Here is a 144,179-nt window from a genome sequence, read left to right as displayed (position 1 = left end):
GTTAAGACCTGAGGCATAGGTAGGGCTGAGCGTGGCATCTACATTATGGTGTGTGATCTGTCAGATAGGAGGAAAAAACACTACGGATAATTGTCATTTGTTGCAGAAGTATAGACAGACGTCCCAACAATTTTTTTGTAATTTCTATAGGTCGGTAGGCCATGATGAACGCACCTATAGAAGCTACGAACTAATGATGGACTAGACTCCTACTTATAGGGTACAAACTGAAATGCGAGCCCTCGACCCAAACATAGGGATGGCGCGCACTGGATTTTAGGGGTGTGGTTGAGGTCGAGGTAGAATGGGAATAGGAAGGGGTCACGGACAACTAATTTGTTACAATTACGGAGGGCCAGGGAACTATTCCTGCGATTGTACAAACCCGACAAGGACATCATGTTGGTACTGTACTCAACTTGATCATGAGGCAGAAGACTACACTGCACTGATAGCAAGGATGTGCGAAAATGGGGTACTCCAGCCCCCTCTGACTCAGAATTTGCAGATGAAGAGGTTTGAGCCACACGATGAAGACCTGAATGTAAACATGATGCTCAAGAGTAGTATGACCATGAGAGATGATAAAGGGAAGCAGCCAGAAGAGAGTGCATGGGTTCACAAGGCTCCTACAAAGGAACACGAATTTGATATAGAACGCATGAAGGAGACATTCATGGAAGCTAAGAAGAGCTTCACGGAGGCCTGCACTTCAGGTAGTAAGGATCAACTGGAACCAGGGATGGATCCTTCAGTGCTCACTACCTTTCTGGAGACATACATGAAACTTCTGCGTGACAACAAGGAAATCAAATGAATACAAGAACTTAGCACTAGGTGCGCGGGGTCAGGAGAACCATGCGTGGTCCGGAAACTTGGAAAGCATGCATTGCGCACAGGAAGGGAAATGACGTTGACTATGCAAATCGACGAGTATGAAATGGATCAGGTAATCCTGGATTTGGGTTCAGACGTGAATGTACTACCAAAGAAAACATGGGAACGCATGGGTAGACCCGCGTTATAATGGTCCCTTATTTAGTTATGAATGGCGAACCAACAGAAGATTTTTCCCATGGGAATATTGCAAGAGGTAACAATCGATATTGAAGGCACAAGCGCGCAGGAAGATTTTGAAGTGATAGAGATTGTTGATGACAGTAATCCCTATCATGCACTACTAGGAATAGACTGGGTCACCAATATGAATGGAGTCATAAATATGAAGAAGCGCAAAATGATCTTTGAGAAAAAGTCACTACGTGTAGTAGTACCGCTAGATCCAGCCGAAGGAGCACAATACACTGAACTGGTGCATGAAAATGATAGTGATGATGATCTCGATTGTATTTACAAGATAACTGCACGAGAACAGGATTGGGTGAATCCAACTGTAGATGGAAGAATTTCGTGGGAGCATGAAATCTCCTGCACTTCAGATTCAGACAAAGAAGTAGAATGATGGAACAATCGGCTGCACGAAGTAATAATGCTGAATTGCAACATGATGATTAGATCATTGTGTTGCGTGACAACAGAAGCAAGGGAGCTGCCGACATATGATGGATTAACAACGGTGGATGAATGTCTGAGAAAATTTGAAAGTGCAGTACTAGAACAACAACAATTCGATGCTCTAAAATGGGTGTTGTGCGCAACACCCGCATGATGGTGGGGTACGCATCAAGGAAATTTTGAGGACTGGCGCGGATGTAGAAGGATGATGCACCTACATTTTGGAAAAACCTAGCTTTGAACGAAAGCCAATCGGCAGGGGTGGAACAACTTGCGCGCCCACCTTTCTCGATGGGTACAGGCATATGCTCTATAGCCCGCACAAGTGCACATCACCCCCAGAATAGAGAATTGGAACAAACCACAACAATAGGAAAGGTGTTGCATGCTACCAATTCTCCATGACGAAGCATTCGATAGGGTGTGCGGAGTACTAAACAATGTTCACCAGGTGAGACGAATTGATTGGGACTTGTGCGTGCCAGCGATTCGATGGGCCTATAGGACCATGTGCAAAACCCTAAATGCAGAGAAGATTCCAAAGGTGTGTAACAGAGTACAGACAATAAGTTCTAAAGAGAATACAAAATGGAATCCACACATAATAACTCCAGCATTTGTGACAGTGCGCAATGACCAGGAGGAAGAAATCACACATCTACGCGAGGTCAAAAATATAAGGATTCAGGAAGCCATTCAGTGAGGGAACCTTAGACTTCATGAATGCGAAAAGGATTGGGTATGATTGAGGAAGAAAAGAATTTTGTTGGACGCTGAGATCAAGAGGCTGGAAAATGAGATCACACAAGCATGTCTCGTCGATAAACCAAGGGTGACAAAGCAAGATAGAGATGATCATACCACTACATTAGAAGATTGTTGCTGAGAATTTATGACTTTGCTGTCATGGCTACAACTGCACCTCACCAAAAACAGTAATCAGGGGAGCGCACTACATATAGTAGAATGCGTGGTGCCGGCTATTGCGAAGGCGATGGAGGAATTTCTGTGGACTATGCCAAAAGTCGAGTTGAAGTCTCACATTGGTGGTACGACCACCTAATTAGCTATAGGGAGCACAGTCTCAGTGCTCCAGGCAGTTGAAAGAGAGCACGGGACTATAAAAGAGTTTGTGTGGGAGGTGCACAATGAGGGAAGTGTGCACAGAATCAGCATGTCACAATGGTCACGACTGTGCACGGGAGGCTGTGTTACCGCGCGGGTAGGCTGGGAAGTGACCATTGGTGTCACTATTCATGAAAAGATGTCTGATTTAAGGAAAAAGGGAGTGGGCAACGAGCATTTAAGACACGAATTAAGGGCAAGATTTGTGGAAATCTGGCACCAAGAAAGCATTGATTCCCTAGAACTGGGGGGAACGGTCAAATTTGAATTCAAAAGGCACTATAAAACTCTAGGGGATAACCATGAGACAACACTTGTTCATTTGAGATTTGAGCAATTGATTAGAGCATAGAGTGTTGAGCGCCAAGCAAGATTTGAGCCCCGAAGTTCATGAATGACCAGAGATAGCTCAAACAGGATGACGACTACCAAGAGAGGTTTGGGCTCTATAGAAGGAACCACCGACGAGGCCGCGCAGAACCCCATGGTACATGATATTCCCAAAGACACTGGGGTCATGCTGGAAATACCGAAATTGCCTCAGATGCCAAGGCCCAAGAAAGATAAGCAGGCAACAGGACCAGTTTGCATGTCCCCGAGGAATCCAGGGTTCAGTAAACTCTTAATGGAAGAAAAGGGCAAGGCTGTCACCATTGAGATAGATGATGAGAAGGAGGACCTGTAGGCTCTCATCAATGAGAGAGAGGAAGTAGAAGACATGGAAGAGGACATCCATCCGGTGCGCTCTGCAAAAAAATTGCCTGAGTACGTTCCTCCTTGGAAAGGGAAAACTAAGATACCTAAGGACCTGGATGCCACTAAGAGCGCACTCTAGACCCTGCTCCTCCCCAATGGAATTTTGTTTGAGGGCTCACACCTGGGGCACGTGCCCACAATGAAGTTTGAAAATTGGGACCTCGGGGACAGCGAAAATTTCCCATACTTAGAGATGGAGAGCCCCATGAAGCAGAGCACGGAGGGGTTAGTCACAACACTAGAGTCGCAAAAATGGCTGCGCGGTGTGGAGAAGGCTAGATTACTTCATCTGTTGTGGATTCCACACTTTCACCATGCACTTATCACTATTTTTGTCATTAGGTAGCTACTTTGCCAGGTGCATGATAGGTACTTATGGCTGGAGGAGCCTATTCCCATCACAACAGATCTCATCCATAGGATTTCCTGGCTCCCCTGTAAGGGAAAGGATCCCATGGCAATAGTAGGAAAAAGCAGAGATTTGGTGCCTGCAGAGGCCATGAGGAAAAAACACAAACTTGAGAAGAAAAAGAGGGGTTATACAATCAACAACATCAAAGATAAATGGGTGCGCATAGCCACCCAACTCCTAGCTGGGAAGGTAATGAGAAAATGACGCGGCAATGAGGTAGCAGTGCTGGTAGTTGCACTAGCTGAACAATGTGTAGAGGGGTCCAATTCAACTGGGCCAAGTTTCTCTACGAGGAGTTCCTGACCAACTGCAAGGAATCCCAGGAGCAGGGCAAGACCTTCCACTACGTGTGGTTGCTCTTGTCCATTTTATTGGTAACAATGGAACTACCCGAGGATAGTCAGTTCCCCAGCACTGAACAGGACTTACCAGAGGCCACAAAGTACGCGTCGCTCTGGGCCACCAAGAACACAAAGAGGATTCGCGAGACAAGGATCTTCTAGGTGCTCATGGAGGCGAGCATCTAGATGTGGATCAATAAACGACCACACCTATCTACCACAGTGCACAATAGCCCGTGGAGCTTTGCAGACTTGAAGGAGGACATGCATAATGTTTACATCAAGGCACGTAAGGATCCCACATAGCAATGGACCAAGCTCCCCTTCATCGCCACTGATGACACAATCTTTTCAATGTTAGAATCATGTCCCCCCGAGTGGCACACCCCAGATCTGGCGGAGTTGGATAGAACAGTAGCACAAAAACAAAAGGATACAACCAAGTTACATGTCACAAAGTTGGCCAAGAAAAGGCGCAATGAAAAAGTGGCCACGGAAGTAAGGGCTGTTCGCGAGGCAACAAGGGCAGCTGTGGAGCAGGCAAAGGCTGCTGAAGAAGTTGCAGCAACATAGGCAACAGGGGCCACCACAACGCAATACGTGGAGGGCTAAGCCTTGTCTACAGGGAAGGAAGCAGAGGACACAGAAGAAGTCACAAACTCAGGCACAAATTCCACCCAGCTGAAAAGGCTACACATCACAGAGAGATCAGGTCCACGAAAGAAGGTCAAGGCATCCAAATTGGCCATCAACCTGATCACGTTAATAGAAGGAGACCTCTATGACATTGACGACACGGTTCACGAGGTCACGAAGGAAGCACTCCAGGAAGCCATGTCAGAGCAACAGATTGTGTTGAGGGCCCTAAGGGAACAATAGCAGGAACTACAGGTGCGGCCCCCATAGGAAGGAACCATAGCCATCTACGATGCAACAGGAACATCAGCAGTGGAGCAGCTGCTACGCTTAAAGATGGCCAATACCATAGTGCTACCGGAAGGAGTGATAACAACAGAGAATGAGGACAATAGAGCCGCAGTGAGTAGGATAAAGGGACTTAGCCTTAATTTGGCTGCCCTTTTGTGAGACACAACCAACTGCAGGATGGCATAACAGTAGAGCTCAGCGCTAGGGAGGGCCGCATGATTCAAGTGATGAGTGAGTAAAAGATCAACGTCCAATAGCTTAGCCTGCAGCGTGACGAACTGGTGTCACAGAACAAGCAGATCATGTAGACAGTTGATGAAGCATGCCCATGAGTCCTAGAGTTGTCCATTACCGTAGATCTACCAACAGAGATCTGGATCCACTATCTGGCAAGTGGAGTCCAAAGCGCACGTGAGGAAACAATGTGAGTGCAGCTGGAGCTGAACCTGCAAATTGCTGAGCTGCAGCTAAAGGCTCAACCTTCCACTCCTTCAAAAGTTAGAGAGTAGCACGTTAGCGGGATTCAAACAGGATTGGAAGAAATTGGATGGGCAGTGCAGGATTGTACTGGTATGTTGGACTAAGCCTTTGACGTCCTCACATCCTTGCAGGAGGACCCCAACATACAGTGCCTGGAAATAGAGGCGTGTGAGCTACAGGAGCATTATGATAATGTAAGGGGAATTGCGTAGACAGTCATCCCCACCCAATGATTGGGAAAGATGCAGCAAGCAAGGGAACTGAAAGAGCAGGTGGATGTTGCCAAAAAGAAAGAGGCACTTCTCAAAGCACGCGTCCAACCATGGATTGATGAGGCCTTCACCATTATGGCAGATATTGAGGGCAAGCTCGCACAAATGTAGGGACTCTACGTGCTAAGGCAGGCAGCTGATCCACACAAAGAAGCATCGAAAGAGTGCATACAGTAGGTCCAGCAGACCACAAAGCAGTGCGCTACAGACCTTCGAGCAATATGGGACCAGTTGGAGGGGCTCCGTGCCAAGATAGCCACACCAGCAGAGTGACTCGGGACGAGTCATGTGTTAGAAAATTATATACTACGGAGCAATGGAACACATAAAATATTGTAGAAATATAAACACAGAAAACACATAAAACAAGAGAGACACAGATATACATGGTTCACCCAATTTGAGCTACATCCACGGAGAAACAACCACTCCTTCTTTTATTATATTATCCAGCAAACTGAAGAGATAAAACCTATAGTAGATCCGCTGTAACACCCTCTTCACTCTCAATCCCCTCTCTCTTCCTCACTTAGAATACAAATATCCATAGACATAATACAATTCCCTCATATATAGTGAGGGGTTGCCTTCTAGGGCAAAAAACCCTAAATTAAACACAACTTCTACTGTCAAATCATCTGCCTAATGAATGACCTAGATTGACTAGAAATTACTAGACTTTTACAAGGCAATTTTACATCTATTTTTAGCTTTGGGGGCGCTGCCCCCGAAGCCCCGCCAGGGGACCATTGGCCCCTAGACACCCCAGTCGGGGGGGACAAATCTTCCTAGGGTATACATCCATCTGAAACCTTTGAATAGAAAAGATAATCAGGCTCCACACCCAACATCACGATGATTATGATAGGGGCTTGTTGGGCATGGAATCCCCTCACAGCATGTTTTGGGGCTTAAAGCCCAAGTTTTGGTCAGAGGTTTTGTAAGACTCCGCGAATTGCAGTCGTGGAGTGCGAAGTATAGGATGAGTCATAGGGCTGTCTACCCTAAAGTGTTGTAATGTAATGTAAAGTCATGTCTGCCTACCCATGGTCCGTAGACCATGGGATTGTATAAATAGAGTGAGGCTCTAAGTGTAAAGATATCGAATTAGAGAGAAGAATATGAATTGTTCGAGCATAGAGTAGGAGTCTAAGTCTATTGGGTCATAGTAGTAGGAAGAGGCTCTACAGCTGAGTGTGCAGAGGCCTAGTAGAGTCTGTAGCTAAGTGCGCAGACCCCTATAGTTGAGTGCGCAGGGCGGTGTTGAGTGTGTAATCTTGATCGAAGAATAATAAAGAGAAGTTGATTCCTATTTCTATGTATCTGCTTGTGCATTGCCTTCTTTACATTTATACTGGTATATTTATTGCGCACACTGATATGATTGCTGAATACACTGTAATAATCATTAGTCTTACACAAATAAGTTAAGTAATCAGGTAACAACAGATTGAATAACAGGGCACTTGGGTATTATATGGGTTGTGCCTCGAGTAGGGTGTGCGGAAGAAACATCGTAGGTTGCGAAGGGATAGCAAGTGCGTGTAGCGATGAGCATGTGGGGTCAAACCACGAACCTCTAGAAGCTCATTAGACATCCCCAGGGTGGGGAAACATGGTTGTAGCACCCTCCCATACTACTTCTGGTGAGACCTCAGTCCGCGCTCCATGGACTGTTGCTGAAAGGGCTAGTAGTACTGGGATTTACTTGGCTAAATCACCTCCGAACTTGGGTTAGGCCCATACAAGCCAACAAGCCCAATGTTTTCCATTCCAATGGGTGGTGCTGATGTTGTACTAGGACTCCAATGGCTACAATCCTTGGGTACAATAGCTTTTAATTTTCAAGAAATTTTCATGAAATTTTGTGTGGAAGGTAAGGAAGTTGAATTAAGGAGTATTGCAGGGAAACCAAGAAAGATAATCAGCTCTAACGATATGACAAAGCTTCTAAAGAAGGCACAACGAGGCATAATTACACAATTGTATTCCCTAGAGGTTCCCACATCGAAATCATCTATTTCTCTAGATCTCCAAAAAGTCTTAGACAATCATTCCAAGGTATTTGAGACTCCCAAAGGCCTCCCACCTATTTGTGATCATGTTCATGCTATTCATTTGATTCCAAGAAGTGTTCCTCCAAACATCAGGCTGCACAGATATCCCTATGCCCAAAAGAGTGAAATTGAACGTATGGCTGCATAAATACTAGAGGCTGGTATAATTCAACCTAGTCAAAGTTCTTTCTCTACTCTAGTAGTATTGGTGCACAAGAAGGATGGATCATGGCACATGTGTTCGGATTATAGGGAGCTCAACAAGCTCACTATTAAAGATAAATTTCCATTCCTATCATTGATGAATTGCATGGATCAATTTACTTCACCAATTTGGATCTTTGTTTAGGATATCATCAAATTAGAATGAAGACTGAAGACATTCTGAAAACATCATTTAGAACTCATGAGGGTCATTATGAATTTTTGGTCATGCCTTTTGGCCTTACTAATGCACCTTCTACATTTCAAGGTTTGATGAATTCCATTTTCAAACCCTTCCTTAGAAAAATTGTGTTAGTATTTTTTGATGATATACTAATCTACAACAAGTCTTGGAAGGATCATGTTCAACATGTTGACAAGGTGCTAAAACTATTGGAGGAGAAACAATTATATGAAAAAATCTCCAAATGTTTCTTTGGAGTACAAGAGGTGGAATATCTAGGTCATATTGTATCTCATGAATGCATTAAGGTAGACCCTAGCAAAATTAAAGCCATTAAGGAATGGAAAATCCCCACATCCATGAATCATTTGCTAGGATTTCTCGAGTTGACAGGGTATTATCCCAAGTTTGTTAAGAATTGTAGGATAATAGCAGCACCTCTAACAACATTATTGAAGAAAGATGCATTTCCATGGACTCCAGAAGCAACAAAGGCATTCAAACATCTTAAAGAGGCAATGTGCCAAGCACTGGTCTTAGCTACGTAGGACTTCACAAAAACCTTTAGTGTGGAATGTGATGCTTCAGGAAATGGAATTGGTGTTGTTTTAATGCAAGAGGAAAGACCCATTGCTTTTGAAAGTCATCCAATCAAAGGAAAGTATTTACACAAACATATTTATGAGAAGTAAATGTTGGCAATACTACATGTACTTAAGAAATGGCGACCCTACCTAATGGGAAGACACTTCAAGGTAAAAGCAGATCATGATAGTCTTAAATACTTTTCATAACAAAGATAATACTCTGAAGAGCAACAAAAATGGGTCACAAGGATGTTGGGTTATGACTTTGAAATCATCTATAGAAAAGGGAAGCAAAATGTTGTGGTAGATACACTCTCAAGAAAGGATGAGGATGTGGAAGCATTGTTGTGCGCCATTTCTATTATCCAACCAAATTAGATAAATGAAGCAAGGGATGAATGGAAGAAGGACAAAGAAGTGTGGCCACTCATTCAAAAGTTGCAGAAGATCCTAGTTCAAACAATATTGCCAGAAATTGACGAGGAAGGAAAAATCATATTGGAACTTGAATCAGTCACAGAAACAAGAACTTGACAGCTATGAAATTGATAAATTTCAGAGTATCTCATTGAGTGGAAGAACTTACTTGCTGAAGATTCCACATCAGAGGACAATAATTTTATACAGAAGCATCAAGAACTACTCAAGCATTGAGGACAACACTTTTTGAAGGAGAGGGGCATGTTAGGTCCCTATACTACTAGTGTAACCCCTTATTGTTATTAATACAACCCCCTTATTATATTGTTGTGCCCATGTAGTCCCCATATTATTATTATTTTTCCCCATAGAATCCCACTATTGTTATTATTGTGCCCTTACATTATTATTGTTATGTCAGCTCTGATTATATTATGACCCCTTAGATTCCTATATATAGAAAGGAGGTATTGTCATTTGTATCATGCAAGAATTGTTCATTTGTGTAATTTAAATGAGGTTGCCCCCTCGAAGAGGCTTATTTCTAAGGTGTTTATTTATCTTTTCTATTTTTTTGTGAGCTGGTTTCATAACAGGCTATGTGGGAGGAGCCAAGGTGAAAATTCATTTTCTCATACAATGAGGGGGTATATATAACCAAGGGGAATGCTTGACCCTTGTGACTCTTGGACTTCCCTCATGATCGTTCAACTTCCAATGACTTTTCAATTGATGTGACTCTTCAACTTCATATGTGCATCTCTTAGAATTTCACATTACATTACATTTGATTACAACACGTATGGCCCATAGTTGTGATGTGGCCGAGACAACTCATGACACAACTAGAGATTACACTGTTGACATGTACAAGTCAACTGTGGTGTCCATGTCAAGTTTCTATGTTGCTGAGTGATAGATGTGATCTTGGTGGGTTGTATCTTCACGTCTGCATGGCAAAGTGTTACGGGATCTTCGATGGTCTTGGTCTTTGCTTGATGGTTCAGAAACATGTATCCCTTTTGCTTACTACTCCATGTGCTTTGTACGTTCGTTCAACTGGAAGCAAGTCTTCTAGCATGCACTCCTTCTTCATCTTGTTCATTGTCACGCCATGTTTCATCAATGTACCTGTTCCTGCAATCACTCATGACGAGACGAAATCAAATCCAAAAATATCCTAGTCTAGCATGATGCATTGTTTTCTGTTTCGGATGCAGGTGACTGGGAGGGAGAACAAGGCTCTAAAAATGTGCAGAGCACAAATCTGTCCAGGATGAGAGGCTCTAGAGAACTGTCAGGAAAAATTGCACAGATGTCACTGGGAGGAAAATTTGTGCAATCTGGGACAACAGTGACAACTGCAAGGTAGAACCCAGCTAGGAAGAATTGCGCAGTTCCTAGGAGGAAGACAAGGCAGGGTGTCAGGAGGAACTACTGGGTAATTCTGTGTAGCTTTTAAGGATGAGGACTGGGCAGGTCATTTGGGGGTCCAATTGGGAATCTGCATAGTTTCTCCGAGGAATATAGAGTGGGCAACGAGAGGCATTAGCAGATATTATTGTGCATTTTTCCAGAGCAAGGTTGGATCGGGCTGCGGGGAGCTGCTAGCCACAACTGCGCAGTTTTGAGTTGTCAGATAGGCAGGAGGGGCCTTCTCAACACAAGTGCATATTTTTTGGGATGAGTACAGGGTGGGGCAACAGGGAGAGTGACAGTCAAAACTACGTAATTTTCAAGAACAGAGTAGATAAAGGTAGCAAGGGGGCTTCCAGTCAGATTTGCACACTTTCTTGGAATAGTGCAGTGCTAGGCAATAAAGGCCTGATTCACATGGTTGTGCAATTTTTGCAGGTAGAGCAGGGAAGACAATTGGGCATGTCTACGTAGTTTTGGAGAGCAGTGCATGCTAGAGTCACAATGCAGTTCAGGTTTTGAGTAGACTAGAGGGAGGCTTGATGAGTGATCTTGCGGGAAGCACATATTAGACTGGACTAGGGGACAAATTCTGTGCAATTCTGGGAGATAGTCAGCTTAATCACTTTTAGGATTACGCAGTGCAGGCTACCCCAAAGGACAACCTCAAGCTCTGTGCACATCTAGGCAGTAGTGTAGTGTCACTGAGAGATGAGACTGCACAGTGTAGTTTAGAAGGGGTCCAGTTGAAGGAGGGTTGTCTGGTTGATATATTTTTAGGAAAAATGGCTAAGTGTGAGAGAAAGTGAACTTGTGGATACATGACATTGTGATCAAACACTTAGCATGACTCAACAACAAGACACCTCAAACCAACAAGACAAACATGTGCTCAGTGAGACTGTCTTAAAGGTTAAGAGTGACAAGTGCGACACTTGAGATAAATCTTTGAATGACTGTGACAACACTTGCACGATAGTGTTTGCAACTTTGGGTGTGAGTATGACCAATGTTCACACAAAAAAACAAATCATGCACACAAAGACAAAACTTCAAAATTGCCAAAACAAGATCGCAAGCATGACATAGCAATCAACATGCCAAAAGACGACTGGTGGTCGATCAAGAAAAAAGGGTGTAAAGACTCAACAAGAGCTCATGGAATGAGCCTGAGTGTTTGCAACCATTAGGGCAAAAACCAAGGAAGGCTCCGAAATTTGGATGCAGGCAAAAATTTTGGAGGGTGTTGCAGCTGCTACAACACATTCTACGGAAAAAAACCCTAAATCAACATAACTTCTATCATTTGATCATCCACCTAATGAATGACCCATATTAACAATGAAATTACAATATTTTACAAGGATTGTTTTTTCAAAAATTTTCTTTGAAGAGCATTGGCCCTTGACCCCCCCACCAGGGGGTGGGGCTTATAAAATCATCATCTCCCCCCTAATGGAAATCCTACGGGCAATGTTGTCACCCCATTAGGAATAGGGATCCAACATGGCTAAAATGAGACCTTTGAATCAACAAGATAATCATGCTCCACATCGAATAAAGAAAGACTAAAAGAAGAGAGAAAGTCAAAGGAGAGAGAGTGAGAGTCAAAGGAGAAGGAATTTCTATCACACATGTGAAAATAAACCCTAGTTTCTCTCACATGTGTGAAACTACAGGAGTTGCAGGGGGCAAAAATTATAGACCTAATTGCAAGGCCAAAAATCTTTTGTCATTGCCAAAAATGAAAGATTTGACTAGATTTGGAAGGCTTTGACTTAATTTGACTTTGACTTGTTGGAATAGCTTGGAAGGAGGGTTGAATTGTGTCTTGTGGGAGCTCTTGGTCTTAAATTTTGGTCTTAGATTTCTCACTTTGATTTGATTCTATACGAAGAGAAGAATTTACTGGGTTTTCCCCATGGAGAGGTTTTTCCCTGGCCTGGAGCCTACATCTTGTGTTCATTGTATCTTTGTGATATTCATGGTTGTAACAACCCCTAGTTCATTTTATATGTAAAAATAATAAAACAAAAGTCATGGGACACTTATTCCAAGTTGAATGTTGGGAAGAGCATAGTGATGTGTATCACTTATGATTAATTAATGGCTATGGAAATTGGAAAAGGAAAAGTGGCATTAATTGGCATTTTAATTATGCAAACAAATGAAAAAGAAGAAAAGGGATATGAAAGGTGTTGTATCCTCCTCATCCTCCCTTTCCTTTTTTACATATAGCAGAGGAGATTGGCTTTGGTAGGTCAGGAGGAATTCAACAATCCAAAAAGCCTAAGTATTGCAAAACTAAAGATTTAAATGAGCCTTTGGCATGTAGCTAAAGTTGGCTCAGGTACCAAATTTGGCAGAAAGTGTAGAAATTAATGTGTAGATTCAGTATTGCTCATGAAATTTACTAAATCACAAGACTTGAAGCTACTCTACTGATCTACGCAAGTTAATGCATCATCTAGAAAAAGAATCATAGACATGCAAAAGGAAACATCACACATGCACAAAGATTTATCTAGGGGAAAGAAATTTCTCAAAACCCCTTACTATCCATATTGTATTACTTAGAGAATATAGATGTAATACATATGCTTTCTCAAGTCTGGGCACACTATGAAAGTGTATAGTTTATCCCTCTGCTCGACTGACTGACTCTGGCCAATACTTAGCCAATTTTCAAGTCCTCAAAGCTCCTATTTCCTTGTGTTGTTCCCTTTGGAAATTGGCCCCTAATATTTATAAATTTCCCACTATTAAATTGCACAATTCCCTAGGGTCCTTTCTTTGATTGCATGCACCACTTGTACACATTGGAATATGCTACAACTGATAGTACACTTCCTTGGAATCTCCATATCAACTAGGTAACTCGAATTATCTACATGAAATAATTATTTTGGTCTGATTGATTAGTTAACTAGTTTATCACTAAGTGTGGTTGAAATTCCACTTCCACAACTTGACATTCGTTGGTTCCTCTGACAGTTAGAACTAGTTAAATTGACAATAACTCAAATTAACTGAAAAAACATTTATGCAAATTAGCAATCAAACATAATGAACTGAACTCAAGCTTCCCCAACTCACATTAATTGAGTTAACTAAGTGAAAAGTGCCATGTCACCTCAATTAACTACCTCCAAGTATTATTTTGAAATAGAAATTTGAGTTTTCTCTAGTTTGACCAAGGTGAAGTCAAACTAAGATTTTCTTGTTGCATTTTCAACACCCCCTCTCAGAAATAAAGGGATTATCAACCACCCCTATCCTGGACATGTGGAACTCAAACTTCCCTCTTGACAAGTTCTTTGTCCAAATATCATCATCTTGTTCCCATATCAAAATGTACTGCAACAACATAATCCGCCTCTACACAAAATTGCATAGATGGTGATAACAAATATCAATATGCTTGGATTGATCATGAAAATAGGATTCTTAGAGGGCTTGATGCAACTCTAATTGTCACAGTAAATCACAATATGATCCATCATCTAACCAAACAAGCCAACATGTATCTTTCTCATCTAGATCACCTCACATGTTGCTTGACTTGCAACCATGTATTCTTCTTTTGCAAAGCTGAGTGCCACATATCATTTTTTCCTGCCGTACCAAGAAATTGTTGTGGACCCAACACTGAAGATTCCACCTGATGTACTCTTATGATCTGGTGGAATTCCTTCCTAATCTACATCTTTGAAGCCACACAACTTCACTCCCTCTATCTGTTTGTACCATAGTACAAATTGGGTAGTTCCTCTAAGGTACAATAGAACATGCTTAGCTACCCTCATAAACAGTTTGGTTGGCCTAACCATAGCTTGACTCAGCTGGTTGACTGCAAAGCACATGTTTGGTCATGTGTTAACAAGATACATGAGTAAACCCACCAACTATCAGTAAACAGTCGCATCTACTTCCTCACCTGAAGTATCATCCTCTTTCCTCTAGTTGGTCTCTAGAGGAGTCTCCATGGGTTTACACTTGTCCACATGGAACCTTTGAAGTATCTCGTTGACATACTTCCCCTAAAAGATAAATAGTTCCCCATCACCTTTCCATACTTCCAATCCAAGGAAGTATTGCATGAGACCCATGTCCTTCATCTCGAACTCTCTTGCAAGGTTCTCCTTGGAAGATCTGATCAACTGCTCATCATTAGTCAAGATCAAGTTATCAACATATAAAACGATAATCAATAATTTACCTTCTACCAAACTATGCTAGAGGTTTGCATCCACTTCACTTTTGGTGAAGCCCAAACTGATGAGATAGATATCAATCTTGGTGTAACAAGCACAGGGTACTTGCTTGAGACCATACAATGCTCACTTGAGTCTTCACACATGAGAATATCGATCAAAAGTCTTGAAGCCTTCTAGTTTCTCAATACACATCCATCTAGTGGATCTTCCACCCCATCTATGCAACGAAAGCAAGGATTGATATGATGGATGAGTACCTTACTATAGGAGAAAAGGTCTCCTCATAGTCAATCCCCTCCATATGACAATACCCCTTGGAAAAAAATATGGCCTTGTACTTTTATATGCTTATGTCTGTTGCCTACTTCACCTTGAAGATACATATCGAACCTACAACTAATTTTTTTATTGGTCTCGGGACCACTTCCCAAACACTTTTCTTAATAATTGATTTGCACTCCTCCACCATTGCATCAACCCATACAGGTTTCTCTACTACTTCCTCAAAAGAGGATGGCTCAGTATCTACTAGATTAGTCATTAGAGCCATGTAGCTAGTGTACCGATCTGGTGACCTTCTCTGCCTACGCTGATTTGAAGGAGAACCCACATTGTCCCTCACATCCTGCACAAGTATCTCAGCTGCTATAGTTCCCTTCCTACCTTCTCTAGATAGTTATGCTTGAGTGGTTGTCTCCACTCTCTCCTCCTCAACTTGTGGCTACTACATAACATCTTGAGGATCCTCCTTCAGAGCTAAAAGCTCCCCCTCTAGTGGGATATGAAGCTCCCTCTCAAGAGACCACCGCATGGCTTTTTCTTCATTAAATTTGACATCCCTTCGCACGAATGTCATTTTGAGGGATGGAAAATACACACTGTAGTCATGGGGAGTTTTTTTGTAGCACAAAATTACCCCCAACTTTGTTGTTATATCTAGCTTCTTGATTATTTGGAGACATGGAAATAGACAGAGGCTCCAAATATCCTAAAGTGCGACACATCTAGATTCCTTCCCGAGAAAGCCTCGACAAGTTTGATCATGCCAAGAATCTGATGAGGACTCCTATTCTAAAAATAGACCATTGTGTTGCATGCTTAAACTCATGAGTGCAGAGCTAGGCTTTAGTCATACCACATCTCCCGTGATGCTCCCACAATGCTTCATTTCTTCCTCTTAGCCACCCCATTCTGGTGTCGGTTTTGGGGTGTTGTTAACTCTCATCAAATTCCTTCTTTTTCATAGATTTTTTTGAACTCATTCGACATGTACTCACCTCCATTAGTTCTCTTGAGAGCCTTCAGCTTCTTGCCTATTTATTTCTCAACCAGTGCCTTGAACTATAAGAACTTGGAGAAAGTCTTATCCTTCTTCCACATGAAGAATATCCAACACTTTTGCGAGTAGTAATAAATAAATATGACAAAAGAAAAGTCCACAGACATCAGAGTGGATCCTTTCAAGGACTGCATGTGCTTCGCTGTCCTGATCATGGAAAGTGGCTTTTATGTACTTCCCTAAGGTACACCCTTTGCATTTTTCCTACTACTCTAGTGCCACTTTGGGGAGGCCTGTGGTAATTTGCTACATGATCTTCAAAGCACTCAGATGAAAATGGCCAAATCTTTTATGCTAAATTTCAGTGACATCATAGCTCTACACCTTCTCTTCCTTTGTTCTTAATGCAACACAATTTTCCACATCTAGATTGTATATGTTCTTCACACGAACACCGATTTACTTCACCTGTCTTGTGACTATGTGTCTCAAGAATTCCTTCCCTTTGCTGAAGATCACATCATAACCACGGTCTTCCGAAACTACACCAAAGACAAGATTCTCCTTTAGACCCAGAATAAAAATCAAACCCCTGAGCCTGAGAAGGGAGTCTGACTCCCTCTGAAAGGTGACTTTACCAATCCCAATCGCATTTTACCTTCCATCATCTCCCATCTTGATGTGCATCTAGAGATCCTTATCCTCCAATCACTAAAAAAATATATATTCCCCATCATATGGAACGAGGCACCACTGTCGAGGTAGCACATGCTTCCCATCATTGTTCTGGCCATGCATGTAAGAAGAGTAAAATCAGGCTCGAACTGTGAAGCCAAACCTTCACCTGTTGATCCTCTTAAGATCTTCTTACTTGTCTTCTTGTGTGGACACTTCATGGCATAGCGCATGAATTCATGGTAGTGAAAGCACTTAATTCTGGATAAGTATTTCTTCTTGCCCCCTTGACTAGATTCTGCTTTAGATTGGGATTTATTCCCTTTTTATTTCTTTGTCTTCCCAACCAAGGCACATTTTTTCTCATCCCAGCCCTTGGATAAATTCCCATCTCTAGTATTTTGGCTTATTTCCTCTTGTACCAGGTCAGACCATCAGCTCTCCCAACTTGGTAGTTTCTCTCTACCTTACCAAATATTGATAGTTATGCTAGCTCTTGGGAAGGCCCAAAAGGGCTAGAGCTACCAAGTCTTCTTCAGGGACATTAACACTGACCTCGCTAAGTTTATCACGTAACTATGTAAAACTATTTAGATACTGTGGAATTTTTTCATTCTTATGCATATTGATACTTCGAATCTTGTACTTGAGAGCCAGCTTCCTATGGTCACTATTATTCTTGAATCTTTTTGTCAGTGTTTTCCACATCGTGAATGAAGTCTCTTTTCTGTGGAGATTCGAGATAATATGATCTCATACTCCCTCCAATATGATTTTCCTTGCTTTGGCCACATATTTCTTCCACTGAGCAAGATTCTAGGCATCATATGCTTGGGGTTTTGCTACATCTGTCAATGCATTCTAGCAATAGAGTTTGAGGTGCCTTCCAAGGCATAATCAAGTATGAATCCATTGACAACCTTCTTCTCAACCTTGAAGAAAACTTGCAACACTGATATTCAAATTTGAACCTCCCGTAATGTTATGAAACCAACTCACAAAAAGATAGAAAAGATAGATAAATGCCTTCAAAACAATCCTCTTCGAGGGGGGAACCTCATTTACATTACACAAATGAATTCTTGGATGATACAAATGACAATACCTCCTTTCTATATATAGGAGTCTAATGGGTCATAATATAATCAGAGCCGACATAACAATAATAATGTAAGGGCACAATGATAACAATAGTGGGCTTCTATGGGGCACAATAATAACAATATGGGGACTACACGGGCACAACAATATAATAAGGGGGTTTTACTAATAACAATAAGGGGTTACACTAGTAGTATAAGGACCTAACATCCCCCTCTCCTTCAAAAAGCGTTGTCCTCAACACTTGAGTAGTTCTTGATGCTTCTGTATAAAATTATTGTCCTCCCATGTGTAATCTTCAGTGGGTAAGTTCTTCCACTTGATGAGATACTCTAAAATTGATCGATTTCGTAGCTGTCAGGTTCTTGTTTCTTTGACTGGTCGAGGTTCCAATATGATTTTTCCTTCCCCGTCAAGTTCTGGCAATATTGTTTGAACTGGGATCTTCTGCAACTTTTGAATGAGTGGCCACAATTCTTCATCCTTCTTACATTCATCCCTTGCTTCATTTATCCAATCTGGTTGGATAATAGAAATAGCATAAAACAATGCTTCCACATCCTCATCCTTTCTTGAGAGTGTGTGAGCAACAACATGTTGGCATTATGACACAAGTTTCACGCTATGACATAGGTGTTGTCCTTGATGGCAACTCACTCAGATGACAGATTACAGTTCAGGCTCTCAGAATGAAGGAAAAGAGATACACACAGGTTCCCCTTGACCAAGCTGTGTATACACGCAGGTTCACAATCCAGAAGGCACATATGTGTATACATGCACTTTCATGCAAGGAAAAGTGCATACATGTGGGAAAACTTGTTTTTGGTCCGTGGTATTTGGTCCCTAGTATTTTGACCCATGGTATTGATCCAAGGTATCTTGACTGAAGTGTTGACCCCAGGTATTTGGTCCAAGGTATTGCTTCTAAGTGGTTTTGGACCATGGTATTGAGTAAGGCCTAAGACTATAAAAGGAGGAGGAGATCATTAGGCAAAGGAACTCAAGTATTGAATATCTAATGAAGAGCAAGATCTAGAATACTGGTGATTGAGTTATGGTGCATAGCTAGATCTGAATCAAGGAGGAAATTGAGTGCTTGAAGAAGGATAAGTTCTATTGATGGGTCAAGATCTTAAGGCTTGAAGAGAAGTATCTTTGTGTGGTTTTTGATCTTTTATACTTAGCACATGTATTGATCTGTAAATCTAATGATATGGGTATAACTGATGTCTGAATAGTTGAAAAGGGTAAATCATCTTTTACATATCTATACGCAGGTTCAGTATAGCAAAGGCGCGTATACACGTTGGTTTGACAGGTCAAAACAACGTATATGTGGGTTTGCCTTCATATAGCAGCGTATGCACACAGGTTTGACACATCGAAGTAGTGTACGTCTCATAAAATAAGTTTTAACTACTTCTGTTTACTGATTGCAGTGTTCTGGGTTTTGGTACTATTACTATATTCTGGTTACAACATTCAGAGAAGTGATTGTTTGATTCAAATTTGGCTAGTGCAAGGGAGATTGATTGATGCAGGATATATTTTGATGTTTGATTGATGCTATTGATAGATCCAGTCTGAAAAATTATGAAATGTGGTCCCTGGAAGAAAAGAGAAGGTTGTAGCCTTCTGTAGGTCAGCACCTATGTACTAGTACATCAGCTAGTACAAGAGCTAAGGGGGTTGTAGCTCCCTTCCAGGAGAAGCTGGAGAATGAGAGAAGGTTGTAGCCTTCTACAGGTAGAAGCCTGTGTACTGGTATAAGACTGCAACAGTACAGAAATATTGTAAAAAGAAGTTTTTTATTAAAAGAAGATAGAGATGAATTGTAGTAGGTGGTTCTCACCCACATTGAGTTTCCACCTTATATCTTGTGTTCTTATGTGTGATTTTCTGCTATGTGTTTACTGTACCTGGTTACTGTTATATGGTTCTGATACACAAATTAAAGATCAACATTTGATGAATTAACTAAACTATAAGTCTGCTGGATATACGCTAGTTTTCTTAACAACAGTTGGGTATATACGCAAGTTTCATTAACTGAAGTAGCATATACAAATCTGAATGTGAAAAGAAATATTATTGACTTGCTAATACTAATTCACCCCCCCACTCAGTATTGTTTCCAGTAATTAGTATCAAAGCAAGTCCTTCAGAAGAAGCTTGATCGCTTGAAGGAAGATCTATCATCATGAGCAACTACGAAAGAGAGGCATCCATCAAGCCACCAATCTTTGATGGGAGAAACTTCGTCTATTGGAAGGTAAGAACCACATCCTATATTCAATATCTTGGAACATATGTTTGGGAAATCGTGGAAGAAGGATACACATTTCCATCAGCAATTCCTACAGTTACGGTAGGTAAAAAGCAGTATGAAACAAATGCAAAGGCTATCAATACTCTATTGGGGAGTCTGTCACAATCAGAATTTGTCAAGGTTATGCAGCTCAAAACTCCCAAAGAAATATGGGACAAGATCATTCTAAGCTATGAAGGAGACGATCAGGTAAAACGTGAAAAGCTACAGTCTCTCAGAATTCAATATGAAACTTTCACAATGCACAATGATGAAAGTATAGCTAATTATTTCTTACGTATTGATGAGATTGTTAATCACATGAAAAAATTGGGTGAAGAGATAAAAGAAGTTACTTTAGTTGAAAAGGTTCTAAGATCCTTGTCTTCTAAATTTGAATCAGAAGTTTCTACCATAGAAGAAAAGTAGGATCTTCAGAGTATTACTATGTCACAGCTGCACGGAATCCTAACTGCTTTCAAAATGAGAAAAGGGGGTCCATCAGATATGAGAGAAGCCGCATTCAAAGCTTCAGGAAAAGGAGAACTCATTGAGTTAGGACATACGTCAGAAGGAGAGGAAGAATCAAACTTTGTCAAGAACCTTCAATGTGGTTCTGGAAGATTTAGAGGTAAACTACCTTTCAAATGTTTTGCTTGTGGAAGAGTAGGCCATTATGCTACCAAATGTCCTCACAAAGATAAGCTTGATAAAGGTAAGGAATCAACAAAATGGAATAGAAAACAAAGTGTAAATAAGAAGAGCTACTATACGCATGAAGATAGTGATGGCTTATCAAATAGTGATGAAGATGAAAATAGTAATGATTATAGACTTCTGATGGCTTTTGAAGATGATGATTTCTTGGATGCTTTAGATGAAGATGGTCTCTATGAAGAAATTTCTAAACTTAAAATCCATTTAGAAGAAAAGAGTATGATTATAGATACTCTTACATTCCAACTTGCTGAAAGGGAAAAACACAATGAAAAGTTAGAATGTGAAATTGTAGGTCTAAGAAAAGAAATTGAGAAAAAAAAATTTCTCAATCTTAAGTTTGCTAAAGGATCAGAAACTTTAGATGAAATTATCAAAGTGCAACATTCTTCTCTGATAAAGACAGGTCTTGGATATACTGAAGAATCATCTCAAGCATAGAAGCCGTCAACCTCCAAAAGCTATCTTGATGTAGCAAGGAGAAATGAACAGGTTGACAATCGTCAGCAGAGGCTTAAAGCAGATCACTAGGTAAATTGAGTTCAATCTACTTCAAGGATGAACATAAGATATAACCAAACACAGGTAAATCATTCTCAATTTTCTTCAAGAATGAATGTCAATGGAAACTACAATCATCATGTCAGTAGATTCGATAATCGCAGGAATTTCCTTAATGGCCAATGTTTTTCATATCATAACTTTGGACACAAAGCTGCTCAATGTGTTGCTTACAAGACCATCATGAATAGAGAAGCACGAAATCAAAGGAATGTGATTGGGATCATGAAAAGGACCTACAATAACTTTTATGCTCTTGAAAATGAAATAGAATGCTCTATCTGTAGCAACTTCGGTCATGAAGACTCTGAATGCAGGAGTAAATTTCAGCAAACATCTCAGAAGGAGCAAGCTTCATTGGGTCCCAAAACATGGAAAAATAAAGAACGACAAACCAAAAGATGTGGTATAGCCTTATATGTAGAAGGACAAGAAAATCAATGGCACATCGACAGTGGATGCTCGAAACACATGACAGGTGATAAAGAAAAACTTCAGTCATATACTGCCTTAGAAAAGGAAAGGAAGGTCTCATTTGGAAATGATATCCCTGTAGTCATAAAAGGTAAAGGCTTTGTTCTCTTAAAAGAAAAGGTAAAAGTTAGGAATGTTATGTATGTAGATGGTTTAAAGGATAATCTATTGAGTGTTAGTCAAATGTGTGATCAAGGAAATGAGGTAGTATTTCAATCAAATGGATGTGTTGTTCGTGAGCTTGATACAGGAGAAATAGTGATCAAAGGCATAAGAAATCCAAATAATTTATACATACTCAAGGGAGGATAGCAACAATGCTATCTAAGAAAAAATGATGAACACTAGCTATGGCACAAAAGATTGGGGCATCTAAGCTTCCCTCAGATAAGGAAAGCATGCAAATTCCAGGTTGTACGTGATCTTCCTGACATCAGAATTCCAAAAAATACAATATGCAAATCATGTCAATTTGGTAAGCAAACCAGAACACATTTCCCTGAGAAGGAAGGATCAGCTAGTAAGCTACTTGAACTTGTCCATACTGATTTATGTGGTCCATCAAGGAAAAAGTCACCTCGTGGAGAAGAATACTTTATATTTTTCATTGATGACTTTTCCAGAATGTGTTGGATAGGACTTCTAAAGCATAAAGACGAAGCATTTGAAAAATTCAAAGCATTCAAAGCTTTGGTTGAAAATGAATCAGATCGCAAAATAAAATGCCTCAAGTCTGATTGAGGAGGGGAATTTACCTTTGAAGAATTCTTCGACTTCTGTGAAGAACATGGAATAAGAAGGGAATTCTCTACTGCAAGGACTCCTCAGTAAAATGGAGTGGTAGAAAGGATGAACAGAACTGTTCAACAAATGGCTCATGTTATGCTAGATGAGTCTGGAACTCCTGCAACCTTCTAGGGTGAAGCTGCATTTACTGCCGTCACTATTCTCAACAAAATGAATGTTTGGGTAAACAACACTCAAAATCCTCATGAAATTTGGTATGGTAAGACTCCTACTGTAAAATACTTCAAAGTTTTTGGAAGCAAATGTTACATCAAAAGGACTGATGAAAACCTTGGCAAGTTTGAACCTAGAGCAAATGAAGGCATTATCCTTGGTTATTCTTCCTGGAGTAAAGGATACAAGTGTTATAATAAAAGACTTGGGAAAATTGTTGAAAGCATTGATGTTGTGGCTGATGAAGTAGGTGAAAATCCAAAGCAGGTAAAAACTGAAGAGTGGGAAGAAGATGAGGATTATCCTTCCACATCAAATCAGACTAATGCTGAAGAAGAAGAAGAAACCAATGAAGCACCAGAAGAGCAGATAACAGTAGAAGAAAAGACTCCATCCAGATATATTCAGAAAAATCATCTAGAGACTCAAATTTTGGGACAGAACGAGGCAGGTGTACATGAAGCATGCAAAGATGAATGTTGGGTCAAGGCTATGAATGAAGAGCTTGAGCAAATTGAAAAGAATAATACTTGGGAATTAGTTCCTAGACCTCATGATAAGAATGTCATAGGAACGAAATGGATATTCAAAAACAAGTTGAATGAAAATGGAAAAGTTATTAGAAACAAGGCCAGACTTGTTTGTAGAGGGTATGCTCAACAATAAGGTATAGACTTTGAAGAAGCTTTTGCACCTGTTGCTAGACTTGAAGCCATAAGAATGTTCCTTCCTCTTTCTAGCTTTCAGAAGTTCAAAGTATATCAAATGGATGTGAAATATGCCTTTCTTAATGGAGATCTAGAAGAAGAAGTATATATTGAGCAACCGGATGGATTCATCCTTGGAAATGATCCAAAACTTGTATGCAAACTCAAAAAGGCCCTCTATTGTCTAAAACAAGCTCCAAGAGCCTGGTATTATCATCTTGACAAATACCTTCATCAACAAGGTTTTTCAAAAGGATCGGCTGATAGCAATCTATATATAAAAATTGACAATGATAAATTGATAATACTTGTTGTGTATGTTGATGATATCATTTTTGGTAGTAATGAAGAAGCCATCAGTCAAAACTTTGCTTTGGTAATGCGGAAAGAATTTGAAATGTCCCTCCTTGGTGAACTCACATATTTTATTGGTTTACAAGTTCAACAAAATAAAGATGGTATTTTTCTCTCACAAACCAAGTACCTCAAGCAGATCTTGAAGAAATATGGAATGGAAGATTCTAAACCAGTATGTACTCTTATGGTAACAGGATGCAACCTCAACGCAAATGATGAATCAACAACAGTACATCAACCAACCTACAGATCCATGATTGGTAGTCTGCTCTATCTAATAGGTACCTGACCAGACATCATGCATGCAGTGGGAATAGTTGGAAGATTCCAAGAAAATCCAAAGGAAGCACACCTTCAAGCAGTCAAAAGGATTTTTAAATATCTTCAAGGGACACAAAACTTTGGTTTATGGTATCCTAGAGATACAGATCTTACACTTCATGCATATATAGATGCAGATTGGGCAGGAAGCATGGATGACATCAAAATCACAAGTGGTGGTGCATTCCATGGGTTCCAGATTAGTGTCTTGGTTCAGCAAGAAAAAAAGTTCAATTGCATTATCTATAGCTGAAGTAGAATATGTGGCTATTGTATCTTGCTGCACACAACTTCTTTGGATGATGTAAACATTGCAGGACATTCAAATTACATGTACTACACCCATCTCCATTCTATGTGATAATACAAGTACAATTAGTATTTCAAAGAATCCTGTCATACATTCTAAGACCAAGCACATACCTATCAAATATCATTTTCTCCGGGAACAAGTGCTTGAACAAAAGGTCAAATTGGAGTATGTTACATCCAAGGAATAGGTTGCTGATATATTCACCAAACCACTACCCAGAGAGACATTTGAATACCTCAGACAGAAGCTAGGAGTAGTTGATGCATCTTCTTGCCATTAATTCTTATCTGTTTCAGAGAAAAGTGGGTATACACAAGTTTCATGAAGCGTATCCGTGTACATATGCCGGTTGCAGTGGATACAGTCGTGTATATGTTGGTTTGAAGAATATCAGTGGGACAGACTCAGGATGAAAAGAGTCTGATATGGGTCTGACAATGATCATCTGGCACAGGTTCAGGGGGAGCATATACTTCTAATAATACATTGTTGGCATTATCTTAGAAGACTTTGGTACAATTTCACAGCTGTTTTTGGTTCAGGTGGAACAGGTGCAGAGGGAGATCATGGTTGCTGATGGTGATTGACAAATGCTGCTGATGATAATTGCTGATAACTATCTCATATTAGATATTTTGTCTCTATGTCATGTATATATTTTATTATTGAGGTCATGTAACAACCTATTTTGTTTCCCCACTATTCCTGGGATGGATGATGTAATGTTCTTATCTTGTATAACCTTTTGATGTATCCCCACTTGGTTGGGTGGATGAGCCAATCTTGGTATATCCATACTTGGTTGGGAGATGGATGTATGTATGAGTCATTGGTGATAGGAAGGTCATACTCACTTAGTTGAGTTGTAGAGTCATGTTATTCTTTAATATCTTTGCAGACTTTGCATGTGCTCAGGGGGAGCATGGACAGATTGGTACATCTCGACATCTACAAAGGGGGAGCTCAATCAGAGATTTCATCATGTACTCAGGGGGAGTATGGACAGCCGAATGTATATCAAGGGAGAAAATATCTTGGTCCACCCTTTGCCCTTGATGTCAAAGGGGGAGAGTGACTTGGTGTGGTTGTTGCCATCAAGTCCAAAGAGGGAGATTGTTGGCATTATGACACAGGTTTGGCACTATGAAATAGGTGTTTTCCTTGATGGCAACTCACTCAGATGACAGATCACAGTTCAAGCTCTCAAAATGAAGGAAAGAGATATATGTAGGTTCCCCTTGACCACGCTGTGTATACACGCGGGTTCGCAGTCTAGAAGGTGCGCATGCGTATACACGCACTTTCACGCAAGGAAAAGCGCGTACATGTTGGAAAACTTGTTTTTGGTCCTTGGTATTTGGTCCCTGGTATTTTGACTCGTGGTATTGATCCAAGGTATCTTGACTAAAGTGTTGAACCCAGGTATTTGGTCCAAGGTATTACTTCTAAGTGGTTTTGGACTATGGTATTGAGTAAGGCCTAAGACTATAAAAGGAGGAGGAGATCATTAGGCAAAGGCACTCAAGTGTTGAATATCTAATGAAGAGCAAGATCTAGAATACTGGTGATTGAGTTATGGTGCATATCTAGATCTGAATCAAGGAGGAACCTGAGTGCTTGAAGAAGGATAAGTTCTATTGATGGGTCAAGATCTTAAGGCTTGAAGAGAAGTATCTTTGTGTGGTTTTTGATCTTTTATAATTAGCGCATGTCTTGATCTGTAAATCTGATGATTTGGGTATAACTGATGTCTGAATAGTTGAAAAGGGTAAATCATCTTTTACAGATCTGTATGTAGGTTCAGTATAGCAAAGGTGCATATACACGCTGGTTCGGCAAGTTAAAACAGTCAATACGTAGGTTTGCCTTCATATAGCAGCGTATGCATGCAGGTTTGACACATTGAAGTAGCATACGTCTCATAAAATATGTTTTAGCTACTTTTGTTTACTGATTGCAGTGTTCTGGGTTCTGGTACTATTACTGTATTCTGGTTACAACATTTAGAGAAGTGATTGTTTGATTTAGATTTGGTTAGTGCAAGGGAGATTGATTGATGCAGATATATTTTGATGTTTGATTGATGCTATTGATGGATCCAGTTTGAAAATTTATGAAACGTGGTCCTTGGAAGAAAAGAGAAGGTTGTAGCCTTCTATAGGTTAGCACCTACGTACTAGTACATCAGCTAGTACAAGAGCTAAGGGGGCTATAGCTCCCTTCCAGGAGAAGCTGGAGAATGAGAGAAGGTTGTATCCTTCTGTAGGTAGAAGCTTGCATACTGGTATAAGACTGCAACAGTACAGAAATATTGTAAAAAGAAGTTTCTTATTAAAAGAAGATAGAGACGAATTGCAGCAGGTGGTTTTCACCCACATTGGGTTTCCACCTTATATCTTGTGTTCTTGTGTGTGATTGTTTGCTCTATTTTCACTGTACCTGGTTACTGTTATATGGTTTTGATACACAGATTAAAGATCAACATCTGATGAATTAACTAAATTATAAGTCTGCTGGATTTCTAGTTTTCTTAACAACAATTGCGTATATACGTAAGTTTCATTAACTGAAGTAGCGTATACAAATCTGATTGTGAAAAGAAATATTATTGACTTGCTAATACTGATTCACCCCCCCCCCCCCCCTCTCAGTATTATTTCCAACACAACATTTTGATTCCCTTTTTTGTAGATGATTTCAAAGTCATAACCCAACATATTTGTGATCCATTTTTTCTATTCTTCTAAAGATAATATTTGTTCTAAAAAGTATTTAAGATTATCATATCCATTTTTACCTTGAAGTGCCTTCCCATTAGGTAAGGTCACCATTTCTTAAGTTCATGTAGTATTGCCAACATTTCCTGCTCATAAATATCTTGCTTGAGATGTAGCCGTAAAAATACCCAATCGCCTACATGAAAACTTATTTCACTGCGATGTTGATCTGCCTGTTGTTTCATTCAATTCTGCACCAAAGTGGCATTATCCTTTAAAAGTTGGAGAACTTGCTATTGATGCTCAATGTGATCTTTCACTGCTTGAATCTTTTTCTTCTTGATATATCCTTATATCTTGAGAGTTGGAGGAGTGGTAATTTCTTCCAATGCATTACAAGATATGGTCAGATTCATTTCTTGATGCTCGATGTGATGTTTCACTTATTGAACATTTTTCTTCTTGATATGTCCTTCTATCTTGATAGTTTGAGGAGTAGTAATTCTTGCCAATGCATTACAATATATGGCAGGATTCATTTCTTCTTTCTCAATGTGATCTTTCACTTCTTGAACCTTTTTCTTCTTGATATGTCCTTCTATCTTAGAGTTTGAGTAGTGGTAATTCTTTCCAATGCATTACAAGATATGGTCGGATTCATTTCTTTTTTCTCTGGGGTTGGTTCGTGGTGTATATCCTCTTATTTTGATGTTTCTTGATCCTTTTCTTCCTCCTCTTCACAATCTATGTAAAATAATTTCTTCTCAGCACACTTATGACCTTTAATGTATTTGTTATCACAATTGTAACAAAGCCCTTTTGCTATTTTTTCTTCCAATTGTTGTGGTGTCAACCTTGTAGGTTATGGAAGGATAGGAGAAAAAACACTTCCATCTTTATAATTGTGAGTGGTAACTTCCTTGTTGCCATGATTTTGCTTTCCACTTTTCTTGCCAACCTGAATGGCATCTCCAATGAATCAAGTTCCCAAATATGAACCTCATGTTGAATGTTATCCTTTAAAGTCCCTATGGAGACATAAATCCTCTGCTTCTCTGGAATATCATTTTCCCTTATATTAAATTTTTTAAAGTCCTCAATGTGATCTACCATTGAACACTTTTGTTTGAGATTTATCAATTGGCTAAAGAAGGCGTTTCTCTTTGTATCCTCATAATGTGCTATCATTTCCTTTGTGAAAATTGACCACGTAACAAGTGGTTTACGAGAACAAAGCCCTTTATACCATAAAAATTGATCTGATTTTAAATATGAAGATTCAATATGTACCTTTTGTAATAGTTGCACCTCATGTAGATCAAAATATTGCTCCATCTGTAGTATCCAATTTACTGGATCCTTGCCATCAAACTTCCTCATATCGCCTTTTCTTGATTTTAGGAGCTCGATATTGAAACGACTGTAACTCTGTAATTTCAGATCTCCAAGTTTTAAAATCGATTCCTACAGTAGCCCTCTGCGTTCTCTTTCTAACCCCACAAGTCTGATCAAGATTGGATTCTGTAAGGAAGATTTATGTCAAATCTCCCATGATGACCTGATTATAGACTGGTTCAATAGAGCACACTTGTACGAAGTGCCATGTGTCACTATTTCAACCTTAGGATATGAAAAATATACACAGTAAACTAAATTCCATCTGATTTCTATAACTTCTAATGAAATTACAATCTAATGCTCAGAGATAAAGTTATGATGATTTTCCCAAGGTCACCTATTTATAATGTAATTCGGGAGTCTGCAAAAACTCTAACTTCCTTAGATTATATCTTCGAACATATAGCGATACAAGATCTAAAATTCGGACCCGATTTTCAGTAAGATTTCGGTTCAAATGGGTTTTATTTTCAGCGTTTGAACCTTTGTAGAAACAATATTATAGCGAAAATTCCACAATGGACTGTTTAAGATGCAATTTTGGAGCTTGCAAAAACCCTAACTTCCTTAGATCATATCCCCACAAATATAGCGAGACAAGATCCGAAATTCAGACTCAAGGTTTAGACCGATTTCTTCTCAAATGGATTTTATTCTTAGCTTTTGAAAATTCATAGCAAAAATGCCACAATGACCTATTTGGAGCAGCGAAACCCTAGAATCCAAAGCTCCGATACCAAATTTTATGAAACGAGCTCACAAAAAGATAGAAAAGATAGATAAACGCCTTCAAAATAGTCCTCTTCGAGGGGGAAACCTCCTTTACATTACACAAATGAAAAATTCTTGGATGATACAAATGTCAAGACCTCCTTTCTATAGATAAGAGTCTAATGGGTCATAATATAATTAGAGCCGACATAACAATAATAATGTATGGGCACAATAATAACAATAGTGGGCTTCTATGGGGCATAATAATAACAATATTGGGACTGCATGGGCACAAAAATATAATAAGGGGGTTGTACTAACAACAATAAGGGGTTACACTAGTAGTATAGGGACCTAACATATAATGGCAACTTCGAAATTTTTGTTCTATAGTGATTCCACCTCTAATATTATATTGAAAATAGTGTGTTCATTCAATACTACTCATGAAATTTACTAAATCAAAAGACTTGAAGCTACTCTATTGATTTACGAAATTCAATTCCCCATCTAGAAAAGTTATCATAGACATGCAAAAGGAAACATCACACATGCACAAATATTTATCTAGGGGAAAGAAACTTCTTAAAACTCCTTACTATCTATATTGCATTAATCAGAGAATAGAGATTAAATACCTATGCTTGCTTAAGCCTGAGCACACCCTACAAGTGTATAGCCTATCCCTCTTCCTGACTGAATGAATCTGTCCAACACATATCCAATTTTCAAGCCCTCCAAGCTCCTATTTCCTTGTGATGTTCCCTTGGGAAATTGGCCCCTATTATTTATGAATTTCCCTCTATTGAATTGTGCAATTACCTAGGGTCCTTTCTTTGACTGCATGCACCACCTATACACATTGGAATATGCTACAACTGATAGTACATTGATTTGGAATCTTCATCTCAACTAGGTAACTCAAATTATTTGCATGCAACAATTATTTTGGTCTGATTGATCAATTAACTAGTTGATCACTGAGTGTGGTTGAAGTTCCACTTCGACAACTTGACCTCCACTAGTTCTTTTGACAGTTAGAACTAGTTAAACCGACAATAGTTTAAATTAACTCAAACAAATTGCTAGAAATTAGTAATCAAACATACTGAACTGGAGCTTCCCCAAATCAAATTAATTAAGTTAACTGAGTGACACGTTCCATATCACCTCAATTAACTACCTCCAAGTATTTTGCTGAAATAGAAATTTGAATTTTCTCTAGTTTGACCAAGGAAAAGTCAAACTGATATTTTCATGCTACATTTTCAACAGAAAGACTGATGGATCCTCTAAGTGATAGCTCCAGGCAGACTTAGCAACACTTGGGTGGTTAGCAGGTGGATCTCACCTAGAGGCATTTCCCTGTCGGATGAATTTTAAAGCCGAAGTCTACATGACCAGGAGGGAAGGACCAGAATGATGCCATCCGGGTGGTCATAACCTGGAGGGTTTATTGTCACCTATCATACCATCTTGTATTTGTGTCAAATGGTCCTATTTTTTACCCCTGGTATAGAGAAGGATAGGTGTTATCTAGATCTACTAAAGAGAAATGAAAATGGTAAGTCAAAATTTTGAAACTCAATATCAAAATGTTGGTCATATTTGAGCCTGATATCAAAAGGCTGAAAATCAGAGCAGGCGAGAACCTCGAGACCTCAGAATTTTGTGTTCTCAATGAAATTCCTTTTTAAGAAAGTTTTGATCTGATACCGTGATATTAGGGCTAAATTTACTTGAGGTCGGGGTCTCAGTATATCATAACCTTAGTATATTTGAACTTCGAAATATTGGGGGTCGGAACATAGGGACCTCAACGACTTATTGAAAAGGGAAAGCTAAAATATCAAGACTTGATCATTGGAACATTGGAAATCAGCAAGGGCTAGAGTAGTTGACACATCAGAACACAAATTTCGGAAGGTCCCATTTCAGAACTTCAGAGAATAGAATCTTTAAGTTCTTAACAATCGCAATTCTTTAGAAGTGTCGAGGTAATGAGGGGTAGGGATTTATAAAAGAAATTATTTGCAAAACCAAGGACCCAAGGGACCATTTTCTCTCTCCTCCAATAGGACACATGACAACAAGTGATTGGATTTGAGAAGCTAATGAGGTAGATGATGTCATCATGATGAGGCAGTATGAGGGACACATGGAATTTATATTTAGTGTTTTGGGTGGCCTAATGGGGCAAATCAATGTGACATGTGTCACCACTAAGGAGACACCACGTGGAGATGATGACATTGGCATGACATCATCTCAGTGGTCAGTATTTCAGAGGTTGTAGATTTCGTAACTCCAATGCAAATGACATTTTGAAAAAGTTACGATGTAAGGGGATTTTGATGTTGAGTGAAACTTGGCCATGAAGACCCAAAGAACCAAGGGCGCAGAGAAGGGACTGCCACCCAAAGTGCTATGGAGCATATCGAAGGTTGGAGACATCAAAACCCCATTATAAAAGAATTTTGAGAAAATTTACGATGTAGGGGATTCCGATGTGAATAGAATTTGGTCGTAGAGCTCAGAAAAACCAAAGGAGAAGGGAAAATACACTAAGAGATAATCCCCCATTAGGATTCTAAAGGCCTTAGTGCTTAAGATTTAATTCGTCAGTCACAACTCCTGGTCCCTTAGAAGGAAATGCGATAAGGGGCTAAGAAAAAGGGGCCAAAGGCCAAATCATGATTTCAAAATTCAATAACTCATGGTAATAAAACATTACGATACATAGGCCCCCGAGATCTCTAATGCACTCGTGTATCAAGCTGTCGATCACAACACATGCTCCCATGGTGGAGAAATAAAAGAGGAGCTAAGCATAAAGGGGCTAAAGGAATTAGAACTTTGCGATTTCATAACGTTTCTTTTAAATGAAGATATGATATGCTAAGGCTCTCATACTGTAATGCAAAGAGTATGGGGGATGAATGGGCCAACAACTATGTTGCAGAGCACCTTCAATGCCACTACACCAATCCTTGACCAACTCTAAAAAGGGACAATCCAAGTAGTTAGAGGGAGAAAACAACAGGCAAATTTATAGAAAACCATGGGATGAATATAATGGCAGAGGCATGGCTAGATCATCAACCCACCACTAACCCAGGTCATGGAGCATGAGACTGCCAAGGAAATCAATGGAATCGACAATGGAGATATTTTGTTGTGTCAGTTATGACACCTCATGCTTTTTTTTTTTTATGTTTTGGTTAATATTGAAATTTCAAGAAAAGAATCAAGTTTGTTATGTAATCATTAGGACAAATAGGCCATTCACATGCTTAAATAGATGGGAAGTTCAAACAGTTGTAGCATTCAAGATATTTTATGACTATTTGTTTAGACTTTTTGCCTATAAAAGGGAAGAGGAACTTAGTAGTAAGGGTTCCAAATTTTTTCTCAAAGAGGGCTCTGGAACTGTTAATGGAGAAATGGAAATTGTATGCTTTATTTTGAATATTAATAAATAGTTTTGGTGATTTTTCTTGCATAAGGTTGTAGTATGTACTCTCCTCTATGTTTATTTCCTTCATTTGTGTTTTCTTCTTTGATGACTCATATAATAGTAGATGTTGGATGTAGTTTTATGAAATTGTGGATTCATGTGTGTTCAATATTGAACCAAGATGCTTGTGACTAATGAGATTTGATGTCCTTAATATGCACTCCATGTAATCTAAATTATCGTTAAAATGTTCATTCATTCATTTCTTACCGAAGTCTAATGTATGGGATTCTATGTTTAGACCTGTATATTTGAGTTCTCTTCTACATATTCTTATTTCACGCTTGCTACAATGACCAATGAACTATATGCTTCTATGAGTTAGCCACCAGAGCTTGATATTTAATTTTTCTATGAGTTTTCTTTGATATAAATGGTATCTACCCTCTTGAAAGAGATTTTGAATCAATTATATTAAAATATGTTCAATTTTGAGTGTAAGTGTACAATTGCAGCAAGTCTTACAAACACTATTTAAGATGTTCTAGGGACTGGTCTCTCCTCAATCCAGGGACTGTCTCTAGGAGCTACAACATCTTCTGGCACCGTTGTTGTGGATGAACCAAAACATTTTCCCTGGATATGACACTTTTACAACCCTCGATTAGGTGAGCAAGAGGGGGTGTGGGTTGAAGATATGTCACATTGGTAACTCCACTGTTTAAATCTTCTTTCGATCACCTTGGCTTTCAAAAGGCCTCATACACATTTTGATACTTCTCAGCAGAAAACACCCCCTATATTTGACCCTAAAAAAATCATATCCATAAGGGTTTGGAAAGAGATGACCCCTATTACTCCAGATCCTGTAATCTCATTTATTGAAGTGTCAAACTCCAGCTCTCAAAAGGTTGAGATAAACTACTCTGAGTCCCCTTTCAAAGCCTTGGAAAATTTAGAAGAAAGTTGCCAACTGTTTAGCTCATTTTCCTTGAGAGTTAAATTTGAAGAAGCTTTTGTTAGTTCGCCTCCTCTCACATTCCCTCATAAATAGTCTGACTCAAAACACTTCTAACAATCCTTCTCAATTTCATATAGCCATAATCCATACAACTCCTCAACAAGGTCCTGTGGTAAATCTTCTACCACACCCATTGCAAAACATGGTTATCCCTGGTTTTCTACTGAATATATATGCTCCACTCAACTTGCCATGACCTCTCAAAGGGATTCCACAAGACTACCTTAAACTCATGCCAAGGTTCACTGGAGAGGATGATATTTAGCCCAAAAGCATATAAATACTTTCTATGCATTTGTTGAGAATTTGAATGTGGAGCATCTAGACATATTCCTAAGACTTTTTGTTCAGTCTTTGGATGGAGAGGCTAGGAAATGGTTCAAGATTCTCCCTAATGCTTATATTAATACTTGGGAGGAGATGGATAACTCTTTCATGCATAAATGGGCGGAGAAAAGGGACCATGGGTATATTCTTTCATCTGATCTAGAGAGTATTAACTACTGTGTGCATGAATAAATATAAAAACTTTTTTTTTCCTTTTTATCTTTATGCTTGAAAATGTAAATGCTAATATTTCTTGGTTCTTTTACAGGGGACACAGGTGTGGAGGAAGAGGAGTACAATGTTTCATATGGCTTGGAGGGAAAGTGGGGGCCTAAACCTGGCTTTACTAATGATTTTTCTCAATTTTGGCTCAAAACAAGCTGCCACAGGTTTTCCTACAGGTTGTCTATAGGAAGTACTAGTTGTGGTGAAGTAAAATTATAAGTGCAGACACAAACAAATTCCTCTAGCCCAATAATGGGTCTAGCCACAACTGATACATTCTATGGAAGATTTCCGTAGGTTAGAACTAATTAAGAGGGCCTACCTATTAGTATGTTTATCCCATTTGATGATGTCCTTTCTTGCTCGCTCTAGCTATCTCTCGCTTCCTTTTTCAAGCACCTAAAACAAGTAAACAACAACAAACAACAACGGTGATAATAGACAAATTGTAATTCAACCTACTTGTTGGGCCTAGGAATTATCCTTAAGATACATCTACTTTCACTCCACTCACACATTTTCTCACCTCTATTCCACCACCATGTCACCAAATCAGCTTCACTTTCATCATTAAATGGGTTACCAATGTGTTTTCCAAAACATTATTAATTCTTAGTATTTTAAAGTGAATTTATGGTTAAACTTTAGAAAATAATCTCCATATACTTATACCTAACAATTAGAATGAGTTTGTTGACATGTTTAGGTACAAAGGAAGCTTCCAGGGCATCTTTATGTGACTCTCTATGTTCAAATTCGAATTTGAGAAGATCATGGACCTCATGGAGGATAGGGTTATGTGTCACCATTGGTTGAGAAATATGTGGAACAAAGGAGGGAATAGTGAGTCTACATTTATGAGTTTGTTATCATAGCTTCTGTATAAATAGGAGTGTTAACTCCTTCATTTGTAATCTTCATTTTGTAATCTTAATTTTTAGAATTTTAGAACCTAGTCCTTCATTTGTAATCTTAGTATCTTATAGGTTGGTAATGAGAAGTTAGGTTTGGGGAATATTGCAATGGTTGTAATTGAAATTTCCAATTGAGGATGAATAAAACGGAGCTTCTTTGATCCTCTACATTTTAATTCTCTTTTGGTGTGATTGTGAATCCTTGGAAGGATCCCCATTGCCTAGCAAGTACACTTTTAATTTGGTAGGATTTTATTTTATGTTTGTTTGCGAATTTCATTAGATTAAATTATTAGGTTCATATGTTTGAAATATTAATGAATAACTTTTCATAAGAAATTATTAATGTTTCCTTCAATGAATCTGATTTGTTATTTAATGTTTGATTTCATTAGTTTAAGTTTTTGATTTATATGCTTGAGATATAAATGAATAGTTTCTTGTAAGAGAGCTTAATATTTCATGCAATCAATCAGAATTAGGTTTTATTGATTAAGATGATTAGAAATATTAATGAGAAGTCTCCTGTAAGGGAGCTTTAATATTTCTTACACTTATCACAATGTCTTTTAATTTTTAGATTTCATTTTGTTAAATGACTAAATAGATGTTGGAGATCCCAATGAAAAACCTCCTGTAAGGGAGATTTGGCATTTCTTCACCTAGCTTAGTCTAGTTTGTCTCTAAGTCCATATATATTGGATGATCCTCGAAGTTTACTTACCCAGATTGATAGTAAATGAAACTCTAATTTGCATCTGAATTTTAGACCAAACACTACTTAGCAAGTCAAGAAACATTAAGCCATGAATATGTAATATGAAAAATCATGTAGGAAATCAATCGATAGTTGCATATATATTGAATCAAGAAGAGATTACAACCATTGTCTTGACGTTGCTTTCCTCCTCTAACAAGACCAGGTTGCCAAACACTTCTGCTAGCATTCCATGATGGCCTCATTCAACAATAGTTTTAAGGCTCTTCCCTTTAGGCTTCAATCCAAACCAAAATCACATTTCTCCCTCACGCAACTAGATAGCTACAACTATGAATAGCTTGTTGTTTACTCCAAAACAAAATAGTACTAGCACACCAACATTAACACTACAACACTAACACTAGCTTGTGATTGGGAAAAAGGGAGGTTTATATAAGATGAATGGATGGGAGATGGATCCTCTTCTCATGGGAGAAGGTCTTATCCCTTGAGGTAGTTCCATCATTATAGGGGAAAGGAGCCCAAACTGACATCCTCAACCCCATCCAGCTAAACCATTTACCAGACTTCTGTTACGAAGCTTCTAGAGCTGGAAGCTTCAGCTCTTAATTTAAAAACTTTCCATAACAAGATCGACATGAATGGAACATAGCTCAGTCCCTTTGGTTGGCACCAAGGACAATGCTAATCTCTGCACATCGGCACGGGGAAGACAAGGGCCATTAGCGCCGGTCTTGTAAACTGGGCAAAACATAAGTTTAAGGGGAAATGGTGCAAAAGGGAATTGGTATTCTCATGAAGAAGGACACAATGGGGGTTTCTTCATGAAGGGAAAGCATGTAGAGTTCACTATAGAGGTCCTCCAGGATCAAGGAATGGGGAGTATAGGGACAATGACAAAATGTTGTGTAACAGATTCCCCCTAAAGTGTGAAGGCCGAACTAGAGTGAGGGATGAAATACTTTATGAATCAGTGTGGGGAACCATAGTTTGTCATCGGAAACCTGCAAGAAAGTACAGATACATACACATAATGGAGAACTCTGTCAAATGATACATGAATTGTGGCATGGATGCAACCATCCAGAGAATGATCATGTAACTTGATCCAGGTATTGGCACAACCATCCTTCAAAGAGGATCATAATGAAACCAAGATATGGTCACAACCACCCAATAATGAGAAGGATCACATATGATAAGTCATGGTATGGTTGCATCCATCCATCTAAAAGAGACACATATATCAACGTAACCATGTCACACCACTTCGTAACCTAGACTTTTATGATCTGAGCCCAGGGTCTTGCACTCCCACATGACCCGATCAAAGTACAAATTATAACATGTGAATAGATGTGTTGACGTCAAACATGCTAGAAAGTCACTTCATTACTAGTCAATGATGTAAACTGTTAACAAGTGCGAGAGAAACCACCAATAATGACAATGGTCCTCAAGGTACTATCGGCACAATCCACAGAATGTGAATATAGGAACTGAAGTCGAACACCCATGAAATCACTTGATTGAAAGCCAATGATGTGAAATTGTCATCGAGTGCGAAGAACTTTCCATTAGGGCATGCAAGCTCTAAGGTACTAGAAGGGAGTCTCTCGGTCAACTTCCTAGATAATGGGCCGAAGTCAATGGGAAACGACCATGTCGAAGGAGGGCGATAATGTTTCCCACATCACCAACATGAGATGAAAGGATGAAAAATGATTTTGGGTGATACAGAGAATTAGAGGTAAATGTAACTACAGAAGGACAACTCTTGAACATATCGGCAACACAACTGTAAGTTTGGCAGCTTTTGGATCCATAGGATCGGTGGCCATGATGACATGGAAGAGATCAGATGGAAGGCAAAAATGAATCGCCCAACCCAAGAAGGTCAATGATACAAAGGAGGATGTCCCAACCTGACATGAAGTAGAAAGTGTCATGTTCAAGAGTGAGTTGCCGACACAACTGATTAGATTTCCAAATGTTCCCCCACCATTTTTGGCAGGTACCCCAATTATTTTTTAATCACAAGCTTGAAGGTGATAGCATATGCTTTCATTGTAAGTTCATCCTTTGGATGAATCTGACCTAGTAAGTTTAACAAGCCTTAGGAAGGAGAAGCTCATGTTTGTCATGATGACAAATCCAATGTCATTTAATATTTTAACGAGTCTAACAAAGGTGTAACTCGGTATCTTTTTCATGTTTAGAGAGTTTGAAAAAGACATGGAAAAGAGAAATCCACATGGTCCCTTTTCGTACATTTGTGTCTCTTGAGCCCGAAAAGGTAGAAAACAATACTTGGGAGGACCGTTTGACCATTTCAGTCAAGGAGTACCTTTTTCGTAAATAGTGCATCCCAACTCGAAAAAGGGGTAAACATATATTGGGTGCACGACATTTCACATCCATTAATGAGTTAAAAACGACAAGAGCTTGGTAATATTTTCGTGTTTAAAGGGTCGGAAAAGAGCTTGAAAGTGGACCCCCAATTTTTATTCTCTCTAATGAGTCAAAAAGGGAAAAATACTAGGCGATCTTTTCATTTGGGTTTTACGAGTCGAGAAAAGAGCTTAAAGATGACTCGTCCTGGAGGAGCAAGTGGTATAAAAGGTAGTAACTAGTTCCGGCAATGGTGGAATTGATCAAAACATGTAATGGTCAAGAGGCTGGCTAATAAAACCACTCATAAATACAATCCCTTAGGAAAGGAAAAAAACTAAGTGAAAGCATATGATCACTCAAAGAGATGGTGGCGATGGAATGAAACAACCAAGGCTCATCTAGAAGAAATTAGCTAATAAAAACAACAATCACAAGATGTAAATTAGGCATGGGTTCATTTTTACACAAGCTTGAACCATGGAGAACTATGCTTGGGTTAGGTTTCATGTTTACACAAGCTTGAAATGAAAAACTATGCTTGCTATAAGTTTGCATGCCCCCGACATAATGAATCAAGGCAAGGTATATGCCCCCCAAGCTTCATTTCACTCAACTAGGTGGATGAAATGAAGGTTCACTTTCGAGATCTTGGAAATAATAGATTGGAATTTTACGAGATCTTAATCAAAGACAGAAATTGGAAAAGGGAGTTGTTTCACTTTTGAACGAGGTTGACATAGTAAAAGAACTGTCCTAGAGACCCTTGTTTTATTTTTTAACGAGGTTGACACAAGACCAAGAACTATCCTCATCCCTTGCTTCCTTTTTTAACGAGGTTACACAAGAGCAAGAACTATCCTCATCCATTGTTTCATTTTTTAACGAGGTTGACACAGAGAAAGAACTATCCTCGTACATCTTGATTCATTTTTTAATGAGCTTGACGCAAGACGAGGAACTATGCTCACACCCCTTGTTTCATTTTTTAACAAGGTTGACACAAGAAAAGGAACTATCCTCACTAATCTGATCATGGACCATACGAGAAAATGGCTCCCAAGAGGTCTTCACTAGATTGAAGAGCCATGCTCTAGAAAGAATACATGTCACTTGGTGGCAAAGACAGACCGGGTTCTAATGCCCCCAGTACATGTACTATACCATCTTTGTGATCATCAGTAGATGTGGAGACAGAACGGGTAGCCACATAATTGACCTGTGGCAGGGAAGGTACTACTTGCAAACAAGATCTGATAGGGGATGATGGTTGCAAAGGAGGCACTTGGTGACCAATGAATGGCAATTGATCAATAGTCACCATTCTCCCTTCATGCAAAAAATAAACCACACGGAAAAGTGAAGAAACAAGAGCTCCCATGACATAAACATAGTCGCGTCCAAGGAGAAGATTGAAATATGACCAACCGTGGATTACCATCATGTCTATATAGATGGTCTTTCCTCCCAAAGTAATAGGGAACTTGGAAGGACCCCTAAGGGTTGACTAGTTCCTCTGTTGAAAGCCAATAGATTCTGGGTGACAGGCACAAGCTGTGGGGAGCCCAAAGCTTTCCATGTAGTAGAAGGCATTGTAGGTTTTAACCCCGTACAGAAATTACCTACATACGAATTATAAAACATAGAAAATAAAAAATGCGAGAGTATAACACATAAAACAAATATACACAGAGATTTCCACTGGATCCCAAAACTGGGACTACCAGCTTGATTTTTCATTATGTTCCTTTCAATCTTATAATACATATTTATACATGCTGAAGCATCCAATACCATGGACCGAAAACCATTGCGTTCAATACCATGGATCGAAAACCATCGCGTCCAGAAAACATGTGCGAAAATCATGCACAAAACCATAGGTGGGTCTGCCCAACCTAACATAGGGTCCAAAACCAAAATTTTCTAGGGTGCTGCCCTGGACCCCATAAAGTGGGGTTACAGGTACACCTCAAACCCCTTGTGACCCCCTCACCCCGCCCCCCCACTACACAATCGGCGCAATGAAGGGGGGCTCTGCCCCCCCTCTAACCCCTCGGTTAACTACGTGGGCTAGTCATGGAAAGAATATAACACAACCCAACATTCTCCCACTTGTTTTTTTCTTTCCATAGGGGGCCACAAGAGAGCTTAGTCATTTCTCCAGCCCTGAAACGCCCATTGTCTCTCTGCACCAAGAGAACTTCTCAGAGCTCACATATTTTGTCAATGCATCTGCAGTATTCTTAAAAGTGTGCACCTTTACCAGCAACACCTTTTTGTCTTCTATTATATCCCTCACAAAGTGATACTAAACATCAATGTGCTTTGTTTTTGAATGATATGTGGGGTTCTTTGCCAAGAAAATTGCACTTTGGCTATCACAGTCTATCCTTATAGCTCCCTATACTAACCCCATACTTGAACACAATCTCTGCAACCAAACTGCTTCCTTGCTTGCACAAGTGGCTGCCATGTATTCTGCCTCTGTAGTTGATAGTGCCACTACAGATTGTTTCTTACTCATCCAACTGACTGCACCTCCAAATAGGTTAAACACATACCCACTTGTAGATCTTCTCTGATCCAGATCTCCAGCCCAGTCTGCATCAACAAAGCCACGAATATCCAACATTCTGTCCAATCCTAATCTTCCTTGGTAGCACAAACCATAATCACTAGTGCCACAAAAATACCTGAAAACCCGCTTCACTATTGTCCAGTGCTCCTTCCCTGGTTTTGACATAAACCTGCTCAATACTCCCACTACATGTGTAATGTCTTCTCTAGTACAGATCATTGCATACATCAAACTACCGACTGCACTTGCATATGGAACACGGGATATGTCCTCTTCCTCTTCTTGTGTCTTGGGACACTGTTCAACAGATAACCTCACACCTACAGGAATAGGAACCTTCACCAGTTTACTATCCTACATATTAAACTTCTGTAGTATTGTCTCGACATACTTCCTCTAGTTTAACCAGAGCTTGTTGTTTTCCCGATCTCTTTTAATTTCCATGCCTAAAATATGGTTTGCAGCACCAAGATCTTTCATGTCAAATTTGGAGGACAATTGGGTCTTCAAATCCTGGATAATTTCTTTGTCATTTCCAACCAGCAACATATCATCCACATACAAGACCAGATAAATAACACGGTCACCAATTAATTTAAAATACACACAGTGATCTTCTTTGCTTCTGGTGAAGCCATGTCCCTGTATAAATGTATCAAATTTCTGATACCACATCCTTGGTGACTATTTTAACCCATACAGAGACTTCTTTAACTTGCATACCAGTTCTTTCTTACCCTTCACTGCAAAGCCTTCAGGTTGCTTCATGTATATTTCCTCTTCTAGATCCCCATGAAGAAATTGTGTCTTCACATCCATCTGTTCTACCTTAAAATCAAAAGCAGTAGCGACAGATAAAAGTAAACTAATAGAAGTTACCTTGGCAGCAGGAGAAAAAATATCACCAAAATCAATTCCCGACACCTGGGAATAACCTTTTGCTACCAAATCAGCTTTGTATTTCTCCACCTTTCTTTTGCATTTGTCTTCTTCTTGAACACCCATTTGTTGCCAATGGGTTTCCTTCCAGCCGACAATCCCACCAGATCCCAAGCCTCATTTTTGTGCAAAGATGCCATTTCGTCAACCATGGCCTCTTTCCAGAGTTTTCCATCCTCTAAATCTACTGCTTCCTTCACAGTTCTTGGATCATCGTCAGTAATAGATAAAGCAAAATTTGAATGGAAAGCAGATGGACTATACCTTTCTGGCTACCTTCTTTCTTGAACTGATCTTCTCACACCTGGAGTTTGTGGCTCTTCATCTTCTGATTCCTCCTCTGTTGCAGAGTCTGATTCTTCCTCCTTAAGCTCAAACTCTATCTTCTTAGGTTCCTTTAGTTGGAATTTATGTTTAATAACATCTTTTACCTCTCTGAACACCACATCTCGGCTGTACAAAACCTTCTGTGTGACTGGGTTCCAAATCTTATAACCCTTTAAACCATCCTTATACCCAATAAAGATGCACTTTTTAGATTTACTATCCAACTTGGTTCATTTCTCCTTTGGAACATGTACATATGCATCACATCCAAATACCCTCAGATGTGAAAGAGAGGGTTTCTTACTAGTCCATACCTCTTGTGGAGTCTTATCCTCCAATGCTGATGAAGGTGACCTATTGACCAGATAACATGCAGTATCCATTGCCTCTGCCCAGAATTCCTGTCCTAAACTGGCACCACTGAGCATGCTTCTTGCCCTTTCCATCAACGTCTTATTCATTCTTTCTACAACTCCATTTTGTTGTGGTGTATATGGAGTAGTCTTCTGTCATGCTATACCACACTTCTTACAGAATTCTTCAAATTACTTACTGCAAAACTCTCCACCATTATCTATCCTCAGCACCTTTATCTTCTTCTCTATCTGATTTTCCACGAGAGCCTTAAATTCTTTAAACTTGTCAAAGGCTTCAGATTTCTTCTTAAGGAAATATATCCATGTATTCCTTGAGAAGTCATCTATAAATGATACATAGTACACAGACTTACCCAGTGATGGAACCTTCACAGGTCCAAACACATCACTGTGCATAAGTTCTAATATCTGTTTCACCCTCTTACTACCAGAGGGGAAACTCACCCGATTTTGCTTCCCATATACACAATTTTCACAGAAATCAAAATCTAGAGAGCTATTACTCATACCTTCTACCATACCTTTACCATGAAGTATTCAAAGGCCCTTCTCTCCAATATGTCCAAGCCTTTGATGCCACAACATGGTCTTCTCTCTAGAGACCACTAGATTTTCTGCTCCACTTTCAAGAACCACAAAACTGTTGCACCCATCAATAACAATGCTACCTTGCAGCTTGTACAGAGTTCCAATTCGAACTCCTCGCATCAATACCAGTGCTCCCCCAACCATTTTGCAGGTATCCTTCTCGAACATTGTTTTTACACTTGCATCATTAGCTTGCTTACAGAAATCAGATTTCTGGCCAATGCAAGAATATGCAGAACACCCAGAAGTGTTCTAACGCTTCCACCTTGCAACTTCAGCTTTACTTTTCCACGACCAATGATTCTAGCCTTCCTATCATCCCTTAAGAAGACATCACCACCATCGTATTTCTCATACTTGCAAAACCACTCTCTATGGGGAATGAAGTGAAAGGATGCACCTGAGACAATCAACCATGCCTCATGATCTACGTGTGTACTTGAAGAAGCCAAGTACACATCCCCACCTTCATTTGAGGTAGTTTTCACTTCTACAGAAGGAGCATCATCAGATCCATTTCCTTTATCAAGAGCTTTAGATTTACAGTCCCTTTTGTATTTCCCTTCCTTTCCGCATTTCCAACACACCACCTTTACAGGTTTTCCTGGAGATTTAGATCTCTCTCTAGATTTAGATCTCTCACTCAATGACTCATTTTTTTCTGTTCTAGGACTTCCCTCGTACAGACAAGGCATCACCATTCTGGCTCTCCATATTTTCCTATCTCATCTCCTTCGTCAGCAAGGCTGAGACTATTTCATCAAACTACAAGGAAGTTGCATTGCTACCTATAGCAATAACCAGACTATCCCACGAATCTAGAAGAGAACAAACTGATGCACTTATCTTCATCTGAAATTTTAATATCAACAGATGCTAACTAACTTACCACAGTATTAAATGCGTTCAGATGCTCTGTCACAAAGTCTCCATCTTTCATCCTCAAGTTATATAGCTTTTTCTGCAAGAACAGTTTATTCACCAGAGACTTAGATTGGTAGAAAGTCCCTAACTTGCCCCACAAAGCCTTCGCCGTAGCTTCCCCTGATAATTCAACAATACTGAATCTGAGACACACAATCGTATTGTGCTCTTTGTCTTCTGATCCAACTTCTTCCATTCTTCATCGGACACTCTCGTTTGTTTAATACCTGGATCTACCGCGATCCACTGATCTTTATCCACCAACAGATCCTCCATCTTGAGTTTCCACAACTCAAAACTCTGACCATTACATTTCTCGATCTCTATCTTTCCACTTCTTGCCATCTTCTTTCACCACCAGAATCGATCTTGCAGATCTCCCACTGAACAGGGTCTACCACAAGCCCGAGAGAAAACCCTCAACAACAAAGGCGTCCCCTTGAAGCCAAAACTTCTCTGATACCAAATGTAGGTTTTAACCCTGTACAAAAATTACTTGCATACGAATTCTAAAACATAGAAAATAAACAATGCGAGAGCATAACACATAAAACACATATACACAGATATTTCCCCTAGATCCCAAAACCGGGACTACCAGCTTGATTTTTCATTATGTTCCTTTCAATGTTATAATACATATTTATACATGTCGAAGCATCCAATACCATGGACCGAAAACCATTGCGTCCAAAAAACATGTGTGAAAATCATGCACAAAACCATAGGTGGGTCTGCCCAACCTAACATAGGGTCCAAAACCAAAATTTTCTGGGGCGCTGCCCTGGACCCCATAAAGTGGGGTTATGGGTACACCTCAAACTCCCTGTGGCCCCCCCCCCATGCTACACAATCGGCGCAACAAAGGGGGGCTCCGCCCCCCCCTCTAACCCCCTGGTTAACTACATGGGCTAGTCGTGGAAAGAATATAACACAACCCAACAGACATGATGCTAACAAATGTGCCTTCATCTAATATAGTGCCATGTACTACCATATTATAGGCTTGTATTATGATCTGGAAAGGCACATAAGATGGGAGGCAGAAAGAAGTCAATGGACCCCAATCGAAAGAGACGACATAACTACTTGGTGGGGGTATCATATAATCACCCCCATGCTCTGTAGGAATAGAAGAAGGACTCTCCTGAACAACCGGGACGGGAGGGTCATTCTTTGATTCATGAGAATCTGAGGAGATGAGAAGAACATGAGAAGTATGATCAACACTCTTTTTCGGAACAGAGTGAGAAACTAGTGGCGGAACCAAGTCGACACTCTTTTCGACCAATAGTTGGTCAAGAATAGACACAAAAGAGTCATGCTCAGGAAGAGCAAGATGGGCAAGAGATGAATCCAAGTCAATCTCTTTACCAACTAGGAGAGGGTTAGATGAAAGTCTCTGATAACCAACAGGAAATTGGGATTGAGGAGCTGTAAGGTTTTCCAACACTTTGGAAGCTTTATCCATAAGAGGAAAAAGGTGAAGAAGATGCTCTACTTCACATAACCTACAGGGGAATCTAATATTTCCATTCTTCTTACCATCATTAGTTGAAGGCGTAACATATGATCTCCAAAGGTCAATGGGGATGGTCAGTTCAGGGTTTGAGACCATACCTCTAAGACTCTGGGAATGCCAGGACAGTCTCAAAGGAGATGGTCACCCTTACACAACCTGTAAGGGAATTTTACCTTCCGCAAAGGATAAGAAGGTTTGTCGACGAAGGGTGCATTTGGAGTAATAGCTGCATAGTTGGCCTCTCGCTTATTTAACTTCTTCTTCTTCGTCTTCTTCGTCATCTTCTTCTTCTTCTTAGCCTCTTGGTTTCTAGATTTCAAACTTTCACCAAGCGAAGTAGAAGAGGAGGGTGAAGAAATGGGGGAAGAAGGCGAGGGTTTAACCTTAGAATCATTGTGACATGATTCGAATGAAGGAGATTGTGGGGTAGGAGTTGGGACGCTCAGGACCACCGAGGTAAAAAATAATCAGACATGTAAACCAATGGTTAACCAAGGGAGGGACAACATTGCCATATAAGGAGCACCAGCGTTTCCAAAAGAAGGAGAAGGACTAGGATTCCCATCCAAGGGGGATCCTTGACTGGTGGACTCTGGAAATGTTGCCATTGGAATCGACCCTAAAGAATCACTAAGGAAGATAACTTTAACCAGGAATATTTCATGGGTAGTTAATTTTAAGACACTGAAACAAAACTTTTCCTTTTCATATTTTAAGAGCCGAGAAAAGGATGAAAGGTGAGTCTAGTTGCTTTCAGAATTAACGAGCTCGAAAGGACAAGTGCTCAAATTATCTTTCAAGTTTAAAGAGCCAAAAATATCAAATGACTTCTCACAGTACTCTAGGTATAAAGGATTACCAGGTAACTGTGAACTGCAGAATACGTCCCAGTGAACCGAGAAGTACGGGCAAGCAATCTCCCCGAATGTTGTGTTTGGTGTATCACATTTACAAGGTGGCAAACCCAGCTTCCAATGGATAAAGGATTGCAGATGTAGTGGGGTCTCCCTTTATATACACGATGGTACAGGGAGCACAAGTCTGTACTAGCATTGTCTAGTGCCGAAGCGAATGACAGCTGCTAGGTTTTAAGACACCAGAGCACATCTCTACCCTAGACCTCTAAATGTAAGCATTAAGTTTCAATGCTTAGGTTAATTCGATAAATTTTAACGGTTTATCTTGAATTAGGTTTCAATTACAAGGCCCTACCACTGTCATCTGACAAAACTCCTACATGCAGCTATATGAGAAAAGAGATCTTTGTTCGATGAAAGTTAACACTAATTGAGAGATAGGGAACACAAAATCAATGCAACAATCAAAGAATGAAATATTTCTCTAATAAATCTCCTAAATGCACTTAATCTTCCCTTAACAACAAAAGAAGTTTCATTTCATTTCCAATGCTTATGATGATGCAATTCTAGCTTCTCAATGATGCTACTAATGCAATATTTTCGCTTAAGTAAACTAGAATGATGTTCTTCTTTTCATAAAATGCAAAATGAATCTTTCACATAAAGCACTTTAATGAAAATTTTCACAATTCCGAATAAACAAGAATCAATCAAATCCAAAGCATTATGAATGAAACCAAAAACAACTTCTTCCCTAAATTGAACTAACCAAACAATGTAATCTATGCTTGGAAAGAGAAAAGAGACACTCAAAATAAGAGAACAAACAAGACTCTTTCACTCATTCCATTGAAAATGAAGCAAACAAAGCATCCTAATCACTTCTGGGAGGAAGAAGAGAGTATGAGGGTCAAGACACACTGGCACTGGAATAGGAGAAATTTTGATTTTTTTAACTTAGAGACCATAACGACTTTTGGGCAAAAGTAGCACTGATCGGTATGACCGACATGACTTTTAGCCTAAAGCTAGCACTGATAGGCCGGATCGGCGTGACTGTTTGGAAAAAATAGTGTTGATCAAGGGATTCAAAGAAAAAATAAAAAAGAACTTCACACAGAGCCAGGCTTAACACATCATAGGGTGGGTTAAAGCAAGCAAGCACACAAACCAAGCTAAATGAAGCTCTCTAGTCAGGTAGAATATGGTATAAAAGTCTTACAGGGTCGAAATCATGAGAGAAAAACACACTGGCCAAGATTGGGGACAAACCCCAATCTTCACTTACAGGCATCGGCATGACTTCCTAACTGACAACAAGTGCTAGAGGTTGGTTGGCATGGCTGTTCCTCAGTAAATTTCACTGATCGGTGGGAATGTGTTGGGTAGCAGAGGGCCCGCGTAACAGTTTTGGGGTTCAAAGTACGAAATTTTGGGAAAGATATGGTAAAGACTCCGCAAAGTGTGCAGAGCGCGAGTTGTAAATAATTTGAGTCAAAGGGTTGTCTGCCCAAGAAATAATATAGAATAATAGGAAGAAAGTTAGTCCACGGACCATAGGAAGGTATAAATAGAGTGAGGCTCTATGGGTAGAAAGTAGCTTTTTGGTATGTAATCTTGAATCTGATATGTAATGGGTAAAGTCTTGGAGCGTCTGTAAGTCTGAGTTGAGGGTATTGGGTAGTAGATAGAGGCTCTACAATTGTGTGCGCAGACCCCTGCAGCTGAGTGTGCAGGATGGATCTAGATGTATTGGTGAAGAAATTGAATAAATATAAGTTGATTTTGAAATTCTGTGTTAAATCTGAATTATCACGGATCTGGCTAATGTATGGTTAATATAACTATTTGATTTATGTGCGTATGTTTATGTTATGAACATATGTGAGTTTGTATCTATTTTAAGTGCGCAGACTGGTTAATTCAGATAAATGTTTGCTTAAAGACCATAAAAGGTAGATTGAATCTATAAACAACACATTAATAAGTATTAAGGAGTATTCTGGGGCTGGATCTGCGCGAAGTAGAGTGGCGCGAAGCCATGGAATGGTGCGTGAAACCAAACCTGGTTCCAACACCCTCCCCTGCTACCTTCGGTGAGACCTCAGTATGCGCTTTGCGGGTTGTTACCGAAAGGGCCGGTAGTTGCAGGATTTGTTGGGCTAAATAAATCTTTCGAACCTGGGTCAAGCCCCTATAACCAAAAAATGGATTCATTGCCGGGACTGAGATCTTCCTAAGGGGTGTCTGATGTTGGAACACTGGAACCCTACAAAGAAAGAGCTTGAAGAGTGGTGGGATCTGAAGCTCCATGAGTTCACGGTTCAGGAAAATAGAAACCCGCGGATATTGGAGGAAGATTGATTGGACCGCTATATACACACAAATATTCATGTGGTCTTCTTCACAAAATTTTCGGTAGAGTTGTACGAGTGGATCGTGAGGTTAGCTGATAGTGTGAGAAGGTGCAGATTAGATCAACCTATTGTGTGGAATCCCAAACTGGTGCGCAAGCTAGAAGCCACCAAAGATAAAATTGCACGTGTAATAGATCATTGGCTGGATCGGGTAATAGGAGGATTTATCACTAAGTTTGCAATAGATACAACTATGAGTTATAGTGAAGCGGAAAGGCGATTTCTCCAAGGACCGCAGGGTAAGTATATCAAATCATTGAACACTTGGATTAAGATGCTGTTGTGTGAAAAATAGATTATGCGCGTCTATTGATGTCTGGAGTAACGCAGAGTGGAAGAGGTTACCGAGGAATGGAAGGGGTAGAGAATAGTCCTCTGATTTCTATCTCATGGGAAAGTGAGGAGGAGCTCGCAAGGTTCTCACCGAGAAGTGCAGTCCGGTTGATCAAGGAGTGCTTCCCACTGATACCACCTCTAGCCACGCCACCACCTACTTCACCTACATCAAATCCGTCTACACCAACACCAACCCCAGCACCACCAAAAGTCGAGATGGCGAGTGCAGTCAAGCTGCCAATATTTAAGGGTGTAGGAAATGAGGAACCAAGGTGATTCTAGTTTGTGATAAGGTTGGTATGGGACGCCAAAGGCATAACAGATGAAAACATCAAAAAGGCTACCCTAGTTAGTGCACTGCAGGACTGCGCGTTGACGTGGTACATAAAGTACTCAAGCGATCACCCGAATGATGGAATAGTAGCAATCTAGGACGCATTAAACAAAGAATTTGGCTGACCAAAATCAGAAGCACAGTCGGTTATAGGGTTCAAGGAGATCACAATGTTGCCTGGGGAAACTCCATGGGATCTGGACCAGAGGTTAAAAAGCACCATTCACGAGGCTAAGATGACATTGACGGATGTGCAACAATGCGCATGGTTTGTGGCATCATTGACACCACATCTGAGGATAGCCCTATCACAACAAAATATCTCAACCCAAGCTGAAGTGTTAGAGACCGCAATGAGGCTGCATGAGACCCCGATACAAGATCCAGGGTTGGGAGTTCAGCAAATCCACGCGCAACTACAAAACCTGAGTTTGGAAATGCAAAGCTTGAAGCAAGACAGGGCTTCGACTGGAGGCGCATGCAAAGATAGGCTGTATTAAATGTAAAAGTCAAGGGCATGATAAGGACCACTACCCCATCTTCGTGAACTATCTGGTGGGATGGGGTCCGATGCCGTTAAAACTAGAGGTACAAGAAAGACCAGGTCCCACACTTGCGCTCTGGTGTGCGATTTGTCAAGTAGGGGGAAAACACGCAACAGATAACTACCACCTATTACAAAAGTATACCCAGACCCCGCAGCAGCTGTACTGCAACTTTTGTCGATCAGTAGGTCACGATGAGCGAACGTGTCGAAGTTATGACTTAATGATGGAAAGAACCCCAACCTACCAGGTGCAGATTGAAGCGCGAGGAGGATTTCAAGGGCGCGGTCGATGAAGAGGAATGGGGCCCAGGTGGGGCTACGGACAGCTGATCTGTTATAACTGTGGAGGGCTAGGACACTATGCTCACGACTGCACTAACCCGACCAGGATCTCTTGTCCCTATTGTGAGTAGTTTGATCATGAAATGGTAGATTGTCCAACGTTAATTGCCCAGATGCGGGAGAAGGGAGTGTTACAACCCACACCAACTCAAAATGTCTAGATGATGCGATTGGAACCACGTGAAGAGGACCCTAGTATAAACATGGTATTGAGGAGCGGCGCAACCACAGGAGGTGATATGCAGAAAGAGCTTGCAGAAGATGGGAAGAGGCATGATGCACCTACAAAGGAACCTGACTCTGAGCCAGAACAAGGGATGAGGATGCTTAAGGAAGCTCAGAAGAGCTTTGTGGAAGTCTCTACTCTAGGTAGGAGGGACCAAACAGAGCCAGGATTGGACCCCTCCATGATTACTACCTTTCTTGAAACCTGCATAAAGCTGCTGTGCGATAACAAAGCCATTAAAGGATTACAGGAGCTGATCACTAAGTGCACCAGGTCGGGCGAACCACGCGTAGTCCGGACACTAGGAAAACATGCCCTGCACACTAGACGAGAGATGAGAATGACAGCGCAAATCGACAAATACGAGATGGACCAGGTCATTCTGGATTTGGGTTCGGATGCGAATGTGCTACCTAAGAAAACATGGGAACGTATGGGTAAGCCCGCACTACAGTGGTCCCTGATTCAACTAAGGATGGCCAACCAACAAAAGATCTTACCGATGGGCCGATTGCAAGGGGTGACAGTGGACATTGAAGGCGTAAGTACGCAGACTGACTTCAAGGTAATAGAAATTGTTGATGATAGTAATCCTTACCCTGTGTTGCTCAGAATCGATTGGGCCATGGACATGAACGGGGTCATCAATTTAAAAAGGCAGAAAATGACGTTTGAGAAGAAGTCACTGTGGGTAATAGTTCCGTTGGACCCAGCTGAAGGAGAGTGCTACACTGAACTGGTGCGTGACAAGGAGAGTGACAATGAATTGGACTGCATCTATCAGATCACAGTGCAAGACCACGATCAGGTGAATCCCACAGATGATGGAAGAATCTCATGGGAATGTGATAGCTCCTGCACATCGGATTCAGATGAGGAGACTGAGTGATGGCAAAACCGATTGCATGAAGTTACAACACTTAATTGTAATATGATGATTAGATCGTTGCGACACATGACCACAGAAGAAAGACAATGGCCAGCGGATAATGGCGCAACGAAGGAAGGGCACTTTTTCAGCCTTGGTACCTTAATCGTAACACAAGAGTAGCCTGGTGCACCGGAGGAAGCACCGTGCACACCCAGATGGAGGGCGCAGAAGCTGAGATGTAGGAGGCGGTTCCAGGTACAGATTGGAGGACGTGCGTGGCAGCCCGTTGGTGTAGGGCGGTCATCCATCACCAACGAAGGGCACAGATGCACGTCACACGGGCATCAACCCAACTGGATCTGTGCGGAACGAGGGCTCGTGGGGCCGGGAAGGGAACTTTCTCCATGACCGGACGAACCATTACCCCTACAGTCTGTCCTACCTACGGGAACCTGCGCGAAGGGAGTCAACAATTATGGGAAGCCGTTCAGCGTGGTAAGATGAGACTTCGCGAGTTAGTAGAAGCGGGGGCCAGACTCTGAGAGAAAAGTGCGAGGCTGGATGAAGAAATTGATAAACTACAATTAGAAGTCACCCCTCCAAGCTACGCAAAAGAGCTAGTGAAGGAACCAGACATGGCTGGCTCTCCTATACTAGTCGGACAACCCGCGACCCTGCTAGCATGGTTGTGCCTGCACCCTAGGGCACACCAAGACACAGATCATGATACGCCATCAGAATGCAAATGGTGCTCGCAGCCCAGGTTAGTAGGGAAGCGGCAAGCTCGCACGACCAGTGCAACCACCTGACTATCTGTAGAAGGCTCAGTCCTAGCACTCCACGTAGTTGGAAGAGGGCGTGGGACTATAAAACAGGCTACAGAAAAGCTGCACATGGATGATCAACTACACAGGATGCACCCATGCACCAGGAGCTGCGATGCCGTGGAGAGGGAATGGAAAGCGACCATTGCAGGTACGGTTCATGATAAGATGTCCCAATTAAGACACGTTGGAGTGGGCAGCGGGAAATTAAGGCATAAGGGTAACTGCCAAAATCGCATTAATGAGCCACGAGGAGGGCGAACGACCGATTTTAAATTTGAAACCGTATATAACATGCAAGCAAAGGGACACAACACTAAGGTTGCTCAGCTGAAGATTAGAACGCCCTGGTTTCTGGCAAAGAAGAATGTAAAACAAATGGAGGAAAGCCTGTGGTTTCAGGCACTGCCAAAGGAGTACTAAGAGTCATTCCTCAGGACAAGAAACCCTACCGAAGTGAGTCCATAGAATCCCCCGCCACAGGCAGCCAAGCTCCCTAAATCACCCCAAACGCCATGGACCAAGAAGGAATCCCAGACTCCAGAACCAATAAAAAGGTCACCGTGACATCTGCACTTTAGTATGATCACCATGGAAGAAAAGGGAAAAATTGTCACAATTGAAAGTGACGAGGAGGAACTGGGCTCTCCAACATATGTTGAAGAAGTAAACCTTGATGTGGATACTATCTAGCTAGTATGATGGCCCAAGTATGTGCCTCCAAGCAAATGGAAGGCTAAGGTACCTACTAATCTGGATGAAGTCGATAATATACTCATCACCCCATCCCTTCCAAAAGGAGTTCTAGTTGAAAGCTCGGTGGTTGGCTGGATTGCGACAATGAAATTTGAAGACTGGGACCTAGCAGATATAGAAAAATTTCCCCATTTAGCGACTGATGCACTGATGGAGCAGAGTGTAGAAGGGACAGTTACAACCCTATAGCCAAAGGAGTGGTTGTGAAAGGTGGACAAGGCTGGGCTGCTCTGTCTCTTGTCCATCCCCCACTTTCTCTGGCCCCCTATCACCATATTGGTCATCAGGCAGTTGCTTTGTTTGGTCCATGATGGAATATTGTGGATCAACAAACCCGTCCGCATCACCGCCAAACTCGTTCATAGGATCTCGCAGCTTCCCTGCGAAGGGAGAGACCCTAGGGAAATTGTCGATAAGAGTGGTGATGTAGCAATGATAGAAACCCTGAAAAAGAAATATAAGCTTGAGAAGGGGCAGCGCGGGTACGTGATTGATAGTATTTCAAATAAGGTTGTTCGTGTTGCTACCCAGTTGCTGGCTGGAAAAGTGATGCAGAAATGCCGCGGCACCGAGGTTCCAGCCATAGTCATTGCACTCGCTGAGGAATGTGCAGCTGGAGAGTGGTTCAATTGGTTGCAATTCCTTTGTGAAGAGTTCCTGACCAACTGTCGAGAGGTCCAAGAGGAGGGAAAAACCTTTCATTATGCATGGCTACTGCTGTCCATTGTGCTGGTTACCACTAAGTTACCCGAAGATAGCCAGTTCCCCACCTTGGACCAGGATTGGCCAGAAGCTGCCAAATACGCTTCCCTGTGGGTGACAAGGGATGCTGTACGAATCCAGGGCATCAAGATCTTTTGGGTATTGATGGATGCGAATGTGCGACAGTGGATTAACGAGCTACCCCACCTGTCCACCAAAATCTATGAAAGTGTGAAACATATTGCTGAGTTTAAAGCAAACATGCACTTTATCTACATACGGGCACGCAAGGACCCCGACCAGACATGGACCACACTCCCTTTCATTGCCATTGATGATGCTATTGACATCGTATTGGATACTTGGCCACTGTCATGGTGCAAACCAAATGCAGAGGGGCACAATGAGGCCATTATCTGAAAGCAGAAGGATGCAACTAAGCGCGCAGCACAACAAAAGCAGAATGAATAGCACGCTGCGAAGGTTCGAGCATCCTGGGAGGTAGTGCAGACCTCAATAGAAAAAGCACCAGTAGGAGGGGCTGTGTCGACAAAGGAAAAAAGTAGTCAGAAGGTACCCACGGAGACAGCCACAGAGACAGGGATGGAAGGAACACCATCAACCACCACGGGTGTGCCCCTAAAGCGGTCGGCGCCGACAGAACGGACGAAGCCACAGAAGAAGGCCAAGGCATCTAAATGGGACGGAAAACTGACTACCTTGACTAAGGGTGACCTAGGGGACATAGGGGACACTGTTCGTGAAGCCACTTGGGATGCAATCGACGACACCATGTCAAAGCACCAGATTGTGTTGGGGGAGCTCTGCGCGCAACTACAAGGACTAAGTACATGAGCAGCGCACACAGGAACCACCACTACTCATGATGGTATAGGAATGTCAGCCACCAAGCAGTTACTAAAGGCCCAACTGGCTCATACTATCGCGATTCCAGCAGGAGCATTGATAATGGAAAATGAGGAGGACCGAGCTGTGATAGGACGGCTTCGAGGGATGGGACTCAATTTGGCTGCCCTCCCGCATGACAGTTTGTACCAGCTCTAGGACAGTGCCATGATGGAGCTCCGTGCTAGAGAGAGGCACGTGACATAGGTACTTAGCGAACAGAGAATTAATATAGAACAGTTGAACATGCAACGGGACCAAGCCATCGCACAAAGTGAACAAGTAGAACAACTGGTGGAGGAAGCACGTTCACGAGACCCTGAGCTAGACATTGCGCCCCACTTGCCTGTTGGCGTACGAATTGACAAGCTGGCTAGTGGGTTCCGTGTTGCAAAAGAGGAGGCTACAAAGATTCAAGTAGAGCTCAGTTTGCAGATTGCTGAGATGAAACTGCAGGCATAGCCTTCAACGCCCTCAGAGGTCATCGAGCAGCGCAAGAGCATCATTAGCTCCGACTGGGAAAATATCACACGATCCATGAAGGAATGCACTGACTTGTTGACATAGGCACTTATCACGCTCACTTCACTCCAGGAAGATCCTACCCTATAACAACTGGAAATTGAGGCAAGAGAGCTCCAGCAAGCATACGATGATATTAGGGGGACCACGTAGACAGTTGTGGTTACGCAACGCTTGGCCAAGATGAATGAGGCCTAGGCTTTGAAAATCCAAGCTGATGCTCCATCGCCATTGAGTGCAAGGTGGCACACATGCAGGCAAAGTATGCACCTGGTAAAGAAGCTTCAGCAGAGACTGATGTGTCGGCGGCCCGCGTTGCACGAATACAGCAGATTGCAGATGAGTTTGCTGCAAGTACCAACGAAGCACAAAAATTATTGTCTGACCTTTGCGTGAAGATTTTCACACCAGCCGAGTGACTCGGGACGAGTCACGATGATTGTGTTGGGGGACTGTTGGGTAGCAGAGGGCCCGCGTAACAGTTTTTGGGTTCAAAGTCTGAAATTTTGGGAAAGATATGGTAAAGACTCCGTGAAGTGTGCAAAGCGCGAGTTGTAAATAAGTTGAGTCAAAGGGTTGTCTGCCCAAGAAATAATATAGAATAATAGGAAGTAAGTAGGTCTGCAGACCATAGGAAGGTATAAATAGAGCAAATCTTTATGTGTAGAAAGTAGCCTTTTGGTATGTAATCTTGAATCTGATATGTAATGGGTTTTGGAGAAGAAAAGTCTTGGAGCGTCTGTAAGTCTGATTCGAGGGTATTAGGTAGTAGATAAAGGCTCTGCAGCTGTGTGTGCAGAGGCCTGGAAGAGTCCGCAACTATGTGCGCGGACCCCTACAGATGAGTGCGCAGGATAGATCTGGATGTATTGGTGAAGAAATTGAATAAAGATAAGTTGATTCTGAAATTCTCTGTTAAATATAAATTATCGCGGATCTGGCTAATGTATGGTTAATATAACTATTTGATCTATGCGCATATAAATATTTTATGAATATATGTGAATCTATATCTATTTTAAGTGTTCGGACTGGTTAATTTGGACAAATGTTTGCTTAAGGACCATAAAAGGCAGATTGAATCTATAAACAATGCATTAATAAGTATTAAGGAGTATTCTGGGGCTGGATCTATGCGAAGAAGAGTGGCGCGAAGCCACGGAATGGTGCACGAAACCTCCAAACCACATCCAGACATCCCAAGGATGCGGAAACCTAGTTCGAGCACCATCCCCTGCTACCTCAGGTGAGACCTCATTCCGCGCTCTGCGGGCTGTTGCCGAAAGGGCTGGTAGCTACAGGATTTGTTGGGCTAAATAACTCTTCCAAACCTGGGTCAAGCCCCTATAAGCCAATAGAATGTCAACAGATTAAGCACGCTGAGCGAGGGAGCCAAGAAAAAATATATTTTTTCTTGAAACAGAGACCAAATCTACTACTATGAATTTCAAACTCAGGCCAATAAGCAGGAGAAAAGAAACAGAACTGTCGAGTGATAAAAAGGTGTCTTTTTAACTCCTAATTATCTTCACATTAATTGTCAACCCAGGGACGACTTTTTATTTCAAGAGTGTACTCAGTCTGAGGAGGCTATTTACTCAAGAGTAATGCTTTGCAGTATAGTGCTTAAAATCCAAAAATAAATGAATGTTGGAAACAAAATATAATCGAAACAACAAGAAACTCAAATGCTCTGCAAATAAATCATTCATTAAAACAACCATCAATCGAGGATACAGTAGCAATAACTCATTCCTCTAGAGATTGATGTAATTGAAATCAAACTGGAACAAGACAATCAATATGGGAACGAGGAAGCAATAACCAATGTTCTCTACAGTTGAGAGTCCTGCTTTAAAGCAATTAAAAGGAAATAGAAATTGAACTAAAGCTACTATTGAAAGTAAACTATGAAAACTCTTTAAAAGCAAACTCTTTGCAATTAACCAACAGAAATGAACAGCAGAGTAAATGGGAAACAAACTGTAATTAAAGGAATTAAACAAGGAATCCTATTTAATAAATCTAAACAGCAAACTCTAATTAATGGAATCGAATAACCAACAATCTGCAATGAATATCAAAGTCTGAAATGAACAACGAAGCTTTACATTTGAAATGAACAACATAACAATATATGTTGGAGAGGATAATAATCTCTGTTATGATGGAAAAGAATAGCCACGCGATTCAATCTCAACTTGTGCAATAAAACAATTTCATAAAATACTATAACAACACGCTGTAAAAACATGAAACTGTAAAGTAATGCAATTCAAAGGAATAGGAATTAAATCAAACCATCACACGGTAGCAATTGTAAAGATATAATACACAGCAGTAGCGTAATCCACCAGAGGCTGGGCCCTTAGCCGCCAGCGGATGCTGCTGGGCTACTTCATATAAGGCGAATGAACAGTAACCTCCAAATTATATATTAATCATCAAATTGTGAAATCATTACAACAACAAAATCCTTGAGAATTACAACGGTAATGCAACAATCCCTTTTTCTTCCTATCTTATCATGAATCATGAATCCTTAATTCTGAATCTCTAATTCTCAAATCATAATTCTGCATTCTCTCAGCCATCCTCCTCCCAATACATAATACATACTCTCCTTTTATAATCATAAAGAGGAGAAATAAAATAGTAAATATGATCTCTCATAAAAATATTAGATTGTTTCTAACTAATTGATCAACAAGAAAATATATTTCCATCCATAGTTCAACAAGAGGAAGGCGAATTTGGCTTTGCAGCTGAGATTTGGAAAATGGCCACACAACAAATATGAGAATATCATGCTCAAAGAACCCTGCGTTTCTCTCAATAAAAGCCAAATTTGGGCAAACCATTTTCCAATATAGTTAATTTGGTCCATTCTAGACAAAACCCATGTTCCGGATTTTCCAGATTCTTCTTCATTTGCCCAGAATCTCAACTGCAAAACTATCACTTCTTATTCTAGCGAATTTCTGAGTTGGAATATTTAATGATCAAATCTTCAATCTGGATATTGTATTGGAGGCTAACAATGGTGAATAATGTTAAAACCAATTTATTAAAACTATCATTGATAAAATCATGCATAATCATCAATTTATTAGAAATAAAGGAGAAGAAATAATATTTATCCATAAGAGCATAAATCATTATAAAATGGATTTATATAATAAATTATAATAAATGACATGATAAAGAAGAGTAAAAATGGATGAAATAAGTGTTAAAAAGTGGTCGTATTCATGGCTCAACACAACCCCACACTGAATATATTACATGTCCTCATGTAACAAAAACTGAATATATTGCATGTCCTCATGTAACCCAAAGAAAAAACCCATGTGTTAACCAAGCAAAGAAAAAATTTATTCATCCCAACTCATGAAATGGATAGAACAAATGAATTCTTCCTTAATTAATGAATATTCAATTTTAGCAATATTGATGAAGACATAACAATTTTTACATTGAAGTTCAAGTTATGTGCTTATGAAGTTGCAGCAAAATATGATATAAGTGAAAACAACCTTCATTAACCATTTTCTCTAAAACTACAAACCAGATTTTGTTGAAATGTTGCAAGTAGACTTCTACTATATTAATGCTTCTATGATCCGAAAATCAGATCGTTTTGGTGCACGGATCATGAGATATAAACAAAATGGCTGTAGATGAGAGTGCATGATTTCCAAAATTTTATGAACCAATTTAACTTGAAATTATCTGAGTTTGTGTATTTTAATGATACATTTGTGTTTTCCAGAAATCACAAGAATTGAGTTCATAGTTTTAAAAGTATTATGGAAATCAATTTCTGCACTGTGTAAAAATGAAATTGTATGCCTTAAATGAGAAAGAAACTAGAAAACATCCATCATGCATAGAAATTCCTCCCCCTCTTTGAAGAATTAGCATTCCCTCATGCAATGCTAAAAAAAAATTGAGGTGGTTGCTACAATCTGTTGAATTCTATGCTTGGTGTAAAACAACATGGAATAAGGGAGGTGTTGAGAATGAATAAGAATAGAAATGGATGATAAAGAATATGAATGACATGGTCATAAGAAAGAAATGAATGAAAGCAACACTCGCCCAAATGGAAAGATGATATGCTGCTGAAAAATGGGAAGTGGTAAAGATGTGGAATGAAGGATGATAAATAATACTCAAAATGGATTTTCATTAAATTCTCCTAAATTCATAATAAATCAAAAAATTATGCTATTTTACCTCAAGTTGTACCTCCAAAAAGAAAAATGTGGAATGACATATATGTACGGGCATTTGTTGAAGCTGATGTAGGTGGAGTGGGTGTTGAAAGTGATGCAAAAGGTGGAATTCAGGCAAGCACATCATGTCTGAACAGTTGTTCACGCTCGCGAGTTGCTCGAGCCTCTTCTGTTAGTTGCAATAGTGTGGTCATGTTGCGAATAGAGTTCCCTCCATACTTGTTGTTCTCCTGTAAACAAATCACTATTTTGCATACAATGATCTTGAATCCACAGTGTTAGTTTTGAATAGCAACATATAAGATGCATGCAAAAATTTCAATCAGGAAAACTTTTGTATACATGCAATACTAATATTTTTTCAAATCAACAAGTTATGGCAGAGTGCAGTAATCATATCGCGTGCTATCCCATAATGCATACATTCCCCCTCCAATTGGAAAAGGGATTTCATGACCATAAAGCCTATGAAAGGTGTTACGCTGACGACAAGGCAAAGGAATGAACAATATGGCAGTGAATGAAGCAGAGTACACATATCAATGATAGGACAGCGAGAGTTATGGTTATAATGAGAGCAGAATGTGTAAAGATAGTTATGAATAAAAGATAGGATGCTTTGGATTGATGATAAGTTATGTAAAAAAGAAAAAGAACAACAATATGCCAAAAAGATTCTTTACTGACGGTATTTTAGCTGAAAATGATGTGATTGATTTGAAAACAATTTCTCATGGGTAAAGGTTTAAAACGGGGAAAAAATTAAAGAAAAAATTTCTCTGATAAAAAGAAAAAATAAGAAAAGGGTATTATAGTAATAATTGACGATAAGATATAACTTCAATACCATAAGTAGAGCCTCTACTGCCAGCAGGCATCCATAGCCTTAGCAGGGTTGCTTTTTAACCCGTATGAGCCACGATCCTCAATTTATAAATGGAGAGTTCCAGTGCTGTTCTACAGAAGAGATCAGTGTGCTGGCGTGGTAACCAGATAACCACACTGCCATTCACTCGGATGTAGCAAAAGTGATCAGGCTGGCTCGTGATGAGACCTCCTGTTCCAAGGATAATTTGGCTATCCAATGGATCATAACCCTGGTGTGGTGGCCATAATGGGAATGTCACTTTGTTACAGCCTTATGAACATGATAGGCTAGCTCGTAATGAGACCCCCTATCCTCTATCTGCGAACAAGATTTTGTTGTTATTACACATTTTTATGATAAAAAGAGGGAGGCTCAGTACTCCTTAAGAGCAGGGATGGTGGAAGAAGTTGAACATGTCAATAGAAAAAAATATACCCATAATCTCATTTATTACAGACAGAGAAGATTATAACCAGGAAGGGTGGAACCAACATGGTATTAAGATGATCAATCAGTATCATGTATAGTAGAAAACAATGTAGCAAAGTAGTATATAAATAATTGTGTCCTTTTGAAAAGAATCTATCATCAAGGAGCTGTCCTATTAAAGATCATAACGTAAATGATATTAACTCGCTTCAAAAGAATCCATAATTCATGTCCTCATAAAAGTAGTGTACTTCATGCATGAAAGGGAATCAGTGAAATGTGATTGAGATGAATTAGGAATAATCCCACAAGAGGAAGGAATGGTTGCTCTCGAAAATACTCCCAAAGTGTTGTTTCTTTGAAGGAACAACAAAAACACTAAAAAAAAGTGTTGTTCTTTGTAGGGAACAACAAAGGAAATGCACACCAAAAAGCAAAAATACACACAAAAAGGTGTTGTTCCCTATAGGGAACAACGAAAAAAATGCATGTGAAAAAGTGTTGTTCCTTAAGAGGAACAACAAAAAAATGTGAAAATGATGTTCCTTTGAAAAGGAACAGCAAAAATGTGAAAGTGCAGAAATGTTGTTCCTTTAAAAAGGAACAGAAAAAACGTGAAAGTGCAGAAGTGTTGTTCCTTTAAAAAGGAACAGCAAAGTTGTGAAAGTGCAGAAGTGTTGTTCCTTTAAAAAGGAACAGCAAAAACGTGAAAGTGCAGAAGCGTTGTTCCTTTAAAAAGGAACAGCAAAAATGTGAAAGTGCAGAAGTGTTGTTCCTTTAAAAAGGAATAGCAATGTGAAAGTGCAAAAGTGTTATTCCTTTAAAAAGGAACAACAAAAACGTGAAAGTGTAGAAGTGTTGTTCCTTTAAAAAGGAACATCAACGTGAAAGTGCAGAAGTGTTGTTCTTTTAAAAAGGAATAGCAAAAAACGTGAAAGTGCAGAAGTGTTGTTCCTTTAAAAAGGAACAGCAAAAACGTGAAAGTGCAGAAGTGTTGTTCCTTTAAAAAGGAACAGCAAAAACGTGAAAGTGTAGAAGTGTTGTTCCTTTAAAAAGGAACAGAAAAAACATGAAAGTGTAGAAGTACTGTTCCTTTAAAAAGGAACAGTCAAAACGTGAAAGTGTAGAAGTGTTGTTCCTTTAAAAAGGAACAGCAAAATGGACAATCATAAAATGCAAGCATGCAAAGAATGAATTAGTTGTTCACTGTATTGATGCTGAGGATGGGTTACAGTTTGAAGGAAGCAACACTTGAAACACAAAATATAAGAGAAATCAGAAAAGAATCAACATTTTATTTAAAAATAGTATGTAAATAAATAAATTAAGTTACAACAACTATGATGTTATGTAAAAAAAATGATCTATTTGAAAAATGTTTTGGCAGTAGTGACAAGACATGAATCTTCAAATGGAAATCAATTCTTCATTTCTTCTATTATGAATCCGTTGGGTAATGAGTTGGATGAAATTCCTTTGTTTCATTAAAATTTCTTTCAAGAATCACTCGTCCATAAATCAACCTTCTTTATTTTCCCAGGACCTGCAAAAAAATGAATGTCTACCTGCAATAAAACATTAAATCATGGAGAAAGAGAGGTGATCAGGCTCCCTTAAGCCAAGAATTATGTTAAAAAACAACAAATAGTTACTCTGTAGAACAAATCCACAGAGAAAATAACAAAGTAAAATTTATTTGTCACCTTTGGAGAGCAGTGGCCAATCATGCTAACCTGTAGTGTTTTAATTACAACTTCTTTGTTTTTCATCCAAATTGAGTGATTCCAAAGCCAGATGAGAGTTAATTAAAAGATGTATCTCCAATAGAAACATGTTTTAAAAATTCAATGATATGATATGTCAATTTTAGTTAGAACAACCTGCATAACAGAGTCATTTTCGATTACCCCACTTAGAACAACAGTGAATATTTTAAGCATAGATTCTTAGTTTGATGTCGGATTCAAATGATTCAAATTTGAAATGAAAGTAGATTAATTTATTTATCTCCAATAGAAACAGGTTTTGAAGACAAGAAGAATTGACAGGTCAAACACTCTAAGGAACAGCCGGAAAAACAGAGTTTTAAGAGTGCTAATTTACGATAGACAGTCAGCATTTTGATCATAACTTCCCCATACGATATCATAAATGAGTGATCATAATTAATTTTTAAACTAGATTCATAGGGGAATCTACCATAGAAACAGGTTTTAAAAATTCATTCATTTAGGCCTCCAAAAACCGACTGTCCCAACTTTGTTCTTGAGCTGTCTGCTAGACACCCAGTCAATGTTTTGGTTCTAACTTTTTCATTTCAAATACAAATTGAGTGATTCAAATTGAGTTGAAAAGTAGACATCAAGGGATACCTAGGATAGAAACAGGTTTTAAAAATATCCCTTTTTGGTCCCTCAAAACATGACTGTCCTGACTGTATTTTTAGAAATTCCATCAAGCCCACAAGCCAAAAAATATGATATTCAAGCATTTTTTCAAATTGGTGATAAAAATAAAAATGAGTGTTTGTAGAACTTTTATTTCCATTATAATTAATCTACATATACAAATGAATTAAAAAATTATCAATGATGTTGATTTCCATAGCATGTTGCAACAAAAAACAACTAGTTTTACATAAAAAAAACAAAATGCATTTATTTATTTTATTTTCTACACTAACCTATTTTGATTTGAAAAATGAATATGACTACATATTTGAGTACTTCCAATGAACCCATTTTCGAAATAAGGCTTCAAGTATGCACATACCCAAATTTGAAAAATGCATGTTAATGAATATTAGGGTATGAGAAGCCAACTTCCCTTGAAAAAATGGTGTCAAAAATTGTTGAAGTATGGAGTGATGTTGCAAACAAGTGATGGAGTTAAACCAATCTTCAATATATCATTTACTTTTTTGATTTCCCATATCAATCATATCATGAAGTTCTTGAGCTTTTAAAATGGCTTGTTGATGCAGACTAAAGGAAACCTCATTTTTTCCATAACTTCTACAATTTTTGAATTTGAAACATTCTGAATCTCATTTAAAGTTTTCTCTAATGGTGCATGTGAGATAGAATGGGTGGGAATAGTGGGTAAATTTTGTAGTTCAACACTGTAAGCATGTTGTACTGATTTATTGTGGCGAGGGTGTGGAATTAGTTGAGCAGGAAATCGTGTATAGAATGGAGCATTTTGATGATGTAGTTGATTGGGTTGTGTGGATGGTTTTGATGGGCAAGCAAGATGTTTTGGAAGAGCTGGTGAAAAATATGGAGGATGTGTTTGTGCTAAAAGATGAGGGAGAGTAGTCATGTAATCATAAGATGAATCATGCCAAACTTGTAGACAAGTTTGGTGGTGGTTATACTGACATGGCTGCCCTAACACATTAGTATTCCACAATGGATTATGCAAGTAAGAGAATGGAGAAGAAGTGTTTTGAACCATACCTGTAGGCCATGATTTCCATGGTTTTGACCTTGTTGCAGCTTCCTCATCTCTTTGATATGCTACTTCCATCCTAGATAAGGAAGAGTGAGTATCTATGAGATGCTCCTTTCAGTCATGAGGGCAAAACACTTCATCAAATTCTTGATTTTTCTGAACCCGCAAAACATCCAATTTTTAAATTAGAGAGCTAATAAAATCAACTTTAAAATTTTCAAATAAAACATTCCAGTTTTTATGTCTCCTGTTCTTGTAGCAGATTTGGAAAAGAAAGAACAAATATCTCTAGAATTCTTACCAGCCTTGGAGATCCCTCTTGAATACCTTATGCATAATTCACAAACATCATCATATGATAACTGAAAAACATCACCTTTTCCTATTAGATTTAAGAGTTCTAAAAATTCATCTTTGATTCCTTTGAGTATGAGTGTTTTTAAGATCTCTTTTTCCAAATTCTTATGTTTTGATTTTTGAAGGTTGTAATGAAATCGATCTACATAGTCCTCAAAACTTTCATCTTCCCCTTGTATCATACTGAAAATATCTTCATCGGCCTTGCAATAGCCCTGGTACTTCTTCAAGAATATGTTCTTCATGTCCTCCCATGTTTGGATGCAATTCCCACCAAGGTTCATGAACCATCAGAGAGCTACTCCTTTTAGAGTAAGAGGAAACACTTTCAACCTTTGATCATTAGTACAATAATCATATCCTCTACAAAGTACTTCAAACTAAAATAAGAATGTATCTAGATTCTCATTTGTAAACCATGAAAATTTGGTAGAGAAGATGGGGGAATTATGTGCATTTGTGTCACTCCTCCGAGATCTTTGATAGGAAATTCAAAAGTTGCAATGTGAGCCATTTCTTACCATAATAGAAGATGTTCTTCATGTGTTTCTTTGAGGCTCCTTCTTCAAATGTTCCTATCAATTGGTTAGTGAAATGGGTGGTGCTTACATCACCACTTGAGAAAAATCATGAGATTTGTTTTTCAAAATTTCTATTTTATTTATTTATTTTAGTCATTCACACAAAAATTCAAATATTTACCCTAAGTTCGTTAACAATTTTGTTGGAAAGCAGGCGGGGGAGCAGGGCTTCTACATGCTCCATACGCAGGTTCTTACCTTCCATTTTTAATACCCAATTCTTTCCTAACAGGCACTCATCAGATGCACACTACTCTTTAAAAATGGCTACACTCTCCCCGGCAACGGCGCCAAAATGTCGAGCGATAAAAAGGTGTCTTTTTAACTCCTAATTATCTTCACATTAATTGTCAACCCAGGGATGACTTTTTATTTCAAGAGTGTACTCAGTCTGAGGTGGCTATTTACTCAAGAGTAATGTTTTGCAGTATAGTGCTTAAAATCCAAAAGTAAATGAATGTTGGAAACAAAATATAATCGGAACAACAAGAAACTCAAACGCTCTGCAACTAAATCATTCATTCAAACAACCATCAATCGAGGATACAATAGCAATAACTCATTCCTCTAGAGATTGATGCAATTAAAATAACCGGAACAAGACAATCAATCTGGGAACGAGGAAGCAATAACCAATGTTCTTTACAGTTGAGAGTCCTGCTTTAAAGTAATTAAAAGGAAATAGAAATTGAACTAAAGCTGCTATTGAAAGTAAACTATGAAAACTCTTTAAAAGCAAACTCTTTCAAATTAACCAATAGAAATGAACAACAGAGTAAATGGGGAGCAAACTGTAATTAAAGGAATTAAACAACGAATCCTATTTAATAAATTTGAACAACAAACTCTAGTTAATGGAATCGAATAACCAACAATCTGCAATGAATATTAAAGTCTGAAATGAACAGCGAAGCTTTACATTTGAAATGAACAACATAACAATATATGTTGGAGAGGATAATAATCTCTGTTATGATAGAAAAGAATAGCCACACGATTCAATCTCAACTTGTGCAATAAAACAATTTCATAAAATACTATAACAACACGCTGTAAAAACATGAAACTGTAAAGTAATGCAATTCAAAGGAATATGAATTAAATCAAACCATCACATGGTAGCAATTGTAAAGATATAATACATAGCAGCAGCGTAATCCACCAAAGGCTGAGCCCTTAGCCGCTAGCGGATGCTGCTGGGCTACTTCATATAAGGCGAATGAATAGTAACCTCCAAATTATATATTAATCATCAAATTGTGAAATCATTACAACAGAAAAATCCTTGAGAATTACAATGGTAATGCAGCAATCCCTTTTTCTTTCTATCCTATCATGAATCATGAATCCTTAATTTTGAATCTCTAATTCTCAAATCATAATTCTGCATTCTCTCAGCCATCCTCCTCCCAATACATAATACATACTCTCCTTTTATAATCATAAAGAGGAGAAATCAAATAGTAAATATGATCTCTCATAACAATATTAGATTGTTTTTAACCAATTGATCAACAACAAAATAAATTTCCATCCATATTTCAACAAGAGCAAGGCGAATTTGGCTTTGCAGCTGAGATTTGGAAAACGGCCACACAACAAATTTAAGAAAATTGTTGTCAAAGAACCCTGCATTTCTCTCAATAGAAACCAAGTTTTGGCAAACCCTTCTCTAAGTAAGTTAATTTGGCCCGTTCTGGACAAAACCCATGTTCCGGATTTTCCAGATTCTTCTTCATTTTCCCAGAATCTCAACTGCAAAACTGTCACTTCTTATTCCAACAAATTTCTGAGTTGGAATATTTAATGATCAAATCTTCAATCTGGAAATTGTATTGGAGGCTAAAAATGGTGAATAATGTTACAACCAATTTATTAAAACTATCATTGATAAAATCATGCATAATCATCAATTTATTAGAAATAAAGGAGAAGAAATAATATTCATCCATAAGAGCATAAATCATTATAAAATGGATTTATATAATAAATTATAATAAATGACATGATAAAGAAGAGTAAAAATGGATGAAATAATTGTTAAAAAGTGTTCGTATTCACAGCTCAACAAGAACCAAAGGGAAAAAGTGGAACTAGAAAATTTCACACAAAATCATGAAATATAAGACAAACAAAAGGATTGGCTCCCCAATACAGTCACCAATTTGTGGTGAAGTAAAATTATAAGTGCAGACATAAACAAATTCCTCTAGCCCGATAATGGGTCTAGCCACAATTGATACATTCTATGGAATATTTCCTTAGGTTAGAACCAATTAAGAGGGCCTACCTCTTAGTACGCTTATCCTGTTTGATGATGTCCTTGCTTGCTCGCTCCAGCTATCTCTCGCTTCCTTCTTCAAGCACCTGAAACAAGTAAACAATAAAAAACAACAACCATGATAATAGACAAATTGTAATTCAACCTACTTAACAAGTCAAGAAACATTAAGCCATGAATATGTAAGATGAAAAATCATGTAGGAAATCAATTGATAGTTTCATATATATTGAATCAAGAAGAGATTACAACCATTGTCTTGACGTTGTTGTCCTCCTCTAACAAGACTAGGTTTCCAAACACTTCTGCTAGCATTCCATGATGACCTCAATCAACAATAGTTTTAAGGCTCTTCCCTTTAGGATTCACTCCAAACCAAAATCACACTTCTCCCTCACATAACTAGATAGCTACAACTATGAATAGCTTGTTGTTTACTCCAAACCAAAATAGCACTAGCACACCAACATTAACACTACAACACTAACACTAGCTTGTGCTTGGGAAAAAGGGAGGTTTATATTAGATGAATGGATGGGAGATGGATCCTCTTCACATGGGAGAATGTCTTATCCCTTGAGGTAGTTCCATCATTATAGGGGAAAGGAGCCCAAACTGACATCCTCGACCCCATCTGGCGAAACCATTTACCAGACTTCTGTTACGAAGCTTTTAGAGCTGGAAGCTTTGGCTCCTAATTTAAAAACTTTCCATAATAGGACCGATGCAACTGGAACATAGCTTAGTTGCTCTAGTCGGCGCTAGGGACAGTGCTAATCTCTACACATCGGCGTGGGGAAGACAAGGGCCATTAGCTCCGATCTTGTAAACTGGGCAAAACAGAAGTTTCAGGGGAAATGGTGAAAAAGAGAATTGATCTGCTCATGAAGACAGACACAATGGGGGTTTCTTCATGAAGGGAAATCATGTAGAGTTCACTGTAGATGTTCTCCAAGATCAAGGAACAAGGAGTACAGGGACAATGACAAAATGTTGTGTAACACTAGTTCACATATAGGATCCCCTGTTTTACTATAGGAACAGGCCGAAAGCTTAGGGAATGGTCTAGAAGGTAGGATGGAGCTTGGAAAATGTGAATAAGGAGGGAATAAGTTATGGGAGTGGTAGGCACTTACTTAGAACTCAAGCCAAAGCTTTAATATGGTTGGATTTTCTCAACAGAAATGGAAAGTTTTCCTCCTAAGACAAGAATTTGAATTGAGACCTTAGTGACTTTTGGCAACCATGGGTGGATATGGCTTGGTTGAGGCTGATGAGATAAGGCATCCCTGCAATTTAGAACCTCATACAACAACACACATCATTCTTGGAATTTATACATAAATTCAACAAAAACAAGAAGGATTTATTCAAATAGAAGAAAACAGAGTTGTCACTATTTACTTGCTAAGTTCATGCATGGAAGTTCTTGAAACCAATATGAAAGTGAGATGAAATCAGTGCAAAACCTAAGAGATAAGAAATGCCAATTGTAGCTTATCCTATGAAACTGAAAGATAATGACCTAATTAGTAGGAAAACCCTAGATGACGCAAAAAGAAAGAATTCTCTCTTTTTGGGTTGTATGGGAAGTGTTCCTCAAACCATGATCCCTAAAAGGGAGAAATGAGGTGAAAAACACTTGATGTCAGAATTTTTGGAATATCTTCTTATCACTATAATTCTATTGTTAGAACTATCCACAAATGGAAGCAAACTAATTAAATCTGCCAATACTTGCAAATTAACAACACAAAAATCAATTTAGCAACTAACTATGAGTATAACATAAGCATACATATACAACAAGAGGAACCTATAATGGTAGGGTTGGGCCCTAGCCAAAGAGCTTCAGCCCTTCGAGTCAACTCAGTGTTGAATCAAGGGAATGCTACTCATTTTCGTTAAAAAAATAGAAACATAAGAGTGCTTGATTACAATGCTTCAACTCGAAAACTTCTTAGCTATCTTGAACAAAAAATCTGAATCCTAATGAGGCTCTAGGCCTCTTGATTTATACAACTAAAGTTACCAACAACTTCCTTAAATTTAGGGAGGCTTGGCTCCAATCTCGAGATCAACTGATCTTCAATTGTTATTGGCTTCACTCCCAATGAACTTCATGACTCGGCTTCTTACAACTCCAAGTTGATGAGATTTGATTGAGGAATCTTCGAGTGAGTGAGGAGTTGAGGAGGGAGAGATCCTATCTCCTAGAATCCCTCTTGCTTGTCTCCATTCGAGTTCCTGCACTTTAATTAGCCAAATTTTTCTCCAAAACCTACAATCAATGCACATTAGGCAACTATACATGACATTTCATCTTTACTCTCCTCATTAAGCAAAACATAATTAAAACATGTAAAGAATGATGAGAAAAGTTGATTTTAGTAAGCTAGAGGTGCATCAAGGTCCATATAATTTACCCATTGATGAGCCTCAGCATCACCCACCTACTGAAAATTTTGCTCATCCTTTGAGAAACTCAATCTATGCCCATGTCTTTCATTGCTTTGGTGGCCTCCCTGACATTCCTAGTTTCTACTGTACTCTCCTCCTCTTGTGGATAAAACCCTGCATTTCTCTCTATCTCTTCCCACTGCTTTCTTTCTTCTTCTTCCTTTCTCCCCTCTAACATACCTAAAGGCAATGGTCGGCTAAGCTTCAATCCAATCCAGTTGACTTTGAGTCCCTGTAATGTTTTCTTATACATTGGGACTCTTTGTAGTGCATCCCTCATTATATCAGGAGAATGATATTCTTTGATCTTTAGGCTATAGGGTAAGGTGTTCCATCTCCTTTGACAGGCTTGTTGGATCTCATTTCTTAATAATCTTATCATGTCCTCAAAATGAGTGACTGCTTGTTCTTGTACAACAAGGTATCTTGGTGCAAGCTTGGGATCATTTGCAATGAGGTTGTGAGTGCTGATGATAGCCATTGGGTTAGACTGTTCTACTCTGATGAAAATGGGTTCTGCTTCTTCTCTTGCCAAAACCCTTTTCATTTCTATAGCTCTGTCTTCCTCATGACTCATCCAAGATTCCAAGGCCATTAGTTGTAAGTCCCCTAGCTTTGGATTGGGGTCCCACACATTTAAATATGTCAGAGCTAAATTGTGTAGGTAGAACTCAAATATCTTTGCTCTATCCTCCAAGGTGCTTTGATCACAGAGGTTAATGAATTGCCTGTAGTCTTGGAAAGGAATAGTTCCTCTTTGTGCTAGGGTTTTTATCTAAAACTGCAGCCATTGTTCTTTGAGGTATAAGGCATATGACTTTGCTGGCATCCTGCATTGAATTTCCTCCATGGATAAACTTGCCATAGTTTCCAATTGGCCTTCCTTTTCCTGTAGCTGCTTTCTTAGCCATGTGTTCTCAGCCTCTAATTGAGATTTCATCATTGTTTCCCTGTCTCTTATGCTACTTAATTCTCTGCCCATTTCTTGTAGCTTCTCTTCCATGTGGCCTACATCCTCCACCGCTTTTGATTTAACAATTTGCATCCACCGATGTGTCCTTACTCTCTCTTTTTCAAGTTCAAAGAATAGGGGAATGGCAATTTTTTGTGGTATCTCCCTACCTCCTTCAATGAATCTGTAGTAGGAGCTAAGGTTTGTCTGTGGGATAGGCTCCTTCAGCTCCTGGGCCTCCTCCTCTATTTTTTCTTGAGTAATTCCTACCTCTTTTCCTTCCCTTTGCCCTTGCAGCCTTTCCTGATCTTTTTTTGTGTGTTTCTTGTAGCTTTGATAGGGTTTCCTCTATGACTGTTTCTGCTTCTTGTAGTTTTGACTGTGTTTCCTATAGGAGAATTTTCCCTTTTGTGGAGGCTGACCTAGTGACAAGTCTCCTAACATAGGTGATTGGTGACTTAGGAGAAGCTTGTTTTGATGTTCCTTCTTCTTCCTTCTTCCCTAGAAGGAATACTTTCTCTTGTTTTTTTGGTGAGTCCTCTATAACAATTGGAGTCTTGGTAGGGGTTTGAGGTCTCCTTTGTTTAATTTGGGCACTCTTCCTTGTCCTGAAGTAAAGTGGAGTTTTCCTCTGTCTCTTTCCCTTTGTTTTTACGGGTGTACTTAGGGCAGTTAGAGTAGTTGTTGCCTCCTTCTTTGTAGGCTCTGGAGACACCCTTGGTGATTCTTCTTCTTCCCTGCTCTGTTTTTCATAATGTTGTTGATCCTTATGTACTTCATCCTCTTTTTCATCCTCTGTTTCTTCCTCTTTTTCATCTTCTTTTTCTTCATGTCCCTCACATGTAGGGCTTTTTTCAAACTCAATGGCTCAAATTTCTCCTTCCTCCTACATGTCTGCAAATGTTGACCATGCAATAGGGATTCTTAAATTGTTTAGAGCATATTCTAGGATGAGTTGATCAATCCATGATGTGCTAGCTGCTGATGTTTCCCTTCTTGTACCTTTATGCTCATGTCTATTATTGCTTGTAATAGAAAATAACGTACACTAAGCCTTTTATGAGGAGGTGTCTCCTTTTCGAATCTAAGTTCATGGAGGAGTCTAAAGTGGTACCCATACACTACACTGTATCTACCTTCACAGGAAATATACTTTATGATGTGGTAACTTACTTCATTCCAAGGATATGGAATGCTTTCCCTTCTAACCCCATTTTTGTCTTCAATTGGTTCTTCTCCTTCCAAGAAAAAACCCTTCTTTGCAAGAGTGTTGTTAGTCTTGTCCTCTTTTCTCCACTGCAACCCTAGGGGGAGTATAGTTATCCTGCTAATACTCTTAGGGGTAATTTCTACTGACAAAACCTTCACTACAGCAGTGGCATTGGCTCTAGTGAGAGGTATGAGTGACATTTCAAATTCTCTAGCCACATCATCATCGTATCCCCTCAGTAGCTCAACGAACCCCATCCATTGATGCCTTATAAGGATTTCTACCACATGAGGATGCTAGTGTATTTTGGTTGTGTTGGTGGGATCCCTTTTGTTGAAACCTCCTATCATATTTTTTTCCAGGAAAACTAGTGTCTTTTCAATCGACTAGCCCTCTAAGATTAGCAGCTATCCTAGAAACAAACAATTTAAAGAAATTTGTGATTTCCTCTATGTATGATAGATAAAAGAGAGGCAAAGGAACCAACCCGGATCTTCTGCTTGACCCCTTGCTGGATCTCTCTCCCCCTTGACAGAGCTTGCACCTCTTCTCCTACTTATCCCGCTCAGTGAATACCTATAGAGACAACGTAACAAAACACCATCAAAGCATCTTGATCTATTATATCATAAGCATTACAGAATTAGAAATACAATGAACATACAATAGCATTCACAAATACACAATTGTATGGAGGGAAACTCAAAGAAATTTATTAATAATAGAAGGGAGAATTACAACCCAGCTGTCTGATCCAGCATCAAAGCCCTCTTCACCTCATGAAAAGCAAGATCACCCAACAATATAATGCTCTTTCTAAGATACAAACTATCAACACTTCCTTACAAATTACCAAATTCTAGCCTCCAGATCTCTCAGACGAGGGATCCATTTATAGATGTCTGCAAGGGTGTCAGTCATCTCTGGGTTTTTAATTAGTGTCATTCCACTTGTTTTTTTTGGTTCCACTTGGAGATTTCTTGGATCTCTTACTCATCCCTGGGCGAATTCAGAGAAACAAGTGTCATAGGAGAAGTTTCTAGTAGATTCCATGAGCATCCACTTAGCAAACTATCTCGGACATTTGTCCATTCTCGCTCATCGCACCCCATAGAAGGCCTCATCAGTATGCATCACACCTGGCTAGTGTAGAAGTCAGTATGCATCGCACCCTGACAGTGGAGCAGTTAGTATGGTCCTGTTTTGGCCAGTTCTGGATGGTTTTTCAGGTGGAACTTTTGGGGAATGATGTAATTAGTTGACCATGATCTTTTAGGGTATGAAACAACACTTTTAGGGATTAAAGAGCCCTAGTTTATCGACATATAAGATTGGGGTTGAAGTACCCAAATATGTCTATAACAGCTGCCCCGTAAAGCATGAAGTCGTAAATCTTTGATGTTGGGTGAAATGCTTTAACATGAGGATCCGAGGTTTTCGAAACTGGAAGGTGACTTGTATAAGATACAATACAATATATCATCATCATATAATTTTCATGATCTAGCTGAGGCAGGCATTCCCATGCTCATATTTATAAATTCATTTCATGTACATAGAACAGATAATTGTCTGCAGTTGCAGACTGGTGATTCTTCATATGTAGGGTCATCGTCCCTGGCTTGGATGACCATCTGTGTAGATTCCATGTACATTTGATGTCTTTATATTCCTGAATATATCGCAGTCCAGATGGATGAAACTAGATCCAAGGTCTTCAAACTCTTTCAATCTTCACCCGATGTACAAGTCGATCCATGTGAAAAGATGTTTTGAAGTTGAGCATGGAAAGACATCACTTGATTACTAGCTAATAATGTGAGTTGTTAACAGACACGAGAGGAATCACCAATAATGATAATGACCCTCAAGGTACTACAATACAATTCATGTGGTGTGAATATATGATCCAATATCGAACACCATGTAAAATCTTTCGGTCGAAGGCCATTGATGTCAACTTGTCGCCGAAAGTGAGAAACTTGCCATTAAGGCATGCAAGCTTCAAAGTACTGAAAGGGGTGTTTCTAAGTCAACTTCTTGGATAATGAGCCAATGTTGACAAGAAGTGACCCATCGTAGGAGGGCCTTAATGTATCCCACATCTATGACACGAAATGAAGCAAATTATTTTCTAGAGGTGAAAACGATTGACTACATAAGGTTCAGGAATGGTGGTCATGAAAAATGGAGGTTGAAGGCATTGCAGTGGATGAGACATTAACTGGATGGTGAATTCTCAACTGAATGACTTCTCTTTAACATATCGGTGACATTGAGATGGATTGGTAGCGTTAACCCCAAAAATGGATGGTGTGAAAGACCAATGGTGAAATTACCAGTGAACGGAATAACCCAACCCCACTCAATCATGGTGATGGAGTGAAAGTGTCATGTTCAAGAGTGACCTGCTACCATAAAACTCTTCAAGTTTTCTTCCCTTTTTCCCCAGTAATTGCTAACCAGTACCTCTTTATTTTTGTCAATATTGAGGAGGATAACATGTGCTTGTTCTATAATTTTCTCTTCGGGCAAACCTGTCGCTATGTTTTAGCGAGTCTAGCGACAGTGAAACTCGTTCTTGTCTAGGTGGACAAGTTTGTCGCTATTGTTTTAACGAGTTTAATGACAAAGACAACCCGGTCCTTTTCATGTTTAGAGAGTTTGAAAAGGGACGAAAAGAAAACTCCAGTAGTTATTTTTCATAGCATAATCCCTCAGGTCCGAAAAAGATTAAAATCTACATGAGGGATGGCATTTTCGATTACTTTAACGAGCTGGAAAGGCCAATAGCTTGACAATCTTTTCATATTTAACGAGTTTGAAAAGGGTTTAAAGGGGATTCGTTTTTTAGGAACGAGTGGTATCCGGGGTAGCAACTGGTTCCGGGTAATCTTGGAACTTCTCAAAACATGGTGATGTGAAGAGGGTGGCTAATAGGACCACTTGTCGCAACTGCTCCTCAAAAGGGTAAACAATCAAGTGGAAGCGTATGATCGCCCAAAAGAATGGAGGTGATGGCAGGAACACAACCAAGGCTCAAAGGGATGATGTAATGGCAATCACAAAGATTATTTACTGAAGGTAGGTTCATTTTTTAAAAAGATCTTGAAATATGGGGGAACATATGCTCTGTTTGGGTGTGGCTTCATTTTTTAACGAGCTTGAACATTGTGGAAACTATGCTCAGTGAAGGCAAGTTCATTTTTTAGCAAGCTTGAACCTTGCGGAAACTATGTTCTGTGAAGGCAGGTTCATTTTTTAGCGAGCTTGAACCTTGCGGAAACTATACTCTCTGTGAAGGCGGGTTCATTTTTTAGCAAGCTTGAGAGATGAAATTTTGCACTGAATTGGTAGATAGCTTCTAGACCATACACCAATTGAAAAGGCGTAAATCTGGTCACATTTCTCACCGAAGTCCTATATGCCCACAAAGCTGAGTATAGGATTAAATGCCAATTTCGTTTGTGGACTCTAATCATTCTCTGCAACATACGCTTTAGAACCTTGTTGATTGCCTCAACCTATTTGTTAGCCTGCGAATAATATGGAGTAGAACTGTCGTGGGATAGTCCTAATTTGGTAGTCAATTCAATCATCATGTGATTGCGAAAATGTGACCCATGATCTGTGACTATAGCTTGTGGAACACCAAATCTAGAGACTACATGATTGAAAAAGAAAAGAGCAGTTGTTTTGCCATTGTTATTTAATGTAGGCATTGCCTCAGCCCATTTTGTAAAATAGTCAACAGCTACTATAATATACCCATGCCCCTCGACTGAGGTGGGATTACATGTCATGAAATCAATGCCCCATTTAGCAAACGGCCCAACAGCAACTACTGGATGCAATGGTGCAAGTGGTAATCTAGTTTTGCGATCAAAAATTTGATAAGCATGGCAACTTCTAACTGCAATTATGCAATAATTGAATATTGTGGGCCAGAAGTAACCAACTCGTAAGATATTTTGTGTAGTAGCGTAACCAGATAGATGCCCCCCACACGCACTTGAATGACAGTCATTCAAAGCTTTTTTGGACTCCTCATGCATGAGGCACCTTCGCAGAACTGTATTGACACCATGACGGTAAAGTGTATCACCGACGATCATGTAGTCTTTGGCTTGGTATCGAATACACTGCTGTTCCGAGAGAGAGGTGTTTGGCATAAAATTTTGGGTTTGGAGATAGATCAGTATATCTCCATACCACGGATCGCTTGATGATATCAGAAACATAGTCTCATCCATGATTGATGCTTTAGATGTTAAATCGTTGGATGACGATGGAAGGTATCAAAGTAACTCCATGAAGACGAGAGACTTCTTTGATTTGGATTTGGTGAATTCCAGATCAAACTCTTGAGAAATGGTTATCCATTTGGACTATTTGCCCCCCAGTAATTGACGCGAAAGAATGTAGGTAATAGGGTTGCAATTTGACATAATGGTAGTTTTTCGAAAGAGTATATAGTGTCAAAATCTCTGTACTGCTTGAACAGCTGCTAAAGATAGCTTTTCAACATAGGAGTATTTTCTTTCTGTATAATTTAAGTTTCGACTTAAATAATATATAGGATGTTCTATTCCATCATTTCCTTGCACTAAAACCATAGTGATGGTTGTATCTACGGTGGCGAGATACAGGTTAAAGTCTTTTTGATAGTCAGGAGCATACATTAATGATGCTTTTATCAGGGAACCTTTTAAAGCATCAAAGGAAGCTTGCGCAACCTGATCCCAGTTGAAGGGTACTTCTTTTTTCAAAAGATGTGTATAACCTTTAGCGAGTTCAGCATAATGTGGAATGAACCTCCTCAGAAAGTTAGCTTTCCCTTAGAGTTTCTGAATTTGAAGCAAATTTGAAGGTGGAGGCATGTCAAGGATTGCCTAAACCTTAAATGGGTCGAGTCAAATTCCGTCTTTAGAAACTACAAAACCAAGTAATCGACCGGAACCAACACAAAACACACACTTGTGTGGATTGAGTCGTATCTTGTAGTGTTGACAACGTAGAAATATGGCTCTCAAATGCTGCGGATGATCAGTCCGCTTTCGCGAATGAGCCAGTAGATCATCGAGATATGGTTGAATGATGTGCTTGATGTCATGGAAGGCGTAGTTCATTGCCCTCTGAAAAGTTGCCCCTGCATTATTTAAACTGAAAGGTAGTTTACGGTAGGCAAATGTGCCCCACAGACATATAAATGCAGTCTTCAACTGGTCCTGTGGGCAGATATTGATTTGATTGTATCCGGAAAATCCATCCATGAATGAAAAGATTTCGCATCCGGCACATTCATCAATTATCTGGTCGATGAAGGGTGTAGGGTAGTTGTCCTTTGGACACGCTTGATTCACATCCCTATAATCAATGCACACTCTAATTGTTCCTTTCTTTTTCATCACAGGAACAATGTTCGATACCCAATTAGTGAGGGGAATAGGGTAAATGAAACCAGCATGCAAAAGTTTTTCAACTTCTTCCTTAATGGCAGCGAATTTCTTTGGGTGAACAGGTCGAAGCTGTTGTTGTATCAGTTTGACATCTAGATACATCTTGATTTCATGTTCAATGATTCTTGAGTCAATGCCTGGCATTTCCTCATATGACCATGCAAAGACATCTCGAAATTCACAAAAGAGAGTGCAATAAATTTCCAATTCTGATGAAGAACATGATTTGCCAACATGAATATTCTCTACAACATTAGGTTTAATCAAGATATTAATGGCGATAGTTTCTTCAATATTGGATAGATTTTGCTCAGAATCCACTGTATTTACAGTATTCGATAAAAAATAAAAAACTGAAGGATGATTAAGGTCACTTGAATAATCTTCATTGTTATCTTGAAGGTGGAAATGATGATGGTAATATTCCCACGACGTCTCTCCTATCATCATTGAACGGATGATTCCTTTGTCTGTAGAATGTACATGAGACCAAGGATCGGAAGAGGTACCATACTCTAGATACCTATCTATCCAAACACTCGTTGAGTGCTGATTTGGGTTCGCCACCCAGGCCCAGAATATTGATTGCTACAAGGATTCTATGGTTCTTGGGGGTAAAACCTCTTGGTGATCCACACTATCAAAATGGTTAGAGTTCTTCTTAATCTTAGATGATGTAGAAGAGATCATATGACAGGTTTCCACTGTGGCCACTTCCACAAGTCCAGGTGGAGGTAGGAGGGAAAAAGTACCCATTAAGGAAGGGTCTTTTAGGAGACCTACTCCGACATTTTGAAGTGATTGAGAGTTTCCATTGATCAATGGAATGCTTCCAGTAGCTTGTGAACTATTAGGAAAAAAGGCTAGTTGGTCAATGATTGTAATTCCTCCTTGGAAGGGAAATGCAATCTTTCTAAAATATGTAGACACAATGGCAGCCATAGCATAAATCCAGGGCCTTCCCAGTAAGATATTGTAATCAAGGTTTCCATCAATGACCTCGACTTCAATCTCTACTGTCTTGCCCCCCAGTTCAACTTGAAAGTTACTTAAAATCCCATACGACGTGTATGTTCTTCCATCAAATGCCTTTAATGTCGTTGATGATTGTGACAAGGGTGGTGAACCTAAAGTTTTCCAGCAACTCATTGACATAATACAGGTAGATTCCCCCTCATCAATGATTGTTCGATGAATAGTTTTATTGAGGTCTTTTACTTGTATAAGGAAAGCGAGTTGGGGCGATAACTAAGGTGTATATCCTTTATGGTTAAAGGCCACAAGATTGGAATCCGCTCGGTCAATCCCACCTATTGCTGATAACAAAGCTTGCTTTGGGGGGGGGGGCAATTTTGCAGTACTTCAAGTGTCGACATAGCAGATGGGGATTGTGCTAGATCCTTGTTGTGGGGAAAAATGCCTATGCAGGACAATCCTATCCACCTAAGGTGTGACAGTGCCTTAGCAACAAACAGAGACAACTATTCTGGTTTCTTCCTTTATGAAATGGGAAAGAAGAGAGATCAATGGACTTACCGGTGTCTTCTGTTTGTCCCTCGATCTAGATCCTCTTCTCCTTTGGATGTTCACAGCTACTTGCCTCCTCGCAAAACCACAAGAGAACAGCTACTTGCCTTCCTGCAAGATCACAAGAGAACAGCTACTTGCGATAAGAGAACAGCTACTTGAGACAAGAGAAGAACACAACACAAAGGCAGATATTCATATTCATAAATGATTCAGGATTAGAAATAAATCAAATACACTAATGCAATCATACATCAAAGATACATCAGTATATAGGAGAAAACCAAGATAGCTTTATTGATAAATAACAAGGTTCAGGAAGAGATACAACCCAGAGGGCTCCAATCCAACATCTCCTTCCCAGCAGAATGGAATTCCTATCTTCACCTCCCTTCAAAGCATTAAGCACCCAATGATTCCAGTCTCAAACCAACAACAATTCTTTGCAATAACAAAATTCCAGCCTCTAGATCTCATGGAGGAGAGATCTATATATAGTTATTTTGGAGAGAGGATGAGTCAGCTTGAGATCTGACTAGTGTCCTCTCCCTCTCTCAGTTCTTGAGTCCACTTGGAGGTTCTTGCTTCCACTTGGAGATTTGGAACCTCTTACTCATCACCAGTCGAATTCCCTGATACAAGTGTCATTTTGGAAGCTTCCTGGGCATTGACACATTGAGGAATGAGCCTGCCACTTGTCCAAACTCGCTCAGCGCAGGTAGCCTTTATTGCAGTTGACATTCAACGCAGGTAGACAGTGGAGCAGTTGACATTCAGCGCAGATGCTCAGTGGAGCAGTTGACATGATCCAGAATTGGCTTGTTTTTGAGCAGTTTCAGGTGGAGAACTTTTGTGAATTGCTGTGGTTAGTTAGCCTTGTTCCTCTAGGGGTAGGAACAACATGTTTAGGGACTTTTGATCCCTCAGATTATTGACATTTCATGCTCAATGCTGTAAGGCACAAAAATTTCTATAACAGTTGCCCCCTAAAGTATGAGGCCGTTTATCGGGTGAAATGCTTTATTCAGGAGGGTCCGAAGTTCATCCATTTGAGGAGACTTGTAATAAGATACAATACAATACATTATGATTCATACTTCTTTCATGATCTAGCTGAGGCGGGCATTCCCATGCTCATCTTTATAAATTCATTTTTGTACATAGCACAGACAATCGTCTGATGGTAGACTGATAATTTTGGTGAAATTATCATCCTTTGAGTAGGATGATCATCTTCTGCAATGATGTACATGTCAAATGTCTTTATCTTTCCTGAATATATATCGCAGCCCGGATGGATGAAACTAGATCCGGGGTCTTCAAACTCGTTCGATCTTCACTCTAAGTACAAGTCGATCCATGTGAGAATTGCGCTGAAGTCGAACATGGAAGGACATTGCTTGATTACCGGTCAATGATGTAAACCATTAACAAGCGCGAGAGGAATCACCGATAATGATAATGACCCTCAAGGTACTGCAGTACAATTCACATGGTATGAATAAAGGACTTGGTGTTGAACACCACGCAAAATCTTCTGGTCGAAGGTCATTGATGTATACCTGTCGCCGGAAGTGAGAAACTTGCCATTAAGGCATGCAAGCTTCAAAGTACTGAAGGGGTTGTTCCTAGATCAACTTCTTGGATAATGAGCTGATGTCGACAAGAAGCGATCCGTCAAAGGAGGGCCTTAATGAATCCCACATCAGTGACACGGAGCGGAGCTAATGATTTTAATGGAGGTGAAAACGATCTGTGACATATGATTCGGGGTGGCGGTCATGAATGGATGAAGGATAATGTATGGCAGTGGATGGGACCCGGTTGACTCTTTCTGAATGATTTCTCTTGAACATATGGCGACATTGATGCGATGGATCGGTAGCATTACCCCAAACATGGATGGTATGGCGAGACCATGGTGATGTGACCGGTGAATGAAACAACCCAACCCGATTGTGGTACGGAGGAAAAGTGTCATGTTCAAGAGCGACCTGCTACCATCAAAGTTCTCTTTAGTTTTCTCCCAATTTTCCCTAGTCATTTCTGACCAGTAGCTCTTTATTTTTGTCAAGCTTGAGGAGGATAACATATGCTTGTTCTATAACCTGCCCTTCGGGCAAGCCCATCGCTATGTTTTAACGAGCCTAGCGATAGTGAAACTCGTTCTCGTCTAAAGACAAGTTTGTCGCTATTTAATGATTTTAACGAGTCTAACGACAAGGATAACTCGGTCCTTTTCATTTTTAGAGAGTCTGAAAAGGTACATAAAGTTAACTCCAAAATTCCTTTTTCGTCATCTAATCCCTTAAGTCCGAAAAAGTATAAAACAATACAGAAGGGATGAGTTTTCGATAGTTTTAACGAGCCGAACAAAACAAGCGCTTGATCTTTTTGTGCAATAATCCCTCAGGTCCAAAAAGATTAAAATCTAGAGGAGGGATAGCACTTCTGGTCGCTTTAACGAGCTGGAAGGCCAAAACTCGACAATCTTTTCATATTTTACGAGTCAGTTGAAAAGAGCTTAAAGAAGACTCATCTTTTGAGGAACGAGTGATAAACAGGGTTAGCAACTGATTCCAGGTACAGGTTGGAATTTTCCAATCACGGCAGTGTCACAAGGATGGCTAGGTGAAATCACTCTTCGCAGCTGTTCCTCAAAATGGGTAAACAATCATATGGAGGTGAACGATCGGCCAAATGAAAAGTGGAGGTGATGGGCAAACACGACCAAGGCTTTAATGGCTGATGATATTACATTCACATTGGTTATTTACCGGGTGGTGCTTATGTTTATTTTTTAACGAGCATGAATTCCGCGTTAAAACTGCTTGGATCTTGCGTTTATTTTTTAACGAGCATGAACTTTGTGCTAAAACTGCTCGATTATACCAGTCATATGATAAGAGTGTCTCATCAAGATTCTATTTTTTAAGGAGCTTCATCTCACTAAGCTTTGCTCTTCATCCTTTCTTTATGCAAGTTCGAAAACGACTAATCCTACGAGTTTAAAGGGTTAGAGGTCCTAAAAATTTAAAAAATAAATAGTCACCCCTTGCTTGCACTCCAAAAGGTTTGCATGCCCCCAGGCATAAAGCAGAATTTCAAGGTTACCTCTACTTCTCTTCCATCAAAACATTTGTTTTAACGAGAGAGGCTTACCTCTTTCAGGTTACCCAAAGATTGTCTCGTTAGTAGTTTAAACAAAACACTTCCTCGGCAATATCTACCGAAATAGACAAAGGTGAGTGAAAAATAGTTTATCTCACTCACATAACTTTGACAAAATAATCTTTTTCTAGAACAACCCCTCTTCCTCTACGGACGGGGTACGGACTAGTCATATTCTCCCGCGGAAACCTACCCTATACCCAAAGTTCTCTGCCGAAGCAGACCAGGACGCATGCCCTCTGGGTTCCAGTCATATCCTCCTGGATTACTCGCGCTCATCAGGAGGACGGACCGTGGGTTGAGACACTTCTTGCGTGAATAGACCATTTAGGGATGGTTCATGACTATTTGTGATGCGTGATCCGGGGAATGAAAATTGGTCCACGAGCTTGACCATTCTTCCTTCATGCGGAAAACACATTACTCTAAAGAGTGATGAGACGATGGCTCCCATGCAATATATATAGTCTCGTCCAAGGAGTAGGTTATAATCCAAGGGTCCTTGAACGACCATCACGTTCATTTGAACGGTCTTCCCTTTCAATGTTATGGGCACATTGGGGAGGATCCCTAAAGGGCGACTGGTTCCCTTATCAAATCCTGATAGATTTCTCATTTCAGGAAAAAGCGCTAGCGAACCAAGCGCTTTCCAAGCAATAGAGGAAAGGATACTCACAGATGCCCCTTCATCAATAACTGTACCAGCCACTACCATTCTGTATATTTGGACGATAATTCTGAATGGTATGCTAGCTGGCAAGCGGGGTCTGCCTAGTTGGTTCTAGTCAAAGGACACAACCAGGTTGCTTGGTGGTGGGACCGAGTATACGGCCGGATATCGCCCTGACGAACTTCCTTCCTGCGATAAAGGAATGGTGGCATTGCCCCCTTGTTCATCAGAGTCAGTGCTGATGAAAAGAATTTGGACGGTGTCGTCTTTATTCTCCTCTGTGACGGTGTCATTCGAAGATAGAACCTCTGAAGGAAAAACCGGGTCAACTGCCGTTTCAACCTTTAGAATTTCGTCAGGTATGGATTCAGACGGTTCATCTTCAATGACAGGTGCTTCGACTGACCACCTGGGCGGGTCAGCCGGGTTCTCAACTAGCGAGGGACTTGGCAAGAGTTTTTGATATCCAAGAGGAAGTTGCGCTCATAAAATCGGGCGATCTTCCAGAACTCTTTTTGCCTCATCTAAGAAGGGACAACGGTGGATGGCATGATCACCTTCACACAGTCTGCAGGGAAATTTAGCTTTCCCGCTCTGTCTTGGGGCTTCACTCCCACTAGTTGACGGTGAGCAGTCAACATGGCTATCAGAGGTCGATGCTACCGAATTGTGCAAACGGGGGGACCAGTCTCTTAGTATCCGGGGGATACAGGGACAATCTCGGTGGAAGTGGTCTCCCTTGCATATGACGCATGGTGATTTAGGCCTTGCCAGTGCTGTGTGTAGATTTTTGTCAGACGACACTTGTTTGCCCCCAGTCGCCTTTGGCTCCTTCTTCTTCTTTTCTTTCTTCTTCTTCTCCTTCTTCTCCTTAGGAACTCGGTTTTTTGCTTTACCAGTTCCGTCAAGTGAAGAGGAAGGAGGAGAGGAAGATGAAGTAGAAGGCTGGTGGGAAACTCTGGTCTGGTCTAACTGTTGACTCGACTGTTCAGGAATGGTGGTGTTCTGAACGACATTGGTTGAAAAGAGCCAGACTGGTAGGCCAATTGTCAGTCCTGGAAGCAACAATGTGGCCATGTGGGGCGCACCAACATCTCCCCAAGAGGAGAAGGGACTAGGATTTCCACCAAGGGGAATTCCTTGGTTGGTGTGCTCCATCTTTTCAACCCAAAGATCAACGGGGGAATAAAGGGTGATTGTTCTGTTTAAAATAAATTGTTAACGACGCTTTAGACACAACTTGCTTTTTCACTTTTAAAGAGTCGAGAAAAAGCTAAAGATGACTCTAGTTTCCTTCGATGTTTTAACAAGCCCGAAGTGACAAATGCTCGGATGGACTTTTTCTGTTATAGATTCTGAAAAAGGCCAAAAGAAACTGCTCTGGAGTTCTAGGCAGAGGGTGTGCCAAACTTTTCGCAAAACCGCAGAATACTTTTTAAGGTACGGGCGGTCGATCTTCGTGAATGCTGTGTTCACTGCATTGCGATCAGTAGGGCGGCCGACACGGCTTCCTAAGGATAAAGGATATATGCCTATAGGGGTCTCCTAATATATACGCGACGGTATGTGGGAGCACAATCCGTACTAGCGCTATCGTCCCTCAGGAGGAATCACCCACCTTCCACGAGATCGACAGTCACTAGGCTTAACGACGCCGAAACACGTCTCTAGCCTAGACCTCTATGTTGTGCGTTATGTTGCAAAGCGTTGTTAGGTTCATTCAGTTTATTTTAAGTTGATCTTTTTAGAAGTTTGCCTTTTAAGGTTCACCACGAGATGTATGATACAAATTCCTAAATGCAGTCTAAAGATGATAAGCAAGCTTTATATCTTTTCAACTTTGAAAATCCTAGCTACTAAGGGAAAAGAAAGACACCATCTTTTCTCAAAGAGCAATCAGCACACTCTAATGCACTGTTCCTAAATCAAGCATGCAAACTTATCAAAATGAAAATGCACAATGCAGGTGTTTGTTTTCTGCTTTCTTAGTATTGATGCCTACAAAGAAAGTTTTTTGTACAACTTTGAATTTGCTTTTAAATGACAGATACAAACAAGTTTACTTTTTTCGAAATCAACAAGGGTAGAAGAGATTACAACACTTAACGATTTTCGAAATAAACTTTTGTTTCAACACTTTAAAAGAGACAAATTCAAACCAATAAGCAAGAGTAAATGTATAATCAATCTGCAAACAACCAATGAACTCTCTCCTAAGATCACAATTAACAGATCTGAATCAAGGGCTACAGGATGATTATTTCACTCATGCAAAGGAAAACTGTAAATGACGTAAAAACACAAAAAAACACTCACAGTCTTTTTGTACAAAAGGAGGCAGAATTTAAGCAAAGAAAAGGAGTTATCAGACTGGTACCTATGTTGGTTAAAGGCTGCAAAAAACAGAGATCAAAACAGGGCAACAGACAGCAGAGAACCCCAGCTGCACAAGGCTAAACTGGTTCAGCGCAAGTCCAACACTGTGGAGTTGACATTCAGCGCAGGTAGCCTTCACGGGACCTGCGTTGAAATGCAGACTGCCTTCACAACAGTTGCGCTGAAGAAGAAACTCTCGTTTCCCCTGGGTTCTGGGTCACAAAATGCTCAAAAATCAACTGTTTCAGGCCAAATCAGAAATACAAGCAAGGTATAATCAGAGGGATGCTTTGAGAGGGTACTAAGATCTATCACAAAGGATCATCAAGTCATTTGTGAGTCCATTGTTCAGATCATAGACAAAATCTAGTGAAGGATCAAGGCGGCAACTGTCTACTTTGCAGAAGCAGTTCGATTGTTGCCGCTGAGTCTATGAAGCAAACAATGATGTAAACACAAATAAAATGACTAAAACAAAGTTCCCCAGTAGAGTTGCCAATTTGTTGTGGGGAAAAATGCCTATGCAGGACGATCCTATCCACCTAAGGTGTGACAGTGCCTTAGCAACAAACAGAGATAGCTATTCTGGTTTCTTCCTTTATGAAATGGGAAAGAAGAGAGATCAATGGACTTACCGGTGTCTTCCGTTTGTCCCTCGATCTAGATCCTCTTCTCCTTTGGATGTTCACAGCTACTTGCCTCCTCGCAAAACCACAAGAGAACAGCTACTTGCCTTCCTGCAAGATCACAAGAGAACAACTACTTGCGACAAGAGAACAACTACTTGAGACAAGAGAAGAACACAACACAAAGGCAGATATTCATATTCATAAATGATTCAGGATTAGAAATAAATCAAATACACTAATGCAATCATACATCAGTATATAGGAGAAAACCAAGATAGCTTTATTAATAAATAACAAGGTTCAGGAAGAGATACAACCCAGAGGGCTCCAATCCAGCATCTCCTTCCCAGCAGAATGGAATTCCTATCTTCACCTCCCTTCAAAGCATTAAGCACCCAATGATTCCAGTCTCAAACCAACAACAATTCTTTGCAATAACAAAATTCCAGCCTCTAGATCTCATGGAGGAGAGATCTATATATAGTTATTTTAGAGAGAGGATGAGTCAGCTTGAGATCTGACTAGTGTCCTCTCCCTCTCTCAGTTCTTGAGTCCACTTGGAGGTTCTTGCTTCCACTTGGAGATTTGGAACCTCTTACTCATCACCAGTCGAATTCCCTGATACAAGTGTCATTTTGGAAGCTTCCTGGGCATTGACACATTGAGGAATGAGCCTGCCACTTGTCCAAACTCGCTCAGCGCAGGTAGCCTTTGTTGCAGTTGACATTCAACGCAGGTAGACAGTGGAGCAGTTGACATTTAGCGCAAATGCTCAGTGGAGCAGTTGACATGATCCAGAATTGGCTTGTTTTTGAGCAGTTTCAGGTGGAGAACTTCTGTGAATTGCTGTGGTTAGTTAGCCTTGTTCCTCTAGGGGTAGGAACAACATGTTTAGGGACTTTGGATCCCTCAGATTATTGACATTTCATGCTCAATGCTGTAAGGCACAAAAATGTCTATAACAATCCTCCACTATATTATAATTCTATGGAGCTCGAGCACGAGGATTAAATGTTGATTTATGTACTACTCCCTTAGGTGGATTTATAGTTAATTCGGGAATAATGGGTGGAACAACTTCAGGAAAACTCGTGGTCGAACTACTGGGTTGATCTGTAGCCTTGTTATTCAACAACGGTGGATTCCCATAATCTTTATTCCTTGTTTATATCAATGCATCATTTTGCTATTTTGAGATGGATAGCATAAGCACTTAGGATGGGGAAGCTTGATCGATAGCAACCAGATTGGTTTTTGGGTTCAGAAATGCATCATTCAACACCATTGAGGTATTTGAAGTCTTTAAAAATTTTGCAACCTCAGCTCGATGTGGACAATCTTTCATCCAATGATCTTCGTCACATATGAAACATGGATAACGAGGTTTCTTTTTCCCAGTAGGTTATTCAAAAGATTTTTTAGGAGTTGCATTCTCTTGTTTCTTCTTATTATTTTTCTCTTTCTTCTTGCCCCCTGGTTGCTTTGGATTCTTGCCCTTGTCAGATGACACAACATTAATCTCTGAGGCAAGAGGTTTGTCATTTTCTTTTGGACTAGAAACTGCAAGGGCTTTCTTAGATGTAGCCTTTGCAATTTGTGTGCTTGTGGTAACGATCACACCATCATCGGCGTGAGAGTCCTTTTTTTATTTAGGAGGGGGTGGAATGGAAAATTCTGGTCTAGGAGCATCAGGAATTTTGTCGTAGAGTGTGCCAGACTGAGTATATATCAAATCTAAATATTGGGCATGAGCAATGACTTGCTCTTCAGTGACAAATACTCCTTTTGCCATGTCCTTTGTTATAGAAGGCAATAAGGACTTAATAAACCATTAAGCTAAAAGCTGATCAGGAACATACGTCTTTACCATTCGATGATGATGTCGCCACTCATGAATATGATCAGATATGTGAGTGGCCATGGTCTGTTTAAAATTGGTAAGGAGTTCTGTTCTTGTTTCGTACCTTATGGGTGACTGAAAATGGGTTAAAACGATAGTGGCAAGGGTGTTGAAGTTATCAAACGAAGCTCTAGGCAATTCAATATACCATTTCACTGCCGGACTAGTGAGCGTTCTCTGAAACAGGCAAAGCCTAATCAAATCATCATTCATGGTGTTAGATGAACACCACAAATGAAAAGTCATTACGTGATTTGATGGATCTTCACCTGGATTTCCATTGAATTTAGGAATATCGGAGGGAAGTTTATGAGGAATCGCTGGCCACCAAGGGGCATAAGCAATTGGATCATTAGTCTGCCGGTTCAAGTTTGGTAATTATAGAGTTGCTACAAAGGGCAAATGTTGATTCAATTTAGGCGAAGCATACCTAGGATAAGATGGAATCACTTGAGCAGTAGGTCTTTGCATACCAGCATAATGTACCTGATGCTGGTAACTTTGATAAGGTTGTTGGACATAACCATTATAGTATGGTTGTTGATAACCATTTTGAAAATGAGGTTGTCCATTACCTACAAAGCCTTGTTGCTCAGGTCCTCGGTAGGTTTGCTGGAATTGTGGTTGTTGGTATTGTACTAGCCATGGTTGTTGGACCATTTGCTGTTGCCCAATACTAGAAGATTGACCAAGATGCAGAGTAATCATACCCGTTTGAGCCTGAGTCATTCCAGGTAAGGAAGCACTAACCTGAGGTTGTGATTGAGCTGTAGAGACAAGAGGTTGTTGTATTGCAACCTGAGAGACTTGAGGTTGACACAAAATAGGCAGTGCTTGTACTTGCAACATAGTTACAATAGCAGGTGTAGTGGGAATATTCGACATAGGTTGGGTCAGTTGTATTGAATATACAACCCTTGGTTGTTGAGGTAGTATTGGTACCCAACCACTAGATGTAATTCCAGTTTGACCTGAATTTTGTTGTAAACTCTCATATGGTTGTTCTCCAGGAGGGAATAATGAAAAATCATACTACCCTCCATATGGTGATAGTCCAGTGTTCAAAGGATATATTGGTCTTTGAAGACTGGTCTGCACAAATTGATACTGACATGCCAGATCAACTTGTTGAGATTCAACATATGAAATACCAGATGGGACTATGGATGAACAACTAGGAACAGACCATGATGTCGAAACAGCCTCTGAATGGACTCTAGCTAGTGATTGGTAACTAGTCGGGACAGATGGTATACCAGCAAACATTGTAGGAATGGCAGTAGGAGGCTCTACCGTAGCTGTATCAGATGATACAGTCCTAGATGTTGATGGTTGTTCATACATATTTAGTCTATCCAAAAGATTTTCTAGCGATTCGATAGGAACTTGCGATGAAGGGTGATTAAAAGAACCAAACTCAAGAGTAGAAGGATACAAATGAATCCCAGTTCCAAAATGTAACAGGGTACTAGATGGAGGATCCTCTACTATCTCCTCTATAGCAATCAGACTAGGTGGAAGAGGTAGACTGTCAGGTCCGTAAAATATTTCTGGAGCTGAAGAAGGTATAGCTTCTACAGTGATAGATACTGGAGGGGTGACACCTTCTGAATTATGGAATTCAACTTCCAGATGTTCAAGTAAGTGAACTTCAGTTTCTGGATCAACTCTAGATGGAGTTGTTTCAGGTATAGAAGTGTCTACCATTACACTAGGATCAGTTCTAATGTCCTCTTGTAACTGCGGAATTCCTTCTCTAAAGGCAGATGTACCAGAAATGATCAAAGTAACTGTAGTCTCTGACGATGTTGAAACACAAGTTTCAAATAAATCAGGTGAATTGGACTCAGTTAAATGAGACTGTTTTGCCCGAAATGGCTTTGTTTCTAGAGTCAAAGACGGTTGACTCACTAGTCTCCATGAACGATGGGGTTTTGATTGACTTTCTTCCATGATTGTGGATTACTTGACCAACTCGAAATAAGGGGAAAAATGTTATTCCGAAATTAATAAATTTTAATGACGCTTTGACACAACTTTTGCTTTTTCAATTTTTAAGAGTCGAGAAAAAGCTAAAGATGACTCTAGTTCCCTTTGATTTTTAATGAGCTTGAAGTGACAAGTTCTCAGATGGACCTTTTCTTTTAAAGAGTCGAAAAGGAATGAAAGTGACTACTCTGGAGATCTAGACAGAGGGATTACCAAACCAATCATAAAGCTGCAAAATACACCTTGGTGATAAATTAAAGAGAAATTACCAAGGACTTATGTATAACAGCTAATCTTCCTGAATGCTGTGTTCAGTGCATTGTGATCGATAAGGCGACAGACACGACTTCCTATGGATAAAGGATATAAGCTTATTGTGGTCTCCCAATATATACGCGATGGTACGGGAAGCACAAATCCATGCTAGCACTTGTCGTATCAAAGAGGAGAAATCACCCAACCTTCAATGAAAATGATAGTTACTATATTTTACAACGCCGAAACACTTCTCTAGCCTAGACCTCTAGATGTGTTGCGTTAGGTTCCAAAGCGTTGTTAAGTTAATTGAAATTTATTTTAGAGTTGATCTTGTTTAAAATTTTTCCTCTCAATGGTTCATCACATGATGTAGATTAAAAATTCCTAAATATGTAGTCTACAATGATAAACAATCGTTGTTTATTTGATCAATGAAAATCCTAGCTACTAAGGAAAGAAGATTATGATTTCTTTCAAACAAAGAGCAAAGAGCACACACTAAATGCACTTTTCCTAAATCATTTTTCACACACAGTCTAAATGCAAATGCAAATGCATGTATTTGTTTTTCATTTTCTTTAATGTGAAAATGCCACAAAAGAAAACTAAATGTAGTAAAGATCAGAAATATTTTTACTCAAAGCGACATTTTGACAATTTCTCTTTCAAAATAGAAAGGAAGACTAAATGACACTTTTCAATTTTGAATAGAAAATGCTTTCGACACTTCAAAATATCAACAAATCAAATCAAATACATGAGAAAAAGTTCAATCGACTATCTGAGGAAGGAAGACTCAATGACACTTCTCTTTTTGACACAAAACGACAGTTACGACACTTTTGCACCAAAACGACAGTTCGATTTAGGCAATTTTTTGACAAAGGACTGTAAATGATGGACAAATACATAAGAACATTTACTAATCCTAATCAATGGAGGCTGATCTATCTGATGCAAGGAGGCTTTAGTAATGAGGTACTGTTCATAAGCAGCAAAACAACAAAACAGAGTTGAAAACAAGGACAAAAACCCGAAATTTCAAGAAGGGAAATAGGCTCAGTCAGTCATCACACCTGGGCTTCACAAAAACAAGGATGCATCACACTTTTCAAACTTGGGAGGAGTGATGCATACTAGTAGACAATGACAGACAGTGTGATGGGCCAGCGAGTGCAACTGAGATGGGTTTTGGCTCAGATTTGTAGTTGATTTTAGTGAGTTAAGCTGAGCTATGATAGACAGTAAAAAGCAAAGTACAGAGGTATGATCTTGGGAGGTTACTAAGCTACCACAAGGGCATCTAGAATGTTTGTAAGTCAGATGTTCAATTCATAAACTAAACCGGAGATTGACTGAAGCAACATTCATCTACTATGCAATTGTAGAGCAAGAGCAGTTCGAAGGCTATCTGGCTAACTTCAGGCTCCGTCTATAGTTTATAAAACAAAAAACAATAACCAACAAACATCTATTCGATCCCCAGTGGAGTCACCATTTTGTTTCTGGGAAAACTAGTGTCTTTTCGATCGACTAGCCCTCTAGGATTGGCAGCTATCCTAGAAACAAACAGTTTAAAGCAATTTGTGATTTCCTCTATGTATGATAGATAAGAGAGAGGCAAAGGAACCAACCTAGATCTTCCGCTTGACCCCTTTCTTGATCTCTCTCCCCCTTGACAGATCTTGCACCTCTTCTCCTACTTATCTCACTCAATGAATACCTGTAGAGACAAAGTAACAAAACACCATCAAAGCATCTTGATCTATTATATCATAAGCATTACAGAATCAGAAATACAAAGAACATACAATAGCATTCACAAATGACAACATTCACAAATACACAATTGTATGGAGGAAAACTCAAAGAACTTTATTAATAATAGAAGGGAGAATTACAACCCAGCTGTCTAAACTAGCATCAAAGCCCTCTTCACCTCATGAAAAGCAAGATCACCCAAAAATACAATGCTCTTTCTCAGATACAAACTATCAACACTTCCTTACAAATTACCAAATTCCAGCCTCCAGATCTCTCAGATGAGGGATCCATTTATAGATGTCTGCAGGGGTGTCAGTCATCTCTGGGTTTTTGATTAGTGTCATTCCACTTGTTGTTTTTGGTTCCACTTGGAGATTTCTTGGATCTCTTACTCATCCCTGGGCGAATTCAGAGAAACAAGTGTCATAGGAGAAGTTTCTAATAGATTGCATGATCATCCACTTAGCAAAATGTCTCGAACATTTGTCCATTCTCGCTCATTGCACCCCACAGAAGGCTAGTTCTAGATGATTTTTCAGGTGGAACTTTTGGGAAATGATGTAATCAACTGACCATGATCTTTTAGGGTATGAAACAACACTTTTAGGGATTAAAGAGCCCTATTTTATCGACATATAAGATTGGGGTTGAAGTGCCCAAATATGTCTATAAAAATATTTTCTGGCAATTCATTTTTGAGTGAGGTTTGGGTGGCTATAGTTTAAGAACTTTGGTAGGTGATGAGGTTTCAGAGTTTATCCTTCATTGACCTTCACAAAATTCTTTCTACCTTTATGCGTATTGCAAATACTCAAAATAAATGAGGATTTCTTCTTTTTAAATGAGAAACATAGAAGGTATGGCACCTACCTCCCTTTGCTATGCTCTGGTGATGAGAACTCTTGAATTGATTGCCCTCGATGTCCACTTACAACTCTGTGTGGTAATTCTCCCTATATCTTGTAGCTTTCCTGTAGTTTCCTGTAGGTTCTCTTGTTTTCTGTGTGTTGGGCATGGGATCTCTCACAGCAGGTTTTAGGGCTTAAAGCCTGAGTTTTGGTCAAATTTATTATAAGACTCCACAAAGTACGGGTGTGGAGTGCAAAAGTCTAGGATGATTCATAGGGTGGTCTGCCCTAAGAATTGTAAAATAATGTAAAGTTGTGTCGGCCTACCCATGGTCTGTGGACCAAGGGATTGTATAAATAGAGTGAGGCTCTAAGTGTAAACAGAGCTTTTGTTTGGCAAGCAAGTAATAAATAGATGCGAAGGCATGGTCAGAGCATAGGGGGAAAGTTGAAGTGTATTGGTTGTATTAGTAGGAAGAGGCTCTGCAGTTGAGTGTACAAAGGCCTAGTAGAGTCCGTAGTTGAGTGCACGAACCCCTGCAGCTGAGTGCGCAGGGTGGAGTCAGGTCTATATGTGGGATTGTACTTGGATTTGAAAGATAATAAAGAGAATCTTATTCTGTGCATTTGTTCTTGAATCTATGGTTGAATGTTATGCCTCACTTTTATTTTATTCATTTATTATGCGCACTTGATGAATACTTGAATGTGAAGTTAATCTAAGTAAGAAGCTAACAGAGACTAATTAAGGGAGACTTGGGTGAATAACATGGGTCATGCTGTGGCTAGACTTGTGCGAAGACAATATCATAGGGCGCGGGGTGCCCGCAGGTGTGCGTAGCACAGTAAGTGCGAAGGTTGGACCGCGTTCCAATCACCTCATATCAGACATCCCCAGGGTGCAGAAACCTGGTTCCAGCACCCTCCCATATTACTTCGGGTGAGACCTCAGTTTGCGCTCCACGGACTGTTGCCAAAATGACCAGTAGCACCGGGATTTGCTTGGATAGATCACTTCCAAACCTGGGTCAGGCCCCACTAAGCCAACAAATGGTTCCGTTTCTGAGGCTGGGATCTGCATAATGGATGTCTGATGTCGTGCCACTGGAACCCAACAAAGAAGGAAATTGAAGAGTGGTTGGACAAGAATATTCACGAGTTTTTGACACAGGAAAACATAACTCTGTAAGCATATGAAAAAAAGTGGTTGGATCGCTATGTCTATATGGAAATCCATGATGTTTTCTTTGCATCATTTCCTTCTGAACTGTATGAGTGGATTGCTGGTTAGACGACAACTAGGGAAGGTCGAGGCTCGACCAACTAATAGTGTGGACTCCAAAATTAGTGCGCAGACTGGAAGCTCAGAAGATAAGATAGTGCGAGTTGTTGACCACTGGCTTGACTGAATAATAGGAGGATTTATCATTGAGTTCGCGGTGGACATGACCATTAGTTACAGTGAGACAGAGTGACATTTTCTCAAGGGACCATGAGGTAAGTATATTAAATCTTTGAATACCTAGATTAAGATGTTGTTATGTGAAAAGCGGGTTATGCGAATAAATTAATGTTTGGGACTACGTGGAGCGGAAGAATCTATAGAAGCGGAAGTAGTGAAGAATTAGAAAACAATCCCTTAATTTCACCCTCACAGGAGAGCAAGGACGAGCTCATGAAAGTTTCTCCGAGAAGCACGGTCAGTTTGATAAGGCAATGGATTCCATGGTTACCACCCACACCGCCACCCACTTCACCTCCTTCACCTCCATCTCCACCCACTCCACCTCCACCACCTCCACGGTTCAGTATGGTGAGCGTGATCAAACTACCAATATTCAGAGTATGGAATGATGATCCAAACCAATTCTGGTTCGTGGTAAGAGCAGTATGGGAAGCACAAGTTGTCATAGATGACAACATTAAAAGGGCTACATTGGTGAGCATGCTGCAGGATTGTGCATTAACATGGTACATCAAGAACTCCAACGACCACCCAAAAGTAGGGATAACAAAGATCCAGAATGCGTTGAACGGAGAATTTAGCAGGCCAAAATCAAAGACACGGTCAAACATCAGGTTTAAAGAGATTGCGATGCTTCCAGGCGAGACCCCCTGGGATCTGGACCAAAGGCTGAAGAGTATGATCCATTAGGCCAATATGACGCTAATGGATGCACAACATCGTGCATGGTTTGTAGCATCTCTGACACCACACTTGAGGATGGCGTTGTCACAGCAGAAACTTTCTACCTAGGCCGAAGCGTTGGAGACGGCGATGAGATTACATGAGACCCCGATACAGGACCCTGGGTTAGGAGTTTAGCAAACCCACGCGTAACTACAGAATCTATGTTTAGAAATGCAAAGCTTGAGGCAAGATAGGGCACCGCGGCCAGAAGCATGCGAGGAAGTATGGTGCATAAAATGCAAAGGCCAGGGCCATGACAAGGATCACTGTCGAGTATTTGCAAACTACTTGGCAGGAGGAGGGCCAATGCCATTGAGACCGGAGGCGCAAGCACGTCCGAGCGTGGCACCCACTTTATGGTGCACAATTTATCAGATAGGAGGGAAACACATGACGAACAATTGTCATTTGCTGCAGAAATATACACAGATTCCCTAGCAATTGTTTTGTAATTTCTACAGGTCGGTAGGCCACGATGAGCACACTTGCCATAGTTATGAGCTAATAATGGATCAGACCCTAGCCTATATAATGCAGACCGAAATGCGAGCCCTCGACCTAGATGTGGGGATGGCGTGCGCTGGATTTCAGGGGCGAGGTCGAGGACGAGGAGGAATGGGACCAGGAAGAGGTTGCTGACAGTTAATTTGTTACAACTGCGGAGGACCCGGGCACTATGTCCACGACTGTACCAACCCAACGAAGATATCTTGTACGTATTGTGCTCAGTTTGATCATGAAACAATAGACTGTCCTACATTGATCACAAAGATGCATGAAAAAGGGGTATTCCAGCCTCCCCCGACTCAGAATATACAAATGATGAGGTTTGAACCATGCGAAGAGGACCCGAATGTAAACATGATGCTCAGAAGTGGTGTGACCATGGGAGAGGATAAGGGAAAGTAGCCAAAGGAAAGTACGTGGGTTCGCAAGGCTCCTGCAAAGGAACCTGAGTTTGACTTAGAACACGCAAAGGAGACATTCATGGAAGCTAAGAAGAGCTTCGCGGAGGCCTCCACTTCAGGTAGTAAGGATCAACTAGAGCCAAGAATGGATCCTTCAATGCTTACTACCTTTTTGGAGACATGCATGAAACTGCTGTGTGACAACATGGCAATTAAAGGACTACAGGAACTGATCACCAGGTTTGCTGGGTCAGGGGAACCACACATCATCCAGAAATTGGGGAAGCATGCATTGCGCACTAGAAGAGAAATGAGGTTGACTACATAGATTGGGGAATATGAAATGGATCAGGTAATCCTAGATCTGGGTTCAAAAACGAATGTATTACTGAAGTAAACATGAGAATGTATGGGCAGGCCTACATTACAGTGGTCCCCTATTCAATTACGAATGGTGAACCAATAGAATATTTTGCCCATGGGAAGGTTGCAAGGGATAACAATTGATATTGAAGGCACAAGCACATAGATGGATTTTGAAGTGACAGAGATTGTCGATGACAGCAATCCCTATCCCGTGTTGTTAGGAATAAATTGGGCCATCGATATGAATGGAGTCATCAATCTGAAGAAGCGCAAAATGATCTTCGAGAAAAAGTCGTTATGCATAGTAGTCCCATTGGACCTAGCTGAAGGAGTGCACTACACTGAACCAGTGCACGATGATGAAAGCGATGATGATCTTGATTATATTTACAAGATAACTATGCAAGACCAGGATTGGGTGAATCTGACTATAGATGGGAGGATCTTGTGGGAGCGCGAAAGCTCCTGCACTTCAGATTCAGATGAAGAAGTAAAGCATTGGCAGAATCGGTTGCACGAAGTGACAACACTGAATTGCAACATGATGATTAGATCAATGCGTTGCGTGACAACAAAGGCATGAGAGTTGCTGACATATGATGGATTGACAGTGGTGGATGAATTCTTGAGCAAATTTGAAAGCGCAGTACCAGAACAGCAGCGGTTCGATGCGTTGAAATGGGCACTGCGTGCAACACCCACACGATGGTGGGGTACACATCAAGAAAACTTTGAGGATTGGTGCAGATGTAGAAGGATGATGCACCTACGGTTTGGAAGCCCCCAGCTTCGAATGAGAGCTAGGAAGCCAGGATGAAGCAGCTTGCATGCCCACCTATGTCGATGGGTACAGACGTGTGTTGTGCAGAGCACACAAGCACATCCAAAACTAAGGATTGAAAATTGGAACAGAACGTAGCTGTTAGAGCCTAGATTTGCCTCAGGCTGAAAAGACAAGGTTCTAGGTCCACATCAAACCACGCTCAGCCTCGTAGCTAGCCCTACGAGGATAGGAGAGGGCTCTCTCCGGGTCAATCTCAGCGAAAGATACTCAATGGGGCTGGAGATGACTGATTTAGCAACTGATTTTAGGCTAGGTATTAAGTGCAAAGGATTTGATTTGAGTTTTTTTAGGGTTTTGTTGAAAAAATGGGAAAGGCAAATTGGGCTCGGGGATGAGGCACAGTTTCTGCAGAGTTCCGATTGGGGCAAGGAAGGCAATCGTTTTGATGCTTTAAAGTGAGTGAGATGGATAGATCAGACTGGTGAGGAGCTAAGGAGAGCAAGAGAGTCTCAAGAATTCTCCTTAAACAGATGAAAACATGAAAATTTAAACAAATTCAAAGGCAGAGCATAATAGTTATGGATTCTACCTTAATCACTCATTTGTTCAAATTAAGAAGAAGAAGCTTGAAAATGATACACATAACACTAGATAAACTTACAATTACTCAGAGAAGCACACCATCAAAACATAAAGCCACATGGATCCCAAACAGTGCTACAAAACCCTGGTCTTTCCTTTGCCAAAAATGTAGAAATAAATGTACAATAGAGTGCCAAACTTTTCCCAAGATTCCAACCCTGAGAATGACTTAGAAATTACATAATATAGACAAGCTAAACCTATTCCCTTGCCTCTAGGGGTCGAGCTCATCATTCTAGGAGTTGTTTGAACCAATTCTAAACAAAGCACTAAAATCTAGGCAATCAAAACAACTTGCCTCTATAAGGTAGGAAACTGATTCATTCATTAATTTTTCACTTTTTAGTGAATGAATCCTCTAGAACAAGTAAATAAGTGCCAAAATTACATGATGTTTATCCAATTACATCAATATAGATCAAAAATAACATCACAAAGCAAAACTAGTCAAATTGACTGAATTTTTGAGCTGGAAGGTGAAAATTTTGGCAAAAAACCTCTATGCACCGCGCCAATTTCTCTGTGCGGCGCGCCACTTTGAGACTGATTTTGAGGCACTTTCTGAAGTCCAAATTGAGCCCAAGTGTTCTTGTTGGAAATCCCTACCTGTCTAATTTCCAACCCAAGTGGAATTTCTAAATTTGGTGCCCATTTACCCCTCCAGAACCTCAATCTCCCAAGACTGCTTCCTGTGTGTGAAATTAGGGGTAGAGAGGTCATTTTTAGGGTGTTTTTGACCTCCTGAGGACTCAAAACTTGCCCAAAATTCTTGGCCATGCACCAGCAGTCATGATTTTTCATGAAAAATCGAAAATATAAAAAATTTTACATTTGGAGCCTCCTATCATAAGCGCGCACCACGTGGCACAGCGCACAGGGAGAAAAACCCTTTTTTTTTGTACAAAAATTTGCAAAAATACCAAAAATGCCCCAAATTTCTTGAAATTTGGGCTGGAGCTTCTTCATTAAGTGTTATGCTGGGCTAAAGAGGCTTTGGCCAATATTTGAAGTCCTTCATCCACTTTTTGCCTCCTTGATGCTCTCCTCACCTTTGCTTTCAAACTCCCGATTCTCGCTTTGCACACCAAGTTCCGGGACAAGTAATGATATGTCTGCCACCTCTATGAAGCCTCATGGGTGCATGTCCTTCCAATGGTGAGTCACTTTTGGTTTCCACTTCATAATAGAATGAATGATTGGATGACATAACTGCTGTTGCACCACTACCTTGGAGAAATAGATGCCGGTGAAAGAACTGTGTTGGACTGCTCTTTTGTAGTGTGATTGAATTCTACCACCAAAAGGGACAAATGCAACAAGGGACTGTTAGGAAGAGGGGAAGTAGTAGGGGTTTAAGGACTATTGGGACAAATTTGTTTAGGAGGTTTTGGGAATTTTGTATAGGGTAGGGTTTGGGGTTTTACATTTGGAAATGTATGGAAGGGAATTGGGGATAGGGATTTAGTGAATTTTTGGAGATGGGGAAGAATTAAATTAGGAAGAAATGGAATAACGGAGAAGGGAATGATGGAAATAAAGGAGAAATGGGATGGAAGAGTGACTTTGGTAGCAAAACACTGATTTTGAAACCCACAACAATTTTTCCTTTGAGGTACTTTAGAAGTAGGGTTTAAGATTTTTGTTCAATTGTTATCATCCACCAACCACCATAACATATCACAAAATTGGATGAAAAACCAAGATAAAAACCCTACCTGGAAAATCCACGCAAGTTATGGAAAATTAAAAAAAAAAATTCAAGCAAATTTAGGCTTTCAGGTGTATGTGCCGCGCCCGTTCAAAATAACACTGGATGAAAACTCCCAGTGCGTCGCACCACCTATTATGTGTGCCGCGCCGGCTAGCTGCAAGCTATTTCTCCCAAAAACACGCATTTTCTCACCCAATTCAGTTTGAAATTCTTTTCTTTGAACTTGGCATGCAAAATAATATTGATCTTCATGGCAAAAGTTTTATAAAGACATTGATTTGATTTTTGGTTCTTCAAAACCCATTTTTGTAATGTTTTGAAATTGGCACTTTTTCACAATTAATACAACTCTGACTTTTTGTTTCCTCCTTGATTTTTTGGTTGAAATGATGAAATTCTTGGCAATTTTTTGCAGGAGTAGCTGACATGTGATTTGGAAAAGGAGACCAGGGCTGCGCCTGAAGATTTCAAGAACTGAAAATTTTGGAAAATTATTACAAAAAACGAAATGTCGACTTGTCTTCAAAACAGAGTTTTGAAGAAAAGTCATAATCCATCCATATGACGATGAAAATATTTGAAATGAAAACTTATTAAGAACCTCCCTCTCGCCTGTTGGCTTTATTGGACATCGTTAAAGACCAAATTGACTAACCCTAGACCTAATGACTAAAATGACTGTTATGACCTAGAAACTGAAACAGGACTACAAATGACTTTTAAGACTTGATTTTGATGAACAGACCTGAGCCAGCAGTGCAAAGCATGAGGGGGATGAATGAAAAAAGCCCTTTCGACAAATTTATGGCATGCTCCTAACAAAATGCAACTGATCGAGCGAGATGGGACACCTAAACATGAAATGCAAAAAGAGCTTTGATCTCTGACGGAGGGATGACCAGACCGACTCTAACAGCAGCAGCAGGAAAGGTGACGTGCACCACAAACATTCCATGTAGAAGCATTCAATAAGGTATGCAAATTCCTGAACAGAGTTCACCAGGCAAGATGAACTGATTGCGACTTGCACGTACTAGCGATTCGATGGGCCTATAGGGCCATGGGCAAAAACCTGATCACGGAAATGATTCTGAAACTAAAGAGTAGAGTCGAGACCATAATTTTGGAGGAAAGGAATCCTCACGCAATAACTCTCATAGGTGGGACAGCACACGAGGACCCGGATGAAGGAATTATGCAATTATAGGAATCCATTTGGTGAGGGAGCCTTAAACTTCCTGAACTCGAAGAAGATCGGGTACGACTGAGGAAGAAAAGCATGTTAATGGACGCATAAATCAACAAACTGGAAAATGAAATCGTGCAAGAATGTCGCATTGACAAACTAAGAATGACAGGATAAGACATGGGTAGCCATACTACTGCATTAGAATATTTTCGTCGAGAATTTGTAGCTCTACTACAATGGCTGTGACCGCACCTTACCAGACAAAGTAACTAGGGGAGCGCACCACATAAGGAAGAACGCATGGTGCTGACTATCGTGAGGGTAATTGAGGAGTGCTCGCGGACTAGGCCAGAAGTTGAATTGAAGCCTCGCACAGGTGGTGTGACCATCTAACTATCTGTAGGGAGCATAGTCTCAGTGCTCCAAGCAGTTGAAAGAGAGCACAGGACTATAAAAGAGTCTGTATGGGAGATGTACGATCAAGAGGGTACACACAGGATCAGAATGTCATAGGGGTCACACCCATGCATAGGGGGCTGCATTTCTGCATGGGTAGGCTGGGAGGTGACCATTGGTGTAATTGTTTATGACAAGATCTCCAATTTAAGGCAAAGAGGATCAGGCGGCGAGCAATTAAGACACAAATTAAGAGCTAGATTTGGGACGATCTGCCGCCAAGAAGGCATTAATGACTCAGAAGTGGGGGGAATGGTCAAATTCAAATTCAAAAGATGCTATAAAACCCCTAGGGCTAGCCACGAGGAAACATTTGGTTGTGTGAGAATTGAGTAGTTACATAGCAGTGAGCATTGCATACTCTTACCACCTTTGACTATAGACATGATGAATGCTGCCAAAAAAAGAGTGCGATTCACAAAAGATACCGCAAAGCCCCATGTGGCCCATGAGAGCCTGAAGAGGTGACAGTTGCGCCAGAAGTTCCAAAATCACCACGAACGATGCGACCGAAGAAAGATAAGAAAACTATGGGCCCAGTCTGTGTATCCCCTAGAAACCCACGGTTTAGCAAATTGTCAATGGCAGAAAAGGGAAAAGCCGTCACTATTGAATCAGACGAAGAGGAGGAAGACTTGCAAGCTCTAATCACTCAAATTGAGGTGCAAGACAATGTGGCAGAGGATGTCTCACCAATTCCTTCTGCAACAAAGTTACCTACATACGTCCCCCTGTGGAAAGGGAAAGCGAAGATACCAAAAGACCTGGAGGCCAAAAAGAGTGCGCTCTAGACCCCGCTCCTCCCCGACAGTATAATGTTTGAAGGTCCACCTTTGGGACGAATACCTACCATGAAGTTAGAGGATTGGGACCTCGCGAACAGTGAGAAGTTCCCACACCTGGCCACATAAAGTTTAATGAAGTAGAAATGGTTGCGTGGTGTGTAGAACGCTGGTTTACTCCATCTGCGATGGATGCCCCACTACCACTACGCACCCATCACCATATCCATCATTAGGCAGCTACTGTGCCTAGTGCATGATGGATATCTCTAGCTAGAGGAGCCTATTCCCATCATGGTCGACCTAATTCACAGAATTTCTTGATTGCTCTTCAAAGGACACGACCCGACGGTCATAGCGGGAAAAAGCAGTGACTTGGCCCTCATAGAAGCCATGAAGGCTAAGTATAAACTAGAGAAGAAAAAGCGGGGGTATGCAATAGCAAGAATTAAGGACAAAGGGGTGTGTGTAGCCACCAAGCTGCTGGCCTGCAAGCTGATGAGGAAATGCCACGCCGATGAAGTATCAGCGTCTGCGATTACGCTGGCAGAGCAGTGCATGGAGTGGGTACAGTTCAATTGGGCACAGTTCCTCTGTGAGGAGTTTCCAACAAATTGGAAGGAGGCCTAGGAGCAAGGTAATACCTTCCACTACGTGTAGTTTCTCTTATCCATCTTGTTGGTTACAGGGGAACTGCCGGAGGACAGCTAGTTTCCCAGTATTGAGGATGATCTGCCCGAAGCCGCGAGGTACACCTCGCTCTAGGCTACAAAAGATGTGAAGAGGATTCATGAGACAAAGGTGTTTTGGGTGTTCATGGAGGCAAGCATCTGAATGTGGAACAACTGAAGGCCACGCCTGTCTCCCATGGTTTATAATAGCTTGCAGAGCTTAGCAAAGTTCAAGGCGGATATGCATAACCTATATATCCAGGTGCGCCAGGATCCTATGCAAAAATGGGTGAAGCTTCTGTTCATCACAACAGACGATGCGATCTTCGCAGTAATGGAGTCATGGCCTCTTGAGTGGCACACCCCGGACTTGGAAGGAATGGAGAAGCCTGCAACCCAGCAAAAAAAGAGGGACACCAAGCTACGCATTGCGCAACTAGCTGAAAAGACTTGCCAGGAACAAGAAGCAGCCGCACAGTAGAAGATGGCTGATGCAGCAGTAGCAGTGTAGACGGTAGAAACCACAACAACGCCAATAGAAGAGCCTGAGGAGGGCCAGGAGATGTCCACAAGACAGCAGATCGGGGAAGGGGATAGGATAGAAGAGCACGCAAACCCTGGTTCAGCATCGACCCAACTCAAGTGTCCTTGAGAAAACAGCTCCTAGGAAGAAGGTAAAGGCGACCAAGACGTCCGTCAACCCGATCACGCTCACAGAAGGTGATTTGTTTGACATCGGTGAAACGATCCGCAAGGTTAGAAAGGACACGCTCCAGGAAATGAGGATGGAGCAGAGCACTGTGTTGGGGGCACTCAACTACAAGTCTTATAGGTAAAACCCCCCAAATAGGTAGAATAGCTCCGTACGTCACAGCAAGAACCGCAGAAGCCAAACAGAAGTTGCATGCTGGTAGGGACAACCCTTTCATGTTGCCCGAAGGCGCCCTAGCAGCAATGAGCGAGATTGACTTGGTAGCCCTATCGCGTGAAACACTGTACCAGTTACAGGATGGAGTCATCGCAGATCTCTGCACCAAGGAAGGCCGCGCGATCTAGGTCTTTCATGAGAAGAAAATCAACATCGATAAGCTCAGCCTCCAGCGTGATGAGTTGGTTGTGCAGGCTCATGGACTGGAGTAGGTGGTAGAGGATGTGTGTAGGAGTGTCCCAGAGTTGGCTGTGCCGACAGAGCTACTAGCAGCAAAGCGGGTCCACATTGGTGGTCGGAGTTCACGAGGCTAGGGAGGAAACAGTGAAGGTTCAGTTGGAGCTGAACCTGCAGATCACCGAGCTATGATTGAAGGCGCAACCTTCCACACCCCCAGAGGTTAGAGACCAGCGCACCTGCACTATCCAAACAGGGTGGGAACAAATTGGCCAAGTGGTACAGGACTACATTGAAATGTTAGATCAAGAACTAACCATGCTTACATACCTGCAGGAAGATCCAAACCTACAGTGCCTAGAGACAGAGGTGCGCGAGTTGTAGCAGGAGTAGGACAGTGTCCGGGGGACCGTGCAGACAGTTTTCCTTACTCAACGACTCACCAAACTACAACAAGCAAAGGCATTGAAGGAACAGGTGGATGTTGCACGACAGAAAGAGGCATTATTTAAAGCACTCATCCAGCCATGGATTGATGAGGCCTCTCGCATCACTACTGATATCGAAGGAAAGCTCGCACAAATGAAGGTGATGCATGCCTTAAGATAGGGATCTGCCCTTGACCGCAAGCATTCGATAGAAAGAGTAGAGCAGATCTAGCAAATGACAGAGAAGTGCGTTGCGAACCTTCGTGCAGCATAGGCATAGTTGGAGGGGCTCCGTGCCAAGATCACTACACCAACAGAGTGACTTGGGACTAGTCACGATGATTGTGTTGGGGGCCTGTTGGGCATGGGATCCCCCGTAGCAAGTTTTGGGTCTTAAAGCCCGAGTTTTGGTCAAATGTATTATAAGACTCCATGAAATATGGGTGCGGAGCATGAAAGTCTAGGATGAGTCATAGGGTGGTGCGCCCTAAGAATTGTAAAATAATGTAAAGTTGTGTCGGCCTACCCATGGTTCGTGGACCATGGGATTGTATAAATAGGGTGATGCTCTAAGTGTAAAGAGAGTTTTTATTGGGCAAGAAAGTAATAAATAGATGCGAAGGCATGGTCAGAGCATAGGGGGAAATTTGAAGTGTATTGGGTCATAGTAGTAGGAAGAGGCTTTGCAGCTGAGTGTGCAGAGGCCGAGTAGAGTCCACAACTGAGTGCGCAGACCCCTGCAGCTGAGTGCGTAGGGCGGAGTTGGGTTTGTAAGTGGGATTGTACTTGGATTTGAAAGATAATAAAGAGAAGCTTATTCTGTGCATTTGTTCTTGAATCCGTGGTTGAATGTTATGCCTCACTTCTATTCTGTTCATTTATTACATGCACTTGATGAATACTTGTTTAAATGCTTAAATGTGAATTTAATCAAAGTAAGTAGCTAACATAGACTAATTAAGGGAGACTTGGGTGAATAACATGGGTCGCGTTGCGGCTAGAACTGCCCGAAGATAGTATCACAGGGTGCAAGGTGCCCGTAGGTGCGCATAGCGCAGTAAGTGTGAAGGTTGGACCGCGTTCCAATCACCTCATATCAGACATCCCCAGGGTGTGGAAACCTGGTTCCAACACCCTCCCATACTACTTCAGGTGAGACCTTAGTTCACGCTCCATGGACTGTTGCTGAAAGGGCCAGTAGTACCTGGATTTGCTTGGCTAGATCACTTCTGAACCTGGGTCAGGCCCCACTAAGCCAACACTGTAGGCGTTGACTATTTCTTGTAGGTTGTCACTGAAGGGATTTTGAGAGAATTTTTCCTTCAATGACTCCTCGAAGTTGCCTCTGCCTTCATATTTTTGAAATAACCAATACTTCACATGGGAGTTAGCGATTATTTTTATTTGTGGATGATTTCATTGGGTGATGTGCTGGCTGGCCGAGTACGAATACCTTCTTTTGGACCGTTGGCCCCACTGCAAGTTCATCATATCACCTTTCCTCATAATCATCTCCCACTTTTATTCTTTGTAACTTAACCACTTTTTTTATTCATTCCCATTTTTGATGTAACCTTTTCACGTGTGCAGTTGACTAACCCTTTTTCTTCTTGTTATCTCAACAAGGGTGGCTAAGTTAACTAGCCACCTTCACTTATAAAATCAACTTCTTGCATTATTCCTATAGTTTAACCATATTCATGCCTATGAGGGAGTATTGGTAAGATGACATACCAGTTGGTCCTTTGCTCTGCTGATGCATGCTGGAGAGTGGTGTCAATTTGATGTTCTTTGACCTAGCTGCATATTATTTAACTGTGGTTTTTTTCTTCTTCTTTTGTTGGTGAGTTGTTCCTTTGATGATGTACAAATGTTGGATTTTTTTGTTGTTAGTCTTGATGTTGTTGTTGAGCTCTGGAGGAGCTTCCTCATTCCTATAGTCCTTGTGCTGAAGGTGGGTTGGAATTGTTGTGGCCTTTTTTGTGGAATAGGCTGCTACAGGAATTCCTGCAGGATGTCTTGTAGTTGCTCTTTTCTTAAAATTTCACATCTCTTCTCTGTTCTAAAATTGAATGGGTATTGAAATGAGTGGAGGATGTGGTTATGGAGTGGTGGATGAGGTGTGTTGTTGTGGGCATGCCCCTTTTTGATGTTTTTTCTTCTTCTTTTCTTTCTCTTTTTCTTTTTTATATTTTCTAACTTGATTTTTTTCTTGATGGATACAGGGGTGACATGGTCATGAAGGGTGTTGGCTGAGGTGTGATGAGATAAATGGCTCTTCTAATATCCCGAAACAAGCTTGTGTCACCAGGTTTCCACTGGACTACCCTTCCTATACTTTTTGAAGGTCTTCTAATACCTACAAGAAACTCCTATAGTATTATAGGGAATGTTGTAGAAAACACAGAATTGATTGGAATTTGAATCTGGAGTTGAGTATGGATGGAAGAACATGAGGATTATGGAGGAGATGAGATGAATGAAGGAAAACATAGTTTGTGGTAGGGCCTACTATCCTTTGTACCTTGTGCTCATCATCTTCTTGCAAACCTGCAAAAACATAATAGTTATTTTTGTATGCTTTTCTCTTTTTTCATTTCTTCTTTCTTTTTTCCCTCTTTGTTTTTTTGAAAATACAACTAGGCTGCCTTGATGGAGGCTTTCATCCTTGTTGCCTGCCATGGGTGCCTTAAAAGAGGTTTTCACCCAGAGATATTTATTTATTTATTTATTTTTAATACTCTTGGGTTGCCTCAAGAGGTTTTCAACCCAAAAGTTGGACTTAGGTGCCTCATGGAGGTTTTCACCTAGGTCCCTTTATTTTATTTTTTTATGTGTTTCTTTTTTCTAAGAACTTGGTGAGGTGGAAGTTGAGGCTTCTTCAATCACCATCACTGCCTTGTTGATGCTACTGATGAATTCCTGCTTTGATAAGGGCTTTTTGTAGACCTTTAACCTGTACCCATTGACAAGCAAAGGGATACCTTCAACATCGATGGTTATTATTTGAACAACGCCATTTTCATGGCACTTTTCTATCACATATGATCCCAACCATCTGGTCATTAACTTTCCTTTGAAATATTTGTACCGGTAGTCATACAACAAGGCCCAGTCGCCTTCTTGAAATAGTTTGTCCTTGATATTTCTGTCATGCTAGATTTTCCTTTGTACTTGAGTCACTTCTATGTGCAGGAGGGCCTGCATCCTAAATTCATCTAACCCATTCAGATGGAGAAATCTTTCTTGTTGTGCCCTTGTGACATCTAGATCAAGCTTTGATGCCATCCTTAAGGTGTTGTATTCAAATTCAATGGACAACTAGGATTTCTTCCCATAGGCCAGGTCATAAGGAGTGAAGCTAGTGGTGGTCTTCCAAGTAGTATTGTAGGCCCAGGTGGCTTCCGCCAATCTATCTACCCAATGATTTCTACTACTAATAATCACTTTGGTCAGAATGCTTTCCAATGCTCGGTTGGTGACTTCCACTTGCCCATTATCCTGTGGGTGGTAAGGAGTGGAATTTCTATGCTTGATCTTATGTTGGCTTAACAAATTTTCAATCATGTGAGATGTAAATTGACTGCCTTGATCAATGACCAACTCTCTAGGGTATCCAAAATTATAAAACACATTTTCCCTCAAGAATTCAGCCAACTTTTCTTCTGTTTATACCTTGATAGCTTTGTCTTCAGCCCATTTTGTTAAGTAGTTGGTGCACACAATGATGTACTTCTTCTGTTCGGATGGAGAGTCAATGGGCCCGATGAAATCCATGCCCCACTTGTCAAATGGCAAGAAATTCACTTGAGGTTGCAGAGGACTTTCATCCCGGTTGGTAGGCTTCCCCATCCTTTGGCACCGATCACACTGGCTGGTATACTTTTTTTACATCTTGGTGGAGAGTGGGCCAGTAATAGCCAGCTTGTAGTACCGTGAATGTTGTTCTTTTGGCTGCAAAGTGACCTCCACAAGGCCCATCATGGCAGGCCAGAAGGATGTCAAAAACCTCATCCTCCCTAACATATCTTCTCAGAATTTGATTTGGACCTAGCTTGAAGATATTGCCCCCAATCCAAGTGAATGGGGAACTTTTTCTTATGATTCTACTCTTTTCCTTGGAGGACAAATTTGGAGGGAACTGTGTAGATACCAAGTAGTTTTCTATGTCAAAAAACCATGGAGAGAGAAATGAAATGGTGAATAAATGTTCATTTGGTAGATGATCATCAACCATTCCTTCCTCCCCTGCAGGAAAATTCAATCTGGATAAAAAATATGCAACTACATTCTCTTTGCTAGGCTTATCAATAATAGTTAGATCAAATTGTTGCAATAAAAGTAACCATCTAATAATTTGGGCATTTATATTAAAATTTGTTCATAAAATATTTAATTGCATCATGGTCAGTATGTACAAATGTCTGGTAACCAGTAATGTAATGTCTAAATTTATTCAATGAATGGACAACAACTAGGAGCTTTTTTTATTTACTGTGTAGTTTAACTCAAATTTCGATAGATTCTTGTTGATGAAGTAAATGGCATAAGGTAGCTTGTCATCTATCTAGCCTAGAGCTGCTCCTATATCTTTGTGAGAGGCATCGGCATGAATGTGAAAAGGAAGAGCCCAATTTGGGCCTCAGAGAATAGGTGTAGTAGTCAACTTGTCCTTTAGGGTTTCTAGGGCCTCTTGGTAGCTTTTTGACCATAAAAATTCAGAGTCTTTGGCCAATAATCCAAATAAGGGAGAAGCTAACTTGTTGAAATCTTTTATAAATCTCCTATAGTATCTAGCTAACCCTAAGAAACTTCTGACATCCCTCTGCTTCTATGGAGTAGGGACCCTTTTGATGATGGCTATCTTATTTGGGTCTACTTGCAATCCTTCCTGGGATATTGAGTGACCTAGAATAGTCCCTGTAGTCATCAAGAATTCACATTTTTTGGGACTAAGGGATAAGTTCATTTCAATGCATTTGTTTAACACCTTTCCTAGGTTAGAGAGAGCCTCCTGGAAATCACACCCATAGGGTGTGAAATCATCCATATAAATTTCTACTGCATCATGGACTAGCTTTGCAAAGATACTCAAGACTTCTCTCTAGAAAGTGGTAGGGGCATTGCATAGACCAAAAGGAAGGACCCTATAAGAAAAAGTACCCCAAGGACAGGTGAAGGTGGTTTTATCCTGGTCCTCTGGGCTGATCTAGATTTGATTGTACCCACTGAATCCATCCAGGAAAGAGAATAACTTATTTCCTGCCAAACCATATAATACTTGGTCAATGAAAGGTAAAGGAAAATGGTCCTTCTTTGTGGCTTTGTTTAGCTCTCAGTAATCCACACAGATCCTCCACTTTCCATTTTTCTTTGGAACCAGCACCAGAGGAGACACCCACTCACTATCCGAGATAGGGTAAATGAATCCTGCATCCAACAACTTCTGCAGTTCTTCTTTGACTATATCCTTGAGGGTTGGATTAACATTTAGGGTTGATAGAATGGCTTGGAACCTTCCTTGATGTAAATGTGGTGAGTACACACCATAGGGTGCACTCCCTTCATTTATTTGTAATTCCAAGCAAAGGCATCCAAATTCTCTCTTAGCATGTTACATAACTCTTCTTCTTGGTGTACAGAGAGAGAGAGGTTGATTTTCAATGCTCTTTTAGGGCCGAATTCTATTGTCTTGATATGAGTAGGGTTTGAGTCAGTTGAGAATAGATCAATCTAATGGTTTTCCTTGGCTTCCTTCACTACTTCCTCCTGAGACATGATGTTGGGAGTTTGATTTTGGAGGATGTGTTCAATCAAATCATCCTCATCAGGTTGTCCTCCTCCTATGGCAGTTTCTAGGGTATAGATTTGGGGGGAGTAGAATTCATCTTCTTCCTCCTCTTCTAGCCATAAAGGTAAGTCATGCTCTAGGAATGGTTGAGTAAGAAGGTACATGACCAATTGTTTGGATAAATGCCCATTTGTGATAGTCATATTTCCAGCCCTGCAACTTATGTAGGCATTAACAGTGGCTAATGAAGGCCTCCCAATGATGAGAGGATAACCATTGAATTTGGTCTTAGGATGGAGAACTAAGAAGTCAGTATGTTATTCCCAGGAATCAATGGAGACCATCACATCCTCAAAAATCCCCTGAGGAGCTACTGTGGATAGGTCTGCAAGCTACAAGACTGTCGTGGTCTTCCTTAATTATCCCTGGAGATTTAGCTTGAGCATAGTGTCCTTAGTCATCACATTTATGGAAACCCCGAGATCAATCAAGGTATGGGGAGCACAGGTGCCATCGATGTGTACATATACTATAGGACTCCAGGGATCTAAGTACTTTGGGAAAATTTCCCGCCCCAGCATTAAGTCGGACAATTGTACAATGACATTAATGATACGGGTGTCTTTATTTCGCCTCCCTGGATGTTTGAAACACTTCTATTTGATCATCGTGTTTTAAATGGGGACATCTTTGATAGCTTGGAGAAGCAGGATTTTGATACACATATTTTTCAACTCACCCAGGAGTTCAGTCTCTTCTCATCTGTGCTAGACTAGATGGGTTAATCTTTTAGGAAAGAGGGGTGGATTCATTCTAGGCACACCTTCCTCTCTTTCCTCCTCACTCTCCCTAGGTGGAGATGGAGGTTGGTTATCTGGGAGCACTCTCCCAGACCTAAGGTTAATTTCATGAATTTCCACATCATAGGTAGGGTAGGATGTTTCTCCATTGTAGACCAGATGTGCCTGTCTGTTGTTCGGGTTTAGGTTTGGTTGACTAGGCATCTGAGGTTGTTTAGTTGGAGTAGGGTGTAGGAGCTGTGGTTGAGATGGAGATGAAGGTAATAAAGTTGGAGCTTGGTTGTATGGGGCCTCCACCCCTGGGGTGGTGCATTCCACTAAGGTTGTGGAGGAGAATATGGTTGAATCGGTTGGTTGGCTGATTAGGAATGGTATTGAGGTGCAAAAGACCAGGGAGAAGGTTCATACCAGGAAGGATGAGCAGTGGGGAACCAAGGGGGAATGGATGTGTTTTTATTAGGGTTGTAATATGAATAGGATTACCCTTGCATGCCATGTTAGTATGGTTAAGGTCCATGAGGCCTCATTTGATTTATGTATCAGAGTTGCTTAGTCACCCCTTTGGTTCTCTGATACAAAGATTTTAATCCAGGCAGAGAAGGGCACTTGTATATGGAGTGGTTTTCCTCACAGACCAAGTAGATTTCTATAAGGTTGAATGGACATTCATTCCTAGGGTGCCTCTTGTGCATCTAGGGAGGAAGATGGCTAATTCCCTCTCTTCTTCCTCCCGTTTCCTTTGATTTGCATAGTGTCTATTTGTAGAGCAAGGGTTTGTAGCATTTCACTCTTAAAGTCTTCCAACATGTTCCCATTTTCACTTTTTATAGATGTATTGGAAGAGGATCAACTGGCCACCGCTTGACTAGCCCTACCCTTCTTTCTAGATGGCCTAGAATGATTCTTGAAAACTATCTTTATATCATCATAGGGTAACTAGTAGATGTCCCCTCCTGACAGCAGGTTTAGGGTTTCTAGAAGGTCCTCCGTGATCCCCCTGAGAAGGAATAACTTAAGTGACTCAGCATCAAGTGTGCACTTGGCCATTTTGTAGCTGAGTTGGAATCTTTTCTCATAATCCTCTAAGGACTCATCATGTCCCAAGGTCATTCTAAAAATTTCCTCTTTGTTATCTTTGGACCTGTAGTAGTCCCTATAATTGTTGTTAAAAGTTGTTGCATTTGAGACCAAGTGCTAATATTATCCCCAAGTAAACCCATGAACCAGTGTAGGGATGCATCCTTGAGAGTGGATGGGAATAATTTCAACTTTTGATTGTCAGAGGTGTAATCATAAGTTTTGCATATGACAACAAATTCAAACAAAAAAGTATCTGGGTCTTCTGAGGTCAGGCCATGGAAGTGAGGAAGAGAAGAGGGGTTTATGTTTTTCATCTTAGCATCCCCATTAGTTTCTCTAATATGAAAAGAACCCTCAACTCTTTCCTTGTCTCCCCTTTCATTTCTATTTTTAGCCATTGTGTTAGTTGGTGGAATGATTTCTTCTTCTTCTCCTATAGACTCTTTTTGGGTAGCGAATCCCCCCACAGCATGGTTTTGGGCCCTAAAGCTCGAGTTTTGGTCAATGTAATGTAAAGACCTCGCAAAATGCGGGTGCAAAGTGCGAGAGTCTAGGATGAGTCATAGGGTTGTTCGCCCTAAAATAATGTAATTTAATGTAAATTTGTGTCGGCCTACCCATGGTCTGCGGACCATGGGATTGTATAAATAGAGTGAGGCTCTAAGTGTAAAGACATTTTTTGAGAAAAAGGAAGTAATAGATAGATGCGAAGGCATGGTTAGAAGATAGAAGTGGATCTGAAGTGTATTGGGTCATAGTAGTAGGTAGAGGCTCTGCAGCTGAGTGCACAGAGGCCTAGTAGAGTCTGCAGCTAAGTGTGCGGATCCCTGCAGCTGAGTGCGCAAGGTAGAGTCAGGTCTGTTATGAAATGAACTTGAAAAGGATTATTAATAAAGCTAAGTTGCTTCAGCATATTGTGCATCTATTTCGTAGATCTATATTTTGACGTTATGCATTAATGGTATCTATTTATTTATATGCATGCACTTGTATGAATGCTTATGTATGGAGATATTCTAAGTAATTAGCAAACATAACCTAATTAAGGGAGACTTGGGTAATTAACATTGGTCGCAGTGTGGCTAGAACTGCGTGAAGGCAGTACCATAGGACACAAGGAGCTCATTGGTGTGCGTAACCTAGTAAGTGCAAAGGTTGAATCGCGTACCTATCACCCCATATCAGACATCCCCAAGGTGTAGAAACCTGGTTCCAGAACCCTCCCATACTACTTCGGGTGAGACCTTAGTCCGCGCTTCACAGACTGTTGCCAAAAGGGCTAGTAGTATTGGGATTTTCTTGGCTAAATCACTTCTGAACCTGGGTCAGGCCCCACGTAGCCAACAAATGGTTTCATTGTCGGGACTAGGATCTACCTAAGGCATGTTTGATGTCGTGCCATTGGAACCCAACAAAGAAGGAAATTGAAGAGTGGTTGGACAAAAATATCACGACATAGGAAAACAGAACTCTGCAGGTATCTGAGAAAAGGTGGCTGGATCACTACGTGTATACGCAAATCCACGAGATTTTCTTTGCATACTTTCCTTCTGAACTGTATGTGTGGATTGTGAGGTTAGTCGACATCCAGGGAAGGTGTATGCTCGACCAACTAATAGTGTGGACTCTGGAATTAGTGCGCATACTAGAAGCATCAGAAGATAACATCGCGTGAGTGTGGACCATTGGCTCAACTGGATAATAGGTTGATTCATCAGTAAGTTCATGGTAGACACGACCGTGAGCTACAGTGAAGAAGAACAAATTTTTCTCAAGGGACTGCGAGGTAAGTATATTAAATATTTGAATACCTGGATTAAGATGATATTATGTGAAAAGTGGGTTATGCGAATACATTAATGTTTGGGATGATGCGGAGCGGAAGGATCTACAAAGGTAGTGGGGAATTAGAAAACAGTCCCTTAATTTCACTTTCACAAGAGAGTGAGGAAGAGATCGCTCGGATCTCTCCGAGAAGTGCGATCAGTTTGATAAGGCAGCGCATTCCACAGTTACCACCTCCACCCATGTCACCACCCACTTCACCTCCCTCATCTCCATCTCCACCCACTCCACCTCCACTACCCCCACAGTTCAGCATGGTGAGTGCGATCAAACTACCTGTATTCAGAGGTGTAGGGAAAGAAGATCCAGACCAGTTCTGGTTTGTGGTAAGAGCAGTGTGGGAAGTGCAAGGGGTCACGAATGACAACATTAAGAAGGCTACATTTCTGAGTGCACTGCAAGATCATGCATTGACATGGTATATCAAGCACTCTAATGACCAACCAAACAAAGGGATAGCAGAGATCCAGAATGCGTTGAACAGATAATTTAGCCAGCCAAAACCAGAGACATAGTCAATCATCGGGTTTAAAGAGATCACAATGCTTCCAGGCAAGACCCCGTGGGATCTAGATTAGTGGTTGAAGAGTACGATTCGCAACGCCAATATGATGCTAATAGATGCCCAGCATTGCATATGGTTTGTGGCATCCCTGACACCGCACTTGCGGATGGCCCTGTCACAATAAAAACTTTCCACCTAGGCCGAAGCGTTGGAAATGGCAATGAGGTTGCATGAGACCCCGATACAAAACCTTCGGTTGGGGATTCAACAAATCCACGTGCAACTATAGAATCTATGCCTGGAAATGCAGAGTTTGAAGTAGGATAGGGCACTGCGGCCAAAGGCACATGAGGAAGTATGGTGCGTAAAATGCAAAGGCTAGGGCCATGACAAGGACCACTATCCAGTATTCGTGAACTACTTGGTAGGAGGGGGACCAATGCCATTGAGACCAGAGGCACAGGTAGGGCCGAGTGCGACACCCGCATTATGGTGCGTGATCTGTCAGATAGGAGGAAAACACACAATGGACAATTGTCATTTGTTGCAGAAGTATACACAAACTCCCCAGTAGCTATTTTGTAATTTCTGCAGGTCGGTAGGCCATGATGAGCGCACTTGTCACAACTACGAGCTAATGATGGATCAGACCCCAGCCTATAGGATGCAAATAGAAATGCGAGCCCTTGACCTAGCTGCAGGGATGGCACACGTTGGATTTCAGGGGCGAGGTCGAGGACGAGGGGGAATGGGACCAGGAAGGGGTCGTGGACAGTTAATTTGTTACAATTGCAAAGGATCAGGGTAGTATGCCTGTGATTGCACCAACCCGATGAGGATATCCTGTTCATACTTGCTCAGTTTGATCATGAAATGATAGATTTTCCTACATTGATCACATAGATGTGTAAAAAAGAGGTACTCCAGCCTCCTCTGACTCAGAATATCCAAATGATGAGGTCTGAACCACGCGTAGAAGACCCAAATGTGAACATGATTCTCAAAAGTGGTGTGACCACAGGGGAAGATAAGGGGAAGAAGCCTGAGGAAGATACATGGGTTCGTAAGGCTCCTACAAAGGAACCTGAGTTTGACTTAGAACACACAAAGGAGATGTTTATGGAAGCTAAGCAGAGCTTCACAGAGGCCTCCACTTCAGGTAGTAAGGATTAGCCAGAGCCAGGAATGCATCCTTCAATGCTTACTACCTTTCTAGAGACATGCATGAAACTGTTGCGTGACAACAAGACAGTTAAGGGACTACAGGAGATGATTACCAAGTGTGCAGGGTCAGGAGAACCATGTGTAGTCTGGAAATAGGGAAAGCATGCATTGCATACCGGGATGGAAATGAGATTGACGGCGCAGATTGGTGAGTACGAAATGGATTAGGTCATCCTAGATATGGGATCAGATGCGAATTTGTTACCGAAGCAAACATGGGAACGCATGGGTAGGCCCGCGTTATAGAGGTCCTCTATTCAATTATGAATGGCAAACCAACAAAATATTTTGCCCATGGGGACATTACAAGGGGTAACAGTTGATACTGAAGGCACGAGCACATAGACAGATTTTGAAGTGATAGAGATTGTCGATGACAGCAATCCCTATCCCGTGTTGTTAGGAATCGACTGGGCCACTGATATGAATAGAGTCATCAATTTGAAGAAGCGCAAAATGATCTTCGAGAAAAAGTCACTATGCGTAGTATTCCCACTGGACCTAGCTGAAGGGGCACACTACACTGAACCAATGCATGATGATGGAAGCGAAGATGATCTTGATTGTATTTACAAGATAACTGTGTGAGACCAAGATTGGGTGAATCCGATTGCAGATGGGAGGATCTCGTGGGAGCGCGAAAGCTCTTGCACTTTGGATTTAGACAAAGAAGTAGAGCGCTGGCAGAATCGGTTGAACAAAGTAACAACGTTGAATTGCAACATCATGATTAGATCATTGTGTTGCGTAACAATAGAGGCCCGAGATATGCCAACATATGATGGATTGACAGTGGTGGATGAATTATTGAGCAAGTTTGAAAGTGTAGTACCAGAACAATAATGGTTCGATGCATTTAAGTGGGTGCTGCACACAACACCTACGCGCTAGTGGGGAACACATCAAGGAAATTTTGAGGACTGGTGCGGATGTAGAAGGATGATGCACCTACGATTTGGGAAATCGCAACTCCAGTGAGAAGGCAAATACGATGGACGAAATGACCCGTGCATACACCTCACAAAATGGACCAGGGCATACGGGGAAGAACCATAGCTTGAATGGGTGCATTTATTCTACCATACCTTAGAGGTCATACCCGTGAACTAATATAGTGAGATGGAACTCTGACATGATACAGGCAAATGAGATGTCTTGTGTGAGGGATTTTTGTTAACATTCACATTTGAAGACCGATGGTCGGATACTGTTGACGACGCACTACAACCAATAAAAGCTGCCATCTTCAAAATAACACAAGAGCCACTAGAAGTGCTTCAACCAGCATGGGCAACCTAGTTAAGCAGTGCCATCGAATGTTATAACATGCAAGTAGAGGAGGATGATGACGACCCCTGAAATATTAATATTCTAGAAACCGAAGGTTGTCATGAGGTTCGAGGACCATTAATTGAGGATACCGATGTCACCGTGCCACTAAAAACAAAGCGGGTAATCATTGGCACAGACGCAGAGCCGAAGTACGTGATGCTTGGGGACTATTGGGATGATCCTACAGTAGATAAGGTCGCCAAGTTACTCCGTGAATATCAAGACTTGTTCCTGACCAAAATCATGGACTTAAAGGGGATCATTGGCGACTTAGGGATGATGAAGATCAATTTGAAACCAGACGTGAAGCCAGTTAAGCAACGACCTTACCACTTGAATCCAAAGTACAAATAAAAGGTCCATGACGAATTAGACAAAATTCTTGCAGCCAGAATTATTGAACTAGTGGAAGAATCCAACTGGGTGAGTCCTATGGTAGTGCAGGAGAAAAAACAGAAGGGTGAAATTAGAATATGCGTGGACCTCAAAAAGCTTAACGACGCCTATGTTCACGATCTATTCTCGACACCATTCATAGATGAAGTATTGGAGAATGTGGGTAGTCAGGAAGCTTACTCATTCACGGATGGCTTCTCATGGTACCATCAGATCAAGATCGCGTCGGAAGATAGGAGAAAGACAACCTTCGCAACAAAATGGGGCTACTTTTAATACACCATTATGCCCTTTGGACTGAAGAACACGCCAGCGATATTTTTGTGCATAGTGGTGGCCGCATTCAAGGAATACATCCACATGTTCTTGGAGGTCTATCTGGATGATTGGAATATTTTTGGGTTAGTTAAACACCATATAGCGAGCTTACGTTTGATGCTGGATACTTGCTGTCGACACCAGATTATGCTGAACCTTAAAAAGTGCACCTTCCTCGTTCCGTTTGGAAACTTGCTAGGCCATGTGGTCTGCAAACAAGGCCTGATGGTGGACCCTGTGAATATTTCTATTATATTGAATCTGAAAGTGCCGTGAAGTGTCAAACAACTATGCGCTACTTTGGGGCACACTGGTTACTATAGAAAGCTTATCAAGAGCTATGCCCAAATAACAACGCCAATGGAAAAACTATTGAAAAAGGATGCTACATATTGTTGGAATGATGGTTGTATGAAAAGTTTGGATGTTCTCAAGGAGAAACTGGCATCCGCTCCCATCTTGGTCTTCCCAAAATGGGACGTGGAATTTCATGTACATGTTGATGCATCATGTATTGTGTTGGGATTTGTACTCATGCAGGAAGGCGCAGAAGGCGTGGATCACCCAATCGCGTTTACAAGTTGGTAGTTGTCCAAAGCCGAAAAGAAATACTCTACTACTAAGCACGAAGGGTTGGCAATGGTGTATGTACTCCAAAAATACCGACACTATTTACTTGGCGGGCACTTCAAGATGTATACCGATCATTCCGTGTTGAAATACCTAGTGAACAAGCCTGTGTTGGGGGGGCGCATATGCAGATGGCTGTTACTATTTCAAGAATATGACTTTGAGGTCATCATCAAGACGAGACGCCTAAATGCAGGACCAAATCACTTATCACGAATTGAGATAGGTGAGGAGCCAACAAATTTGGAGGAGGGACTACTTGATGCACAGCTCTTTGCAGCGCATGTCGTGGATGGCCATTTCAAAGATATAATCCATTTTTTAACCACAAGGACTACACCGAAGGAATACTCAGTCCAGCAGAAGAAGGAGTTGATGGTGTGCGCGGCGGACCTTTTTGTCATTGCGGGGCACCTCTACAAAATGGGAAACGATGAGATATTGCAAAGATATGTACCAGAGTTTGAACGAGGACAGATCCTCACGAAAGCACATGGGGGTGTTGCAGGAGGACACTATGTAGGACGTGCAACTGCATAAAAGATTCTTCGCACTGGGGTATGGTGGCTAAACTTGCACAAGGATTCGAAAGCGCATTGTAAGGCCTGTGATATATGTCAAAGGATGGGAAAACCATCAGGAAGGGACGAGATGCCATTAAATCCCCAAATGACACTGCAGCCGTTTGAGAAGTGGGCAATGGAATTTGTAGGCCCAATCAAACCCCAAGGAAAGACAGGTGCATCCTACATCATCACTGCAATAGAGTACCTGACACGATGGGTGGAAGCACAATCGATCAAGGATTGCATGGCTGCCACAATTGCAAAGTTTTTGTTTCAAAATGTGTTGACATGATTTGGCAACTATAAAATCTTAATGAGCGATCACGAAACACATTTCTTGAATGAAACGATCAGCACGCTCACTGAGGAGTTCCAGGTGTATCATCAGCAAAGTACATCGTACCATCTGCAAGCTAATGGGACAGTAGAAGCATTCAACAAAATACTAGACATGGTGCTGACCAAAGTATGTAAAGCGCAGCGAAATGACTGGGACCTCTGGATGCCTGCCATATTATGGGCATACAAAACTACGTGCAAAAAATTGATGGGTCAGACACCTTTCAGGTTAGTTTATGTCACGGAAGCTGTCATGTCGATGGAATACATTGTACCTAGTTTGCGAATAGAAACACTTATAAGCATGTTAGACCACGAAGCCTTGGAAGAGAGGCTTGCGCAACTAGAAGAACTCGAGGAAGAATGGTTTCTGGTGGGATTCCATTAGCAAGTACAAAAACAACATGAAAAAGCTTGGCGCGACTACCATATCAAGTTGTGCACCTTCAAGGTCAATGATTTAGTGTTGTTGTATGACAACAAGTTTGAGAAATTTCCTAGAAAATTCAGAATGCACTGGTTGGGACCATATGTGGTAAAAGAGGTTACAGATGGAGGCACGGTCCAGCTAGTCAAACTTAATGGAGAACCCTTCCCAGGAAAAGTCAATGGCAGTTGCCTGAAGCCCTACATGAGTGGGTCGACTATGTGACTAACTGACCAAAGCACATTCTTTGTGACCCGAGAAACCAGACAAGGGTGCAGGACTATAAACATAGGTACTAGAAGTCGGAAAGAAGTGACTCAAGTCAGAAATTGATGATTCAAAAATAGAAATGGAGCAGATATAGCTGATGTCAGAACGGTGCATTGCGGTCCTTCGCGTCGCGCAGACACAGTTGGATGGACTTCGTGCAAAGATTGCTGCACCAGCAGAATGACTTGGGAAGAGTCACAATGATTATGTTGGGGGGTTGTTGGGCAATGTATCCCCCCACAACATGATTTTGGGGCCTAAAGCCTGAGTTTTAGTTAATGTAATGTAAAGACCCTGCAAAATACGGGTGCGGAGCACGAGAGACCAGGATGAGTCATAGGGTTGTCTGCCCTAAAATAATGTAATTTAAATGTAAAGTTGTGTCAGCCTACCCATGGTCCATAGACCATGGGATTGTATAAATAGAGTGAGGCTCTAAGTGTAAAGACAGTTTTTGAGAAAAAGGAAGTAATAGATAGATGTGAAGGCATGGTTAGAAGATAGAAGTGGATCTGAAGTGTATTGGGTCGAGGTAGTAGGTATAAGCTCTGCAACTAAGTGTGCAGAGGCCTAGTAGAGTCCGCAGTTGAGTGCGCAGACCCCTGCATTTGAGTGCGCGGGCAGAGTCAAGTCTGTAATGAACTGAACTTGAAAAAGATTATTAATAAAGCTAAGTTGATTCGGCATATTTGCATCTATTTCGTAGATCTATATTTTGATGTTATGCATTAATGGTATCTATTTATTTATATGCATGCACTTGTATGAATGCTTATGTATGAATACCTTCTAATTAATTAGCAAATAGAACCTAATTAAGGGAGACTTGGGTAATTAACACTGGTCGCATTGCGGCTAGAGCTATGTAAAGGCAGTACCACAGGACGCAAGAAGCTCACTGGTGTGCATAACCTAGTAAGCACGAAGGTTGAATCGTGTACCTATCGCCCCATATCAGACATCCCTAGGGTGTGGAAACCTGGTTCCAGCACCCTCCCATACTACTTCGGGTGAGACCTCAATCCACGCTCCGCAGACTGTTGCTGAAAGGGCTAGTAGTACCAGGATTTGCTTGGCTAAATCACTTCTGAACCTGGGTCAGGCCCCACGTAGCCAACAACTCTTCAAAAATATCTGGTTGTTTGCCTAAGAGGTCCTCTAGCTCACAACCACTAAAGAAGAGGGAAGGTTAGCTATTTGAAGTGGTGGGGGTACTTGGAATTTTTTTCATAAGTTATCCCTATTCCTATGAGGCATGAAAGGGGTGTTTTTTTCTTTTTTTTTGAGTTTTAAACTACTAGCATAATTGAAAGAAAACAGAACTAAATTGCAACTATTTTTTGAATGGAACTAATTTCAAAATGAAAGAGATAAGAAAAGGAAGAAAGAAAGTAGAAATCACATCTACTCATACACCTCCTCGGAAATAGTGCGAAAAAGTGATGAGCACTAGTATTGCAACAAGGTTGCTGCAACTCCTGGGCCTACCAACTTTACTTTATCACCTGGGGTTCGTACAAACTTGGAGGTGACAATGTTGTATACACAAATATATGTAATTGGTATACTCTTTGTTACTACTAAGCTGGGGTGATAGACCACTAGGGTTTCTCAAACCAACCTTCTATTGACTAGAAGAAGTCTGATTACCAACTTGGAGAGGAGAAATTTACCCTATTTGGGAGAAAAGAAATATTGTCTATTGCAAGAAGGAAAGACTGAAATAAATGCTTGCAAAATAACATGAAATCCTCTATCTACTTGCTAACATAATTTTCTTGCAAAAGAACCCTACTTTAACTAATCTAAGCATGAAATCTGAGCTAGAGAGTACTAACTGTTGTGTGCATGAATAAATATAAATGCTAATCTTTCATGGTTCTTTGGTAGGGTTTGGTAGGGGAGACAGGTGTGGAGGAAGAGAAGTACAATGGTTTAGTTGGCTTGGACAGCAAGTGGGGACCTAATCCTAACTTTAGTGATGATTTTTCTCAATTCTGGCTCAAAATAGGCTGCCACAAGTTTTCCTACAGGATGTCTACAGGAAGTAATAGTTCACCTACAAGATCCCTTGTTTTACTACAGGAATAGGCTGAAAGCTTAGGGAATGGTCTAGAAGGTGGGATGGAGATTTGAAAAGGTGAATAAGGAGGGGATAAGGCATGGAACTAGTAGGCACTTACTTAGAACTCAAGCGACAACTTTAAGATGGTTGGATTTGTTCAACAGAAATGACAAGTTCTCCTCATAAGACAAGAATTCAAATTGAGACCTTAGTGAATTTTGGCAATCATGGGTGGATATGACTTGGCTAAGGCTAATGATATGAGGTCTCCCTAAAATTTAGAACCTCCTACAACAACACACATCATTCTTTGCATTTATACATAAATTCATCAAAAACAAGAAGGGTTTATTAAAATAGAAGAAAACATAGCTATCACCATTTACTTGCTAAGTTCATGCATGGAAGTTCGTGAAACCAATATGAAAGTGAGATGAAATCAGTGAAAAACCTAAGAGATTATAAATACCAATTTCACCTTATCCTATGAAACTGAAAGATAATGACCTAATTAGTAGGAAAACCCTAGATTACGCAAAAAGAAATAATATTGCCTTTTTGGGCTGTATGGGAAGTGTTCCTCAAACCATGATCCCTGAAAGGGAGAAATGAGGTGAAAACCACTTTCTGTCAGTCTTTTTGGAGTATCTTCTTATCACTACAATTCTACTGTTAGAACTATCAACAAATGGAAGCAAACTAATTAAATCTACCAATACTTGCAAATTAACAACACCAAAAACAGTTTAGCAACTAACTATGAGTATAACCTAAGTGTTTAGTCAATTTAGTGTCCTAAATTGCTTTCATGAACTATCAACTGAGGTTTGTAGATTGATGAAGTTTGATGCACTATATGTGCTTAGTTAACTTTTCTCTTACTTCGTTGTTTTGTATTTTATGTTTGTTTTGGGGGGTTTCTATTTTTTGATGTCTAAGAATATATAGTGTATGAGAGATTTAAATGGATCTAACAAGTTTTTAAAGAAAGGATAGGTTCCTAAGTTAGTCTAAACTCCTAAAATGGACTAAGAATCATTTTTAACCAGTTAGGACCTAATAAGAGAAACAGAGCATCTAGCTTATCTACCATTTAGTCTTAATCTACCATTTAGTCCTAATCCATGGATCTAATTTTTACAACCAAAAGTAATATTGATGTAGAAGGAAATTCAATTTTGGAACATGATAAAATCAATCTTCTTGAAATGATCTTTTGGAATGTCAAGTGATGCAACTTAGTAATGACCTGAAAACATAAAAGAAAAGATGACAGTTTGTAATACTAACAATATGCTGAGTAAGCTCAATCACTGCATGAACTAGATATTCAACCAATTAAGTTAGAATTGTCATCATTTCGAAATGGTTGTGAGAACATCTATTAATATAGTTAATTGATAGTTATATGCTAAAATGAGTAATCAAAAACAGTGAGAATCTAAGAAACCATGTATTCCATTTTTCATTCAATCATTTCTCATACAATATCTCAGAAGAATAAGACTCGCACAGTTGTGAATTTTATCCTCACACTTTGATTACAAATTGAAATGAAACAAAACTAAAGAAAATGAACTTGCAAAAAAAACAGAGTAATAGAAATTAAAATGAAAACAACAAGTATAAAACTCCTTTAGTTCAGGGCCCCTCTACAACTGATATGGCTGGATAACAGCGAATTAAAGATGCACTTTTAAACCACCATTGACAAAATAGAGTTTGTATTATCAACAAAATGAATTCTGAACAGAGTTTTGAACCAAAAGCCTGTAATCCTTCCTTAGCTTCCAACAACTTCTCGGTCTCATTTAACCAATATTTATAGAAAAGCAACATAATTTTTTAAGAGAAAATCTTGTTACAGGTGGCTTAATCCGAATCTTTCATGATTGTTTATAAAAAGACATGCTACAAATGGCTTAGTTCGAATTGTAATGAGATTGTTAGACTTCTGAACAGCTATAGGTGGCCTGATATGCATTAAATCCTCAACTCCTAATCAGCTACAAGTGGATTACTTCGCATTAACTCTTCAACAGAACTGTTAGACTCCTGATCAAATACGAAGTATCAAGAGTCCTACTGCTACTAGATAACGTATTTGACTCCATCTTTGACCAAGACTTTAGGCATGATTTTCTGTCGATATGGATCGAGTGAGTAGGATAGAATCCATGTAGAGATGATTCTAGAGATGCCCATGTGGCCCAGTTCTTCATTTGACACCTGTAACCTGTCAAACCATGAGAGTAGCTATGGAACCCACAGTTAGGTGCAGAATAGGTTGCATTCCGTAGCTAATTTTCAAAAATATATTAAAATAGCAAGAACATGAAAATATAATATGGTGATCATTTTAATGCTTTCCTAAGACAAAATCTAGCATTTATTATTGATTGGATATGTAGTCTTGTGAGAAATCAACAGAAAAAGGTGAGAACAAATGTCAAGGGGAAGGTAATTATAAGGTTCAACATACCCCCTGTTATCACTAACAAAATTTCAATGCCAAATGTCTTACATTTGTTTGATGGTAAAGCACATAAATCCTTTTAGCAGTTTCACAGCGCAACATGTTTAGGTGATTTCGTAGCGCATAATTCATATTTTGCACCGGCTGCGCTACGAAATTGGGGATTTGTTCGAATCCATAGCGCATCTCACCACAGCTGTCATATTTTCTGCAAGAATTTTACGGGGATAACATGTGCAAGGTCTTACATGTCAATCTTGACACGTGTTCTGTAGCCTTCAAATTTGATTGAGGAGCTAGGACAGGTAGATACCATTCTCTCGGATAAAACAGGGACCCTAACTTGCAATCAGATGGATTTCATTAAGTGCTCAATTGCAGGTACTTCGTATGGTGTTGTTGCAAGCGAACTTGAGATTGCAGCAGCAAAGCGGATAGCAAAGGATCTTAATGATCAGAGTTTGAATCCACTAGATGTCCAAAACTTTGATATTAAAAGCCAAGGTTTGAATGCATCAGAAAACAGTTTCAACAGCTCATGTTTTCAGGAGCCAGATATTAAACTGCGGATTGAGGGACCAGAGTCAACTGAAATCACTGAAAGACCTATCATCAAGGGATTTAACTTCAAGAATGACCAGCTTATGAATGGGAATTGGTTGAAAAAACCACATGTAGTTATGCTTCTATTATTCTTCCGCAATTTAACAATTGGCCATACAGTCATTCCAGCAAAAGACGCAAAGAGAACTAAAAAAAAGGGGTTTTCTGCTAAGTCCCACAGGTTGATGAACGTATTATCAAGGCAGTTGCCCTGGAGCACCGCAATGATGTTGATTCAGCTGTGGAACTTATCCTTAATGAGGTGGTTCCTAACCAAAATGATCAAATAGCTGATGCGGAACTTGATAGTGAGCGTGAAATTGTGGATGGTCCAATTACTGAGCATGACTATCATTCAGGTTCTGAGCAATTGGCACCAATTTCATCTCATTTATCTGTTTGCGGCTCTATATCTGATGATGATGCGTCTGAGGTGCCTGATGAAATCATATTGACAGATAAAAGATCAGATAGTGAACGCATTGTTGCTCATCTAATGCAAACTAAAATTAATGAAGAACATGCGAGCTCTTTATTGTCAGTTAATTCTTTGACTGACCAGGAAACTATTGATAGCATGGAAAAGAGTGCTTTTCTTGCATCAATGTTTTCACATCTACCTAATCAGTCCTGTGACGAAAACACCAACCAAACCTCTGGTTCATCAAGTTAGTTCAGCTCTAGTCAATCTCAAACTAGAATTGAAAACAAAGAATTCAGTCCTCATTTGGTTGATATGGGTGACATTAAAGGTGACCAGCTGTCTTGCAATGAAAAATCTTTAATACAGTTTGAGGATGGGAATATCCTTGAAGATGTCAATGTTGACAAATGTGGCAGCGATTCAAAAAGTACTGAGGTTAACTTAGTGGCAAAAAACTCTGCAGCTAGTAGTACATTTGTTTCGTGGTAAGGACAAATGAGTCCCAACTGAACTTTTCAGTTGTCGAGGGACTAATCAAATCTCTTAATAAAGCTGAGTCCTTCTATAAAGAAAGTATGGACAGTCTTCCTCTTATTTTGATAACTCATGATTCTGTTGGCTCATTTATCAGTGTTGAAGATGGTTCACTTTCGTGCAGTCAGGCTTCCAGCTCCAGTCAGATTGTAACTATTGATACATTGGAAGGTTTATTACTGAGGAGCTTTTTCAACTATCTAAAGGAGAAAGCTGGTTTGCTAAAGTAAATGGTGGTTGTGTTAAACATCCTAGATCAAAAGCTTTCGGTTTAAACAGCAGATCACTTCCAGATATTGAGCTTGGATCAAACAGAGACATAATTGCAGTTGCTTTGGCAAATCTAAAAAGGCAAGGAAGAAGTTAGGATTTGAGTTTGATGTAATTAGACCTGGAGAGAATGATATTAATGGCAGAATGTCATTGAAGAAAGTGTTACATGGAGGAATGGGCTATTTCTTTGTGGAGCACCTGATTCAGCTGGTCATTCTGGAAATCCTATTGCAACTGATAAAAGGAGAAATATATGTTTCTTGAAAAGTTGCAAGCAAATCTTTTCAAAACAATCAAAGGAGTAAGGTGCTTAAGCCATGAACATTGGCGATCATTTAGCCATGAAAGGAAGACTACGTCTTTTAAACAATTCAGCAGTTTCGTAGCGCGCTACGAAACTGCTGTAGGTGGTGTTTTCAACGCAGACAAACAGTTTGGTATTGAGAGCGGGAATTTTTGAAAGGGAGACACCTAAAGGATATGCAAGAGACCAGATGGAGTTACCATAGCCATTCAGATCAAGACAGGTGTACCTTAAAAGGGTGGAATATTTTAACTCAAGTTAAATTTCTGTTATAAAGCCACTTTATCACCGTTCAAAGGGTATTAAATTAGTTGCATATAAAGAACTTTTACCTGCACACATGTCCATTGATGCAGCCTCCAACTCAACAGGAACGTGGCAGTGTTCTATATTGTGGGTTATTAAAGGCTAGAAGACATGCTGCTGTACATTCGAGCAATTTGAGGCAAACCAAGGACCGACAAATAGGAGCAGTTTCCTATATTTCAGGGTATTGGAAAACATGTTACATTAAAGGCCAGCAAGCAACTACAGACACCTATCACAGCCAAACTAAAAGAGACCACTTGTCAGAGAATGAGCCTGTTTTCTCCTTTTTCTCGTAGGAGCACCATCTTGATTATAATAAATGCTATTTTCAGCATGATGTCGAATTAGAATCCTAATTGTTTTAGGACTTTAGAGCTGTCAATTTGTAGTCTGCTGTATTTATTAGTTAGTTTCAAATGTTAGCAGGTGTCATCATAGGCAGAATTAGAGTTCCCCTCACGCTGGAGGAGGAACCTCAATTAGGTAAAAGAGCTCTATATATAGCTGGAACATCTATGTAATGAGGGTTGGATATTTTATAAAACAGAGGACTGTTTTGGCTTATGTAAAAAACAGAGTTCAGTAATATAAATGACTGTTTTACTTCTCAGGATTCATAAGGGATTTTCTTGTTCAGAATGTGTGATGGTATATTTTCTTTAGTGTTCTTTTACAGTTGTACAAATGCATAATCATTCAGAATTCATTGATCATGCTCTGACTTCCTGTATGTCTTTGTAAACTGTGGTTTTATATAAGTGGTATTCTGAACATCCAAATGCTAAATGCCCTGACTTCTATGTAAGGCATCGTCATTGTTTGCTGTAGTATGTTTGACTCCATAGGCCCAATGGAAACTTATGTAATGTTCGTCTAGCCTTCATTATTTGTCAATGTTATTCACAAGAGTTAGCCATCTTATTAATAGTCAAAATCAATAATCCTTTGAGAGAGCCCTCTCAGGCTAAGGAGGCTAAGCCTTAGTCAAAAGATTGGTGTGAAATAGTTACTTGAAGTCTTCCTGGGTTGCAGCCTTCCAGGGCTTGATTTTGAGATAACATTTTGGTGCGTCTGCTGGGAGCCTGAAGTCTATTCATTCCCGAAATCAAGAGGTTGAACTTCTGAAGGTAGCAGGAGCTCAGAGATCATTTTGAGGCTGCAAAACTACCTTGGCGACTCCACACATCGAATAAGGAATTGGAAGGTGACTCCATTGCTAGAAGATCAGTAGCTTGATGAAGTTTCAAGATGAATTCCATTGCAAGAATGAATGCCAGGTATGCTCCTATAAATCCCTTATGAATCCTGAGAAGTAAAACAGTCATTTATATTACTGAACTTTGTTTTTTACATAAGCCAAAACAGTCCTCTGTTTTATAAAATATCCAACCCTCATTACATAGATGTTCCAGCTATATATAGAGCTCTTTTACCTAATTGAGGTTCCTCCTCCAGCGTGAGGGGAACTCTAATTCTGCCTATCATGACACCTGCTAACATTTGAAACTAACTAATAAATACAACAGACTACAAATTGACAGCTCTAAAGTCCTAAAACAATTAGGATTCTAATTCGACATCATGCTGAAAATAGCATTTATTACAATCAAGATGGTGCTCCTACGAGAAAAAGGAGAAAACAGGCTCATTCTCTGACAAGTGGTCTCTTTTAGTTTGGCTGTGATAGGTGTCTGTAGTTGCTTGCTGGCCTTTAATGTAACATGTTTTCCAATACCCTGAAATATAGGAAACTGCTCCTGTTTGTCGGTCCTTGGTTTGCCTCAAATTGCTCGAATGTACAGCAGCATGTCTTCTAGCCTTTAATAACCCACAATATAGAACACTGCCACGTTCCTGTTGAGTTGGAGGCTGCATCAATGGACATGTGTGCAGGTAAAAGTTCTTTATATGCAACTAATTTAATACCCTTTGAACGGTGATAAAGTGGCTTTATAACATAAATTTAACTTGAGTTAAAATATTCCACCCTTTTAAGGTACACCTGTCTTGATCTGAATGGCTATGGTAACTCCATCTGGTCTCTTGCATATCCTTTAGGTGTCTCCCTTTCAAAAATTCCCGCTCTCAATACCAAACTGTTTGTCTGCGTTGAAAACACCACCTACAGCAGTTTCGTAGAGCGCTACAAAACTGCTGAATTGTTTAAAAGACGCAGTCTTCCTTTCATGGCTAAATGATCGCCAATGTTCATGGCTTAAGCACCTTACTCCTTTGATTGTTTTGAAAAGATTTGCTTGCAACTTTTCAAGAAACATATATTTCTCATTTTATCAGTTGCAATAGCATTTCCAGAATGACCAGCTGAATCAGGTGCTCCACAAAGAAATAGCCCATTCCTCCATGTAACACTTTCTTCAATGACATTCTACCATTAATATCATTCTCTCCAGGTCTAATTACATCAAACTCAAATCCTAACTTCTTCCTTGCCTTTTTAGATTTGCCAAAGCAACTGCAATTATGTCTCTGTTTGATCCAAGTTCAATATCTGGAAGTGATCTGCTGTTTAAACCGAAAGCTTTTGATCCAGGATGTTTAACACAACCACCATTTACTTTAGCAAACCAGCTTTCTCCTTCAGATAGTTGAAAAAGCTCCTCAGTAATAAACCTTCCAATGTATCAACAATTACAATCGGACTGGAGCTGGAAGCCTGACTGCACGAAAGTGAACCATCTTCAACACTGATAAATGAGCCAACAGAATCATGAGTTATCAAAATAAGAGGAAGACTGTCCATACTTTCTTTATAGAAGGACTCAGCTGTATTAAGAGATTTGATTAGTCCCTCGACAACTGAAAAGTTCAATTGGGACTCATTTGTCCTTACCACGAAACAAATGTACTACTAGCTGCAGAGTTTTTTGCCACTAAGTTAACCTCAGTACTTTTTGAATCGCTGCCACATTTGTCAACATTGACATCTTCAAGGATATTCCCATCCTCAAACTGTATTAAAGATTTTTCATTGCAAGACAGCTGGTCACCTTTAATGTCACCCATATCAACCAAATGAGGACTGAATTCTTTGTTTTCAATTCTAGTTTGAGATTGACTAGAGCTGAACTAACTTGATGAACCAGAGGTTTGGTTGGTGTTTTCGTCACAGGACTGATTAGGTAGATGTGAAAACATTGACGCAAGAAAAGCACTCTTTTCCATGCTATCAATAGTTTCCTGGTCAGTCAAAGAATTAACTGACAATAAAGAGCTCGCATGTTCTTCATTAATTTTAGTTTGCATTAGATGAGCAACAATGCGTTCACTATCTGATCTTCTATCTGTCAATATGATTTCATCAGACACCTCAGACGCATCATCATCAGATATAGAGCCGCAAACAGATAAATGAGATGAAATTGGTGCCAATTGCTCAGAACCTGAATGATAGTCATGCTCAGTAATTGGACCATCCACAATTTCACGCTCACTATCAAGTTCCGCATCAGCTATTTGATCATTTTGGTTAGGAACCACCTCATTAAGGATAAATTCCACAGCTGAATCAACATCATTGCGGTGCTCCAGGGCAACTGCCTTGATAATACGTTCATCAACCTGTGGGACTTAGCAGAAAACCCCTTTTTTTTAGTTCTCTTTGCGTCTTTTGCTGGAATGACTGTATGGCCGATTGTTAAATTGCGGAAGAATAATAGAAGCATAACTGCATGCGGTTTTTTCAACCAGTTCCCATTCATAAGCTGGTCATTCTTGAAGTTAAATCCCTTGATGACAGGTCTTTCAGTCATTTCAGTTGACTCTGGTCCCTCAATCCGCAGTTTAATATCTGGCTCCTGAAAACGTGAGCTGTTGAAACTATTTTCTGATGCATTCAAACCTTGGCTTTTAATATCAAAGTTTTGGACATCTAGTGGATTCAAACTCTGATCATTAAGATCCTTTGCTATCCGCTTTTCTGCTGCAATCTCAAGTTCACTTGCAACAACACCATACGAAGTACCTGCAATTGAGCACTTAATGAAATCCATCTGATTGCAAGTTAGGGTCCCTGTTTTATCCGAGAGAATGGTATCTACCTGTCCTAGCTCCTTAATCAAATTTGAAGGCTACAGAACACATGTCAAGACTGACATGTAAGACCTTGCACATGTTATCCCCGTAAAATTCTTGCAGAAAATATGACAGCTGTGGTGAGATGCGCTATGGATTCGAACAAATCCCCAATTTCGTAGCGCAGCCGGTGCAAAATATGAATTATGCGCTACGAAATCACCTAAACATGTTGCGCTGCAAAACTGCTAAAAGGATTTATGTGCTTTACCATCAAACAAATGTAAGACATTTGGCATTGAAATTTTGTTAGTGATAACACCCCCACTACAAAATCATTGCATGTCCTCATGCAATTTGCCAAAAATGTGAATTTTTCTTCTCTAATGCATTTGCTCAGACACTTCTGCTAGTACATCCAATTTTCTTCTTTTGCTCTTCTTTGAAGTGACTGTCATTCTAGGTTTCCTCATAAGAAGCTTGTATTTGAGGTTGATGACTATTCTGTTCAGACTTCTATTCTTCCTCTTCAACTTCCTATTTTTCTTATACCACAACCCTAGATGTAGAATGGTATTATCATGAATAGCCTTGTCCAATTTACTTTGTTCCCTCAAGGTTTCATTCTCCTTCTTGATATGTCTATTCAATATCTCTAATTCATAGATTTCCTATTTGAGAGAGTCAATTAGAGGTTCTTATGGATTGATAGAGGGTTTTGGATTCAGTGAGGCACTTTTCTTCTCCATTGATTCTATATAATCATATATTTGTTGTTGTATTGGGTTTATGCCTGGAGATCCTCTGCTTGGGATACCTTCAAAATGGTGGTCAAGAGAGTTTTGAGGATTGTGTGCAAAAGAGATGTTAACAAGAGAAATTTTTGGGGTTTCCTCTTCTATGTTTATGAACTCTATTCCTTTTGACGATGTTTTCTTTACCAACCCTAGGAGTCTATAGCTTCTTCTAGGTTGTGGATGACTTACATCCTCTTTCTCTGTGATATTTTTCTCTTTTATTATCTTTCCTCTTTCTCTGATTTGTTTCCTAATTTCTGTCAGTCCTTCAGATATTAATTTTTCATCATTTCTCTACGATGAAGACTCAAGTTTGTCTTCAATGACTATACCAATCTTCTTTCTTCTACTTTTTCTAACATTATCTTCTTTGGGTGACTCTGGTGCTGACTGAAAATGATTTCTAATGAGGAAATCCTCCTAGGTAGCTCCTATGCCTTTTAAATGAAACTCAATCAGTATCTTTAGCAACCCATGATGGTACATGGTTGTCTCTATGAATTCTATTTTCATCTGCACATTTGAATCCATCCTTCTTAAACTATTTAGCAGGAAGAAAGGAAGATTGATTTCTCCATTTTCTATAAAATTCATCAATAAACATATATGGTAGACATACATGCACCCAAATCTCCCCTCACAAGTGATAAATTTCTATAATATCAAAAGCATGCTTCTCCATTTACTTTTAAGAGCTGAAATGAGAATTCGTTTTCTAAAAATAGAGACATCCATACCTAGGTTCTTGAGGATTACTTTCCATGATTCACTATGGAATTCCTTGTTTTTGAACCATCTTTCACCATGTCTTGGAAGTTTTGTAGCCTCTATTATGAAGGATTCTATTACTGCAAACTTAATATCTCCAATTTCTACCTTTGTACCATCAAAAGATCTAGCAAAAGATTTTTTGACTTATTTATGAAAACCATCAAATGTTTCGATGAATTTGAGCCATCCAACCTTCTGCAACATTTCCTTGAGTTGTGGGTATCCTTCCATATATTTTTCTCCTATTGGTTCTGACCTGACAATGAGTCCCATGTCTTCTGTTTCGCAAGATTCCTTAACCTTCAGAATTACCCCTCCTGGTTTATGAAATGGATTGACTGCGAGTATGGTGAAAAGAACTATGGGTTTGCATGGAATAAGTAGATGGTGTTGGTTTTGGAGATACGTGGACAAATATGTCATGTCGCGATCATGACCATTAAAAACAATGAGGGATTTTAATTATGGACCGTTGTATGACAAAGGACGGATGGTGTGGCGGATATGCAGTACGATAGAGATGGGAATCAAATCAAATGATGATTTTTCATGGAGGCATATGAATGCCCATATTATACATATTCTATGTTCTAACCTTGCTATTTTAAAACAAATTTATGCACTTTTACCTCTTTGAACTTAACCTTCTTGTTTGTTGTTTTTCTTTGATGTTGATCCGCAGATCCCCTTCTTAGCATATCAGTTTTCAAAAAACATCTTCAATTCCTTGCAATCAACATTTATTTGGAATAGAGCTACAGAATGGAGTTATGGCTGCAGAATCAAACTGGTTGTGGAATTGAGTTAGCTGTAGAACATGATAAAGATGAAATATGGCTATGGAACATGGATGTGAAATAAAATGAAAACGGAGTGTAATGAAAGGAAAATGGAATTTAACAGTGAAATCGAATGAAAGTGAGGTGAGATGAAATGAAATGAATTTGTAGATTAGATGCTGCAATTGAATGTAGCTTTATATCACTACTTATTACAGAAAAGGAATTAGGAAATATAGGATCTCAAAAATCTCTGATTTTCACCCTGTATTTCCTGTATAAGTAAGCCAATGAACAATTGGTTTTCAAACTTATACATTTTTTTTTTATGTTTATCTCTCTCTCTCTCTCTCTCTCTCTCTCTCTCTCTCTCTCTCTCTCTCTCTCTCTCTCTCTCTCTCTCTCTATATATATATATATATATATATATATATATATATATATGTATGTATGTATATATCTGTATGTATGTATGTATGTATGTATATAAAAACTAAGTTAGTAGAGAAAAATAATTCTTCTTCACCAACTTCATCTCAGTGTTATCTTGGAAAATTCTGACAAAATCCGCCTTTGAAATTGGCTTATGACATATCTTTAACCGATGACCATTTACAAGAAGATGTACCTTTTTCTCATCTATTTTCCTTAGCCTCACTGCTCCATTGTTAAAGACTTCTTCAATCTCATATGGCCCAAGCCAATATGTCTAAAACTTCCCTTGAAAATCTTTGAATTTTGAATCGAACAAAAGTTCCCAATCTCCTGCTTGAAACTTCTTCTCCTTGATATATTGATCATGTCATTTAGCCCTTTGTTGTTGGACTAAACTGGTTCTTTGAACTGCATCCTGCTTGCTTTCATCAAGCTCATTGAGTTGCTCCAATCTATGTTTCTGTGCTTCTGATAAATCCAGTCCCAATTGGACTTCCATCTTGAAGGTTCTGATTTGAAACTCTATAGGGAACAGGACTTGCTTCCCATAAACAAGCTCATAGGGAGTATGTCCTATTGTGTTCCTCCATGTAGTTCTATAGGTCCATAAGGCTTCAGGAAGCCTTTCTGCTGAATCTCTCTTAGTGAGAATTCCTTCTATCACTTTATTGGTAGATTCAACTTGACCGTTTGCTTGTGGATGGTAAGGAGTAGACTTCCTATGTTTTATCTTGTATTCTTCTACAAGTCTTTCCACCATTTTAGATGTAAATTGAGATCCTTGATCTGTCACTATTTCTCTTGGAACACCAAAATGAGTGAAGATGTCCTCAAAAAGAAAATTAACTACAGATTTCTCATTAGCAAAAGGTAATGCTTTAGCTTCTACCCATTTAGTGACATAATCAGTGCATACCAAAATATACTTCTTTTGTTTAGATGGAGGATTAATTGGTCCAACAAAATCCAAGGCCCATTTTTCAAAAGGTTCAATGAGTACCTGAGTTTGTAGTGGAATTTCATCTGAAGGAGCAGGTTTCCCTACCCTTTGACAACTGTCACACCTTTTGACATACTCTTTGGCATCTCTGAAGATGGAGGGCCAATAATATCCTAAATGAAGGATTTTATAGGTTGTCCTTTTGTCAGCAAAGTGTCCACCACAAGGTTCATCATGGCATGCCTTAAGAATTTTAGGCATTTCATCCTCTCGAACACATCTTCTTATCATGAGATCTAGACCTGTTTTATACAATTCATTAGTAATCCATGAGTAATTTGCACTTGTTTGAATGATTTTTATTTTCTCCTTAGGAAATAGATGTGAAGGTAATTTTCCTGTGACTAAATAATTAGCAATATCTGCAAACCAAGGAGTTTGAGTAGTTACTGCAAAAAGATATTCATCAGGAAATTTATCTTCAACTGGAGTGTTATCTTTGATATTTTGAATTCTAGACAAGAAATCAGCAACTATATTTTGTTTTCCAAGTCTATCTAACATAGTGATGTTGAACTCTTGCAGGAGTAATAACCATCTTGTAACTCTAACATTAGTAATTAGTTTATTCGTTAAGTATCTAATTGCAGAGTGATCTGTATGAACAAAGGTTTCGTAACCTGTTATGTAATGTCTAAACTTGTTGATAGCATGAACAACAACTAAGAATTCCTTTTCAATTACAATGTAATTTAACTCAATGGGAGTCAAATTCTTGTTTGTGTAGTAGATGGCATAAGGGATCAAATCTTTTTGTCCTAATATAGCTCCCAGAGCTGTATCTAAAGCATCTGTTGAAATATGAAAATGTAATTTCCAATTTGGACCTCTTAAGATGGGTGCCTCAGAAATTTTTGCTTTCAAGGTATCAAATGCCAATTGGAAATCAGGATTCCATTTGAATTCACAATCCTTGGTGAGCAATTTGAAGAGTGGTGATGCTTGTTTAGTGAAATTTTCTATAAACCTTCTGTAATATCCTGTGAATCCTAGAAAACTTCTAACATCCTTTTGACAACTTGGAATTGGTAACTTAGAGATGACTTCAACTTTAGATTTATCAACTTTAATTCCATCTCCTGAAATGTGATGTCCTAAAACAATCCCTTTTGTAAACATCATAAAACATTTTTCATGGCTTAGTGAAAGGTTTGCTCCCTTACATCTTTTAAGAAATTTTTTGAAATTTTCTAATGCTTCCTCAAATGTATTCCCATAAAATGTAAAGTCATCCATATATACCTCTACACAATCATGTATCGGATTAGAAAACATTCCTAGTACTGCTCTTTGAAATGTTGCAGGTGCATTGCATAATCCAAAAGGGAGTACTTGGTAGGCATAAGTTCTCCATGGGAAGGTGAATGTGATTTTATCTTGATCTTTAGGTGCTACCTGAATCTGATTGTAACCACTAAAACCATCCAAGAATGAGAAGTACTTTTTACATGCTAATGTATCTAACACTTAATCTATAAAGGGCAAAGGAAAATGATATTTTAGGGTAGATTTATTCAATTATCGATAATCAATACATACCCTTCATTTTACCATTATTTTTAGGCACAATCACTAGAAGAGAAATCCACTGGCTATCTGAAATTGGGTAGATAAAATTGACATTCAACAATTTCTGCAACTCTTCTTTCATAATTTCCTTAAGATTTGGATTCATCCTTCTTTGAGGTTGTCTGATAGGTTTACAATTTTCCTCAATGTAGATGTGATGTATACAAGTCTTAGGACTAATTCCTTTCATGTCAGTGTATTCCCATGAATATGCAGAAGAATGTTGTTGTAAAGTTTTGATTAGCTTTTCTTGTTATAATTTTTCCAAGTTATTATTTATGTTCAATGTTTTCCCTGGAAAGATTTCAACTGTAGAGCTACCAAATTCTTCCATAGAATAAAGAGACATCTGCCTAGATGACAAATATTCAATATTAGAACTTTCTTGAAACTGATCATGTTCATATTCTAGAGATGATTCAAAATTTTCCATTGTATTCAAGATTTGACTATCTTTACTAATGGTTGAAATAGTAAAGAGAGGTTGAATATCATTTTCATCATCAATCCATTCTTTGTCATCTATCTCTGTGATTGTTTTTGCTGGAGGATATAAAGCGAATTTCTTAGTTGAATTAGCATCAGAGATATACATGTCACCAGATCTACAACTAATGAATGCATCAGCGGTAGCCAACCAAGGTCTTCCTAATATAAGTGGATTTCCTCCTAGATTTCTCTTTTGGGTTAGGATCATAAAATCAATAGGGTACTCCCAAGAGTCTAAGGACACTGAAATTTCTTCCAACACACAATCTGGTTTGATTACAAATCTATCTTCCAATTGTAGTAATGTAGGTGTATAAAGAAGATTGGGAAGTTTGAGCTGTTCCATGGTTTGTTTGCTCATAATGTTTATTGCTACTCTTAAGTCAATCAGTGTATTTGGGATTTACAACTAGACTTCTTGGATCTACATATTTTTGTATGGCAATTTTTCCCATCATTATGTCTGTTGTTTTTCCTGCTAGGTGAATTCTTTTTACTTCTTTTGTTTTTCTTCCTGGTTTCTTCATGCTCAACTATTTTATTGTTTTAGCTAGAATTGGAATCTCTTTAATGAATTGTAACAAAGGAATTTTGATACAGAAATTTTTCAATTCATTTAGAAAATCATAATTAGGAAACATAATATGATTTTCTACCCCTCTATCAACTTGTAATCTTTCTGGAAAAGGAGGGGTAGAAGTAGATACTGGTTGTTGCTCTATGATAGGAGTTGATTTTATTGGTTCTTTCTGTTTTTCATTTTCAGTGTTCTAGTTTTGAGGAGATGTTCCTTCAAAACTTTTATTTTTTTGTAGAGAATCTTCCTCAGTGTTGTCTTGTTCTTGAATAACCACAGAAGGTTTTTTCTTTTCTAATATCCTACCAGATCTCAATTGGACATCATTGAGATCTAACAGAGTGATCATGTAAGTTGGAAATTGTTGTCCTTCCACCATATAGGTATTCTGAGGATTTTTATTGTTGGGGTTAGGTAATGGTTGGGTAGGTAATTGATTTGGTCTCTATGGAAAGGGTAGTGAAAGTTGAGGGTTTTGGTTTTGAAGTTGGGGCTGTTGATTTTGTTGAGGAATTTGTTGGGGAGGATAGTTTGGATATGATGGAGGGTATTGATAGTATGGAGAGAATCTTCCATAAGGATTGTGCATTCCTTGAGCCCAAGGTTGGGTTTGAGACTCAGATTGAGGCCACGGTTGTTTCCAAGAATTCCAATTTGGAGGGGGCTACATGTACATTTGGTTGTTAAAACCCTAATTTTTCTACCCTTGCCAAGGTCTTCTAGAGACAAAGCAAAGAGACTCTGTAGGATTTGAAACTGTTTCTTCTTGAAAAAAAACCTTAAGACCAGGGGTTGAAGGAAAACTTTTGGTCCCATGATTTTCTAAGAAAATCACACAAGTCTCTATGACTTTTGCATCTAAAGGGCATTCTCTTAAAGCGTGCTTCTTTCTACCTTTGGGATAGAAAATAGACAGAGCATTAGTTTCAGTTTTATTCTTGTTTTGTAACTTAAGGGTGTCTATTTGTTCACTAAGGCTCCCTAGAATATCTGTTTTAAATTCATCAAGCATGTTTCCAATTTCTACCCTACTCACTGACCCAGTTGTAGATTTATTCACCCTAACAAGAGAAGGATCACTTGGACCTTTCCCAGTTTTGGATTTTCCTCTTGAGAGATGAACACATAATTCTCCTATGTCACTTAATGGGAGTTGAGAGATATCTCCCTTCCCCATCATGTTAAGGATATCTATTCACTCATCTCTAATGGCTTTTAATAGAAGAGATTTAAAGTATCTTGATCTAGGTTATCCATTTTATCTCTTTCTAAGTTATAGTTGAATCTCTCAATTAAATCCTCTAAATTTTCATCCTCTCTTTGCATCATTTTGAACACTTCATCCTTGTAATTGATAGGCATGCAATAATCCAAATACCTGTCCAAAAACACTTTCTTCATGTCATGCCATGTTCTAATGGACTGAGTGACCAACCCCATGAACCACTTTAAAGTAGCTCCTTTCAACATTGAAGGGAATAATTTGAGTTTTTTAGAGTCTTATAAATAATCATAAGTTTTGCACAAGACTTCAAATTCAAATAAGAAGGTTTCAGGGTATTCACTTTTTAATCCATGAAAGTTTGGGAGGGCAGAAGGTGGGTTATTTTTCATTGTAGCATCTGTTTCTTCATCAACTATAGGGAATCCAAAAGAATTATTAACTTCCATATTTCCTCTACTTCCTCCATTATTTCCTTTGCCTTCTCCATTATTTCCTCTACCTCCTTCTCCTCCAAACAGTGTTAATTCTCCACCCTCTCCTTCTTCTACCATTACAGTTTCTTCAGAGTTAGTATAAGATTCAACCTGCAAGGTTAATTGCTCTTCCTCTGGTTCCTCTATTAATGGTATGTGGGAGAGAGATTCTAATTCTTCTTCTTCACTAGGTATTCTTAATTCTTCGACTAAAATATGTTCCCCTATGGAGGTCAAAAAGGCTACTCCTTCTGCTAGAGATCCAAGGATTTCCTCCTCTAGGACTGCCTCAGTAGATGAAGTAGGAGATCCTCTTGATTGAATTTCTGACCTTAGAACTTCAGGAGGTCTATGGCTAGGAATATGAGCTTGATATGGAGGTGTATCTCTTCTTAGTCTTGGTGGAGTAGGCGGTGTTGTAGGAATTGAACTCCTGCCTCTAGCTATAAATCTACCCCTAGAGTCTCTTTCTCTATGCATATCATTTTTTTTGGATGTAAGAGATAAGGTCACCTAATTACACTTCCCCGGCAATGGCCCCAAAATGTTTAGTCAATTTAGTGTCCTAAATTGCTTGCATGAATTATCAACCTAGCTTTGTAGATTGATGAAGTGTGATGCACTATATGTGCTTAGTTAACTTTTATCTTACTTCGTTGTTTTGTATTTTATGTTTGTTTTGGGGGATTTTTTTTTTTTGATGTCTAAGAATATACAGTCTATGAGAGATTTACATGGAACTAACGATCTTTTAAATAAAGGATAGGTTCCTGAGTTAGTCTAAACTTTTAAAATGGACTAAGAATCATTTTTAACTAGTTAGGACCTAATAAGAGAAACAAAGCATCTAGCTTATCTACCGTTTGGTCCTAATCTACCATTTAGTCCTAATCCATGGATCTAATTTTTACAACCAAAAGTATTACTGATGTAGAAGGTAATTCAATAATTGAATTCATTAGCCATTCAACCATTCAATTTTGGAACATGATAGAATCAATCTCCTTGAAATGATCTTTTGCAATGTCAAGTGATGCAACTAAGTAATGACCTAAAAACATAAAAGAAAAGATGACAATTTGTAATACTAACAATATGTTGAGTAAGCTCAATAACTGCATGAACTATATATTCAACCAATTAAGTTAGAATTGTCATCATTTCGAAATGGTTGTGAGAACATCTATTAATATAGTTAATTGACAGTTCTATGCTAAAATGAGTAATCAAAAATAGTGAGAAGCTAAGAAACTATGTATTCCATTTTTGATTCAAACATTTCTCATACAATATCTCAGAAGAATAAGACTTGCACAATTGTGATTTTTATCCTCACACTTTGGTTACAAACTCAAATGAAACAAAACTAAAGAAAATGAACTTGCAAAAAACAACAGAGATAGAAATTAAAATGAAAACAAGTAAAAACCTCCTTCAGTGTAAGGGCGCTCTACAAGTGATGTGGCTGGATAACAGCTAATTAAAGATGCACCTTTAAACCACCATTGACAAAACAAAGTTTGTATTATCAACAAAATGAAGTCTAAACAGAGTTTTGAACAAAAAGCCTGTAATCCTTCCTTGGCTTCCAACTGCTTCTCGATCTCATTTAACCTATATTTATAGAAAAATAACATAAATGTTTAAGAGAAAATCTTGTTACAGGTGGCTTAATCTAAATCTATCATGACTCTTTATAGAAAGACATGCTACAAATGGATTAGTTCGAATTGTAATGAGACTGTTGAACTTCTGAACAGCTACAGGTGGCCTGGTATGCATTAACTCTTCAACTCTTGCTCAACTACAAGTGGCTTACTCCGCATTTACTCTTTAATAGAACCGTTAGACTCCTGATCAACTATGAAGTATCAAGAGTCCTACTGCTACTAGATAACGTATTTGACTCCATCTTTGACCAAGACTTTAGGCATGCTTTTCTGTCGATTTAGATTGAGTGAGAAGGATAGAATCCATGTAGAGGAGATTCTGGAGATGCCCATGTGACCAGGTACTTCATTTGACACCTGTAACCAGTCAAACCATGAGAATAGCTACGGAACCCACAATTAGGTGTAGAATAGGCTGCATTCCGTAGCTAATTTTAAAAAATATATTAAAATAGCAAGAACATGAAAATATAATATGGTGATCATTTTAATGCTTTCCTAAGACAAAATCTAGCATTTATCATTGATTAGATCTGTAGTCTTGTGAGAAATCAGGAGAAAAAGGTGAGAACAAATGTCAAGGGGAAGGTAATCTGAGGTTCAACACTAAGCATACATATACAACAACAGGAACCTCTACTGCTAGGGTTGGGAACTAACCCAAGAGATTCAGCCCTCTGAGTCAACTCAATGATGGATCAAGGGAATGATGCTAATTTTCATTAAAAAAATTAGAAATACCTAAGAGTGCTTGGTTACAATGCTTCAAATCGAAAACTTCTTAGCTATCTTGAACAAAAAATCCAAATCCTAATGAGGCTCTAGGCCTCTTGATTTATACAACTGAAGTTACCAACAAATTCTTTAAATTTAGGGAGGCTTGGCTCCAATATTGAGATCAACTGGTCTTCAACTATCTTTGGCTTGGCTACCAATGAACTTCATGACTCGACTGCTTGCAACTCTGAGCTGATGAGATTTGATTGAGGAATGTTCAAGTGAGTGAGGATTTAAGGAGGGAGATCTTGTCTCCTAGAATCCCTCTTTTTTGTCTCCATTTGAGTTCTTGCACTTTAATTAGCCAAAATTTTCTCCAAAACCTGCAATCAATGCACATTAGACCACTAGACATGACATCTCATCTTTACTCTCCTCATTAAGAAAAAAATAATTAAAACATGTAAATAATGACGAGAAAAGTTGATTTTAGTAAGTTGGAGGTGCATTAAGGTCCATATAATTTACCAGTTGATGAGCCTCATCATTTCCTTGGAACTTGGCCCTAACACTCCCTAGCATGTGTTGGTGCCACACCCTGGCATCTCGAGCTTCTTGGCATGCCTTAGCACTTGGCATGGCTAAAATTCTTTGGAACTATCTAGCACGTGTTAGTACTTCTTGGCATTCCCTAGAACAACTTGGCACTCCCTAGATGTCATGCCCTCGTAGACAACCTTACTTTTGTTTCGACTTGGGAACCCAACCAAGTCATTGAAAATATAATGTTGTGCCCAACCCAAATTCTCCCTTTGTCTGAAACTACTTTGTATGCATGTTATCACAACCATAGGCATTCCTCCTGCACATCCTATTCTAAACTTCTCCTAACACACTTCAACCTTGGGATGCCTGGAATTCATTGACACTCCTTGGCACACACTCGTATTCATTCATTTCCAAGCATTTTGACCTAGTTCTCCATTGTGATGCCTTGGCACTGGCTAGCATAACTTTCCAGTCCCTCCTTAGCACACCTAAAACTCGATGACACTTCATTTCCATGAATCTGAACTGAGTGCTCCCTTGTGTTTCCCTAGCACTTGGCCCTCACACTCCCTAGCATGCATTCACACCACACCTTGGCACTTGACACATCCTAGCATGCCTATAATGCCTTGGAATTATCTAGCATTCCTTGGCAAACCTTGGTACTCCCTAGTTGTCATGCCCTCATAGATAGCCTTACCTTTTTTGCGACTTGGAAACCCAATCAAGTCATTAGAAAAACAATGTTGTGCCCAACCCAAATTCTCCCTTTGTCTAAACTTGATTTTTCTAGCCCCTTATTGTAACCATATGCTTTCCTCCTACAAGTCTTATTCTGACCTTCTCCTAACACACTTTATCTTTGAGACACCTGGAATTCATTGACACTCCTTGACACACACTCTTATTTGTTCATTTCTGTGCATTTTGACCTAGTTCTCACTTGTGATATCCTGGCACTCCCTAACACTCCTCAACATGCATTGACACTATTTGGAATGTGTTAGCACCCCTTTTCATTCCTTGGCATGCCTTGGAACTCCTTAGCTATCATTCCCTGACAGCTACCCTTACTTTTTTAGGGACTTAGCACTGCCTAACATACCATGTCACTCTATCCTTAGCACACCCAAAACTGATTCGAACTCCTTGTCACACACTCTTATTCATTTATTTCCATGCATTTTCACCTAGTTCTCCACACTGGCACTCCTTAACACGCATTGGCACACCTTGGCACTTGTCACATCTTGGTATGCCTCCCTAGAAACTTTGGCATGCCTTGGCAGTGCCTAGCATACCTTGTCACACCCTCCTTAGCACACTTGGAACTTTCTAACACTTCACTTCCATGAATTTGAAACTAGTGCTCCATTGTGTTTCCTTGGTACTTGTTCCTCACACTCCCTAGCATGCATTTGCACCACGCCATGGCACCTGGAGCATCTTGGCATGCCTTAGCACTTGGCTTGTCTTGGCATGCCTATCATGCCTTGGAGCTATCTAGCATGTTTAGTACTTCCTGGCATTCCTTGACACACCTTGGCACTCCCTAGTTGTCATGCCCTCATAGATAACCTTATTTTTTTTACGACTTAGGAACCCAACCAAGTCATTGGAAAAACAATGTTGTGCCCAACCCAAAGTCTCCCTTTGTTTGAAATTGCTTTGTCTATCCCCTTATTGTAACCATAGGCTTGCCTCCTACAAGTCCTATTCTAACCTTCTCCTAACACACTTTATCTTTGAGACACCTAGAATTCATTGACACTCCTTGGCACACACTCTTATTCATTCATTTCCATGTATTTTGACCTAGTTATCCCTTATGATGTCCTAGCACTCCCTAACACTCCTCATCATGCATTGACACTGTTTGGCATGCGTTAGCACATATTTTCCAATACATGGTCCTCTTTTGTCAACAATTTGGGCCCTTTCTCTCAAGATATCTTATCTTCTTTAAAAATAGGACATAAACAAGCTATTCTAAATATTTCAAAATGGAGCACTCTTCACCTATGTTCCTGTCCTTTGTGTCACATGCGACGTGAATGTTAATTGTCGTTTTCTTGACATAAACATTCTTTTTTTGTAAATGTGACCCTTGACTATGCCATGAAAACCCTCCAAAACATTTTTAAATGATGGAAGTTCTTCTTCATCCATGAAGCTACTGGAATGTGACAAGTCATCCAAGATACCTCCAAATATTTGATTTGTTCCTTGGGGAATGTGAAAGATACCCTCAATAGAAAGCATGCATACAAATTTGTAGCCAAGTGCCACAAATGTGAAATGTTTCCACTTGTACAATTGTGCTTCCAAATATCTGAACTCGACAATAAAACACGCCTTAAAATACATGAATGTATCTCAACATGTGAAAGAAGTAAACCCTTACCCAAGTCTTCCTTTGTTGGAAATTTGGACTTTTTGTCACAAGATATCTCCTCT

At 39.9% G+C, this 144,179-nt stretch overlaps 1 protein-coding gene across 1 annotated transcript; it reads left to right on the top strand.

Annotated features, from left to right (window-relative positions):
• The first annotated feature begins 55,726 nt into the window (after positions 1 to 55,726).
• On the top strand, positions 55,727 to 129,663 carry LOC149155342 (uncharacterized). The gene is made up of 4 exons (XM_089444401.1): positions 55,727 to 55,829; positions 124,574 to 124,696; positions 124,969 to 125,654; positions 129,536 to 129,663. Exons 1-3 carry the CDS (start codon positions 55,727 to 55,729, stop codon positions 125,466 to 125,468), a joined length of 726 nt encoding a protein of 241 aa, XP_089300527.1. The 3' UTR covers positions 125,469 to 125,654; positions 129,536 to 129,663.
• Positions 129,664 to 144,179: the final 14,516 nt, after the last annotated feature.

Source organism: Pinus tabuliformis, chromosome 9 (assembly GCF_031772625.1).
Source record: "Pinus tabuliformis cultivar Carrire ecotype Pingquan chromosome 9, CPIR1, whole genome shotgun sequence".
NCBI classification, from domain to species: Eukaryota; Viridiplantae; Streptophyta; class Pinopsida; order Pinales; family Pinaceae; genus Pinus; species Pinus tabuliformis.
This window is presented reverse-complemented; position numbering and strand designations above follow the sequence as displayed.

What these genes read in the sequence shown, in the direction of transcription:
- LOC149155342 (XM_089444401.1), top strand. Translation starts at nt 55,727, where the DNA reads ATGCAGGCAAAGTATGCACCTGGTAAAGAAGCTTCAGCAGAGACTGAT. An exon ending in TGCAGATGAGTTTGCTGCAA is followed by an intron (nt 55,830 to 124,573) that starts GTACCAACGAAG and finishes GCTCAATTGCAG; the next exon opens with GTACTTCGTATGGTGTTGTT. An exon ending in CTTTGATATTAAAAGCCAAG is followed by an intron (nt 124,697 to 124,968) that starts GTTTGAATGCAT and finishes TTTTCTGCTAAG; the next exon opens with TCCCACAGGTTGATGAACGT.